The sequence below is a fragment of the Microtus oregoni genome, unplaced genomic scaffold (assembly GCF_018167655.1).
Source record: "Microtus oregoni isolate MIOR12 unplaced genomic scaffold, Mior012 000082F_ref0000272, whole genome shotgun sequence".
Classification (NCBI taxonomy): domain Eukaryota; kingdom Metazoa; phylum Chordata; class Mammalia; order Rodentia; family Cricetidae; genus Microtus; species Microtus oregoni.
The window spans coordinates 3,003,339-3,147,517 of NW_024544542.1; the positions used below are offsets into that span (position 1 = coordinate 3,003,339).

The following is a 144,179-nucleotide window of genomic DNA, read 5'->3' on the forward strand; positions in this document are numbered from 1 at the left end:
CTGTTTGGATGAAAAAATAAGTGGACTGGAAATACATGGCTTGTTATAGTCCTCTGCCGTTCATGTTTGATGCATGTATACAATTTATTATGCAATTTCTTGAGATTTGACAAAGTAATTGTCTGGCAAACCATAGCTTTAATGACATATTTCTGTTTCATATGAAAAGACTGTAGGTATTTTAGGAAAATGCCTTAATAGATCAACGTCAATATGTCCTCGTCTGCTTGGTACATATCTATAGGTTGGGAAGATTAGGAGATTTTTCAGAGGACTATGATTCCATGTAGTAAATTTATTTCTTCAGCAAAGTGCATGAGGCTTACAGCAAGCTCTAACTCCAGGAATTATTTAAACTACCCTTGATCCTTCAGAACAGGACTGCATCTTTTCTCAGGAGAACATGGAGGAGCGAGCGGCCCCACAACCTGTAGAGGAGACCAGAGAAAGAGTTCATGGAAGCAGACAATACCAGAGGTGGAAGCATCCATCTCAGAAAAAAAAAAAAAAAACCTTGGTATTTGACTGGGCTATTGTGATAAGAGCTTTGTACTCTCTGCAATTATTGAAGTGTAAGATTATCAAACCACTTTAACCAGCTCTACTGCCAAGATTTGTTTGGGACTATTTGCCTGGCACTGGAATAGGGGTCAAACCCTTTTTACCTACAGTGTAACAGGGTATTCTGTCACTCACAAGACAAGAATTCTGTTTCTATGGATAGCTGCCACTCTCTTTGAAATAATTAGGAGGTGTTACCACACACTGTAGATGCTTTGTGTTGGTATTGACATCTTCTACCCAGTGCTACCCTTTGGAAAGTTACAAAGCCCTAGAGGAATGTGTGGGTGTATGTGCTTAAATAGGAGAATCTGCACAGGAGATATGTCATATTGTTTACCTCAATAAAACTGCTACACTGTGCTAAAATTATATTTTAACTAATGTCACTCACCAAAAATGGGTAAAGTACATCTTAAGTTTCATAAATTTTGTGTATATACATATTAATTCCATTTGCTACATATATGATAATACACATGAAGTGGTCACATAAATATGTATATTTGCAATACTTGTATATATCAATATATTGTAATACATTCCTTTTTACAAGAAGATCCATGTAATGACCAAGATCCACTCACACACTCTGAGGGTTGATGTCCCAGAGTCATTGCAATAGAGCAATATGGAGCCATGAAATTAAGGTGACTGGTTGCCATTCTGAATCTGTGGATTTTGGATGCCAGGTTAAGAATTCCCATAGTAGTAGAGTTTCTGGGTCTCTGTGAATCTCTGAGCCATACTGAATCATGATGGGTATCAGTAATTATGTCTCATAACACTACATGCTCTTCCAGTGTACAAACCTCAAAGCATTCCTTTGAAGACTCAATCTATCATCACCTGCATTATATAACAGCACACTGAATATCTTCAGTGGATGAATGTATTAGAGAATCTTTATGTGTCAGCACAATTGGAAAAGAAAATCCAATTCTCCTATCCCAGCAGTGACAGGTTCACTTCCTAAGTGGCTCCAACTAGGAAGCTGACTCTTGCAAGTCACAGCATTTTCCAGGCCAGACAGGGAAGGAATTAAGACCCCAAGGAAGCGGAAAGCTCTGAAGGTACAGCTCCAAGAGAATAAAATTCATACCTCATAAGAGAATGTTCCTGTACTAAGAGTTCAAAAGAAAACTGACATTCAGTCCTATTTCTTTATGTATCAAAAAATTCATCTGTTTCCATGGGTACTTGATAGAGACTTGGTAGGCTTCTCAAAGAAGATAATAGCATAAGGTTAACTAGTTAGCTACCTGATGCAGGTCAACAATAATCTTTTGTTTCAATTTGATTGTATCTTCGCTGATTACTCAAAACTTTGTCATGCTATTTCCCAGGATAAAATAAAACATAAACAAATTTATTTTTCTTCTAACACAATTCATCTATTTTTAGAAATACTTTTGAGCATTTATTTTATTATTAATATTTTTATTAATAGTTTGGAACATATCTCTCAACATGTCATCAGTAACATGATGTATTTGAAGATACTTTTCTTCCCACATGAACTGCAAGATTTCAGATTTTTCAGGGCCATGGAAGCATCTTTAACACCTCCAGATTCTTCAAGGGCTTCTGCAATAGCTATACACAATCTTGTCAGAACAAACAGCTTCCTGTCTCACTGTCTTATCTTGATGACATGTGAGTCCACAAGGCCCAACAGGAGGAAGTCAGAATAGATCATTTCTATGAGAGACAAATGGGTGGAAGGAGGAGAGGAACAAAGCACGAGAAAAGAAGACAAAGAAGGGCAAGTAGGCACCTGGCTTCATTTGACTGCTAGAAAACCACAGAAATTAACTTAAATCAGTCCTTAGCACAACCACAATATTTATGTAATTGAGCTCTATACAACATCATGACAAAATGAAAATATTCAAATTCACATTTGTCCTGGGCAGAATGTTACTATGAGATTTTGATTTTTTTTTTTATTGAGAAAAGGAAATAAAAAAGTTTCCCCCTCCTCCCAGCCTCCCATTTCCCTCCCCCTCCCCCTACTCCTCTCCCCCCCCACTCCAGTCCACAGAGCAGTCAGGGTTCCCTGCCCTGTGGAAAGTCCAAGGTCCTCCCCCGTCCATCCATGTCTAGGAAAGTGAACATCCAAACTGGCTAGGCTCCCACAAAGCCAGAACATGAAGTAGGATCAAAACCCCGTGCCATTGTCCTTGGCTTCTCATGGAGGAAGGGGTACACTCATCCATTGCTGGCGAGATTTTGATTTTTTTAAAGCAATGTTTAAGTTAATGGATTGCCTTTTAACAAATCAAATGAGATACTCAACTTAATTTTTATTAGCTCAATCCACTAACACCTAAAATGTATATATTAAAGTTTTCAGATAGTACTTCTACAGCATGACACTACTAAATAAAGAACTTAAATTGCTTAAATAAAGTATTATGAGTATACCATTATGAAACCAACAGTCGAATGGGGTGGAATAGAAAGCTAAGATATAGTAGAAAGACAAAAGAAGACATATTTTATGAAATAAAAGGTAGAAGAGTTTCAAACTAACATGAAAGAAGCCATAAGCACACGCAAGAATCTAAGATATAAACAGGCATCCTTGGATCTAGCCTCTCAATGAAAGTGGTCAATCCTATAGTGCAGCAATATTTGATTTTCAGCCTCATAACTATTTCACTAAAAACTTAGGTGATTCTTTTCTGTGAACTACAAAAATTTTTAATGGATGTTCTGACAGAGATACACATCTTCACTTTTTAAGAATGAGCAAAGGAGGGAAAATATTGTCACAAATAAAAAGAAAAATTTGAGGGTGGCGAAGTTGATTAGAATAATTTGCAACTTTGGGTGATAATTCTTTATGATGAAAGTATGTTGTCCTGGTTATGAGAGGAACGTTCCATGCTATTTAATGAACATTCAGAATTTAGCATGCCCACAGTAAAATATTCTACAATCTCTGAAAACTTTTGATATATGTAAAACAAATTTGGGGAATACATGACGTCTATTTATACACTCAGAATTCTCCCACATGCTTGATCTGCTATCTGTACATGACCTAATTCTAAGGTGGTGACTAGGTGAATTCCTCTGACCCCCAGCCTCCATGCTGATTTCATGAGAGAATGAATATACTTTTCACTCTCTCTCAACCTAAAGTTTCAGTTCATTTTACTAGGAAAGTTCCCAACTGACCTTTGGGGACTGTTTTTTGTCTGTTTCTTTGTTTGTTTTTTGTTTTGTTTTGCTACTCATCTTCAGTTTAGCCCAAGACAAGTAGTTAGATGAAGGAAATGCTCTATGTAGCCCCACACACAGGGAAACTGAAACAAAACCTGGAAAAGAAAAATGCAGTGTGTAAAGTCACAAGTGATATGAGAGTCAGAAGCCTTGGTCACTGGCATGAAGATGAATTGACAACAGGCTACTTTTCAGAGTCAGGAATAGGCTTGGCATCCCACCATTAATAGTAAATAGCCTTATTTAAAAAAAAAATTTAATTACATAAGACAACTATGAGCCATCAATGTTGTCAAAGGTAAAGGAGTGACAGTTTTAAATATACAATAAACATATAAAACATATAACATTAAAGATCAAAGTCAAAGAACAGTGGTACTTTTGTTAAAAGGATCAGTCACCCTTGGAATAGAATCATAAATTATTGCTACCAAATGAAAAGCAGATGTATCCTATCTTCTACCTAGTAACTTATGAACACAAGGCAGAGAAGAAATAAAAGGTAAACTAAGACAGAATTCCCTACCTGTGCTGAGTTTTTGTCATAGTTGCTTTGGGTTGTTGTTGTTTGGTTTGGTTTGGTTTTGGTTTGTTGTTGTTTATTTATTGAGCAATCACCCATACAGCAGTCTCTAAGCAAGTATTTGTTCTATATAACACATCTTTGCAAAAGTCCAACATCATAAAATTCTGTGAGGTAGGCACTGTAATAATTATCTACCTGAGAGTGTTTAAATGCTAAGTTATATAATGCAAAGTGTCAGATCCATGAGGGTTCCTCCCCAAAATCCTCAGAATGCAGCACTGAGTTTTGTCTTAGGAGTTCCCTAAAATCTCAGTGTTTGCTGGGTGACTGGAGCATTCTTGAAGGGCCCATCGAGTGCCCTGTATGTGTTGTAAGCAAAAATTTCATGAGATAACAGATTTTTTTTAAACTGTAAGACAACAGATCAATACAGTCAAAAGTTTGACTAATGCCACTCTGGTTAAAAGTACTAACCGATCTCTTTAACTGGAAAATGTTACACACACCCTATTTCTCTCTGATAAATTTGAAAGTTCGCTTTTAAAATTGCAGTGACATATTGACTGGGCAGCTGTTTTGCATTTAATACAGAGCTGTGAACAATGGAAGCTTTTGCCAATCATGATGCCCCCCCCCTTTTTTTTGAAGATTGTAGCTTGGTTGTGATGGTAAAATAGTTTCTTTAAATAAGTAACTAAAAAAATAAGTAAATAATAAACAGCAAAAAATACACGAACAGTACTAAGAAGAAGTTAGGGGCTTTCTTTTCTTTGCTACCCTAGTTTCTTGTACATTTGTTAATTATTAATTTTAGTTATTAACTTACTGTGTCTCCTTTTGCTTCCCTGTTTTCTCTATTAGAATGTTAGCCCCTTGAGAACAAGAATCAGTTTTATTCACTAATATTTGGTATGTAATAAATCCTTGATACATACTTGATGGATGAAAGACAAAAAGACAATAAATACTGAATGTTCATGGGAGGCATTGTTTAATGTAGTAGACTGGCTAACCTATCAAATCAGGATGGACTGCCTATAATCTCAAGTCTACCTTTGAAAATGGAAGATTCTGAAATTTTTATCTTCTTTCTCCATCTTGGATTATCATCATTAAAATAATAATGATATCTGTCCTTATCAGCTGATCTCACTAGGAACAAATCAAATAGTAATGACTTGAAACAACATGGTTCCATTTAGCTGAGGGTTAAACGGACAAACATTCCAGGCCATCCTCCATTTGTTGCTTTGCTCTGGCTCATTTTTGCATCTGTGTTCAGTTACTGGGTGAGCTGGAGAATATTTGGCTCATGTCTGGTCTCACCTTCCAACCAAGCTAGCTTGGGCTTTTTCACGTAGCAGCTGTTGGAGCGAAAGTGTTGAACGAGGGAAAGTTAAAAGCATACAGTGTTCTTAAGGTGGCCTAGAGTCAGCACAAAGTCACTTCTGGCACATTCGATTGGTCTAAGCAATTAACAAAGGAATGGGAAAGAGATCCAGTCCTCGTGGAGGCAGGGATGCTTTTGCAATCTACCAAACTCAGGATTAGCAAGAGGATTAAGAAACCAAATCATCCAAAGGATTTATAACAGCGTCCACCACATAGATCACCAACTCAATAAGCAACATTGGTTATTACTGCTTGAAGCTGCCTTCAGAAAAGAGAGCTGGTTGAGAGTCCTACGGGTAGGGCTCAAACACTCTTCTAAGAACAAAAACTAGCCATAAGTGCTTTACACATGAGTTGGTAGCATCCAGAGAGCAACTATCAGTGAGCAATGTCCCCAGAGGAGTTAGAACAGCATACATACCTGGAACTAGAATGTCTAGTGCCAAGTCCAAGTCCTTGGAACAATAGTATTTGGCTTTGGGGGAAATGCTAGCCAACGGCACAATTGGTTTTACTATATCTCTGAGCTCTTTGCTCTCCAATAAACCACATGGTGCTGATGACCTTGGGATATCTCAGACCATGTCTAACCAAGATTTACCATTTTAAAAACCTGGACAGTTATGAATTGGGTTTGGGTTTTCCTTTCTCTCATTTTGAGGAAGCTGTGTGGCCCTTCCTTTACTGAATTTCATTCCACTCATAAAATGGAACATCATTTCCCCATATTTGCATGGCATTCCACATGGCAGCAATCTCAAGGGTCGATCTCATGAAGCAGTATTTATTACAAGAAGAAACACAGAGGCAGCCAGGTGCTGTTGTTTATACATTTTGATGATCCCTCAGGAATCAGAATTAGAAAAGTCAGGAGGCAGGGCAAAAGTTTCAGCATAGCAGCACCTCATGCTAGGCACCCAAACACGGCTTGAATATTCCTTGTCCATCCAGTCCAACAAGATGGCTGTGGGCAACTGGAGCTCCCCTAAGCCTGGCTCTCTGTCACCTCAAAGGCCACCCAGAGTGCTCAGAGCTGAGGACAGCTCTCTTAAGATGTCAGTGGCGGTTATTTTAGGATCTTTCCACTGTACATTATTTAATGCAGAATCTCTGATGAATAATTTTGATAATTCTGCCAAAGTAGGAAAACTGCTTCGATTAGATGGTTATGTGATTGTGTGTATGTTGTTATTATGGTTGTTTTTTCAAAGACAGTCCTTGCTCCTCTTCTGCCATGCAAAATCTACCCTGCGAGTGCTCTCGAAGAGTCACGTCCTTCCTGCCATTTTAGAAACAATCGTGGCAGAGTTGCAAGCCGCTGATAGTGCTCAGCAGGACAGATCAAACACACAGATGCAATTTCTGTATGTTGAACAGTGGAGTAGGATAAAATTCAAATACTTAAAATCGCTTAGTAGCTACCATCTGATTGCTGTAAATTGAATCTTTCATAACAGGATTTATTGTAAATAGTGTCATCGTATTTGTGGGTCCAGCAACCATTGCAGTCCAAGCCTATGCAGGATATTAGAGACACGAGGATTATATGATATACATGTTCATTTGTGCACAGAGTACAGGGGGGAGTTTTTTGGTTTGGGCATTCTTGGTTGCTTATAGAAGAGCTGTGATTATTATTTTCCCTCTGAAAGTTTAAATATCATCAAATTTGGTAACTTTAAGATGCAGGAGAATATGTGCCAAACACTTCATCTCAACACCAGCTTCACATTGAGAAATCCTCACCTCTGCTCTCTCCCTCCTCCAGCTAGATATTAGATAAGCACAACCACAGACAGACACAAAAGGTAGATAAAGACCAATTCTTAAATTGTGTTTTTTTATGCTGTTGGGATGCAGAAAGACTCTAACACTCATAATTAGTGATATATATATATATACTAATATATATATATATATTAGTAGCAAAAAGAAAAAAAGACTTAAGAATTTCAAAATGGAATTTGATCCCTAAAAAAAACATATACTTTAATTCCTTTGTGATGCAATGGGAAGAAAGCTGTAATTTATCTGTCATTATTCATTGTTGGGTTGAGTTCCAAGTACTGACTGAAGTCCATAAAAGACCAAAGGAAACATAAGGGGAGCATGCGCTCTGCATGCATGGGAATTTGGCTAGCACCCACATACTTAGTACCTTTTACTCTTAGTGACATAGAACCCCCCCCCCCAAAGCACTGTGCTACAATCATGTGTCTTCCTTAGCGAGACTCGAATAAGGGAAGTTCAAAAATGAAAAGAATTTTGGAAATAGTAGGACCAGATAATTTGAATCTGTTTTCTTTCTGTCCTTGGTCCTAAAGAATAATGGTGACAACAACAATAAAAAGAGCCTGTCTTTTGCCTTACTATGAATCAGTCTTGTTAGGTGTGCGAGGAGACTGTAGGACCTCAGCTGGATCGGAATAAGTAAGTCTAACTCTCAGATAACCCAGGAACCTGGACAGCAAAGAGCCTTTGAAAGGGCTTTGGTTCATTCCCCTTCATTTATTTGAATAAATATTCCATATGCATGCTAATGTTATCATTCTAGCTAGGAAACCCCCTATTTCTAAGTCTCAAAAGTTTCAGCTCCCCACCCCCCACTTAGGCAGGTGTCTTTCCATCTCTCACAGATCAAAGGGGGTGTGTAAAAAAAACAATGCTTGGGTAATAGATTTTAACAAATTTACTACCAGAGCACATCAGAGTGAATCATAATCTGTATTTATTGACAAACAAAACTCAATTCAATTCATATCCAGTTTTCTTTGATATTCATTTTATTCAAGGGTGTACCTTTCTTTTTCTGTTGCCCCCTTCAGTGTTGTGAGGGGGTGGGCGAGTGTTTCTTGGACACCTCCAACTCCCATTGACAACTTAAATGAGGTACTATCCATATGAGATCAGTCTGCAGAACACGTCCTCTACCCAAATGCCCATGTCTTTCTGATGCAGCTAAGGTTCTAGAAGCAGGCTGAGGTTCACTCTGAATGCTAAGCAGGGTCAACAATGTGAGCCCTATGGGATGGTCCTTATTTATCAAGTGAGCCCTGAAGTTGAAAGGTTACAACTGTGAAATTGCAGCTGGGTCCCCTAACAGTTAATACTAGCTCCTGCAAACCAAAGACTCTTAATTGAAATACAAATCTGACAATGTGATAACGCTTTAATAAAAACGTGGTTTCTTTACTCTTATGTGTGAACTTCAAAGGAGGTTGTTTAACCGGACAAAAATAATAAGAGAAAAAAATATGTTTTCCAACAAGATCATAAAGCTTGAAGAGAACAGAGAGAAAAATCAAAGTCCTGTCCTCTGTTCTCCCAGCTGGACTTCCCCCCCCACCCCTAGTGTGTGTCCTCAGCCCTCCTAGGCAAGGACTGAAATCTTCCAAGTCAGTCCCACACCCTAGATACCAAGACAGGCTAAAGTGGCATCCTAGCATACTTGGAGATCAGACAGCTTCTGCATTTGAGAGTGTGTGGGGGCTGGGGGCGGGAGGGGAAAGCCAGCATCCCGATGTTGTGGAAGCTGCAAACAACAGCATATAGGCAGGCACAAAAAAGTTTGCATACTGCACAGAGCGCTTGAAGATCATAAATCTATGCATGAGAAAGATGTAGTGGAAATTTTGGGGGGGATTAGAGTTTATTTTTGTCATCTCTGTGAGACAGCTACTCATTCATCCAGATCACAGCTAAGAAAAAAGCTGGTCACAGAAATTAGCAGTTTCAGCTCAGCAGCGAAGTCGCCAGCCTGTGAAGGCAGAGAGAAATTGACTAATTAGCAATGCGCACTAAAACTTGACGGTTCTTTATAGAGAGAAGAGAAGAGAGAGGGAGAGAGAGGGAGAGGGAGGGAGGGGGGGCTCGCTTTTTCCCCTTCTTTCTTCCAAAGATGTTTGAAATCGCAGTCATTTACGCTCGACAATTTTTACAATAGCCTTGAGCCATAATTTTGCGAGTCTCTCCAGCATCCATCCCCCTGTATGGTCTCTCTCTACTGGCCAAGCACGACCATTTCTCTCCCCAACCGTGGATTTCCTATTACTCTCGTTACGACTCACTGAGCCCCAGGCCCAAGGATAATGATGTGTTGTTTCTTGGTAGCATAATTTGTCACACGTACATTTTTTCTTCTTCTTCTCTTGCAGAAAGCTCTGCTCCCTCTCTCTCTCCCTCTCTCCTCTCTCTCTCCCTCTCTCTTTCTCTCTTTTCTCCCTCTCCTATATTTTCTTGCTGTTGCTAATTCATGGTGATCAAATGATGTACGACAAAATAAATTGTACAGAGTGACTGCCTGGAGTTGGGAGCCAGAAGGTGTGTTCCCCTCCCAAGGAGAGAGCAGACCTTTAAAAAGGAAGGACAATTGATTTTGGGGGGAGCTTAAGTGAGCCCTGACTTTGCAGCTGGCTGACAGCAGGTAAGTTTCTGGCCTTGGGTCTACCTTGCCTGTATTTTCCTTGTCTTTCGGGTTGTTGTGGGGTTGGGGGAGACTTATGGGGGGGGGGGGTTGTGGCAAACGCTTATAAAGAATAAAACTCCCATTGCAAGAAATAAGCAGATGGGGGTGGAAGGAAAGGGGGAGAACAAGAAGGCAAAAGGCTAGGAAAAGATGAGGGGGTGGCGAGACAACGAAGCGGGGAGAGCTAGAGAGAGGTATGACCGGGGCCACTTCCAGGGAAGACTCAAATGATTCCCCACAAGCCCGAGCTCTGGGGGCGGGGGCTGCTGCCGGGGGAGGGAGGTTAGGGTCCACCTGGAACAGGATGGGAAAGTGAGTGGAGAGGCGCCAGCCGAGTCTGGTAGGAATTAGTAGCCGGCGATCCAGAAGCGGCGCCGGGCAAGGCAGAGTGAGCCGCAGCGGAAGGGGCAGGTCCGGCGGGTCCCTCGGAGCCGGGCGGCGGTGGCGGTGGTCCCGGCGGGCGCGCGGCGGGACGCGGGCAGAGGGTCCTTTCCTGTTCAGCCCTGAAAGGTGCAATTACAGATTAAGGGCTCGGCGTGTGGATTTCACCTGGCCTCCCCCTCCCCGGCCTCTTACCACCTAGAAGCGGGCGGTTCAGACTTTTTAGAGAAGTACTTCCAGGGCTGGGGGAGTGGGGGTGCCCGAGTGGGGGATCTCTGGAGCTTAACCCCTGGGGTCGCAGGGATGCTATGCTTACCCAAAATCCTTTTGGGTGCGGAGCAGAGGCCCCCTGCACCGGACCGCGCCCCCACCCCACCCCCACTCCACCGCTGTCACCCCTCCCCCAACACCTGCCTTCTAACTTGAACTTCTCGTAGTTCCTCTAGTTAAAGCGACTGCTCCCGGTGCTCGAGAGGGAGACCGGTCCACACAACCCCTCCTGCCCTCTAGTTTCCTGCTCTAAATCCAGCCTGGCACCCCAACTTGCCCCCAATCATCCTCGTTGCCGCCCCGCACTGGAAGGGGAACTAGATGACTGAACTTCCGTGCTCTGAAATAGCAAAGGTGCAGGGAGAAGAGGGTCAGGGGTGGCTGGGTGGTGTGGGTGGAAGGATTCTCTGGCCAGGTTTAAAGGCTTCTCTTGAAAATTAGCAAAACGGGGTGGCGGCGAGGGAAACCAACAGTTTGCGAAGCGGGGAAGCGGGCAGGGCCGGGATGAGGGAAATGAGCTAGAATTGATAAGGACAGCTCCCGCCTCTGCCGAGTCCACTGAGCGGGTCCCCATCGCGCTCCGCTGCACTTCCCCGGGAGAAGAAAGGGCTTTATCTCCTCCCTCAGACTCTGAGTCTAGGACTTTTTCGGGGCAGCGCGGATAATCGAAGGTGTCCCCAGCTTTCAGAGAGCTAAGAATCGCCCACCCGCACGCCTGTCTTGCCCCCCTTTTCTCACCCCACCCCCAAACTGGGCCAACTAAGAAAAGCAAAGCTTCCAGCACCAGTTGACCTGGAACCGCCACCGTCGGTCGCCTCTGAGCTCTCGGGGCACCCCTGACTTCCCACTCTCGGCCTTTCCCTTCATCCAGCCGGGCATGGACAAGAGACCACGAGGTGTCACGGCCTCAGCCTTCACTTTTGCCGCCGCTGCTGTCACCGTTGTTGTTGTCGCTGCCAAAAGAGGAGCCTGGGTGCTTTTAGGAAAGTGAGGGGCGAAGTGTGTAAGAGGTAGCAGGGACCAGAACCGGCGTCCCGACCCCAGAGGAGGACCCTTCTGGAGGCGCTCAGGATCCCGCGCCTTCACACCTTCCTCTTAGGGTTGGGTCCTGAGCGCACGCACAGGGAGAGCCAAGCGGAGCCTTGATTGTTGTTCCTCTCTCCCCTTCACACCCTTCCCCATCCCGGCCACACCCCACACCCCTACTCCACACCCCACACCCCTGCTCCCCTCCCAACCCCCACCCCTGTCTGCCAGGTTGGAGGAGGGTTTAAAGCCAGGTGCCCGAGTCAGCTCGCCATGTCCAGATCCGGTGACAGGACCTCCACCTTCGACCCCAGCCACAGTGACAACCTGCTGCACGGCCTGAACCTGCTGTGGAGGAAGCAGCTATTTTGCGACGTGACCCTGACGGCCCAGGGCCAGCAGTTCCACTGCCACAAGGCCGTGCTGGCCTCCTGTTCGCAGTACTTCCGATCACTCTTCTCCAGCCACCCCCCTCTCGGGGGAGGGGTCGGCGGCCAGGACGGCTTGGGGGCCCCCAAGGACCAGCAGCAGCAACAGCAGCAGCCACAGCAGCAGCCTCCACAGCAGCAGCAGCCGCCGCCACAGGAGGAGCCCGGGACTCCTTCCTCCTCCCCCGACGACAAGCTGCTGACCAGTCCCCGAGCCATTAACAACCTAGTGCTGCAGGGCTGCTCGTCCATCGGGCTGCGCCTAGTGCTTGAATACCTCTACACGGCCAACGTGACCCTCTCCTTAGACACCGTGGAGGAGGTGCTGTCTGTCAGCAAGATCCTGCACATCCCTCAGGTCACCAAGCTCTGCGTCCAGTTCCTCAACGACCAGATCTCGGTGCAGAACTACAAGCAGGTGTGCAAGATTGCCGCACTGCACGGCCTGGAGGAAACCAAGAAGCTGGCCAACAAGTACCTGGTGGAGGATGTGCTGTTGCTTAACTTCGAGGAGATGCGTGCCCTGCTGGACTCGCTGCCGCCCCCCGTGGAGTCGGAGCTGGCACTTTTCCAGATGTCCGTGCTGTGGCTGGAGCACGACCGTGAGACCCGCATGCAGTACGCGCCCGACCTCATGAAGCGCCTCCGCTTCGCGCTCATCCCCGCCCCGGAGCTGGTGGAGCGGGTCCAGTCCGTGGATTTCATGCGCACCGACCCGGTCTGCCAGAAGCTGCTGCTGGACGCCATGAACTACCACCTGATGCCCTTCAGGCAGCACTGCAGGCAGAGCCTGGCCAGCAGGTAGGAGACAACAAAGAGGAAGGCGGGGTGGGATGTGGGGAGTTGGAGAGGCCGGAGGGAGGGGAGGGGGCAGGAAGGAGGGGAGAACTGGGTGGGCTGGGCGGGAGGCTCCCGCACACGGAAAAACCATCTCAAACAATTCAGTTGGCTTGGGGAAAGTTGATTTCAGAGTGTCAGGAGGGGCAACAGGGACCTGGCCTAACAGCATCCCTGAGCGCTTGAATGACCAGGTTCCCAACTCTTCAGGGCAGGAAACACGATTGCAGACTAGGGTTGAAATGGAACAAGTGGGTGGGGCCCAAAGGCCTGGGCACTTTGGAAGAGGACTCTGGACACATTTGTCAGTCAGATCTTGTTCGGCACCTCAAGGTGGTCTTGTTCACTGAGGAGGAGCCTGTGGTGTCAACCGAACTTTCTCTTTTCTGCTTTGGGCCAGGAGGGACTTCCAGGCAGTGCCAGCAAAAGAAAATCTCATAGCTTCCCTGCCATGCACTCAAGCTTTTACTGTTTGTTTTGGTTCTCTTCTGTGACTGAGCTCTGCTCCCTTCCTAGACTTCCTGGAACTCCAAAAAGGCATTATCTATCACTGTTGTTAGTTCCAACGACCGGCATCCCATGGTCAAGCAAACTTTTCTATCCTCCACAAAGCCGTTCCTTCTCACTTTGTAAAAGAGAGCAAAGCTACCCAGTTGAGGGTGGCGCACTGAGCCTTGCTGCTAACACCCGTCCGCGAGAAGAGGGAAAGGACAGTTGTGGTTGAGAAGGACTTGGAGCAGAGTCTGCTCCTCCAGTTTATCCGTGTGCCTAGCAGGAGCGAGTCACAGACAGGCTAGGGAACTGTTGATGCTGTCTGCCATGCTGTGCACAGCATTTCATGTCCAAAGGGAGAGAGAACCGATGCTTTGGTACAGTGCCGCAGATGGGATGACTGGGGAAACTGACAACCGTGTTTGATTGGCTCCACTTCTAAAACCCTTCCGAATGAGCCCTAGCAAAGGGCTCCTTTCTGTTCTTGGACATGAAGCATGGTATCCCCCGCTTTTCATGATTAAGCATCCGGGTCTCAGATGCCAGGCCACGGAGACTAGCATAAACTTTCAAGTCGTACATGACAAAAGGGCATGACTTTAAAATCTGCCAAGGCATAGTCCCATTCAGATAGATGCCAGGGTCATGGGGAGCACTCCAGGAAACCTTAGTAGTGTGGATGTTTGGATTTTTTTTTATCATATTTCTACTAGTCTGAGGCTACAGAAATGTAAAGGAATACAGCATATTAACTGCATTTGTCTGCGCAGCACTACTGTTAAGTTTGGGTCAACTGGAGGAATAAGAACTCTTGAACTTGTAACAAATCTTGTAGGTTGACTTTTTGAATAGCTGTGGGAGATGAGTCTGTGTGTCGTGATGTCAAAAGATGTCTATACCAGAAGCAGCAATGCAAACCTCTCATACTTCAACAATGAGCACATGAGTCCAAGTCAGAACAAAGTAGAAAATGGGTTATCTTGGGTGTGTTTCATATGTCTAAGGATCAAAATGACACGCTCACTGTGAGGGGCAAACATGCCAAAGGGCATTGGGGAGAAACATTCCACCGTATGAGATTTTATTGTTTCTGAATGACCTATATTCATTAGTGCGTAGTCTACACAGTCAAGGATTCAGACGACATAAACTCTCGAGACTGCCTTTTACATTTTAAAAAAAAAACATGTATAATTTAGGATAAATCAGAAAGCCAAAGAGGATAATAATTTTAAGATTGAACTTGTCCTAAGAGCAATTTGGGCAGATAAGCTTTGTGCGTTAGATCTGGTAAATAATTTCTGGCGTGCACTGCACACTGTTGTATGTTAGTATGCCCTAGGATTCAATGTCAGGGGAGTTCGCTTTTAAAAGGCAAAATCTTAGGCAAAGTCCTACCTTAGCCTGGAGTCAGCACACCAGCTGGGACCTGCTGGCTCTGCCCTGGTGGATAGCTAAGATACCAAGCTGCCTGGCTCCGTGACAAGACCTGCCAGCTTCACTGGGCCACATCATTTGAAGGCTATGTAGTGGTGTCTGACCACTGAATGCTTACAAGTGTCACGGATGCTTCAGGGACCTGATACTTCTGCAGTAGGAGGAAAACTGTATCTTCCCTTAAAAGGGGAAGAGATAGAAAAGAAAATAGTTCACCAAACCTGCTGGCAACCTCAGTAACATAATTTCAACTCCATCCCACTATCAGTAGCTGTAGCATTTTCCATTTTAGGGAGCAAACACATTATTATAATTTTAATTCACAGAAGAATGAAAAATTTTAACTTGAGTGTAGGCAAAAAAATGTTCGTAAGCTAAAACCCTTTAGAATTCCATGAGCCCTGCGTTACAGCCAGTATGATAGAAAACTGTTTTCTCAGCCTCGCGCAGAGGTCAACGGGAGGTTAGATACGTCACCGTACTGTTTCTGAGATCACACCACTTTTGCTGAAGACAACTGAACATAAGGGCATTTTGTTTATTACTTTTCCTCTATCTGTAATTTTTAGATTCCAAATATGAAGACATGCCTCAAATTTAGAGAGAAAAAAAGGGGGAATTGAAATCGACCAGTTGATTATAATGAATGTAAAATACAAGCAAATAGAGTAGGTGAAACAAATTCACATGTTTAAAACATACATTGTATCTGTGGAAAGTAAAGATTTTGATATAATAAAATAAAACATGACTTTAAACATGATTAAGTAATTCTGAATTTGTCTTATCTGGAAAAATGAGCAGTCAAGGTAGACTATATAGAAAAAATGGAATCAACTTTGTATTTTTCTCTAGTTGCTCAATTTTTCTGAGTATGTCATTTGAACTCAGGTTCATATTCTGTTTTAATAAAGTAGGCATTAGTACAGTAAATGAAATAAGAAGCTTGCGGCCCCATCTTCAAGTAATTGGTAATTTAAAATGACAAGACTTGACAAAAGATATGAAATTTTAGACAAGAGGAATAAGTCCTAGTGGTTTATTGCACGGCACAGTTAATAAAAACATATTGCTAAATTAGGTTATAGACCTTAACATTCTCATAAAAAATGAGAGGTAGTCAAATAATAAATACATTCCATAGCCTAACTTAATCTTGGTCCATTATATACATATATCAAAATATCAAATTATGCCCTAAGATAGAAATCTTCATCATTTTTATCAGCGTTTATTCTTTTAAATTTTGAAGATGGCAGGACTTGAATACCCGTAAAATATTTTGAAATCTGATTTCTTGGCTGTTGTCTTTAGGTTTAGTAAGAGATGAGAATATTTTTCTTCATTTCAAGAAAAGTATGAAGTAAGCTCTGGGAAAGTTGCTGGGGAAGTCACTACTAAAGTCTTGGACAGTGCGACAATCTCTCGGAAAGAAGTTAGCACAGAAGAGTAGCTAGCTGAAGGTGTGTAGTGGAAAATAAACTGAGTTACGTGTCCACTTACAGTCCTGAAGACCTCAGTCTAAACTAACTTGAATAACCAAAAGTTTCTTTTTTTTTTGTATTTTTTTTAATTTTAATGCACAATTTAGTAATAATTTCGGATTGGACTGGAGTAGTTAATTTTGTCTGTATTTTCATTGCAGCTTCCACATCTGAGTTAAGTGAAGGGTATGCTTACTGACAGCTGAAAACCTGAGATTATGACATGAGAAAGGAGATGTGGGACACTTCATTTGTGTGCTGGCCAGGCTATAGTTACTGTGGACACTACACAGGAAGCACCTACAGTGGAAAACATGCTTGAAGATAATAATGCAGCCAACATATTGTCCTTTATAAAGCCCCGTACTAAAATGTATCTTCGAGCAATTATATTGCATAAAAGACAGAAAACAACCATATGAAGCTTTTACTTTCCACCTAGCATGGTCTATTTAAAGATTATGCATTAGTTAATGTTAGAATCCATTTAGACATTAAGGGTCCTAAGTATCTGATTCCCGAAATGCCTTACGAGGTTGAAAGGCAATGGCTAATATGCAAGGGTAGTTCCCGGCCCTGATGCCTACAAGCTGACTGCAGGACAGTGGTTTTATTGGCTCTCTTCCTGAGAACGGTGTTGACAGACTCTGCAAAGCAACCGATCTGCATTCTCTAAACTGTTGTTTCCCTTTATGCCAATTTGATACCCCCAGATTAGAAGTCGTTAGGTAGTTAGATTTTGTATCAGAAGTTACTCAACCATTTACAATACAATTTGTTTATTATCTGAAACAGGGCCATTGATTGCAAAATTATATCACAGGTATGGGAGGCCAACAGTTCTCTCCTACAATCCAAAGGCAATTAAAAACATACTGATGTATTTTCTCCACATAGATGACTTGCTGACAAAAATGGACATTTTCAAATTTTATTTCATGCTTGGATTTCCTCCTGTGTACAAGCATATTGAGGTTCTCATATTTACTTGGCTAATTTATTAAGTATCTAAAATTTCTTAACAGAAAAACATGGTCAAAATTGTGTTGCTTTAATTAAGTGTGGCAGCTCATGCTTGTAATCACAAACACTTAGGAGGCAGAGGCAGGAGGATGATGAGTTTAAGGTCAGCTTGAGCTACACAGCAAGACCTCACCTCAAAACAAACAAACAAACAAACAAACAAATAAATAAATAAATGACTGTAGCTACTTATACCATGTGCTGTTTAAAACACTTTACAAACATTAACTTTTATATTCTTATGATTAGCCTGATTTTAAAGATGAAATAGTTGATGTTCAGAGACATTAAGCTTGGTGGCCAAGCTTGCACAACAAGGTTAAACAACCACGCAGCATGGCAGCTGGGTCTGTCTTCTTCTACACACTGTGCACTTCTTGCTATAACCATCTTTACCCGAGGCTGCTATTCTGTGACAAACCTTGAACTCACATCTAGACTTAAAGCTTTCCTTTTGGGAAAGGTCCAACAGCAATGAACCTGACTTTAAAAATGATTAGGAAGGATTAAGGATGTAGCTTGCAGCACACACGTGAGTATTTGATTCCCAACAATCACAGAAAAGCTGAATGGGACAGTGAGTGTTTATAATCCTAAAACCAGAAAGTCAGAGAAAGAGAGAGAGAGACAGACAGACAGACAGACAGACAAACAGAGAAAGTGTCAAGTGGCTTTTGCTGCCCAGTCAGGTTATCTGAATTGGTGAGTTGGAAGTTCAGTGAGAGGTATTGTTTATTTTAAAAAAAAAAAATGACCAAGGAAGACACCTGACATTGGCTCCTGGCCTGCACATGTATGTGCACACATACACACATGAACACATATGGGCACAAACACACAGATATGCACACATGCATAGAACACACATATGCACACACACACACAAACACGAACTCAAAGAGAAGTATCCTTCTTGTTATCAGCAACCCTTTTTTTTATAAAAAGCAAAAGAGTAGATCTTTTGGCTTTGCAGTCACCAACCCACTGTTCCAATAACCCTGCTCTCACGGTGTAAGAGTCGCACAGATGGTGAATCAGTGACTAAGTACAGGTATGCTGCAATAAAACTGCCTTTGGAGATAATGAGCATTCGTTCATTCTCACGCCATTATTTTTGACCACTTAGAAGCATGCGAACTATCCTCAGGTTTGGAGCTTCACAAAATTAGGAGGCAGGCCACTTTACTCATTGGGCTATGGTTTGCCAACCTCTGTTATAGACACTTTCATTGTATCATTGAACAAAAATGGACAAAAACTAACGGACATGGTAACACACTCCTGTGATCCTAACATTCAGAGGACTGAAGCAGGAGGTTTGCTACCTGTTTTAGGCCAATCTGATGGAGTAGAGAGTACCAAGATAACCAGGACTATATAGTAAGACCTTGTCCCAACAACACAAAACAAAACAAATCAAACAAATAAATCACCTTATTCTAATGAAAAGATTCCCCATTAGTCTAACTCTGCCTTCCATTTAGAAAGGTTTCATGACTAATTCTATTATTCCAGGTTAGAATTCCATGTTTCCATAGCAAAACTTAAGAACCTAGTAGCAATCCTAGACAGCTATTATAGCATGAGCAATCCAAAAAAAATAAGACAAAGAAAATGAGTGAATTATTAGATGTCCCTCTTTTTCTAGCATATAGGATCCAGAACCTGCAAATGGCAAGCTTTCCCTCCTTCCCTCTCTCTCTACATTTCTCTCTGTCTGTCTGTCTCTCGTCCACCACACCACCAGCTCATCTATTGTTTGTGGTAACTACCACTAATTGAACAACTACTAGGCGCTTCACATAATATTTCTATCGTTCACATGTAAAAAAACTCTTTCAGCCTTTTCAGAGACCGGGAAATAGGCGTATGATTTGCCAATCATCTGAACAGTATTGATCTGTAAATATTCAGTGTGGGGACAATACCAAGTCGCTGTGAGTATGTATTGCCCACATGATTAAAATCAAATGCTGATCTATACCTTCTACACATTGGCTTCACCTCGCCACAACAGTGATTAAGGTTTACAACCTTATAACCCTTGCAGCTGTCCAGTCAAGGGAAAAGAAAGAAAATTCACTAGAAAGCTGGAATCCCAGCCTACTGGTCTACCACATTTTAACTATAAGTCCCAAGTATGGAGCTAGAAAGTAGATGAGCCATTGCTTTTCAAACACTCAGGAAAACTTTCAGTCTAAGTATGAAAGATAATAATAAAAATACAGCAAAAGTCTAGCTGTAGTGGTCCATTCCTTCAACCCCAGCAGTGGGAGGCAGAGTCAGGTGCAGTTCTCTGTGAGTTCAAGGCCAGACTGGTCTACAGTCTACAGAACAAGTTCCAGGACAGCCAGAACTATACAGAGAAACACTGTCTCCTGTCTCAAAAACAAACAAACAAATAAAGAAAATACAACAAAACTGCACAGTTCGAGCTTGAATAACAAATCACCTTCTCAGGATGCTTTGGACTAGAGCACCTGTGTGTCTGCCTTGTTTTGTTTGCGGAGGGGCCAGCAACAGAATTTTATTCATGTGAATGACTCCTAAAGGAGTTGTATTCAACAGGCACAACAAACCAGAACTATAAAAATGCCCACACACTTTAACAATGTAAAACAAGATTAACCCCTTGGAACTGCTTTCTGATTATATTTTGTTTCAAGAAAATCATTTTTATTAACTGTCTCTTATAACTATTTAGACTCTACAGAAACATCATTTCCTATGCCCTTTGTATTAACTTCCAAGACATTTCATGATCCTTAAATTACCTTTTTCTTTCAAAAAGAAAAGAAAGAAAGAAAAAGAAATCAGTGGTATGCTGATATAAAATAAGTAGGAAGAACTGTTGGTTTTACTATATATAACATACAGGATATAGCTTTCGTTTTACTGAAAATATCAGAGGATTTTATATGTTCACAAATGATGGGAATGGGTTAAAATGGTTTGCAGTATTAGAAGGAAAGCAAATAAAGACAGAAGGTTGACAGTAGAGGGAAGATAGAAGTCATGGGAAAGGGTGAAAAAATAAGAAGTAATAAAAAAATACAGAGAAATAGAAGTCATTAAGAGACAAACTATGCAAAGAAGAAAGAAATGAGAACCAATAATATAGGAAGGTGGGCAAGGAGACTCTAGAGGTTAAGGATTTGGTTTTACTCAGGTAAATACAACTCAAGAAACATTTGAGTCCCCACACACTCAGTCTTACATACCTTAAAGTTATCAACAGAAGCCATTGCCAAGCAAAGAACTGCTATTTCTTAAAATAACTAAAAGATAATGTTTACAAAGGAAAGTCATGCTATCTTATCCTCTGTGATTTGATTCAGTTCAATAATTATAGCTGTCTAATAGGTGTTATGTCATTAAGAGACTAAATGACTACGATATGTCATTTAAAAAGCAACCCTTTATTCTTTTGCTTCGTCTATGCTTCAGATGACTTGTGTGGTCATTTTAGAAGTGTCAGAGATCAAAGGCGACAGACAGCTTTGTCAAACATAGACGATGAAAAGTGTATTTTATGCAAAACTGGCTCCGTTCCCAGCATCCTTTGAGTTGAAAAGCAAGGTGACATTTGCTACCTTGGGTGGCTTCTCTAAATCTGCATGCATGAGTGGGTCCCACCCACAGAGAGAATTTTGGGTGAGGCACTGCAAACTACCACTAAGAAAAAGCTGTGATGGGGAATATTAGTTCATTTGTAGTGGATGTAGGCAGGGCCCAACTCCACGCTGAGCTCCAACACACAGAGCTGGACAAGATGGATACATTCCTCAGCTTCTGTAGCTTATAGGAAAAAGAAAAAAGAAAGGGCGTCAGGGGACAAGGGCTAATCAGACTGGTGCTAGATAAGCACATAGCAAATGCCTTTTTGTGAGGACATGGTGGAATAGAGGGTCATTCCCGTGTCTGGCTAGTCAAAGAAGTCTTTCTCAATAGACAAGATTGAAGATGAGCCTTGAATGATGAGCTCTCCAGGGTGACCTGGTAACAGGTAGAGGGGAAGCTAGAAGTGTGGGTAAGCTAAAGCAAGACAAGCATGGGCAAAGCCCACAGCAGAAGAGATGGGCACTTTCCAGGAACCAAAAGAGATTACATATATCTAGAGGCTGCAGAAGAGATTTCTCATCACAGAGAAAGATGCAGCCCCTGTGTAGGAGCAGCTACCACAGAGGCTCATACAGTGGAAAGTCAGTGTGCTTTTCAGTTGAACTGTGAAACTAGGCAAACAATTATGCAAATGTTGTTGTTTTGAAATTCACAGAGCTAAATTACTGTCTTTGCTCCACTTTAGCGGGGTTCTGCATCCAGAAAATGGGCTTGTAATATAGTTTGATTTCCCAGCGTTCTGGTTTAGAGCAACTAGTTAATAAAAATACAGAGCAGCAACACATAAAGAAAGAAAAGAAAGGAGGAGAAAAGGAAGGAAAATAAGACGTACACACAAAATGCTACTAAAAATTATTTCCAGAGCAAATTCCAAGACAGCCAGAGCTGTTACACAGAGAATTTCTGTCTCAAAAAACAAACAAACAAAAGTATTTATAACTGATTTTAAACCCAAATTTTTCCGAATACACTTTAGCCTATCAAAGCAACTCTAGGAGGCATTTGTAATTTTATCTACAACACAAAATTTTCAGACCAGGAGAAGGAAGTAGAAGAGACCCAAAGGTGAGACCAAGGACATGAGCAGGTAACAGGGTTAGAATTCCCAGTGGCTTCAGCAATGGTCTTTATTCAGTCCATTAGAGAGGAATGTGACTTCTAAGATACCAGAGTTTCATAGGAAAGAGTTCTCTTCTTCTAGTCTCCTACACTTCAGCTGCAGACTCCATCCACATCTCAAGTCCGGCTCCTCTCCTCCCAGAGTGCCTCTGAGCAGGGCTGGCAAACTGCACCTGTGCAGGCACTCTCAGCCTCTCAGAGCTCAGCTGGGCCACCGTCTGGAGCCTGGCTCACTGGAGGCTGCAGAGAAGTGAACTGAGGAATTACAGTCGGTTTCACTTCCCTGCCTTATGTCCCTTCAGGTGCCTCCGAAGACAGGCAAGGCCAGTGAGACGGAGAGGGGGAGGAAGACAGACAGCATCAGCATCCAAAAAGGAGGCCCTGAAAACAGAACCGTGGAAAAATGCAGATGGGTGGATGCGTGCGTGTGTCTGTCTGAGCCCCCAGCTAGTGTTGTTTGGTGGCTTCTGGTTTCCATGCAGTAACTTCTGTGACATTTTAAGAAAATCAAATGGATGTTTGTGTTGGAAATGAAGTGCTGGTCCATTCTTAGTCTGGCATGGAGTGGGGGAATTCTCGAATTGGGAGGGTCAACTTGTTGCCCAAAAGAAAATAGCCTTATTTATAAACTCCCACTTCGAACAAAGCAACAGACTTGAATTTAGCCCTGATGTTCAGCATCTCTTAAAACCAAGTACCACAAACATTCTGTGCAAAATGAAAGGACAGCAAGAGAGGAGATAAAATATGGAGTCGGGAGGGGAAACTTTGGAAGGAACACTCATGCTACACACATGCGGTTGGCCCTCGGCTCATTCTCTTTCCCATGCTCTCCCAGGGGTTGGCTGGGGCCGTGAAGCATCCTAGTCAGCACCAGAGTATTGCAGAGGCAGAAGTCTGTGCCTACTAGCACAGACCAATTTGGTAGATTGGTTACTATAGCAACTGTACCATCCCTGTCAGTGGCAATTTCTATAATCTCTCTCTTTTAAGGCTTTCTTGGGCATCTGTTCCAAAATGACAAAATGGAGAAACAGAGAGATGACACAGGAGAGACACAAGGAAGGTCAGGTTTATAGTGTAATTATCCTAAACAGTTTGTTGCATACTCCACGAGACCTAAACATCGGACAGACGTGGGTTCAAATCCCACCTCAATCTTGTATATGCTGTCTCTAACTTGGGTAATTTCTTTAACCTATTTTTAGCTTTTTCTACCTACAAAAGACACATAATACTGGCCACTTTGCTTCAAGGCTGAATGTTTGGGCCCTAAATGCACTACATAGGTATCTTGGCCTATGAAGCCTGGCCAAGAAGTCTTGAGTCTTCAGTGGGCTTTGTATTAAGGAAGAAGCTCTATATGCACACACTACTTAGTTGTGTTTCTTTTCCCTTTTAGGTAGGACACATAACCTGTCTAGCACAGAAACCATAGCCTTAGTCTCACCACTGTGCGGCCAGCAAGATGCCTCTGCAGAACATTGCCTGTATCTCCCACTGTCTCTGGATTTATATTATCTTCGTTTTATCCACCTTTAAGTTGCCAGAAGTGCCCGGGTTCATCCCACAGTCAGTTCTGTCTTCTTGATCTATATTGGCAGTCAGAAAAACCGGACAAAACATGGCAGCTTCATAGATAATGGGTTTATTAAGTTGTAACTTACACAGTGTATGTACAATTTGCCCATCCAAAGTCAAACATTTGATGGGTGTATTGTGTTAGAAGTCATCACCACAACTAACTTCAGCACAGTGTAATCATTCCTCTCACTCCTTGAAGAATCTCATACCTGTTTGCCATTGGTCCTCATTGCTCACCAGCACTGTCTCCTCACCCACAGCAAGGTGAGCATCCAAATACTGTGTGACTATCCCCTGGAAAACCTAGCCGGGAATCTTTAAGGTGCCTAACCACCAATCTAACTTTGGTTTTCATAGCTTTGTCAGCTCTGACATTTCACTTAAGAAAAAAGGGGAAAATACGTAGTCTTTGATAGGCTTATTTAATGTGGCATAGCATATACATACATATATCTGCATTGTACCATGCAATGTATGTTACTTTGTATGTTATAATGTACAATTGTAATACATTAGTCCTTTTTATACCTGAACAGTAATCTGTTGCAAGCATATGCCAGGCTTTGTTTTAGGCTAGTTGATAGACATTTGGCCTGTGCAATTACGAATTACACTGCTAAACGCTCCTATCTACACATTTTTATGGAGCTACGTTGTTGGGTTTTTTGCTTTGTTTTTAATATTTGTTTTACTTTATGTATATGCACACATGTCTGAGTGTATGCATGTGCATCATATGCACGCAGGAGCCTGTGATTATCACAAGAGGCACAGAGTTCCCTGGAAATGGAGTTAACAGAGATATCGAGCTGCCAGGTGGGGGAACCTGAGTCCTCCGAAAGAGCAGCAAGTGCTCTTGACCATTGTGCTCCAGGCTCTGGACCTGCCTATCTGTCTACGTTTTTATTCAGCTATGAGTAGATTTGCTTCTGCCTCATAGAGTACCTCAGCTGCTAAAACAAGGTGAGCCTTTGGAGGGGCTGTGTGCCATTTCGCATGTGTTCGGCAGCGTGTGGAGTTGCAGTTTGCCCACAACCTCAGCCACACACTTGCATCTTTTGCTATGGACGCCCCAGCGAGTGTAAAATGCTGAGTCACCGTGGTTGGTGTTTCCTTACAGGCCAACACACTGAACGCCTTTCATTTGCATGCTGCTCACATAGTCCTTCTGAGAAATGTCTGTCCTGGGCCTTTGGTCATTGTCTGGCTGTGGAGTGTCTTTTCAATTCTGAGCTCCCGGGGTCCTCACTTAGAGAACCGAAGTCGCAGCTGAGGCAGCTTTCTGCAGAATTGGGGCTTGTTGCTGACAAAAGTTGCAAAGAAAATTCATGTGGAAGTGTTGTGTACATTGTCCTATAGGCTCCTCTTCAGCACAGGTGACTCTATCAAAAATATTGGTGTTCAGTGTGACCACAAAAACCGTTCATGACCGATGTTGGTATTGTTTGTTGTGTGACTATTCTGGCTTTGATGGTTGGGCCATCGTATTTCTCAAGTGCTAGTCTTAGCTAACTTAGCAAAGCCTTAATTGAAAATTAAATTATTTATCACACAAATCATTTACTTAAATGCCCTTAAAGATGCACAAGTATTTATTCCAACAATATTTGTGGAATCATTATTCTAGAGAAATGAAGCACATTTCTTTGACCGCTGAGATTTATGAGACTCACTCCAGGTTAAGAAGAAATAATGTCAAAAAAAACAAAATTAAATCCAGATTTTCTGAGTTTAGCAGAGATGCAGAAACATTCCTTGTGGGTACCAACAAAGAAAGGCAAAACACTAAGCTTTTAGTGGTGGCCGACCCCCCTGCTGACAGCCCTACCCCCTACCCCACCCCATTCCACCCCCCATCCCCCACCCCAGTCTACCAAGGCAGGTGCTGAGCTGGAAAATCTAAGTTCACCATAAGAATAGCTTGGCAGCTTCCTCTTTGGTACAGTCTCTGCAAGTTCCTCGGTCCCTCCCTCAGGACAAAAGAATCTGTAGATTTTTAAAAGAAATGACTTTTACTGCTCTTGCTACCTGAGGTACTGTAGTACCACTGTGACTGGAGTCTGTGAGAATATCAGGGCAAGGCATTTTATGAGGCTTAGGAGGTTTAGTGATAATATTTCTAGACGGAGCAATTTCTGTTTTGATGATGAATTGTTATGAACAAATAATTTTGTTTTCTGTTAAAATGCACACTCTAACATTAGAAGAATGGGGTGTTGATCAGTTTGTAGAGTACGTGCCTATTATGCACGGGGTTGGCCCCCAGAGTCACATACATCAGGCATGGTCCCCCACATCTGTAATCCCAGAACTAGAGAAGTAAAGGCAGGAAGATCAGAAGTTCAAGGTCATCCTTTACTACCTACAAAAATAAAATGTCAAGGCCAGCCTGGGCTATATGAAACCCTGACTCAAGATAGATAGATAGATAGATAGATAGATAGATAGATAGATAGATAGATAATAGATAGATAATAGATAGATAGAGAGATAGATAGATAATAGATGATAGATAGATAGATTTTTTTTTAAAAAAAAATGGTATTGTAGGCTTTCATAGTTCTGAGTTTGAGATGTTGGGAAATTACAATTTAAATATGATATGTTGGGAAATTACAATTTAAATATTCTTTATCTGGACATTCAAGAAAAAAGTATTCATTAAAAGTAAATGATGACAGTTTTTTATATTACCTACATATGCTAAGGAAGCAACTAATCTGTAAATAAGTCAGGTTTTGCTATTTTAATGGTTTTGTAGTTGGTTTGAGGGGTGGGGTTCGTTGTTTATTCAGTCTGTAGGGAACATCGGTCCAGCCTGGACAGAGGTTGTAGAGATGTTGCCCAATTCCAGATAGAATGCCTAGAATCATGAAAAGCCCTAACCCAGCATTCAGGCCTTCAGGGAGTGAAAACAGAAGATGGGAGAAAGCAAATGCTACAAAACTAAAATATTTAAACACCATTTTTAATGCATTGGAAGAAATTCAGGGCTGAGATTTCTCTAGAACTAGGGAATGGCAGGCAGAGGTAGTAGGAGGAAGATTAATGAAACTGGATTCCTAGGAAGGCGCAATTCCCTGTGCAGCAAAGAACTGTGGATCATAGGGTCTCACAGAGATTGAAGTGGCAATCTCAGAGCCTGCGTGACTCTGTACTAAGTACTCTGCAAATATGTTATGGTTGTTTAGCTTGGTGCTTTTGTGGGACTCCTAACAGTGGGAGTGGGGGTGTCTCTGACTCTTGTCTCTCTTGGGAACCTTTTCCTCCTACTGAGATGCCTAGCCTAGTCTTGTTATGAGAGTTTGTGCCTAGTCTTACTGTAAGTTGTTATGTTGTGTTCAGTTTATATCCTTGGTAGGCCTGCTCTTTTCTAAAGAGAAATGGAGGAGAAGTGGATTTGGGGAAGGGAGTGGGCCTGGGAGGAATGAGAGAAGGGAAACTGCAATTAGGATGTGTATGAGAGAATAATAATAATAAAAATAAATATAAAAAAGGAAAGAGCCCTGGCACCTTCCATCAGTGCAACCAAACTATAGTCCAAGGGCCAGAAAAAATAGTGTCCTATAAAAAATCTTCTAGACTATTATAGAAAGATTTTTTCTAGAGAATACTTTGATTTTTTTCAAGGAAATTTTAGCCACAGTTAGGGTTTAAGAATCATTTAAAATTTCTGAAATCGCAAAGAAATTCATGTGTACCTTTAAAAGGTACTAAGATTCTACCACAAAAGCTTCCATCTGTTTCCATAGCTTTCCTCTCCTTCCTCACAACATCACCATGGAAACTTACAGCACACACAACTTCAGGGCCTTTGCATGTTCTAGGTGCTCCCTGCACAGTGGGGGTGTCAGGACACGGGGTGTCATGTGGAATGGTCGTATGTGAAACCAGCCATTTGTGTTTCATCTGGAGGGACCTTCTCACAAGTCTGTTCCCAAAACTGAGGATGAGACTCATTCACTGGTCCTTGTCAGTCCTTTGTGTGGATGGAAAGTTCTTCCAGGGAGGGTTGTATTAGCCAGTTTGGTCTGCCATAACTTAGCATCACGGATTGGGCAACTGGAAGCTGCACGCTCAGAGCCAAGTACCACCAGGGCTAGTTTGGTGTGAGCCTCCCTTCCTAATCAGAATCTCCTCTGTTCCTTATGTGATTCCTCTGTGTTTCATAAAGTCTCTTCTCATTTTTCTTATCAAAAAAGTAGTTCTGTTAGATCAGGGTTTCCCCTTAGGAAGGCATTAAATAAGTTTGCTTCCTTAAAGACTGACAAGTAAGTCACATTTGGGTTTAGAATTAGGATGTCTGAATTCGAAGGAGACACAATTCAGTTCATCACAAACGCCAAAACTAAAACACAAAAGAGAAAACCAGTAAAAACCAGTCGTTCCCTTAAGCAGCAACCCAAAACTTCCCATAATAAAATACATCTTCTCCAATCCCAACCCAGACTCTAAACAAATTGTCACCTGGAATGGGGACCTTTAATAAAAACCTCTGGTGAGGGGGCTGGAGAGATGGCTCAGAGGTTAAGAGCATGGCTGCTCTTCCAGAGGTCCTGAGTTCAATTCCCAGCACCCATATGGTGTCTCACAACCATCTGTAATTCGATCAGGTTCCCTCTTCTGGCCTGCAGACAGAACACTGTATACATAATAAATAAATAAAATTTAAAAGAAAAAAAAAACCCTCTGGTGATTTTTGCTGCCAGTAGACTGAATCACACTGAAAAAAACCACAGGGCTGAAATAATTTGTGGCTCTTTTCCATCTCTCTGTAGAAAAAAGGAACAATAGTTATTTACTGAAAGATGTGTGGGGGACAAATCTGTATGGAATTTGTATCTTAAAATTCTGACTTATTAACATGAGAAAAAAGGGAATTAATCCTAGAGAAAGTTTTGAAATTATTAGTCCTCAGGGAATTTACTGCCTAGTGATGAAATTTCAGTATCTGCTGCCCTCAAACATTTGGGGATAATTCAAGCCTCACAGCAGAGTGTCCACAATTCAGTTTTAGCATCTATAGTAAACTTTGTCAGTATAATTTGTTTCCACGAGTCAGAGATCTGATGGTTGGGACTCAAAGGCCCTTGGGAATGTCCTTCCAGAGGGGCTCATGGGAGGTCTCCTAGATCTTTCAGCTAGGGTTCTCTTTGGCACCACCACCCTTCTGGGGTTAGTGAAACCTCAAAGAACTGGCTCCCTATAGGGAAAGAAAGGAAAGGGGGAAGAAAAGAGATTGCTATTTCACTCAGAGCAGCAGGGTGTCCCTGAGCTGGATCCCAGGAGCCACACCTCATTGTGTCTGCAGCACACCTACCCGCTCCGCTCCCTCCCTGGTGACAGATCTTCCTCAAATAAAAACATCACCTTCCTTTGCTTTAGCCCTAGGATGGTTTCACAGAATCACCTCCCCGCCCTGCAAGCACACCCTGGGCCTCTTTAGACAATGCCAGTCCAACTCACAGACATCTCTGCCTTGTGAATTCCAGGGAAAGCCTGGAGTCAACATAGCCAGTTACTAACTAACTTTCCTTGCTCTCTCCCTGAACGGCTACTCCACCAGTGATTCTCCAACTGGAAAGAGCTGCGTGGTAGGAGGCTGCTGACTCCAGTGCCTCTGAGCCAGCTTCAGGGTTTCCCAGGAGGAAGGTCTCTCTGGAGTTATAGTCATGGAGGAAATTGGGCTTCAGATCACACAGTGAGGTCCGACCATATTTTGTTATAACATTGATTTTGACTCAGACTCCCAGAGACATCATGTTAGTGGGATATACTCAATCCTGACCTTGACTTCTCCTTATTATTCCATAATCTTGCATCTTTCTGCACCTTTTTGTATGCACCGGCTACCAAACCTTCTTAAGTTCAGAAAGTCCCTCGTGTTTCTTTTGAAAGACAAACAGACAGGAGCAAAAGAGCACGAGAGAAGTCTCAGTAGCAAGATTTGTTCTTTGGAGAACACATAGTCTAATCGCTGAACTTTCTTTGAGTTTTAAATCCAGGCATTAGGAGTACTTCACTGGGGTGAGAGCCAAGTTCATCTCCTTTTGTCTGTAAACTCCAAAGACCTTGAGGTCTCCTTCACGAGTCTGTGTAATCTCTTCTCTCAGACAAGACCTTTCTCTTCTTGCATAAGAACTGAATGTTAGTAGTAAGTTATTTGCCAATGAGTAGGGAGATCTTGCCTTGTAAATAGGAGGGTTGAGCTGAGAGCACGTGCTTGCAATGCAGCTTCCTACCAGGGATGTGGGGAGGATTAGTGAGATATTTTTTTTTCTGTTGCAACTGAGGCACTAAGCATGGGGTACTGTAATTCAGAGGACACAGTTAACCAAGGGAAGGAGCCGCTTCTGGTTCACAAAAGGCTGAGAGGATGGTTCAGTAGGTACAAGCTTGCCTTACAAACCTGGGAACCTAAGCTTGAGCCCCAGATCCAGAACCCACCTAAGAACGCTCTGCTTGGTGGCGTGCCTGCTTGTAATCACAGCACTGGGGAGGGAGAGACAGGAGGATCCCTGAGGCTTGCTGACTAGCAATTAGCTTAGTTGGTGAGCTTCAAGCCAATGAGAAACCCTGTCTCACAGGAAGTGAACCATGCTCCTTCAGGTGACACCTAAGGTTGTCTTCCAGCCTCCACAGTCAGGAGCACACACACACACACACACACACACACACACACACACACACCACAATTAAAACTAAACCAATCAGTAAAAGACAAAATACAAAAATAAAATAAGGATTTTTTTTTTGGGGGGGGGAGAGGGAGGAGGGTCCAAATGCATAAGAAAGCAGTTTGCTCGAAGTTGGATGGAGCATGGGATCTGAGGCTCTCTCCAGGTGGAACTGCCCTGACCTTGAGGACTGGGATTAAGTCAGGCTAGGGACTCCACTTCACAGGCTCGGATGAAGGCCTTAAGTCCGTCCCGTCCCATCTGCCTCCACTGTCATTAGCCATCATGCAGGTTTGGCGTGCATGTTGAAGGACACAGTCCTTCTGGGATGGGTATGTGTCAGGGACAGTGGTGGCAATGCCTGTGAGCTAAAGGGGGCCAAAGGGAAGAGTCAAAGAACACAGAAGGGGGGTCAGCCACATAAGCAATGTGCACAGCTATAACAAGTAAGGAGCTGATCTATGTCAGGTACACCTATAATCCCAGCTCTTGGGGCTGAGGCAAGATCAGAGACCAATTTAAGCTATATTGGGAGATCCTTTCAAAAAAAAAAAAAAGACCTACGGTACGTGCCGTGCAGGCACACAGCACTGGGTTCACTCCCCACTGCTGCATAAAACTGGGCATGATAGTGCAAGCTCATAAACCCAGCAGTAGGGTTGTGGTGGGAGGAGGATCAGGTCAAATGCATCTGCAGCTCTGCAGCAGCTATGAGTCCAGCCTGGGCTACATAAGACCCTGTCTCAAAAAAACAAACAACAAAACCCTAAAGGTAGTGGGGCTCTCGTGATTTTACCCATTAAAAGTGCAGAGTTGGAACATTGACTAGGTTTCAGAACCTAGGTTTTAATGTCCTGGCTTCTAGTTCTTACCCTGCTGCTGGTGAGAAGTGAGATAATTCTGGGTGGTATTTGAGAAAACTTTTAACAGTAGCTGTGTACTGATGTTCTTTGGCATCAAAGCATGTGATCTTATAATCACAACTGCTCAAAACAATACTTCTTACTACTGGTTATATAGCAGTATCACCCAGGAAAATATTTTCATATAGAAACAAACACCAACAATGACAAAATGGCATTGGGTCCTACAGCAGGAATGAGATGCCCCTACCTTAGATGTTTTCTTAAAGTTTTAACTTTCACTGGGAAGGATTATGGTAGGCTAGGAGGATGGTTTTAAAGTATTGTTTAGATGAACTATGTACTATAGGATATATATGACTTAAATATATCGTATATATAGTATGCGCATCCTGTGTGATGCTGATAACTGAAATTTGTTTGGTCCCGCACTATCCTGAGTAACTCTCATTCTGTGAGACAAAACTGAACCAAAGTAAAGAAAAGAAATTATAGGGACAGTGGTGCATGCCTGTCATCCAGTCCCCAGATGCAGAGGAAGGAGGATCAGGCATGCAAGGCTATTCTTGTCTAAATAACAACTTTGAGGCTAGCCTGGGCTATATTTTGAATGTCAAAAAACAAAACCACCACCAACAACAACAACAGCAACAAAATCTCAGCAAAACTCAAAGATAAAGAACACTGGAGAGAAGGGCAAATATTTAAAAACAAACAAGCAAGCTAGCAAAAACTTGTAAGGTGTGGTCATGACAACAGCAACTGTTTGCTCCTTCACTAGTAGCAATAAAATTAGGGACACTTTATGGAAATGCTTGATAAGGGCCTGACGTGGAATCAGGAATCAGTCATTGTGACTGCTAGGTTTCTGCTGAGATAGGCAACTTAAAACTCAGCAGGCTTCAGCCATCAGAGTTTTCCTCCGGGAGGCTGCCCATTGTAACCGGAAGCACATGTCCAAAGCAGTTGCTTGCCTAGTAAAACAGGAAGAAGCCAGTGTCTTATGTTCCCAGCCAAAACACAACCATAATGACCTAAAACCTCCCACTAAGCACCACCTCCAGGAGATTCCAAAACTCTCCGACAGCTCCTAGCAAAGGATCGAGTGTTTGGCACTTGGGCCTCTGAACCTACATTTCACACGCAAACTGTTCTTTCTTCACCCCGATTTCCTTCCTGTCACTTGCCCTTTAGATATCCTCCTCCATTGCCTTCCATTCTGTCGATACTAAAGCAGGTGAAAAGCCAAAGATATAATCAACCTAATGTGCTTCTGACTTAAATGTACAGGGGACTTCTGTTTGCCCGATTCATTCTTGTATCCGGCACAGTGTAGCTCCACGCGCACAACGGCATCTCTGCAACACCTTCTGGGTGCTGTCTCCTCTGCAATGTTCTCAGCCCGCATTGTCACGGCTCCCACACTTCCTTACATCCTAAGAAGTCTAGATCATGCACAGTACTAAGGCTTCTCCGGTAAGGGTGACTCTAAAGCAGAGGGAGGGAAGCCAAGACACCCGCTGTCACCCCGGAGTCACAGGAGAGCTTTGGGAGAAAACCCTGGGGACACGCCGGTGTGAGATGGGACATGGAAAAGGTGCCCACACCCCTTCCTCTATTCTTCGGTCTGTTAAATGGGGATAATGGCACTGTGTTCGCCTACCTTAGAGAGACATTACCAGCTCTATTTAAAGGCTCTTCCCATGGAAGCTGCTGTGTAATTACCAAGAGCAGCTATGATAAAGAAACCTAAATACAACGGCGAATCAGCTGGAACCAATTCTCAGGGGAGTTTACTTCTCTGGAAATTTTTAAGAAAAGTGTAGCAGCTGCTCTTTGGGGAGTGCTGAGCCCCATTCCAGGTTTATGTTTCTGGAAAGCTAGCCGATTTTTGAAGCTCCCTCTTGCCCAAGGTCTCAGGGTCTTCCTTTGCCTGTCTTCCCTTATAGGTCTAAGTGATTTCCATCCGGTTACCTTTTCACTTCTGATTTTTTATTTTTTCACATCTTGACTCACACCATCTCTTGTAATGAAAATAGATTTCAAGCAAGGCATTCACCTACAGGATAGGAAAAGAGAGAAAACATAGATATTGCAACCCAATAGGGAAATACACACCTCAGAGATGGTGGGTGATGGTCATCTATGATAGTTCTGAAGAGGATTGAGGACTGGGACAGTGGCTGGTGGGTAAAGTACTTGCTGACCAAGTGAGGACCTGGTTCTAATCATAAATCACCCTTTAAAAGCCAGACAGAGTGGCACTGTTGGTAATCCCAGCATCCCTATGGTAAGACGTGAGGCAGAGATGCCAGGCAGCTAGCTGAACACAGCCAGCAAACACCAACAACGAGACCCTGTTCTGAAGGAGGGGGAAGGAGAGGACTGCTGCACAGATGGCCTCCCAAGCTTTGCACACCTTCACACACCAGCTGTGCTGTGCACACACCTGCACAAACAAGACCACAAACATACATACACACATACTGCACACACAACTTTAAAAGAGGGCTGAAGTAATCGATCATTCATGTCAAGCTGTGCCAAGATTCATGGACAAACTATGGATCCCGTGGGGTCAGAAGGGCAAAAAAACAAGGACCCTGCTCTGACTTGCCAGAGATAACTACTCCAATAGAAAGAAGTTGGTGCCAGTTCACTGGAAAGAAGGGGTACAGAGCTGGTGAGATGACTCAGGAGCTGACAGCTCCTGCTGTCAAGCTCGAGAATGATGACCTGAGTTGGATCCCCAGTGATGGAAGGAGAGAACATATTCCTATGAGTGCATACCATCACAAGGCATCCCCACACATACACATTCAAAATAAATAAATGAATGTCATTTAAGAAATCAAAAGAAATGACAGATGCAAAACCCAAAGAATATGGTAAGTGATTAGAAGAGTCATGGGCAAATTAAAAATTGTTGACTTAGCTATCCTGAGTTCATGGACTCCCATTATAGAGAGGCCTGCTTACTAAGGAAGTGGGCAAATTAGATATATGAATAATATCTAGGTGAGCATCACTGTTAGAAGCTCATTGGTTTTATATTTTGGTTAATCTTGCATATGGATTGTTAACTATTCTACTTATTTCTAAATAGTGCAATATATAGTATATGAAAGGCTCAGCAATAAAAACCCCAGGATTAAGATGTTGTTTTCACATCAGAGCTCTGTAAGGTTAAAAATTATGCATAATAATAATAGCCATCATTTATCAGTTGATCACTATGAGAACTACATGAATATTTTTTGTATATAATCTAGATGTCAACTAAGAGGCTTCCCAGGTCTGGTAAGATTGCTACAAACCTCATCCAATCTTATGACTTGTAGAAATGGATTAGGTCGATTAAATGTCTGTGTCCTTGTACCTTCAAAATTCCTACACGAAACTTTATCTCCCATCATGACTGCCCTTTGGGTATGGGATCTGTGAGTTGAGTCATTAGGGTGTGTGTGTGTGTGTGATGTAATTAGTGGACTCTACAGAGGAAATAGGGAAAAGATTGTTTTCTCCTCCCATCCCCAAGTCCTCCCACTTCCTGAGGAACAAACAAAAGGTTGGCCACATCAGCTAACATTTTCATCTTCTCAGTCTCCAGACTGAAACATAGAAAGATCTGTCTTTCATCCAAAGGTGATTTTGTTACACAGCCTGAACTAATTCAGATACCTATTCTCATCCCTGTGGGTTTTGGAGCCAGTGTTTTCTTGCCCCCACCAGGTCTTCCCATACATTTCTGCCATATTTACAGGCAGAAACTGCTTTAAGAAAACCCTCAGCCTCCAGTGGGTGTGGTCTGGACCACTGAAATTTGAAGATTATGGAAAAACGTCACAAGTTCCTTCCATCTTTTCCAACCTCTCATTACTGGGTTTGTTTCCTCTCTTCACAAGGCAAAGACGTTCCTTTTTGAAGGTGTCATTCGCTAAGGGACGGGCTTTAGTTACAAGTAGTGACCATTTACTGTCTTATCCCACCTGGATGGCTTCTCTGACCCTTGTAACATTGTTGTTAGCAGACAGGGGGCATCCAAGACCAGGAGTCAGTTTAAAGCTAAAAACATCACACACGGCAGAAAGAGAACCCACGTGTAGCTTGGACTGATCCTTCACTCAAACTTAATTCTACCTTTTCAAGATGGGATAGCAAGTATCTCATCTCATTTAGACTGCCCCTCCAAAATGTCTTGCTTTTTCTATCAACTCTTTGTCTAAAAAAGAAAAAAAAAAAACCCTACATACCTTTCAATATTTGTAGGGAATTACAAAGCAAACTTCTCAATGATATATAACATTCCAGAAGGCATAGTAGAATAATTTAGTAGTAGTTTACTAGTAGTAATATTTTCAAATAATTAAAATAATCTAAACAGGACTGAGGCAGTAAGTCAGTGAGTAAAAAAATAGCTTACTGAGCAAAAGTAATGTACTGAGTTCAAATCCCCAGAACCCATGTAAAGCCCAGGTACAGTAGTGTGTACGTGCAATCCCAGTGTTTCTGTGGTAAAACTGGAAGCAGAGAGCACAGAATCCCCCAAATCTTGAAGACCAGCAGTGAACAACAAAGAGACCTGAGACCCTGACTAAAATCAGCTAGAAGGTGAAGACTGACAATGGAGGCCTGGCAGTGACCTCCAGGGGAGTGCAAGGCTCTGTCACTTCTAGTAGTCTGATTTGGTGGAGATGTCAAACACACAAATGACACACAGGGGTTGTTTATATTGATGATGACAAAGACACCAAACGCTGCTTTGCGTGAGTATTCCTTACAGTTGGGTGTCCTGGCGCACATTGCTAAATCCCAGCACTCCAGAGGCAGAAGCAGGCAGATCTCTGTGAATTTGAGCTCAGAGCCTGGTCTACAGAGAGAGTTTCAGCACAGGTATGGCTATATAGAGAGGCCCTGTCTTTAAAAGCCTAAATAAATAAATATTTAGTACAAATGGCAGAAGTAAGTTTAGGGTCATTTAATGAATTGTTGAAAATTCTATCCAATCCTAAATTCATTTAATGGATGTATTTGTGAAACTCAAGCTAGCAACTCGAACAGCAATTTTCAACATCAAACACTCCAACACAATCCAATCCAAAGTTATACCAATTAGAAAGTCTGTTTCCCATAATTAAGTCATAACATTTCTATAAAAACATAAAAATTTGCATATAGAGAAAATGCTATATTTCTTAATACTCAGTAGCCATCTCTGAGCTGAGGCATGCAGGCAGGTGCTGTGTAGCATGATAACATGCACAGTACAAAGTGCATACATCCTGTGTTCAGAACGAGCACTGCAGTGAGGTCACTCAATGCAACATGGGCAAACACTGCCCAAAACGCCAGGGATTCTTTACAAATTTGATTTTAATTAATTTTTGGTCATTGTAGACTCAGAAACCTTTTACTGTTGCCAAATTTTTAAAAAGAAGTTGTACTCTAGAACATCTATGAGGGTTTTTCAACATGGAGGATGTGTGAAATTAATGCTCCCACTACTTTCAACAAGACAGTGGATTGAAAAGGAAGGTCTATTTTGTTATAAATTTCTAAACAGCTAAAAAAATCACTTATTAAATAAATAAGGGTTGGAGAGATGGCTCTAACAGTTCAGAGAGCTTACTATTCTTGCAGGGGACCAGGGATTGGCTGTTGGCACACACATAGGGCAGCTCACAACTGCTAGTAACTAGATTTCCAATGAATCTGACACTCTCTTCTAAATTCTGCAGGCACCAGGAGCCCATGTGATACACATGCAAACATTAAGGCAAAATATCACACACATAAAATAGAAATGAATAACTTTTTTAAAAAGTACATTTCTGCATCATGTTGAGAGCCAAACCAAGTCAGTAGCCTTGAGTCTGGATGTGTAGGTGTTAAGATCTTCACAAAGTCTGATGTCTTAGTTACTTTGCTATTGCTCTGAAGAGACACCATGACCAAGGAAAACTATAAAAAGAAAAGTTGTATTGGGGACATCACGATGGGGACCATGACAGCAAGCAGGCAGGCATGGTGCTAGAACAGTCACTGAGCTTCCATGTTGAGACAACATGCACCAGGCAGAGAGAGAACCAAATGAAATGCTTTGGGTTTTTGAAATCTTCAAATTCTATCCCCAGTGTCACACCTCCTTCAACAAGGTCACACCTCCTTCAACAAGGCCACACTTCCTAATCTTTCCCAAATAGTTCTGCCAACTAGAGATTAAGCATTCAAATATATGGGCCTATGAAGTCCATTTGCATTTAAACCACCACAACTAAGGAACACTATATTTTTTATTTTTATGTGTATGAGTATTTACCTGTGTGTGTGAACACGCGTGCGCACATGCACGCATGCATGTGTGCACACACGTATGTACACACGCTACATATATGTGTGGTGCCCTGTGAGGCCAGAAGAAGCCATTGGGTCCTCTGGAGTTATAGACAATTGTAAACCAACATGTGAGTACTGGGACCTGAACCTGTATCCTTTGCAAGAGTAGCAAGTGCTTTTAACTACTGAGCAATCTACCCAGTCCCATATTACTGGACTTTAAAAAAAGGTTTAATTCCATGGAGTCAGTCAGAGCTCTAAGAATTGCAAACTGAGAATTTCTACTATGAAGCTAAGATGTTTAAGCCCCTTGGGTAATCCTGAGAACCTTTTAAACTTGGGTATCACTAAACTTATATCCTCTATGTTTTCTTCCAATTTCATGATTTAATCGTTTGTATGACTCTGCAGAATGCCTTGTTTTACAAACATGAAAACTATATAGCATCTATGAAAAAAAATTGTCCAAATGCCCATAAACCTGCTGAATTTTTTTTTTTACAGATTAAAATTCTTCTTGTATTCTTAGAAACTTTTTCCCATGTATCCTGAACCAGATCACTTTATCTGGCCTGTTTCCCAATTATGAAAGTTCCAAATCACTGAGATATAAATAAATGAGACTTTACCACACTCAGAACACCAGTATGATGAAAAATCTGTTTACAACAGGAGGTTCTAGGTCATCTTTCAATCATTCATCCCCTGAACCAAAGTAGGTATGCAGGAGAGTGCACACGCACACGCACACCCAGACGTGACACATGGTAAATGTGTAGTCACTGAGCCAGAATGAAGGAGACCTTCAAATTCCACCTCCTTCTTCACCGTATATTTTTGGCTACAAGAATCAAAGGCATACAAATACTGTTGGCAGGATCTGCCCAAGCTTTTTGTTTATATTTCTCTCATTTCGTATCTTTTAAATACTGTATTTTGATCCTGCTGTTGTGAAAGGGACTAATAAAAAATATTTTTAAATAATAAAATCTATAAACTGAAAGTGTTAATGAAAACCACACTAAAGAGCTAAGACGTATACCAACTTGCCCTATTACGATGTCCTAATTCTTGCAGTAAAACAACACTTAGATTTTGCCTGATAAATTTGAACTGCTATAATTGTTCAGAAAAAAGAACAAATCATTGGAATTATTAATACTGGGTAGGACAACTGAGTTACAAGGTTAGAAATGAACTGAATGAACATATAATATGAATATAAATGAATATAAACCCAACAGTACAAAAGGTTTGAAAGGTGTCTGTGTCATGGAAGAAAGCTCTACATGACAAACGCAAGTCCTGCCCTCTGGTGGAAAACATGTAACCCCTGGAGAAAATGGGGAGTCTTTTCTCCTGCGTAATTGGGTGTGGGGATTTGTCTCGTGTTAGGTAGTCTTTCAATGTTACTGGCTGCCAGCCCTTCAGTAGTTTCATTGTTGACAAGGTTGGAGGCTTTGACCATTCGTCAGCTGTTCAAGACCCCCGGTGGTGAAAGAAAATCTGGTTCTTAGAGAACCAAAGCACCTTGGATGCTTTGAGTAGATGCCTCAAAGACTCCAGGTTCTCTTCTCATCCTTAATTATGAACCAAAAGCAACACCACCATAAAAAAACAGTAGCGAGATTGGTCCAGAGAAACTGACCTAACCAGGGAATAAGATGACTTTAACAAATAAACATGAGCCAAGCATGTAACTCATTTGTTCATCTATTGATCTTATTTTAAAACAATACTTTAAAACATAAATATAATATATTCAAGCTGGGTGTGGTGGCACACGCCTTTCACCCCAGCACTTGGGAAGCAGAGGCAGACCTCTGTGAGTTTGAGGCTAGCCTGTTCTATAAAGTGAGTTCCAGGAAAATCAAGGCTGGCATATAAAGAAACCCTGTCTTGAAAATATGTTATATATATATATATTATGTACAATATGCATATAATAAATATATTTAGCCTTACTAAATTTTTTTAGCAAACCCCAATTCCCATAGCTCTTTCTTCCATATGAGCTACATGTAAACCGGTCCTATCTGGACTCTGACAGCATGTATGCACAGCCACACAATGTGACTTCCACTGACCACACTGCCTTCATGAGTTTACATGCGCCAAACTGCTTTCATCATGACTTCTCTCACACAAATAGAATGCTTGGTCATCTGGGCCTCAAGTAGCAGTTTAAAGAAGATAAAAAGAGCCATCCATCAATTTTGTGATCATGCATTTACAAAACTAAATGGCACAGGAATTACATGTGCGTTACATCCAAATAAAAAAAGAAGGATGTTTGATGCAGATATTCGTTTGTCTCACATGTCACTGATGACTGAAATTCCTAACGTCGGTCATCTTAGTTACTGTCTTCTATTTGTGTGTGCCCGCTAATGGTGTAGAAGACATCAGGGTGCAGTCTGGATGTGTATTCACTTTGAAGAAATTGACTCCGTGTGCTTCTAATTTTGCTCAACTATATCCACAGGATGGGGAAAAAAGGAGTGCTTCAAGCTGCCAAGTGTGTGGCTCATCTATCTGTTGGTACAGCTCCCTCTGTCAATGGCTAGCAGTGTAGTTCCTCCAAGAGGTACCATCCCTGCTGAGGCATCCATACTGGGTGCACTCAATTCATCCAAAGGCACCAGAGTTTCATTAAAGGAATTCTCTTGTTCCCTTCCTTCATATGGAAATGTCATTAACGTTATTAAGTTAACTCTCTGAGTATTAGGTTTCTAACCGACACAGAGAGCTTCTGCCGGGGGCCTATTTCACCAGGCCTCACGGATTCTGAGTCATGTCATCGGTTGCGTTTAGATTTAAGAGGAACTCCTTTGTATCTGTTGACTTTCTTCTTCAATCATGGCTGTTCCATTTCTTTCACAGCCAACCACCTTGAGTCTTTCAGGTAAATGAAAAGTTCAATTATATGTAAAGTGAGTGTTAAATCAGCAGGCCCCTTGTGGGGGTCTGGGCATTCTCTCACTGCTTCAGTGGCAAGTGTGCTCAATCCATTACTGTTGCCGAGGATTGTACATCCATCAGGTCATGTGGGCCGGCCAGGGTGCATCTTAGAGCTTTTACTGCATATGAGACATTGCAGGCCTGTTCTCAGGAACTGCCAGGCAGACTGGGAATCACAGTCACGGTTAATAGCAGCGAATTGCCAGCTCTTGATGGGTGGGTAGTCACTCCTTTCAGTGGTTGCCCCCTGGGGGAGAAGGTAGAAAAACAGAGGGAGGGAATTAGACTGACTTTGCACAGCTGAGCAGGTTCATGCCGCTGGATCAGTGGCAAGCATTGGCAGGGCTCCACTCTGGGGAGGCTCACGACGACATCACAGTCTCATTTTACCAATTGGTGCTGCTGTATTACCAGTGGAGCACAGGGGGGGAGCAGAGGGGAGGGCGAGCTGAAGTGGGGGGATGGGGTGGAGGCAGAAGTCTAGGCTAAATTAAACAAACAAACAAAACAAAAAGGCATGCTCAGACGGGTCCACAGACCCCAGTTAGCCCCGTGTTAATTGTACAAAACTGGTCTCTGAAGTTCCCTGGGTGATTAAAGGGTAGACTCCCAAACTCTCTGCATAACCTTATTTTTTTCAAGGTTCTTTGAGTGGAGAATGGCTTATAATAATGATTTTGACTAATATATTTTTTGACATGCAACTTTAATGCTTAGCCCGAGTACAACTCTAGAGCATTTCATGTGTACTCAGCTGTAAAGAGCGATGATTTAAAGGGCTAATATAAGGGAAAGGTCGTTCTAGAATGAACCTCTAACAAATTGCATAAAGGAAGCTTATTATTCCATGAGTATAGGGGATATGAAGCTCTTCCGATCATTTTTCTGTTTGATTCAAAAAGAATTGTTGCGATATGAATGGGAGAAGAAGGAAAAATGAAACAGAAAATGCGCAAGCAAGGAACATTCTTTTGATGGTTATGATTCTGGTGCCACCTAAAAGACTCTATAATAATGTGCTTATTCATCTCCTCTTTTGTTTTGGGTGAAGAATTCGCTCTAACAAGAAAATGCTGCTGTTGGTTGGAGGGTTGCCTCCCGGACCGGACCGGCTCCCCAGCAATCTGGTCCAGTATTACGATGACGAAAAGAAGACATGGAAAATACTCACAAGTGAGTGCCCTCATTTATTTCCTTGCCTGTTTATCTCAGGCTGGAGTTGTCTTGGTGAATTAAAAAAACGCAGTTAATCAAATCAGACACTGTATTGATCTTCTACCCTTTGGTGGTTTGTTTGTATATCATGGGAGATTTAGAGTAAAAGACTACATTAACATTGCCTAGGTGGCCAATTTGGTAGTTGAACAGGCCCAAATTAAAGTTGGCCTGGTTTGTGTTTCTCTGTGTGTTGGGATGGGTGGGGGCGGGGCAGGGAGCAGAAATCTTTCCCTAGAAATGCTTCAGCTAGAGTTTTTGTTGTCATTGATACAAAACTGAAAGGTTGTTTCGTATAAACACCAATACGTTTTCTCATGCCAAAATGGTAGGTATTTTAGTTCATTATCTCTGTAACCAACATTCATTTGCTTTTTAAGCATCCTTGCCCAGCTTTAGTCTGGAGGACCAGGTATTTCCAGAAATGGCCTCCTTAAGCTGTGCCAAAGCTTGATAGACAGATATATTCATGGCTTCCCTCAGCTGCATTAAACTATGCTTGCGAACGTCCAGGCAAGGCTCTCCTCTCCTTAAAGGGTGATTGTGTTTTACAGCAGAACTCTTGCCTTGGGCACTGAGATTTGGAACATATTGTTGTATCGGTTACGATGCCTGATCTGATGCAGTCATGGAGTCTAAAGTCATCGTTTCTTGAGAGCAGCAGGCGGCTCACACCAGTCCCCTTGTGGGCACAGTGGCTGCACTGGTCAATAAAACTAAATTTTAACTGTCAAAATTGCCCAGAGCTGTATAGATAAAATAATAAATGAACAATTTTGATCCATGAATCAAAGCCATACATTTAAAACCAACAAAAGTGAAAGTTAGCTTCCCTGTTGTGTATGTCTTTCAAGCGTTTGTGTATTTTACCAGATTGTTCTTGTAAAATCGTTTACTTGGCTCTTCCTGAAAGCCTCTTCAAATAAGAGAAGCAGGAAAAGAGTTTCCCTTAAGAGCAGGATGGGAGTGAAGGCATATGGGGTGGAGCTTGAAACAGTATACTTAGGAGCTGGCCTCCCCCTCCCCAAAACCTGCAGTAGCATGGTGCAGGCTCTGCTTCGAGAAGGCTCCCTGGGCACCACTATACTATGGGTGTGGTAAGGAAGTAGCTGACAGGAAATAGCAAGATTAAGCAGGAAGAGGAAAAAAATAAGTTAATGAGGTCTTAAAAATGTTTTGATGCTCTTTGGGTGAAAATATCATTTGCCATGGGTTAGACATCTTAGTGAGTGAGCCAGTTGTATTCTAAAAATGCATCGGAAACTAAAGCTAAACTGAATTCAGAGAAGCAGTGCTTTGACAGCGCCTTTTCTGGTCAACAGAGAACTCCTGGACAGGTGGCATGCCAACTCAAAGGGCTGATGGGGAAAGGACAAAAGATTTGCAGAGAGACAACCCTAAACACAGCATTAGATTTGAGACACCAAGATCTTTAACTTCACTGATAAAAGCTAGTCATTGACAAACCCATCTGCTTTCCCAACTACTTCACACTGCACCCAAATGGGGATTTATTGAGGCCCTTCATGCCAGGGAAAAGGATCTCAAACAGCATCTCCAGAAGGCCTTATTCTTGAACTTTTACATTTATTTACTTGTTTGGTGCATGCATGCATGTGTTCATTGTGTGTGTGTGTGTACGTGCGTGCGTGCGTGCGTGCGTGTGTGTGTGTGTGTGTGTGTGCATACACCACAGTGTGCACATAGAAGTCAGCAGATAACTTGAAGGAATTAGTTTTCTTTTTTTGATCATGTGGGTTCTGGGGATCATCAGGCTTGGAAGCAAGTGCCTTCATCCTCTGAACAATTTCATCAGTCCCTTGTCTTTATTTTAAGCTATGCTCAGAGATTGTCAGGTTTCTTACCCAAACTGGGACAGTTTGGAACATAAAAGGCGATCTACTAATTGTGCCTGGCAGTAGCCATAGGCCGTAACATACAGTCATCTCCTGATTTAAAACTTTCATATTGCCCACGGGACTCTACCTTCATGGCTGAAAAGCGTGAACTTTCACATCTGGATCTGAACATAAATATCTAACTTTGACCATGTCCTACAAACATTCTGGGTCAGTTTCTTATTTGTCAGTCACGTGAGTGTTTTAAGGTAGCCTTGCACACGTGCATCATTGATGGAGGAAGGTCATTGGCTAATAAAGGAACTGCCTGGCCCATTTTATTGGTTAGAGGATAGGTGGGAGGAGTAAACAGAACAAAATGCTGGGAGGAAGAGGAAGTGAGCTCAGAGACTTGACAGCTCTCCTCTAGGGAGCAGACGCCTGAGAGAGACGCCATGCCCCGCTCCCAGGCAGACGCATGCTATGAAGCTCCGACCCAGGATGGACATAGGCTAGAATCTTCCCGGTAAGACCAGTGCTACAGTTTATTAGAGATGGGTTGATCGGGATATCAGAATTAGCCAGTAAGGGCTAGAGCTAAAGGGCCAAGCAGTGTTTAAAAGAATACAGTGTCCGTGTAATTATTTCGGGGCATAAGCTAGCCGAGCAGGCGGCCGGGGTGCTGGGAACGCAGCCCCGCTGCCCTTATTACTACACATCATCTAGCATGCAGCATGCACTCAATACACTGCAAGTGCTATCACTAGCTATTGTTAATATTACTGCCAACGGTAGCCCAAGAGTTTTGTCTGGATATTGGATGTGGGCCAGTCTCTGCCACTTCTCCATGCAGAGTAGAAAGATAAAAGTTTACTGCACTCCTCCAGAGTAGGAAGTCTGTTGTCATAACTTTCATTGTGAGAAAGAATAATCCGCAGACTAAGAAATGATATTGGGTGGCTCTCTCTCAACTCATCTGAATGAGATAAAGAAACACACATTCTGACATAAACAAATTCCCACAGCAAGAACATGCGTAAGGACTTTGAGCCTTCCTTCTATCCAGAGGCATACTCAGCTCTGAAATAAAAATCTATTTTCCTTACTCTTCATGTTCTTGGGATTTGATTAAAAATAAACTCTATTCCCTGCCTGTCTGTGGCCCCAGTTTTCCATTTGTTAAAGAAATGATGGTACTTTAATAATGGATAATTTCTGTTAGTTTGCATTTTTAAACTAAATTTGAAGTTCCTACAAATCAGAGAAAATAAGTCATTGCCAGTATAGGGTTCCATGTTATCTTGGACATGAAATTATAAATGAGGAAAAAAGTGTTTCTCTAGTAAATAAAAATATTCATATTCTCCCCAAGTCCAATGAAGCATGGGGGACTATAGAACTTTCCACTGCCATTCTTTTGACCTAGAAGGGCTAATCTAGTTCTCAGAGAGGGCCTGCTGGCAGTTGAGGGTGGTAACAGGGTCCCAGCTAGGGTCTGTTTGTGAATGGAAAGACTGTTCCCATACAAACTAACAGCCTATCAGCCAACAAGCTCCTGATACCTGGGATTAGCTGGAGTTTCGGAGCCTTGGAGTATTTTTCCCACATAGCTGGAGCTAGTGTTATGTTACTCTACTGCTACCCAGGTAGTAACACACATACACACACACACACACACACACACACACACTCTGCCTTTTGGGAGCTACATCATTTACATATGTTATATAACAAAGAGAAAGTAAAAGGACTTAGCGACCATTACCTAAAAAATAGCAAGCTAAAGCACACAGGCGAGTTGCAGGAGGGAAGGAGCGCTGGTGGAACACAGAGAAAAAACTTCAAGGGTTGTAAGTGTGTCTCAGTGATAGAGCATTTGCCTGGAAGGCAGAAGCCCCTAAATTCCGACCCTGGTATTATGAAATCAACCAACAAATAGGAGACTATGGTCTTGAGCCCCCCAAACAGCAATGGGGACAGTTGCTTTCCCCAAAAGACTGCCTTGCTCAAAGGCTGGCAGAGACCAACTGCTCTTTTATTCTGATTCGGAACAATCATTTATTTTAACATTTTGGAGCTGAAATCTAAGAACACTGACAGAGCTCTCCCACCTCTGTCCCCAGTGCATTAGAAATAACATCTGAAACTGACAGTGCAGCCCTTGGAACTGTGGCATGTTGGGAGTAGCAATAAAACTAGGAATCGTTGGTTCTTTTGCCCTTTGAGAACAAAAGTGAGGTATCAGAGAGGTACCGCAGGTAAAGCACTGGCTGCTCTTCCAGAGGACCCGGGTTCCATTCCCAGTGTCCACGTGGTGGCTCACACATCAATCCAGTTACAGAGGATCTGATGCCTTCTTTTGGCCTCCATGGGCACCAGAAACACATGTGGTGAACGGACATACATGCAAGCAAAACATACATGCAAAGTAAGTAAATCTTTAAAAACAAAATCAATTGGTAAAATTTAAAAAATAAAAGAACAAAGGAGAAGTAGAAATGCGCTTTTATACATTTCTATTTTGAGGAGTTCTTTCTTTGTCTTTTACTCCTGTGTACAACTTCCCATTTCCCTCGTAGTTTCTTAGAAAGCAGTATAGGGGGTGAATACTAAAATAGCCAGTGTAGGAAAGCCTGCCTCCTGCCCTGCAAGCCCTCAGTCTTTGCCACAAAGATCAAATCCACAAATTCCCCTGACCACAGTGTCCCTTTTGTAGCAGAGTTCTTGCTCCTTACTCAAGATGACACAAAGTTCACATGCGGAAGACCCGTAGCATTTTCCAGGGACCATGCTGAAAGCCTGGGGATCCGTTCATATTCCCAGCAGGCTGGTTTGGAGCTGATGGCTTGAGGGACTTCCTAAGAGCAAACCCTCTTTTACTAACATTTCTGACAAGAGCTCTTCTTTATTTTTTTTTTAATTGCTTCCTTTGAGAAATTACAGAAAAATGATATCAGGGTAAAGATTTATGCTGGCAGGAAACAGTTGAGTTTTTTTTTTGTTTTTTTTTTTTTTTTTTTGGTAACACAAGGATAGAAATGATGGAATTGACTTAGCTTGTTCCTTCTTTTCATAATTTTTAAATTTTAAGTTAATTTTCGCCTCAACATTCAAAGTAATGGCCTTTATTGTGGCACGTTCATACATATATCCCATTATATTTTGTTCTTATTCATCTCCCACCCCCACTGCTCTTCCCCTCCTCTCCCTCCTCTTCTCCTCTTGTTGGATCCTTATCTCCTCCCAACAGCCACATCTGCTTCCATGTCGTAGTTACCCGCCTTTCCTCCTCCTGCTCCCTCCCTCCCTCCCTCTACCTCCTCTGTGAAATGGCCTCCATTTTCATCACACACACACACACACACACACACACACACACACACACGAGAAAACAAAGTAAATAACTATAGATAAGGCACTGAGCCCAGCAGTGGTGGCACACACCTTTAATCCCAGCACTCTGCAGGCAAAACCAGCCTGGGCTACAGAGTGATTTCCAGGACAGCCAAGCTGTTATACAGAGAAATCCTATCTCAAACAAACAAAAAGACACTAAACTCTGGTTCCCATAGATAAACGTAAGTTTGATCATTTTTTAATATTCTACAATGAGGATGATGGAGACTGTTGTACATGCTGCTTTGTAGGGGAAACACCAACCCCATGCACCACCACATTCAGTGTGGCTTCTTCCCTTTATTCTGTTTCTTGAGTCCAATCAACTTTTGTCCTTTGAGTATATTGCGAATAATAAAGTTGGTCATAAAGCTAATAATAATTTCTTTAAAAAATTTTTAGATTTTCTTTGTTTAGTGTGTGTGTGTGTGTGTGTGTGTGTGTGTGTGTGTGTGTGAACATCTGTGTACAATTCAAAGAGCATGTGTGGTCAGAGTACACCTTATGGGAGTCAGCACTTTGTGTCATGTGCATCCCAAGAATCCAGCTCAGGTTGTCAGGCTTGTCACCAAGCACCCCTACCTGCTTAGCCATTTCAACAGCCCTAAGAATTTTGTTTTGTTTTGTTTTGTTTCTTTTGAGTTTTTGAGAGATGATTTCTTTGTGTAGCCCTGACTGTTCTGGAACCTTCTATAGACTAGGCTGGCCTTGAACTCACAGAGATCCATTTTCTTCTGCCTCCCAAGTGCTGGAATTAAAGGTGTGCACCACCACTGTTCGGCTAATGATAGTTTCTTATAATTACCAATTTTCAAGGAAATAAGTAAGTTCAGTTGTTTTATTGTGTTGTGTTTTTGTATTTGTGTTTCCTTTTATTCATGGTATCTTTCTTACCAGAAAACCAAAACCACAAATTATTTAAAACAATCAAAACCCTAAGTAGGAAGCTAATCCATGGATAATGAATACTGCATTTTAGTAGAAACTAAGAAATCAATCAGGGAGGAACTTCCAGAATCTTTTGAGAATGCCCAGCAAGAATATGGACCTTCTAACAGCCCTCACCACCTACATAGCAAGGAGTTACTGAATATCCACCTTGTTGGATGACCCAGCAAGACATGTATGCAATCTCAAAAACCCAAGGGGTTGTGCTCGCTTCGGCAGCACATATACTAAAATTGGAACGATACAGAGAAGATTAGCATGGCCCCTAAAAAAAAAAAAAAAAAACCTAAGGGGTCACTACAATATACAGTGAACCACAGAATGGATTAGAAAACACCAGGTTGCTGTGGGAATATAAGGTGGGAAACCCCTCACCTAGACAGAGCCATAATGGAAGCTATTTAAGGTGACCCTTAATTTTGAGAAGATGATTGAAAGTTAACTAGGCAAGAGGTGAATGGGAAAACATTTTGGCCTCAGGAAGGGTGTTTGTCTAGCATGCTCTTGGGTCCCCAGCTACACAGGGAGAAAATGAAATGAAGTAATGATTTGAGTATGGCTACTTTTCTAAATTTTTGATTTAGGTGTTAGTGAAAACATGGTCATCTAAGGAATTTATATTATGGCATAGCAATTGTCACACAGCTTGGAATTTGAGATCATGAAGCAATTGTTCCCATGGCTTTGGGCAAAAAGAGAAGGAGGAGAAATTGTGCCTTGACTTTTTAGATACGTTACCATCTAATTTTGCCTCCAATGAGCTCATTCTAATTTGAAATACATGGCTGCGCATTGCTATATATCTTGAATCATTTGCTGGTGAAGATTCACACGCCAATGCATTAGTGGATTTCTCATAGATTTTTTAAAAAATGTATGTGTGGTCACTCCCAACACTGTGTTTCAAGTAAGCAGGGTGCTTTGAAAAGCCAGTAGGCTTGATTTGACCCCCTTGTTTATTTTTGGCTTATACCTCCTTTAAATATAGTAATTGCTTTTTCTCCAGAGGGTAGCATGTGTACAAATAATTCCAACGCCTTCTTCACACACAGGCTGTGGCATTGGCTTTTGAGTGTGGATTAGAGGTATGTGTCATGAGGGCTTCTTAAATGTAGCCAGTATTATTTGTAAGTGAACTATAGACCAAGTCTGGGAACCTCTTAAATGTAGGCACTGGTTCACTCAAGACCTCACCCAACCAATTTTATTCCCTTACCCAAAAGATTGTATTTTCTCTGTTACACTGAGCCAAGACAAGATTGCCAAGTCCTTACCAAATTTAGACTTTCGTGGGCACAACTAGCATTAGCCAAGGTATCCTTGTGTCCTAACAAAGCATGACAGAGACCTAGAGGAGACTAGAATAGGCAACTGCAGGATGGAGCGACGTGATACAATTTGGGAGTTGTGGAGAATATCACAATGGAAGAAGCATTTGAACTGAGAGTTAAAGGCAGGCAGAGGTTCAGGTAAAGATGGAAGGGGAAAGAGTTTCCTCAAATAGTTCATGGTAAGCACAGAGAACCTTCAAGACAAAGATTCTGAGGCTAGGGAGATGTCTCAGTCAGTACAGCCCGGAAGAACGGACTTCCACCTGAGCACACAAGTAAAATAGATGTAGAAATGGTTCACATTGTAATCTCATCACCAAGACAGAGGGATCCCTGGGACACACTGACCAACCAGCTAAACCTAAAAGTGATAAGGCCCGAGTCCCAGTGAAATATCCTGCCTTCAAAAGGTAGATAGGAGAAAAGACACCTGAGATTAATCTCTGGCCACCACGTGTCTGCAATACATATCAACATCTACTAGCACACACGTGTGTCCCAGCACAAACACACATCTTCACCCATGCACACGCACATGAATAACATTTGAAAAGAAGATGCATGGATAAGCTTAGAGAGGAAGCTGAGGGCCTAGGAAAGGTCCAGTTAAAGATCTTAGCAGATTCCAGCCGCACGGGAACTTCTATGACAGGCTGACAGTTTGAGTCTTTAAGTCACATGTAGAGGGGAGGTGTCATGCATAGAGTCATACATTCACTGTAGAGCAGAAAAAAAACAATTCTTTCTGGGTCTCTATCAAACCGTGGTACATCAGCCCATCTGACCACAAAGTACTCTTCGTCACCCAAGTTCAAGCACACGAGATTTAATCTCTGCTGAATCACTGTAGCCATGAAAATCTACATGGATCCAACGTTCCTGGCATAGTACCATGTTTGTAAAAAAGAACTAAAACAGGCTAAATGAACCAAATCAATTGACACCTAGGGGTCTGGAATATAATCTAGGCTTATGAAGTAAATTGCACATTCTGATGTGTGAGTCACAGGGTTTACACACACAATTTCTGGCAAGTTCTAATTCAGTGCAATTTATCTGTATCTTGGAAGTTATGCACACACATGTGAACACTCATAGATGTGCACACATATACACACACAGATTAACATCTCCAGAAGCAGGTAGATCTAAAGGGAAACACATCTCTGGCAGTTATTGCCTGCAACATGGGTTTCTTACTCTCTGATCATTTTTCTCACCTGCAAAATGAAGCCAATTATACTCACCTCACAGAATTCTTACTAGAATCAAACTGTCCAAATACATCTCCAGGTTCAATGTGTAGTGTGTAGCTGTTCTCAATTAATTATTATAGTTTAGTTTAATCTATATTCTTTATTCTTTAAATTAAAAAATTATATGTGTGTGTGTGTTTCGTCTGCATGTATGTCTGTGTGCTATGTGTGTGCCTGATGCTAATATATGTCAGAAGAGGGCATTGGATCACCTGGGGTTGGAGATACAGATGTGAGACGTCATATGTATTTTGGGAATCAAACCCAAGACTTTTGGATGAGCAGCCAATGTTCTTAACCAGTGAATTATCTCTCCAGACCAATTTGTGTTCCTTTGTTGTTGTTGTTGTTTTGTTTGTTTTGGGGGTTTTAATTGATTTTTATTGAGCTCTACATTTTTCTCTGCTCCCCTCCCTGTCTCTCCCCTCCCTTTCAACCATCTCCCAAGGTCCCCATGCTCCCAATATACTCAGAAGATCTTGTCTTTTTCTACTTCCCCCAATTTATATTCTTTAATAACAAAGTAGAGAATAAAAGTCTGACTCTTGTGTTCACAAAGGTTTGGGAAGTAAGACACACCATAACTGGTTCCTTGAAATGCTGTATCACTCATGTGGACTTGACTGCACTCTGGTGAGAAAGACTAACATTTCAGAGACTGGAAATGACAAAATATTAATTCCTTACTTGACCTACACATCCAGCACAGGCTGGCTCCAAGTCTCCGCCCCACAAGGTCAGTTAGGGGTCCAGACACATGGGTTCCAGAGAAGAAAGTGGTACCGAGACCTCTGCTGGAACAGAGGTGGGTTTTGTCAACTCTACTCCACCACTTGACTTCACCCCTTCAAGGCACTAAGATCCTCAGAAGGTTTGGGGGAAAGAACCAGAGAGTTGGATAAACTAGCCATGTCCTTACTGTGAGCCTCACTATAGTTACCCAGGCCCCTCATGCTATGCTCAGAGCAGCCTGACCTAAGTCCTTCCTCCCAGAGGGCATCACCACAGTCCTCCAGTCTCCTCATGTGAACTGCTCTGGGTGATGCTTGATCAACTCACCGTCCTGCTTATTCACAATTTTTCTTGATCTGGATATAAAAGGAAAAGACACTGAGAGCTTTGAAGGATGCCTGTCAAGGGATGGCTTCATTCTTCCACTGGGCTGCCTCAGCTTGGCTTCTAACCCTCTGTTCCCTGCAGTCCTAGGCTTTACTCCATGAAGATCATTGTTCCCGTTCCCTTCCTTGGTCATACCTCAAGGGAGGCTGAGAGATGTGCTTTTCCTGGAAGCAAAATAAATTCCTGGGTACATTTAACACCAATAAACAATCAGAGCACTTGGTACAGTGGCTCAAACCTTTATCTCAGCAATTGGAAGTCAGAGGCAGGTAGGTCTCTGTGAGTTCAAGGCCAGTCTAACCTACAGTGAGTTCCAGAGCAGCCAGGACTAAGAAGAGAGATCCTGTCTTAAAGAACCAAATCAAACAAACAAAAACCAACCAAACAAAGAGATAGGAATAGTTGTGGTTTTAAATATGTAATTCTTAGCAGCTTCTTTGGACCATGTTGGTGGCTTAGGGAGAATTTAGGAAAATGTCAGGGCTGCCATATGTTTTCATCCATTCCAAAAGTGTCCACATTCCTTTTTTGATATATTTTAAGATTATTCTTTTTCTTCCTTTTTTGCCCCGTTTACCTCCTTTTCTCACAATGCTACACACACGTGTGTGTGCACACATACCCTCTACCGATGCCCTCTAATGCTCTCTCTGTGTATTTCTTTTTCACTCTGTTTCTTGAGTATAATTTACTGGGTATCTCACTCTTAATTGAAAATTTCTTTTAATGTTTTTTTTTAATATTGTATGTGTATGTTTGCATGTGTTGGAGGTGGCGTAAGTGTAGGTTTATGTATGTCACAGCGAATGCATTGAGGTCAGAGAACAACTTTGGGACTTGGTTCGCACCTTCCACCATAGGGTCCAGTGATCAAAATCAGATTGTTGCAAGATCCTGTACCTCCTGAGCCATCTTGTCCGACCCCTTAATTGAAACTTCTCCCCTGACAAAAAAATTCAATGAAATTACTGTAGAAAATATACTTTTAATTTTGCATTTCTCATGAATCAACCTTTAGATTTCAACTGTTTGCTTAAAAATTTTTCTCAGTTTCATAACCACAAACATGTAGTAAGTCATGTACATAAAGATTTATTTCTTTACTTATTTCACATTTATGACAGGTTAAGTGGGGGCTTGTTCTACACCTTATTCTTATGTGCAGATTGCTAAAAACCCCACATCACAATTAGCATTCGGGAAAGAAGAAAATTTCACACTGATTCTTAAAGGTTCTTCCCCCCAAATATCAGATTGTTTCCCCAAATTCCAAGGCCACATCTAACTCCAAAATGCACGGAGAAGAACTGTCCTCCCAAGGTGTCGGAAAGATCGAAATGTTTGTTTGTGGTCTTGTTTCTGTTGCAGTCACTCTACTTTCCAGGAATCCACACTCCAGCCAAGATAGTTTCTCACAGATGTGTCCAGAGGTTCCTCTCCTCGGAGACTCCAGATCCTGTCAAATTGACAATCAGTATTCTTCCTCATACATCCTCACTATACAACTTAGATCTAATTCGGTTCATTCATTCATTCATTAATTCATTCATTCATTTTTATGGCTGTTCGCTTGTTCTGCAGTGCTAGAGATCAAACACACATGGTGCTTTGCATACCGATGCAAGCACATCTCTCCAGGGCTATATCTGCAGTCCCATAATATTTAATACCCTATCTTACTCTATGTTTTATTGCTAAGAACTCAATACTTGAGACTGGGTAAGTTCTAAAGAGTGGAGTGTAGCACACAGTTTGTATCCAAGGACAGAGGACTGATCTTGGTAGTGGACTTCTTGCTGGCAGAGTCCCATAGAAACGCAAAGCATCACAAATGTGCTCTGGCCCCTTCATCCTCTGCAGAGTCACATTGGGCTCCATCTCAGACATCTAATCCCAACCCTAATGACTTCCAAACATTCCCCCCCTGATGATCACAGTAGGACTCAGTTTCTACACTTTTGGTACCCCACAGTGGGGGTTAACTTGCAATGTGAACCTTGAAGGAAGCAACCCATCTTCAAACTCAGATCGTTATGACACAGCATCTTTGTTCTATGAATACTGGGCTCACTCTTCTTGTCACCTGCAAAATATTCTTACTTATCCAGTGAAAACTTCTAAGTCAAAGCAGATATCTATCTCATGCTCTTTCTGCATTCTCTGACTAACAATGACTGTTGTCAGGACTGGTGCCTTTGGCCCCCAAATCAAATGCCTCTCTAGTAAAGAAAAAGTTTAGAGGTACATTTCAAATATAATTTTATTATTATATGTTGGGGACTAGTTTTTCAAATATTTGCTCCCTTCTAATAATTTAAATGTGTTTGAGTTTATACAGTGTCCCCTAGTTTTACTATTTATTATGTGTAACTATGCATCTATAATATAGCCACACAAATATATACAACTGTAGATACAAATTACACAGTTATGTACAATTATCAAAGAAGCAAAAAGGTCTCATTCAAACAAAATAAGAGTCAGGCATAGCGGTATACATCAGTAACGCCTGCATTTAATAAGCAGAAGCAGGAAGATTAAGAGTTTGGAGCCAGCATGGGCTACAAACTGAAACCCTGTTCATATTCCACCCCCAAACAAAGTAAGAATGGAAATAACTTTAACAACAACCACTCAGAGCAACAAAAAAAGCTGGTTCTGATGATAAATGAATATTTCATGCAGTATCTCCATAAAAAGGTAGAAGTGCCAAACATAATGCATTTGGCAGGCTGAGACAGGAGGATTGCATGGCTACAAGGACAGCCTGGGCTACAAGTGAGAGGAAATAACAGTGGGCAGGCTGAGGCAGGAGGACTGCATGGGTCCAAGGACAGCCTGGGCTACAAGTGAGAGGAAATAACAGTGGGAAGGCTGAGGCAGGAGGATTGAATGGGTCCAAGGACAGCCTGGGCTACACAGTGAGAAATAATGAAAACAAAGTTCATAGAGGGATGTTGCTGCTTCTCAAATCCATTAGATGACCCTGTGCGATGTCATTTATTAAACGTATCTGTTATAAAAACCCAACTGTTTAGAATTTGAGATTTTGCATATTATAGGCAGACTGGCTCCTATTCCTGGAAATGTATGGCCTCTCTGACACCTGACACCTCCATCCTCATTAAGTGTGTTGAATGATATGAACTTCTGCGATACTGCAAGAGCCATAAGAATCATCTGTGTCTATATAATTTGTATCTACAATACTATACACTGTTTGCCTATAAAATATATGTGTGAAGATTGATTAGAATAAAGGTTGTTTTCATGAAAGGAGGGACAGACAGACATATCCTTACATCTATGCCTAGCAAGCAAGGCAGCATACTGTTCCTCACCAGGTATTCTAATTCTTCATCTCTGCCTGATAATTAAAGTCTTAATTTATTAAAGAAGAAAATTAAGATTGGATTCTAGTTATTTGACTAGAATGAAAACCGTCGTGAGCTCCAAAGATGAAAGTGTTGCCACGTTTCTGTGTGGAGAGCCGCGAAAGCTCTTTCAGAAAGCCTACTGCTAAGGCAATGATGTATCACTTTTACTTTCATTATATGTTTTTAATCAGAGCGTGACTTCACACTAGACAAAGCGATGCTTTATGCATGGGCTCACTTGTTTTTGCTAAAATCTTCTGACATGATTAATTTTCCTTTAATGCCTTTGTCTTGTTGTAATGGTAAGGATGATGGGTATAAACCAGGCACAAATACATGCTTTTCCATTATGATGCCTCTGAGCATTAAAAATATCTTAGATGAAAGGGAAAAAAATCACAGGAGACTGGTCTGACTGGAATTAAATTTCTTGCTACCTGAACACACAGTGCATGAGATTAAAAAAAATGATTCAGTCATTGTTTTTAGTTTTATTTTGGGTATTTTTATAGCAATTTATTCATCTGTATGATGAGATCTGAGGAGGGAGAGAGATCGGAGTGCATGGATTTCTTGATCGCATTTGTGGCTCTGCAACAATCCTTCCCTCATAGAGTAAAGAGACCACACTGTTAACCCATTCTGTGCCAGGAGTGTATGTCACCAGGCCAAAGGACATCGGGATATGGCGTCTCCAGAACTTAGACATACATGGGCTCATTTCTGCTCATATGGATTTTCCATCAAAAATGATTATATAAAATAGATATTATTTGTCCAATTACACAAAGCAAGAACATAGACGATTTGCAGAAGGAAACAGTTTAATAAGTGGGACCCTGTTTGTGAGTAGCCATTGAGGGATTGGTTCCGCCATAGTCATATTCTCCTCTCTCCCTAATAAATGATGGAGATATATCTGTAGTATGGGTGTGGCAACTCCTTCCTTCTACACATCCTGTATGCTTGTTTTATACCAAGTAAATCCTGTTCCAACAAAAACATCATCCAGCACTATCAGGTGCACTTGATACAGTCCTGGAGATCTCCTCCACCTATGCAGTTCCACGAGGGAACTACTACCCACAGCTGGCTTCTGGACGCTTCCGTGAGGCTGATATGACTGGAAAGCTGATTTCCTCTTTCCATTTTACCATGCGACATCACTCTTTTAGAGCAAGTGGCCTCTGAATCGATAGCACAGCCCTGGTAGTGAAAGCTGGGTGGTGGTGCTGTCCACCTCCTCAATCCAATCTAGTCCCCTAAAGGGGGAAAAAGTGTCTCTTGTTTTATTTTTGTTGCTATGAAAAGAATGTTCTGACAGAATGCCATTGAGGAAGAAAAGGGTTTGTCTAGCTTTTAATTACAGGTAACAGGTCTTTGTTTTGGGGAGGTCAATACAGAAATATCACATCCACAGCCAAGAGCAAGAGAAAACAAACGCACCTTTGGTTACTCTCACCCAGCTTTCTTTACTCATGTATGGTTCAGGGCCAAGACCATAACAAGGTCCTGCCCTCTGGGCTGGGTCAGCCAATCAGCAATCAAGGCTGCCTCCCAGGCATTCAACAGACCAACCTGATCTAGACAGTTCTTAGTCAATGCTCCTTTCCTAGGTGATTGTTTTGTGGGATGGTGACATTTTAAAACTAACCACCCCAGTGAGCTCCATGTATATATATATAATCTAAACTGAAAAGCACAATAACCCCGTGTGGCCCATGGTCCTGTGCTAGGACTTCACCTTTTGGCTTCTCAGGATAATTTCACGAACCCTGTGTTTTCATCTGAGTTACCTGATACATTTCTATCCAGGGGCTGTTGTTGTTATTGTACTGGGTCCCTTCAGACAACACCACAAAGCCTACAGCCACATTCATGGGAGTTCACAAAAAATGGACTAAGAAGCAAAGTAACAAGGAAGTAACTGGTTTTTCCTTAGAGCATCCTAATACATCCTTTAATACAGCTCCTTACGCTGCGGTGACGCCCAACCATAAAATTATTTTCATTGCTACTTCATAACTCTAATTTTGTCATTGTTATGACTCATAAAGTAAATATCTAAAATGAAATGCAGGATATCTGATGTGTGACCCCTGTGAAAGGGTCTTTTCGGTCCCGAAAGTCATGATCTACAGATTGAAAAACACACCCCTTAGAGCCTTTGGATCTTAGTATGGGAAGTAGGCTGTGAAATGTTTCCAAGGGCTGCTGATGTGATAATGCACTAAGTACCTAAGACAACAAAAATATTTTCCCGCTGTTTGGAAGCCAGAAGTTTTAGAGTATATCAGAGCCGTGCTGGGATCCAAAGACCTAAGGCAGAATCAATTCCTCCTTTACCCCTGGTAAAGTGCCTCGCTTCTGGTAGTTCTTGTAACGCTTGGTGCCCTGTAGCTTAGAAGTGTCTGTCTGCTTCTTCCATGGCATTCCTGTGTCCCTCCTCTATGCTCACGTTTTTCTCATTTCTCTTATAAACATAGCTGCCTTTGTGTTTAGGACCTACCCTAGCCCAGTATGGCCTCGTCTTCCTGGATCTTTATCTTTAGAAATGCCGTTTCCAAATCAGGTCACATTTACTGCTTCTAGGTATAAGAATTTGACCTTTCTTTTCTTGGAGACACAATCAACTTCCTGCACCAAGATACTGATACACACAAGGGAAAGAGAAAAGTCTCTAGTCACTTCATTCATATTTATCCATTTGACTCTCACAATAACCCTCTGCTGCAATAGGCATTAGTTTTATTTATACTTCAGATGTCTATGTGGAGGCACAGAGACGTGGAGTGATTTGCTCAAGGTCACACAGATGGTAAATGGCAATGCCAGAATGTATACCAAATAAAGCCCCAGAGCCCGCACCCTTGCTGCTCCTCATTACTCTGGTAATAGCAGAGCACATGCTGCAAGAGGAATTAGAACTAGAACGACAGTCGACAGGCTCCTTGATCATTTCCTGCAGAAAAAAAAAAAACAATATGCCCCGCACAAATAGAGTACGCCGCATCGTAGACATGCTCCCTTGCTGAACCTTCCATGCTAACCTTTGTTTGAAATTGAAGACTGAAGAAAGACTACAGCAATGAATTCTAGCAAACACCCTTTTTCTTATCTTCGGACTTGGTCATCTATTGGATGATATCTATTGGATAATGTTCTGAATTATTCTGCTAATGTTGTGCTCTACTTCAGTTCATTTGTACGTATTATAAACTTCATTGCCTCCCTAGAATAAGTTAAATCATAAAGTATCTTTAAAAGAAAGAGGAGGGAAGAAAAGGAGGGCTTTTGGGTTATTTTCTAGTGAAAGTTATTTTAGCACAATATGTTCCTTTTTCCCGGAACACTGGATGCTTCCAACATCCCTTTCTTTGTGTACTTCCTCCCTTTTAAAAAAAAAATCATAACTGCAAGGTCTTTGTACCAAGATACTAAAGAAAATATTCCTTAGTTTAGTCTGGTGGTACACACATTTAATCTTGGCACTTGGGAAGCAGAAGAAAGCAAATAAGTTCCAGGCCAGCTTTGTCTACACATGAGTTCCAGGACAGCCTTGTCTGCACATGAGTTCCAGGACAGCTTTGTCTACGTATGAGTTCTAGGACAGCCAGGGTTATATAGTGATATCCTGTGTTACAAAAAGAATGAAAAAGACAATCTACCTGACGAGGTACTAATGATGTATAGGTACTCTTTGATTGTGAGATATTAGCAGACTTCAGGTCGTGGCTTTCTGTTCATTCACAAATTTGTCTGAAGTTTTTTCATTACTATGACCATTAACTTTACCAAGTATCAGAATCTTCTTTTATGTGTGCATAAATATTTCATGGGATATTTTTTTTCCATTTTAGAGTCTTTGGGGATTTTTAAACAGTAAGACATCCTTTTATTCTTTATTCTTGTCAAAAGCCCGAGTCATTCTCCTCACCTGAGCAATAATCAAAAGATAGGAGCAGGTGAATTAAGGAGAAGTGTAATGGTTGTTTGCTTTCAATTAGATCATGAAATTTACAGGGGTTTGATATGCCATATTGTGACTGTCACAAATGCATGCAAATGGGTTTCTAAATATAATCCAGGCAACAGTCCAGGCTGGCTCTCATAATTGACTTGAATCTCTAATGTCCAGATCAGTTGTGAAGCCAGCATCGCAGCCTCATCCCCCAGGCTTCCCTTTAGTTAGTTCAGCCCTAAGCGTAAAAGTATCCATAGACACAGGTATAATGTAAAGTCAGGAGGCGAGAACTAGCGAACCCCTTTTCTTCACTTATTAATCTTTGTTGACATTTTGAAATATTTAGATTTCCTATACTATAATTTAAAAAATAGTGCTAAAATACAGTGTGATGAGATAATCATATTAAGTAAATTAAGTCAATCTCAGAAAGGGAAATATTGTATGTCTTCTATCACTTGTGGGGCAGGGTTGGGATGGGAGAGGATAAAGAGTTACTGAGGGAATATGCTTAAAATACATTGTATACATGCATGAAAATCAATTTATGGAAATCAATGAAATAAAAATGTAAAAAAAACAGAAACAGTGCATATTTTTAAAGAAGAGGCTTTTGTTCCTAGTATTGCCTATAATTTAGTCATTGGCAAATAGGATTGCTGTTGCCTGATTCTCTCATGTACTACATAAAACCAGGCATGAGAGTCCAGTTCTTTTTTCAGCTCAACTGGCTTCCTACAGAGGAAAAAAGCCCTGCAAAGCCATGGGCTGTGTGTACCCCAGCCAGCTCCTTATAAGTAGATGTGGCTGTCAAAAGAGTCTACCAAGAGGCAGGACAGAACGGCACAAATCCATTAATGCCCCTGGAAAATAACAGGACGGCTCTTCTGGTGACAGTGGCTCCCTAGCATCGTCCTCATGCATGCTAATTCGTTAAGCAGAACTGATGGGGACAGAGAAATTCCAGAGCTCTGTGAGGGCATCTGTTTTCCTTGTTTGCAGAATGCTCTATGTCACTTGAAAGAATGCAAATAGCAAATACATGCATATAAACATATTTCCCAGGATAAATAATTCCACTGCCAACTTTTCCTTCTGAGAAAAAATGTGTTAGCAGTCATTGTTTATTCAGTTGTCAGCAAAGATTTTCTGTAAAGAGCCATCTATAAATATTTGGGGCTTTGCAGCCATAAGGTCCCTGTTGCAACTACTCAACTTCATCCTTGTAGCAAAAAAAAAAAAAAAAAAAAAAAAACAGCCATGAACAATCAATGAATAAGCACGGCTGTGTTTCAGTAAAAACTTCATCAACAAAACAGTAAGAACAGGATTGAGGAGCAGGTTGGAGCTTGCCACTCTTCTTTAGACTAAGGATCTAGCAATTTATTTACAAATTATACCATTTGATAATGAAACAATGATTGTTGTAATATATTAATAATTATTATTTATTATACTGCCCAAGTTCTTTGCATGTATTAGTTCATCTAGTGCTCACACCGTACTCTGATGTCAACTCTATGACCCCCACTGCCAGGAGGGAAGACTCCAGGGCAAAGAGCAGTCAAATAACTTGTCCAACGCTATGAGTCAGAAGCACGGCCATAATGTTTTCAGAGTTCAACCCATAAACCACACAGGCCAGTGACTCTCAAGGAATCTTTTTGACCTTCATCTTTAACTTCAAAGGCCAACACTGTTCTGAATACAAACAAAAGGCTTTCTTTGCCAGCAACATGAGGGTAGATATTATGTTTTTCGCTGGGTGACTTCAAATCCCCATGCCTGGCTGGTACACACTGGTTGTTGTTGTATGAGAGGGTCAGACTTCATGCAGTGCCAGAGCTATGAGAAGTACTAGAAGCAAGCAAACACGGGTTCATAATGCCTTGGAGTCCTCTAGCAGGGAAATACAGATTGCGATGAGGCTCCAACCTTCAAACAGTATTGTAGCATCTCAATGGATGGAGGTACTTTATGCTAACACACATTATGCATTTGAACTCACAAATCTATGACATAACCCAAGCCTATTTGAAGATTATGTATGCAAAAGAAGGGATGAAAAATCGAAGAAGAAGAATTTTTATTTTAGCAATACCAAAATGATTAATGAACATTTAATTGAACAGTTATGTGTCCAGCATTGTGTTAAACACATAGCAAACATCTTCTTATTACTGCCTTATGAGAGGCAGATGTATGTGAGAAAAACATATACATAGAGACACCCCGATAAACTGTTCAAACCTAGAATATGTGGGACTTATGTCCTGGGGTGGCATAAAGCCTATGTTCAGTTCTGCACAACACCCTTCTGGGATGTACTCTCCTTCCAGGGCCTCATGGTAATGCAGGCAGAAAACTGTTCAATGCAGAACCTTGTGCTTGCTGCCTCTGTCTAAAAGTACAGGTAGCTGGGTCCAGAGTCTGCCTCAGTCCTACACCCTTCTACATTGAATTTACGATTTTTAAAGACTTTGGAAATGCTATTTGTTGTTTATTTTTGTAATGCTTGTATGTATATGTGTATAGATACACATCCATTTCCTCACATGCTCCAGTACCGTGTGGAGGTCAGAGGGCAACCTAAGGGAGTCAATCTGTTCTCTCCCTCTACCATGTGGTCCTAGGGAGCAGGTTGAACTCGTAGCATCAGGTTCAGCCACTAGAGGCTTTGTTCGCTGAACCTTCTCATTAGATCCTCTTGTGATTTTAATGGTGAGGGTAGACAGGTATTGAGGACCCTCTGGCAGTATCCATGTTTATTTATTGGGTGAAGTTAATCTTCATAAGAACTCTAGGCAATGTTGCTATGTCGTCTCAGGTGCAAAATACTTTCAGGGCTATTATTCCATGGGTACCCCCTAAGACAGCCCATGAGATAAACAGGTCACCATTTATTACCCTTATTTGACATTTGTGGAAACAAAAGTTCAGGGTGGTTAAGTGACTTGTCAAGGTCACAGAATAATTGATGAATCTGTGGCTCAAGTCCTTGGCTTCTGACCTAATTTGGTTCAGTGTTCTTTCTATTAAGCCCAGTTCTGTAAAACCTTATTAGGAATCCTTTGACCTGTAACTGACACCGTTTGATCTCTTTCTAACATGAATTCTCTCCAACCAGATTATTTAGAAAACTATATCTATAGCAGAACTTTAAACTCACCATATCCAAGCCAGGTGTGTGGTGCAAACTGGTAATCCTAGCACTGGGGAGGCAGGGACAGGGGAGATCCCTGCAAGATCAAGAGCAGACTGGTTTACTTAGGTAGTGAGTTCCGGTCCAGCCAGATTCTGTCTCCAAAACACTGTAAAACAAAATAATCACCATAGGCATTGTGAATGGAAAATAATTTCCAGCTTGCAAATACAAAGGAGAACATGAAAAGTGCTCTATTAAAATTCAGGCACCCTAGTGGTTTATGATTCAGGTTCCAACAGGAAACAGACAATATCCTGCAGTAGAAAGAGAAATATAGAGAGAGTTGTGGCAAGAGGAGGGCACACTGCCACACACACACACACCCCGCATCCAGGGCTGGTACCTCAGGGCCCTGCTACCACCACCATTCTAAAAAGCTGGTGAATTACTAGACCTGGGTGGAGGTGGGAGGTCCTTGGACGTCCCACAGGGCAGGGAACCCTGATTGCTCTTTGGGCCGATGAGGGGGGGGGAACTTGATTGGGGGAGGGGGAGGGAAATGGGAGGCGGTGGCGGGGAAGAGACAGAAATCTTTAATAAATAAATAAAATAAAAAAAAAATAAAAGGCTGGTGAAGGGAAGAGCTTCCAGACTGAAGACCTGGGACAAGGGCCCACTCATAAAAATGAGGGCCACCTACAGAAGGGCCCCAGGAGATGGAAGACTCTACCACCATTCTCTCATCCCTCCATCAGCTTAAGAATGCTCCTAGCCATAAGCTAGCAGCCACAAGACCCAAATGTACTCAGTTCCACTGGGGCCTAGAAGTGCAGAGTCAAGACCCTGAGGAGAGTGTGGCTCTAATGGGGCCACACCATTTGTAACAGCTACCCTGTGTCAGAGGCCCAAATCGGCAACTGAGAGTGTAAAAATGCAGGTGTATTTTTCAGTTCTTGCGCGCTGTGTCATCCAGTTTGGCTCACTTAAGCTTCTGAAACATTAGCAGCTTTAGTCTTTGGTATTTGGGGCCAATTGTCCCATTTACAAATTGAAATTGAAGGAGGTGGATGAACGAGACAAAGGAAGGACTGCAGAAGTGACTGTGTCCACAAAAAGATGGGCGACCCCTCTGTCCTGTGCCCATCCTCTGTAGCAAGAACGACCACCAGTGTTGGACAGTCTTTTTCCCTTCCGCCATGTTTTTGTTTGCTTGGTTTTCTAAAATGGCAACCAGAGTTCAGCATATGCTTTGTTCACACTAAAGACTATGACTGAAAGCTCCGTGGCTCATTTCTATTCTACAGTGTGCACACACATCACTCACCCCTTCAGACTACGTCATGGTGTCTACAGTGAGCCCAGTGCCCCTGGGTTTACAGCCGTGGCACATGGATGCTGTCCTCCCTCATCTCTTTACTTTTCAGCACACAGCGTACAGCTCCATTGGTCCAGCTTCTCTCCTCACTGTTGCTTGTATTAATTTAACTCTAGGCTGTTTCTGACCAAAGAGAGACAGCCTAGCTGGGGGACGGCACAGGCTGGAGCAGGGAGCTTGGGATAACTCTCAAATACTGAGGGAAAGACAAGGGAATCAGGCCATTCCCAGAGAGAGGCACAGGACTTGCGTTTTTGGTCACATGAGTATTTTTGTGGTTGTCCACAAGTGAGCAAGGAGCTCTCTGGTTGTTATCTGAAGGTGGGGAGGTTTTGGGCCATGTTGCCCCAAACTTGTTTACCTAGAGAATTGAGAATTGAGAACCTTTTTTTCCACATAGAGATTTTCCAATTGGTAACCGAGGAAACACAGTCATGTGAAAAAGAAGAGCTTGAAAAAAAGCATGATTAATTAACCATTCAAAATAAACATGTCAACAGCATTAGCAAAGGTCTACTAAAGGGAAGCTACTTAGTTCTGGGAAAGAGGGTGAAATCTCTGGCCTGGATGGAAACCTAACATTCCAATTGGCCACAACCATAAGCATTGGTCCAGTAGAGCTGATCAATCACCTGCCTAAGGAACCACCCTTCAGGAAGGAGGGACTTCTACCAAAAGCAGGCTTGCATGACGCCAAGGCTAAAGAAGAAGGTATAATAATTATCCCCTTAATGAGATAATGCTCTTTTCCATCCCAGAATTCCATGCTCTTTAGGATAGTCCCTACAAGTCACCTTGAGGTTTGCAGGGTCTGATTCACAAGCGCACAACTTCTCTCTCTCTCTCTCTCTCTCTCTCTCTCTCTCTCTCTCTCTCTCTTTCTCTGTCATTCTGGACAGTGATTCTCTGGTACTTTGGGTTTCCTTTCTCTTTCTCTGTCTTATGTTAGAAGACATTGCTGCCTGATCAGAGGTCGCAGCTTCCTCCCCATGGTCTAGCAGCTTATCTCAATATCTCAGCGACAGGGAGCACCCTCCCTCCGGCAAAGCTTCCTGCTCTCTACCTAGCCTCATGGGGAGGATGTTCCTGGACTGACCTTATCTGGAAACTGTCTCTAATGATGCCCGATTCGCCTTTAGCTTGACCCTTGGCATGAATCCCTGTGAAGACTTGCTCTAGAAGCTTTGTTATAGGACCCTACTGCCACATACTCAGCCATGTGATAGGAGCTTGCTTCTTAATGCAAATTAGGGTTTGTTCCCTGGCTCCCCAGTCCTATTTATTACTTATAGTTTGTTAGAATTGAGTTGATTGCCAAAGTCTGTCTCCCTGAGGACTGTCTCCACTCATACTCAAGGCCTACATCCAAAACTTTCTGTTGCCCCGTCTGTCTCTTTGCCCTCTCTGCCTGGTGACCAATAGGCTTAGAAGGAAAGAGGACCCTATAGTCTTGGTTACTGTTCTGTTGCTATGAGGAGACACCATGACCAAGGTGATTCTTATAAAAGAAAGTATTTAACTGGGTCTCGCTTACAGTTTTAGAGGCTTAGTTCATTGGTCAGAAGCAGATGCCTGGCACTGGAGCAGTAGCTAAGAGCTTTACATCCTCATCAGCAGAAAGAGAGAGAGAGAGAGAGAGAGAGAGAGAGAGAGAGAGAGAGAGAAACTGGACCCGGCTTGGGTTTTTGAAATCTCGAAGCTGACCCTCAATGACAGACCTCTCTCCAATAAGGCCACACCTCCCAAGCCTTCTAATTTTTCTCACACATTTTCACTCCCTGGACTAAGTATTCAAACATATAATCCTAGGGGGGCCATCCTCCTTCAAACCAGCACATCCCCTAAATCTTCCCTCTCCATCACATTCCCCATCCCATCTAAATCTTCAGTCATCCTCTGTGTGGCTGATCCCCCTGCTTCTTTAACTCACGCTCATTGCTACTCCTGTCTTTGTCTTCTTTGCTCTCCTCCCCTGGGCAGCTGCTGAGGTTTACAGTTCGCCTGCCCTGGAATCTTTCTTTTAAGCTCTAATAACATTGTCCTCCAACTTCTGTTTGAGACCACTCTTAGATTCTTTTATTATGAGACTAAGAACTCCAAGAGAGGGACTCCAATTTCCCTGGTACCATAATGGTACCCCAAACAGGACTCCAGGTCTCTATCCCCCGACTCCTTCTCATGGGGTAGGCTGCTTCTCTCCTTACTACCACTCTGCATGAACTTTGGTTTTGTTTGACTTTTGAAAAGAAATGAATCAAGGTTACGAAGGGGATTGGTTACCTCCCCTGCGAGAACAGAACGCGAATGCCCAGATGTTCAGGTTTATCAGCACTCACATGAAATGCTTTGACATGCATATTATCTTCAATAATATCCAATATCAAAGTCATCATCTGACACTTTGTCTCGTTATATAGCTCAGGATGCCTTGGAAATTGCTATGTAGCCCAGGCTGGTCTCAAACAAATGATTGTCTTGGCCCAGCCTCTCTCATGCTGAGATCATAGGCATGCAACACTACACATGCTTCTGAAAGTCATTCTTTTCCCCATTAAATAGATAGCTCCCATCAGACATCTTTACTGTTGGCAGTTACGCTTTCTTCTGATGCCAGGCACTAAGGCATCAGGGAAACCCTTCCACAGGATGCCAGCTGATCTCACACTGTCCACAGGCAATGCCGCTCTTCATTCAACCATAAACACCCAGGATTCCTCCGGGCAGAATTTCAGTGGTGGATATTGTTACTTTGTTGTCCTCTGCCTGCCTATGTAATTTAAGTGCACAGAGACTTGGGAACAATGATACTGCTGTCTGGGAGGTTCAAAAGCAGTCAACCTTTGAGAGCCAGTGCAGCCTCCCTCACAAGGCGGAAAGCCTTACTCTCCTGAACCCCCTTTGCTTATGCTGGCATTTCCCGATCCACCATCTTGTCAGTGCCCACATGCCCAGTCTCAAACTCCTCACGCTTTCAGAGGACGAAATGAAGAATATGAGGAGAAGAAGTATAACAGCCATTTGGAACATATGTAAGAAAACATGGTGGGCCTGGAAGCCAGGAGGAGCACTGTGGCGGGTGGCCATAACTTCTGGTCCAGACAGAATCTATTATGCACTGTTTTAGGACTGGTTGTGCATCCTTCATCCTGGTGACAGTCATTAATTGGAAGACAGACCTGGAAAAACTGCTTTCTTAAGTATCATTCTGGTATCTTTTCTACTTAGAGTTCCTGTGTTTAACAAAATGCCGTCCCCAGTCTTCTCTTCCCTCTGTGTGCTCTGCCAGTGCCTAGGTAACGTCACAGCTAGTGATGATTTTGCCGTCAAGTTCCTGCTCTTGAGACACACTGCTACGTTTCTCCTGAACATTTCCGTTTGGCCTGGATGTTGGTACCAAGACTTCAGATCCACTCCGTCTTTTTTGTTGTCTATCAAAGAAAGGCCATCTTCTTTTCCCCATCAAGAAAGTTTGTGTCCTGAAGCCGCCACTTTTCTAACTCTTTCTGCAGGGAATCAACAGATGCTTAATGTCATCTTCCATATTCATTCTGACCCACTGTCTCAGCTCCATTTACACTGTCAAGCCCGTCATCAGACTCTCTCAGTGAATCCTCAACTCACTCAAGGTGAAGTCCACCTCCTTATCTGGGCGGCACAAGCAACTCATTGGATTTTCTACTATTTCTACTCTTTTCCACATTGCCCTTTAGTTTCCCCAAACTGATTCCTACAGATCATTGCAACAGAGCCCTCCAGATACCCTGGAGCACTGCTCATACCTTTTTCTCAGTGTAGAACATTCTGTCTGTTTAGTTTCTGATTAAGACCTCTACAGTTTTCACAAACAACTTGCTTTCTAGAAGTAGGGGCAGGGTGTTAGCTCATGAGTCCCATTTCACTAGGGTACCAGTCTAGGTACCAGGCACCCTGACCCACCTCTAACATCATTTCCACCTCTTCAGCTTTGCCACACACCCTTCCTGTGCTTCCCTTGGAAAGATCATTGTTTGCTGCACAGTCACTTGAATGTCTGCCTCCCTTCCCGTGAAAGCGAGGATACTGTGCCTTCTCTTTTTCTTTAGCCATTCTTTGTCAGGTGCATGCAGTAATTATTGAAAATTTGAACAAACAGTCCCTAAGCAATTAAGTCACCCTCGCAATCAATAAACTGACATCCAAGTCATCTCACCTCTGCATCTTATTTATACAGTGCCGAATGTGTATGAGCATTACATCCAATTGTCTCATCTATATGAAATGTTATATAGAGGGGCTCAAAATATTGTTAGCAGTGAGATAAACGTCAGAAGTTCTTTCTGATCTTTGGCTCATTGGGGGATTCGTGAGCTATGTTGTTAAAGTTTGAAACTTGTGGATAGCTTTGAAATGTCCCTGTGGACCCTTCATGAAGGTCTTAGCATCATTTCACAGAGCAGGCACTGAACAGCTGTTGAAAGTACATGCTTCCATCAAATTACAGTGCCATATATGATGCATTTTGAAATTAGTGGGTACTATTTTTATAAAACGTTTTGGAATCTAGATTGGGCCACTATTTTCATCAGATCATATTCGACTGTAAAAATTGGATGAAGATTATCACATAGGCTATGAATGAAACATGTTTCAAACTCTTTTATAAATTATGAAAGTATATGACTTAAAAATTGGCTGTCTGTATAAAAGAATCCCTTAGATTAAAATATGTAATATTAAATTTTGATAGAAACCTGTGTTCCGAGTTAATTTTCTCTGTCCCCATCTGGTGGCCGTGGTGGTGGTAATAATGGTCATAGTTTGGTTTGGTCTGGTTGATTTCTGCTGCCCACTGGTGTTTAGTCTCTGGGCTTTCCTGCTAATTATCCATGTGACTAGCTTGCTGGGAAGGTCACCACATTCAGAACCATGCGTTCTGTCAGCATTGAATTCGGAGAGAGAAAGGGTCCCACAAGGGCGGTGCATTCCTACTGTACCCGGCAAAGAGAGGACAACCCAAACAGAGTCAGGTTGTGACACTGAATTTCCAATCTAGGAAATGGCAGAGTTGGGAACTGTTAAAAGGTAAGCTGAGATCAAGTATAATGGATTATATGAAAACCATTTGGATCTTATACTGCAGTCAGTAGGGAGCTGCCAAATATCTTTGAGCAGGAAAATAACATAATAAAGTTTGTATTTAAGAAGCTAATTTGGGATGAATTGGAAGAGGAGCAATTGGAGCCAGGATAACCATTTATTGCCTAATCCAGGCAGGTGTTAATAAGGGCCTGACTTACAGTGATAGTTACAGAAACTAAGACTAGAGAATCTGAAGCTAATTTCATGAGTGGAAGTAAATATCACTTACTAACTGCTAGACAGAAAAATATAAGAAGCTTAGGTTGACCAGATGGAGCTCATACCATTGGGCCAAAGAGCAAACCAAGATGTGGCAAAGAATGGGCTTGGTATTAGACTTGTGAATATGTATACATACATATATGTATGTATATATATTATATGTATGTGTATATATAAATATATTACTATCAGGCTTGTATGTGGAACTTTGAGAGCCAGTCAATAAATATTTTGTTCACATAAAAGAAGAGAGAAATAGTGACTAAGTTGTGGGAAGGAAGTTTTCCCAATAGGTCTTGAAAATATGTTTATTCAACAAAGAAAAAAAAGGCAAGAAACATAAATTCTGCATATGAGCAGACACCACCACTGGGGTCTGGAAGAAAGAACTGGGTAGGAGGAGAGCTGATGACTCACCTCTAAGAAAACAAGATTGTGCATGGCCATTGTTTGGTGTACAGACTGGATCCATACATTCTCTGAATACAAGAATGAAAGAATGAGTGAATACTAAATTTTTGAAAGTAGATAATGAAATGAAGTAAACAGAGATTAAAACAAAATAACCAGAATTTATAACATTTTTAACCTGAATCATCATTTTTTCTGCACACAAAATGGAAACCAACATTTAGTCATAGCTGATACCTGACCAAGTTAATCACATCAACCACTACCCTCTGCCTCTGTCCACTCTCTGAAAAATTGGATTCCTGAAGAATAGGGTATAAGGAGGCAGCATAAATGAGGATGGATAATAAATGATGAATAGATGAAGCAGGCTGCTGGTCGGTCATCGAATCATCATGAGTTGACTGTATTTTTAAAACATACTCATCATTCATCATTATCCCATAAGAAATCCTGTTTCCCAGTTAATGAAAGTGTTCCCCTTAAAACGATGTCTAAATGTCAGATGAATGCAATTTAGAGGATGAAAACATAAAATTAGTGTCTGCTTTCACAAGTACCACTGCGGCCTTTTTAGTAATTTTGCTGACTTTTCAGATCTTTGAAACTGAAGGTCCATCTGCAGGCAGCACATCTCATCTCATCAGTGTTCACTGAAGATGTACCTAGAGCATCTCTTGTAATATTTTTTTTTTAAAGATTTATTTATTTATTATGTATACAACATTCTGCCTCAATGTATGCCTGCACGCCAGAGGAGATTGTAATATTTTTGACACGAATAATAAACACACAGGTTTGCCATAGTCATCTCTGACCATTTTTTTTTATTTTTTATTTTTATTGAGAAAAGGAGAAAAAAAAACAAGTTTCCACCTCCTCTCAGCCTCCCATTTCCCTCCCCCTCCTCCCACCCTTCTCCCCCTCCTCCCACCCTTCTCCCCCTCACCCTTCTCCCCCTCCCCCCACTCCTCTCCCCTTCCCTCTCCAGTCCAAAGAGCAGTCCGGGTTCCCTGCCCTATGGTAAGTCCTAGGTCTTCCCCTCTCCGTCCATTCCTAGGAAGGTGAACATCCAAACTGGCTAGGCTCCCACAAAGCCAGCACATTACGTAGGTTCAAAACCCCGTGCCATTGTCCTTGGCTTCTCATCAGCCCTCATTGTTCGCCATGCTCAGAGAATCCAGTTTTATCCCATGCTTTTTCAGTCACAGTCCAGATGGCCTTGGTGAGCTCCCAATAGATCAGCTCCACTGTCTCAGTGTGTGGGTGCACCCCTCGTGGTCCCGACTTCTTTCCTCATGTTCTCCCTCCTTCTGCTCCTCATTGGGACCTTGGGAGCTCAGTCCAGTGCTCCAGTGTGGGTCTCTGTCTCTATCTCCATCCATCACCAGATGAAGGTTCTATGATGATATGCAAGATATTCGTCAGTATTGCTATAGGATAGGGTCATTTCAGGATCTCTGACCATTAAAGGCTCAGAAAATTTACTTTGGCTTCAGATAGGAGATATAACCCATAAAGGATTTAGGCTGAGATGACAATAAAGAGTAAAACATGCATTTCAATTATTTAAGTTAAAACACATTAAGGTTGTAGAGATTGCTTGGTGGTTAAGAGCATTTGTTGCTATTTCAGTTTACTGGAGTACAGTTGTCAGCCCCCAAGTGGAATGGCTCACAAACACCTGTAACTTCAGCTCCATCAGTTTCAGCACATGCATGCACACACACAAACTTGCATATATGCATAAATAATAAAAGGAGATCTTAAAAGATATCATGGTTGAGTATATGCGAACTATCAAAAATTATGAGAGGATGGTTTTAGATAAGGAAGAAAACATGGCCAATTTAAATGCCTAAACACTGTAATGTACCATGTAAAAAAGTGAAATCAGTAAAAAATGATATTCTGAAGTTACTAAAAACATAGGATCTATAGATAAATGTCTGTGCATGTATAAAATCACAGGAGATGCTTCAAGGCAAGAAATGGTTGTTTGTTCTGTCAATTTTCTAAAATGTTGATTTCTATTTTTTTGCATCTTAGTTTTTATTTTTTAACATCCTTTTCTATTTATTCCTTATGTCTTTCACATTACACGTCCCGATCTCACCCATCTCCTTGCATTCACCTTCTGCTCTTGACACATCCCCCCACCCCAAATAAAAAAATTAACATAAAAAAAGGGGAGAGGAAGAAGGGGAAAATATCCTCATGGAAGCTGCAGTGTGATGCAGTGAGTCACGCAGTAAATCCCTTTATCCACACATCATTGAATGCAGGCGTTCATTGCAAAGAATCATTGGTCTGGTTCAAGGCCCCTGGTCTCTGCTACACTGGGCCCTCACTGGGACACTTCCAGAACCATCCCGTTGCTGCCCTGTGTCATGACGATCAAGCTGTCACTTTAGAAATTAGATTTAATGATATTTAATACTTGATGGAATTATTGCCTAAGAAAGCAAATAAACAAACAACTGAATTAAAGGCAACAAAATAATCTTTGTTCAGACCATTACATACCAATGCAGAAAAGCAGATTTATATTGAAACATGGATCAAAGTTGCTTATTGACTTGATGTCAGCATTAAATTCTAGCTTATTTCATCTTTTCAATGTAGATATCATAGGACTTCATCTTAAGATCTTTTAAGATCTACATACTGAGAAATGCAGTCTATTTTTTTGAATCTGCCCCTAACAATTTAACATGGGGCACCCACGCTAAGGATCAATACATATAAGCTTTTGAAAAAAAAATTTATGTCTCTTTTAGAACGATGGTATTAAAAAGCAGGTTGCTGTGAATATCTAAAGAATCAGAGATGGATTTTGTTCCTATTAAAATATCTGAAACTATTTAGGAAGATAAGAAAAATAATCTTTAACAGCGTTCTTCAACTCAGCGTAATGCATATGAAAATGAGCAAACATGAGAATTTCTAATATACTTCCTAAGTTCTGTCTTACTGAGGGACTTTCATCCTTTTTGTTGGTTGTGGTCTTGGAGTCTGAACATAGTTCTTGATTCTGCTTCCTGGGGGGCAAGTGAAGAACAACGTCCACCATCTAGTGGTTCAGATAGGAACTGCAGTAAGAAAGTGTGAACAGGAAGCAACAATGGGTGTGTGCAGGGCTGGCGATTACTTCAGTAAGTCTCTTGGTACCTGAGCAAAACTAAGAAGGCTGCATGATTTCCAGCACACCAGAAAGTTGAAATATAGGAAGTGAAGTTAAAAATCCCTCTTCGTTCCCACCGTGGATCTAATAAGAACCTTTTACAAGTCTGCTAGCAACAAAATTAATGCTACCACTACATCACTTTGCTGTGTCATGCAATGAGGGACTTGGAGGAAAGAGACAATAGGTTTCTCTTGTGATCACGTGCTGAGTGGGTTCCTTCTATGAATCCTCACCACCAAAGCAGTGGCTGCCTATCTGTAAGATCCTATGGGATATGGAACAAACAGCACCGGTTTCCTTAGCTCCACAAGCTCGGAACACATGCTGTATAGACTGAATGTATAATGTCCACACATAAGCTGGACTCCTGCTAGCTGTTTAGAATGCAATTAGTAAGACACCAGTTCTAAACCATCTATAATTGATTTGCTGTATAATTTTCACCAACGAATATTAATTAGTCTATCTTCCTGGAATGGGCAAAAATGTATTGATCTATGTTTAAGCATTATGTTATATATAACAGCAGTGTGTTTCAAAGCATGCAATGGTCTTGGTGGTCTTGATTTCTTTAACCCCACTTTGAGATATTACTAGAGAAATAATCACTCACATACCACAAGATAATCCTCTCGTTTTATTGTTAACTGCAAGATTTTGACCCTAACTTATTTGACTATCATGAAACTGCTGAATAAGTACAAGTTTAGCCAAAACAGGTAGCCACACTCCGTTCAAAGCTAATGAAGTTCTATATTTATTAAAATAAAAGTTCACCATGTATCCATGGTGACAGAAAACAAAAGCATAGATAACATGACCCATTTTAGGTATTTTTTGAGTAAGCACAAAAAGACTAAAGTGGCTTATTATATCAGAAGAGCATCTCAGTGAGAAACCCAGGGCATGTCTGAGGATGATGTGTTGGAGTGCCCTACATTAGCTGGTGGCCAACATGATCTGTATTGACATTTTTTTTAATGCCATTTGGCTGGAAGATCACTGAAGACCCCCGGGTGTGGATGGAGAAAAGCAGTTTTAAAAGCAAGCCAGAGTTCAGTAACTGAGAATACAAAAAGTATTCAGTAATGTGTAAAGTGGGGGTGGAGAGTCAGCAAGATGTCTCAGTGGGTGAAGGCACTTGCTGCCATGCCTGATGACCTGAGCTCAATCTCTTGGTCCACATAGTGGAAGGAGATAGCCAAATCCTACAGCTTGTCTTCTGACCTCCATACACATATCAGGGCATGTGTACCCACATATTACACACACATACACACAATAAACAAACAATTGCAACTTAAAGAATTTAACAACAACCCAGGCGGTGGTGGTGCACGCCTTTAATCCCAGCATGCAAGAGGCAGATGTAGTCAAATCTTTGAGTTCAAGTTCAGCCTGGTCTCCAGAAGAGCCAGGGCTACACAGAGAAACCCTTTCCCTAATACACACATACATATACACACAGAAAATTTAAAGACATAAGCACAGAGAACACCTATTGGGTAGAAAGAAAATGCAGAGAATGTCCAAAGGAAGAGACAGCTGTGTCTGGTGCTTCTGATCACATGAGCTGGTCACAGAAAATTTAGAAAACTGGACGTTAATGTAACAGCAAGTGTTTCAGAAGAATGATGGAGCTAAACATCTCATTAGAAAGGGCTGGAAAGGGAAGAAATTGGATGCTCTAGATATAGACAATTTTGTGATTTACACAACAAAGAGAAGGGAAAAGGAATTGGTAGGGAGAGGAGAGTATTGATTGAGGAATGTCCTTCTTTGGGGTGAGATGCAGCAGCGTGCTTCTGTGCTCTGCTAGGAGAGAGCTGATAAAGAGGGAGAAGTTAATGATGCAAGACACGATAAAAACTGGTGGGAAGAACACCCTTGAGTGGCTGAGAAGACATGGGCTGGGTACACAGTGGAAGGCTTGACTTTGGGGGTAAACATGGACAACCCATCCACAGTGACAAAGGACAAGGCAGTGCGTAACCACCCGGGTAAAGTTGCAAATGTAAGGCTGGGAACGTGGGCCATTGTGTTTCTACATGTTGTCTATATCCTTTACTAAAACAGAGAGCAAGGTTTTCTGAGGAAAGCAAGCCGGGAGTTGCAGAAAGAGAGCAGATATGAAAAAATAAGCAGATGAAAGGGAACAAACTTGTTTTGTAAAGAACAAAAAGACATTGTGAGATAGTAGGTCTGCATGGAAATTATTCAGTGCTGCCACGGTAGCACAGAAAACACTCATAGGCTACAAAAGCTTCGGGGTGTGACTATTAGCAAAGAAAACTTTATGAAAACTGCTGGTGGATCACCTGAACCATAGCTGTTAGTCATTCACACATGTTTGTTTTTCATCTCTGTGACGAAGCCTTGACGAAAACAGCTTGTGATAAAAAGGTCCCTTTAGGCTCACAGTTTCAGAAGTTTCAGCCTGGCACAGCACGGCATGATGGAGTAAAGACCTTTGGGCATCCAGGAAGCAAGAGCAGAGTGCCTGAGCTTCTCTTACTCCTCTCTCCCTTCCGCTCCGCCTGTGGGATAGTCCAGCCCTACGCCTCCAGCCTATGGGATGGTACAGTCCACATTTAAGGTGGGCTTTCCCTTCTCAGTCAGTCCACTCTGGAAACAGCCTCGCTGACATACTGAGCACCAGGCTTTAATAGTACCCTAGGAACCTCTGAACCCAATCAACTTGACCATCAAGACTAACAGTCACAGCAGTGCAACCTTCTCCAGACACTTGGAGCTGTGGGGGAACAGGCACGTGATTTCCTTTTGTCACGAAGCCGTGTAGAGCCTGGCAAGAGACACAAGGGTGAAGTGTGTGCACAGAAAATTACTCTAAAGAAAAGCTATGCAATCTAAGCTGAGTTAGGAGGCAAAAAAGGGCACAAGGGGTAATTCAGCTGCGAGCAACAGCACGAAGGAGCCAGGCCTGGAAGATCCAAGCTTCACTGCCGTCTTGATGCTTAGATACTTCACAGGGGACAGGGACAGCTCATTAGCTGTTGGAGTAAAGTAAGTGCTAAGTAGCAATTCATACATTGTCGGGTGGCAATGCGTATAGCAGAGGAGATGCGGTGTAACTCCTCATTTGTTAGCGCACGACTCCGGATGGAGCTGCAAATGATGTCTGGATGACATTATTTACTGTAATATCTGGTTCTTTAGTTATCAGCAAGCCTTTTTATTGCCTGAAAATTTTTGCTCGTTACTTCTCTTGAAATACTATACATAACCATTCTTATGTGTTAATGTTATCTATCTATCTGCCTACCTACCTACCTATCACCTATCTCTATCCATCCATTTATCTATCAACTGTCTATTTATCTATCTATCTATCTATCATCTATCTATTATCTATCATCCATCTATCATCTATCTGTCATCTATCTATCATCTATTTATCTATCATCTATCTATCTATCTATCATCTATCATCTATCATCTATCTATCTATCATCTATCATCTATCTATCTATCATCTATCATCTATCATCTATCTATCGTCTATCTCAGTCTCTCATTTCTTCACCTCTTAGAGTTTGCATGCGGCTGTGTTTTTTTCCAGGCCAACATCTAATGTTTTTTTTATACTCTTTATCCTTTTCCTCATAGAGACCTTTCTCTCTTTTGCTGGATTTCTGCATTATAAAATAATGACCCTTATTTTAGCAGAAGCATGTCCAAGTGATAGAAAAATGTTAACAAGATCTAAGGAAAGTGCCCAGCCCAGTTTACATGGCTGTGCTTACTCCACGTCCACCCCTCCATGCTTTCCAGCCCAGCCTGCTGAGAGCAGTCAAGCATGTGTGCTCAGGCACCTCCTCCACTTGCCTGTCGCTACTTTCTGTCTTGCATTCCACTGCTCTTCAAACCATCGTTCGTCCTCCAGCCCTGAAAAGCTAGCTAGCACTTCCTGGACACAAAGCCTTTATGCTCACTGATGGCTACCAGAATCACTCAAGTCCCTGTCTGTTACATGCTACTCTCCCTTCAAGGACCCGACACTAATCCACCTTAGCCATTGTTTTCCAAGATAACTACTTATCCAATGCTGTAATAGAACACCATGGCCAGGGCCACTTTTAGAAAGTTGTTTGTGTGGGCTTACAGCTCCAGGGAGATAAGATTCATCACCAGCATGGCAGGGAAGCGTGGCAGCAGGCAGGCACAGTGACTGGAGCAGCAAGCTGAGAGCTCATACCTTAAACATCAGACAGGAAGCAGAGAAAGCTCAGCTGGGAATGGCATGGGATTTTGGAGCCTCAAATCCTGCCCCTGGTGACATACTTCCTCCAACCACGTGATTCTTGCAAAGCTTCCACAAACTTTACCAACAACTGCGGACTGGAGAATAAGGGGATGTCTCATCCAAGCCACCACAGTAACTAAGTCCTGTCCCTCATCTTTCTCTGTACATTGGCTTTGATAGTATTAATGTCACTTGCAGTACCCCTCTACCAGATGTGGGACTGCAATAGTCAGGTACCACACATGAACCCTCTTCTGATACCCAGTCAATGCCTGATATGCTTTAGTTAGAGGAAATCCCTTTCCTTCTATTGCCATGCACATTAAGAGGCGAATTTAAACCACTGTATATTGACGTTGTCAATATAACTCTGGAAGATTTGAGAATCTGTGTCCCTTCCCTCTCCCCACGTATCTGAATGTGACCTCCTGGAAACTCTGCTTGCTTCAATATGTAAATAGCGTATTTTGTTCAGTTCTGCTCCAAACCTGTGGTTAAATATCAAATCCACTGTTGAATAACTGTGTATCTTTAGTATATATTTAATATCGTAAGTACAATACTCTTGCTTGTTTGGAGTTTTTTTCCCTTATAAAACTAAACAAGGTAAAAGTATTTGGTGGAGGAACTAGAGACGGAGGACAACAGAGGGGCCGCTTTTTATGCTTTGTCTGTAATGAGCCTTGTGCTTTATATAAGTTGCCCAATTTAATTGAATTCTCACAATAGCCTCATGAGGTGGATATTATAATCAACATTTTACTGATGAAGAGAATAAAGACTCCTAAACTCACAGTTAAAGTATATAAAATGTGATCTTGGAGGGAAGCCTGCCTCAGTGTGTGCTTAGCATGTTTAAGGCCTTGAGTTTAATGTTCAACATACAAAACAAACAAACAAACACACACACACAAACCCCTCCATTATTAAAAGCAAGAAATTCACACGTATTTAATATTGAGCCACAAATGCTAAAGTTGTGTATTTAGCAAATGACTATTTCATTTGCTTTATTTGAAACTCTACCTCACTGGTGTTCTACATAAGAAGACTCTACTGAGTATACTAAAACTATTGTGTCCCTAGCTAATCAAGTGTTCACTGAGGGCCCACAAGAAGCCAAGCATTTCCCAGGGCACCAGAGATTGAGCAGTAAGCAAGGCAGCCCCGTTCTACCCACACTGCTAACAAGCCATGGCGGTTTGAAGGAGATGACCATAAATATCAGTGTTTGAACACTCAGTTCCCAGCTGGTGGCACAGTTCGGGTAGGTTTAGAACACATGGTCTTCCTAGAAAAAGTATATCAGTCACCGAGGTGGACTTTGAGGTTTTAAAGCCACACCCCTGCCACAGTTTGTTCCTGTTTGGTGCTTACAGTTCAGTATGTGAGCCTTCAGCTTCCTATTCCTGCCACCATGCCTTTGCTAAGGGGTCTAACCCTCAGAAGCCATAGGTTCAAATAAAATTCTCCTTCCATAAGTTGTTTCGTCATAGTGTTTTATTACAACAATAGAAAAATAATTAATGTGTAGGCTAATATGGAAATTGATTATAGAGGAAGCACCTGTATAATTATGGGTGTCATTAAGTATCATTAAGAGAACACAAGGCAACAATGATGGAGGCTTCTAGATGGTCAGCCCCTTTCTAGCAGAGAGTTGGAGTAAGGGATGGAGCAAACTTTTGGGATACACAAGGAAAGCAGTTACCAAGTCTCTGAAATATGAAGGCATCTGGAGGTTGGCAAGAAATATAGAACCCCGAAAAAATGAACTTAAGAAGCCAAGGGTGGTATACAGCGGGTAGGTAAGATAAGCCATATGTCCACTCACAGCATTCTAAAACTTTAACATGTACGCCAGAGTCACAAGGAGCAAGGAATAGAATTGCTTGTCACCAACTGACTCAGCTTAAAGTGTACAGAAAACCCAAGAAATCAAATAATCCAGACAATAAATGTGTTAATGAAGTGAGCAGAAAGTTCAAGACAAAGTACAAATAGCCAGTAAACGAATCCAAAATTGTTCAACTTCACTAGCAATCTTAAAAATGCAAAATGAAACTACACTGAGATTCCATCTCTTGCCAGTTAGAGTTTAGTCATTAATAAACCAAGTAACAACAAATACCTGTGGGGATAAAGATAAAAAAGAGCCCTCACACACTGAGGATGCAGGGAGAAGGGGACCCTCACACACTGAGGATGCAGGGAGAGATGGACCCTCACACACTGAGGATGCAGGGAGAGATGGACCCTCACACACTGAGGATGTAGAGAGACGGACCCTCACACACTGAGGATGCAGGGAGAAGGGGACCCTTACACACTGAGGATGCAGGGAGAGATGGACCCTCACACACTGAGGATGTAGAGAGAGGGACCCTCACACGCTGAGGATGCAGGGAGAAGGGGACCCTCACACACTGAGGATGCAGAGAGAAGGGGACCCTCACACACTGAGGATGCAGGGAGAAGGGGACCCTCACACACCGAGGATGCAGAGAGAGGGACCCTCACACGCTGAGGATGCAGAGAGAGTAACCCTCGCACGCTGAGGATGCAGGGAGAGGGACCCTCACACACTGAGGATGCAGAGAGAGAGGGACCCTCACACACTGAGGATGCAGAGATAGGGACCCTCACACACTGAGGATGCAGAGAGAGGGGGATTCTCACATACTGAGGATGCAGGGAGAGGGGCACTCTCACATGTTGCTGGCAGAAATGTAAATGAGACCAGAAGTATGGTTGAAAAAAAAAAGCTTCCTTAAAATTTTAAGACTAAATCTACTCTTACACAGATGTCCACTCCTGCATACTTACCCACAGGAGCCCTTGCCAACACATCACAGACAAGTGTGCACTTCAGTGTCTTCTGTAGCACTATCTGCCTGAAATAAATTAAGGAACCCAGCTTAGGGGTCCATTAGTCTACACAAGAAAACGAAGTTTATATACACATGGAATTTTTTAATCCTAAAGATGAGGACTAACAGAGGGGCTCAGAGGAGAAGGAAAGGAAGACAATACAGGGGAAATCAAAAGGAATTATATTCTAGTATGGAAGCACATGTGTGTAGCCCAGTACAATGTGCAGGTATATGAATGAAAACGGAAAATGCAACGAACGTTCTGAGTACTTCATGAAGAATAAGACCAAAGCAACATGACAGCAAGGAGAGCCAGAGAGGGCTGCAGCTGAAGTCAGGAAGAAGTAGAAAAGAAAAGGGTGGGGGTGTACTGGTCTTTATGTCCAACGGACATTTCAATCTTCCCCCAGGACTTTCTCTCTGTGGGTCTCACTGTCCCTCCTATCAGAAGCATCTTCTTTGTCCAGGTCATTGTCAAGACATAGCCAGGGCATAGGACAGAAGAGTAAAGAAAAGAGGAAAGGGAAGAGAAAGGAAGGGGAGGGAAGGGGAGGGGAGGGGAGGGGAGGGGAGGGGAGGGGAGGGGAGGGAAGGGAAGGGAAGGGAAGGGAAGGGAAGGGAAGGGAATCACAGGCATGGCAACCCCATAGAAGGGCCTGCTGGATAATGGCCCTGTCCCTACAGCCACTGCTCACTGTGTCTACTGTTATGTATGTGGGTCTGGTTTTAGGATGCTCTAACAATTGATAGAAAGGACAGCAGGAAAGAAGAAGTTTTTTATTTTGTTTTGTTTTGTTTTTAAAACTAAAGCAATGGACCCAGTGAGGGCAGCTGAAGTAAGTAATGGCTGGGGACAGAGTGAAGATGGCATATTGCTACCTAAGCCACGCACCAATGGCTTCCCTTTCCTCTAGATGTCTCTGACATGAAGCCCCTGCGCCATTGTGCTGCTATATCCAAATACTCCTATATATGTCTATAGCAGTGTTTCAGATAGAGAAGTACGTTTCCCAGGGAAATAAAAAGCTGTGGTGATACTATTCTGACAAATCTCACAGCATCAGGAATCTCTAAGACAACTGCCAGGTCCTATGGCGATCTTAACCCACAGGAAGGTCCCAGGTATAGTCACTCTTTTGAACACAAATGTCAAGGCCACTTCAGCCCCAGTCCTTTTACACTCCCACCACGGTTGGTTCCCACCACTCTCTTACCTCCACATCTCCCCTTCATACCTGCCTCTCAATTCCCAGGAAGCATGAGAACATCTGGCCCAATAGATACCTGCTTCAACATTGGATGGAGGATGGGGGAAGCATTCTCTTTTCTTCTTGTGGAAAAAAAAATATCAGTGTTCCCACTTCACACAGCTATTCTCTTAAAGAAAGACGAATTAATTGTCTTTAACAGCATTATATATAATGCGCTCATAATACAGTGCCAGTCAAAACCAGTTTGGGGGACACTTCTAGCAAGACAGAGAGTTTGGTACATACCTTATGAATTAGGGTTTCCATCTATGTTCTAAGACTGGAGAATTGCAAAGTATGTGCTGACCTTCATGACTATATTCATAAAGAAGTATCGTTTAATATGCAATAGATATCTAGTTTTGCCAGTAAGAAGATAGAATGCCAAAACTGAGAACAGGGATTCATCGTATTGCCTCGTTACTCCTGGCCTCTGACCTGTATACAGACACAGTCACAAAGGCAGCTCTGTGTCACCTACCACAGCCACGACCAGCACCTGGAGCTGATGTCTCTTGTGTGGAACAAGGCATTGACTCAGTATAACCTTGATCTCCTGGCCCAGCTGCTCTGGTGTTCACATGAACACATGCACACCATAACGTTACCAAGAGGACTGTGGAATCAATCCTTCTGGAGCCTTGCAGTAAAATTTCTTGAGAATAAAAAATTGCAAAGTCACCAATAGCACACTGAATCAGAATGAAATGCATGTGACGGGTAAACCGGAAGGAATAAAACTGTCCCTACCCGTTTCTGTGATGGCACCAAGTGTGTCTGCAGGAACACAGTGGCTCTGCATATCAAGACAGGGTGCAGAGGCCATGACGACGGGCTGTTCCGTAGGAGAATCCGCGCACGGTAGATGAACTGCTCTCTTCAAAGACAGCACAGGCAAAGGCCGTCCCTTTAATTTGCTCCTTTCTCCAAACACATTCTCCCACCCCTCCATAAAAGTTAATATTATAATTGCATTATTACTCTCCCAGTAGAAGACTATGACTACAATATGATAATGTTTTAATGAATTTCACTTTAATCACAAATTTTTTTAGAAGTGACCCAATTAAAATCAAAATCACATGATACAGCTTAGCCCGAGCCTGGTAGATGGTAGGAGCACAATAAATTAATAGTTGTTGGAGCAGTGTCACCTGTCCTCATAATGACTTTTTTTTTTCTGTCACTGTCTGGAATAATCTCTATGACTTGGCTTAAAGTCACTTTCTCTTACTGCCCTTCTCTTTCTTAGCTTGTATTCTCTCTCTCTCTCTCTCTCTCTCTCTCTCTCTCTCTCTCTTTCAGCTTTGAAGTACATGAATGGTGTCCATTAATATCAATTTAGAGTTCAACACAATAATCAATAGTTAATAATGTTTTTGAGTAAGATGAATGAATGAAGGACCAGCTGATACGTCATGGGTTTCCAAATGAACCACGGGTGCCCTCTTCCCAACACTGTGATCATCAGATGTCACCACAAGCCCCTGTTGTACGGACTGTCCCCTTCCCTACCTCTTGCCTCAGTAAGAGAATTTAAACAGTCATTTTTGCTATCCTCTTGCTATGCTATCCATAATGAAAATACCTATTCTCTTGCTTTTTGTCAAGTGCTTTAGCTCCAAACATTTAAATAGTATGTTGCTACTTAATTCATAGAAACACTTTACTAATTTTACTTAAATAGTGAAAATAAAGCTGCCATTTCTGACTCCTCTGGGAAGATGTGGCCAACAAGCCAGTATTCTGGGATAAACCCAGGCGTTCAAGCACTAAGTGTTTCTTCAACGTGTCTCTGAAAAATGCAATGAGGAATGCAGAACAAAACAAAAGTGAGACTTATCGTTGAAAAGGGTGTCTGCTTTCCTTCTCAGGGATTTGTTTTTACCTCTAAATGTAAAAACAAAACCATAGGGCTGAAGAGTTGGGTCAAAGGTTAAGGGTACTTCCTGCTCTTCCACAGAACCCAGGTCTGATCCCAGCACTCATGTGGTAGCTAACAACCACCTGTAACTCCAGTTCCAGGGGATCTGATGCCCCCCTCGACCCCTACAGATATGCACATGGTGCAGACATACATGCAGGCAAAACAGTCATATGCAAGAAGTAAAGCAAAATAAATTATTAAGCAAATATATATTTAAGTCCCAATTAGCGCAGAAAGCTATATCAAAGTAAAATAGCTGATATTGTAATGATGCAACTAAAATTTGGGAGCATATTAATGTAAGTGTTCTAACTAAAACATAAATAAGACTCCAGAAGCCAGATTTGCTTAAATCACTAACAAAATCCTACTTTAAATTTCTGGGAATGTAGCTCACTGATAGAGTGCTTGCCCCAAATGCATGAGATCCTAAGTTCAGTCCTCAATGGTGACAAAATAAAGTCAGAAGCCCTATTTTCCTCTTTGAAGTTGCTATAGTATTATGGCTATTAGGACTTCCCCAACATTAGTAATCAGAATAAAATGAGCATATATTAAAAACCTCCAACCTTGGAATAAGTAGGTGCCCTGATAGTTCTTGGAAGAAATCTATGACCAACCCTTGAAGAATTTAGGAACCGCCTTTGCTTAAAAAGGACGTTTGTGTTCCTCCTGGTGATGCTTACCTTAGAAATCATAGGCTCTGTTCTAAGACATGTCTTTTGCCGTTGTCTGTTCTTTTCTTCCTTCAAGACCTCTGAGATGCATCGACTTTTTACTTGTTTTTAATTATGTGCATGTGTCAGTACGTGTGTGTGTGTGTGTGTGTGTGTGTGTGTGTGTGTGTGTGTGTACACTTGAGTACAGGTGTCAGTGGAACCTTAGATCCCTTGGACCTGTAGTTACAAGTGGGCGCATGTCACTGTAAGGTTCTGGGGACAGAACTCAGGTCTTTGGGAAGATCAGCAAGCATTCTTAACTGCTGAGCCATCTCTTCAGCAAAGACTATGTGTAATTTTCAAAAAAGTAAGTCACACAGTTTTTATCACAAACGTTCACTCATTCTTGCCACTGGTATTTATTGATTCATTAATATTCTGAATATTTTGTCAAGTGTAGCAGCTAGAGGGATTCCAGAGGTTTATCCAGTACCATGTCTCAAGGTTCTGTGTTAATCATGAAGTTACTAAGATGACACACTCTGGCTCCAAGGAGTCAAGAGATCCTTTGACAAGCAAAAGACAGCTACATTTCATATACTCTATCACCATGCAGGAATTGCTACAGTAAAGGCATGCATTTATGATGATACTCAGAGGATGGGAACCATAAAACAATCCCCAGAGTCAGGAAGATGCCCTTAGACATAGCCTTAAACTGTGAAAGAGAGCAAAGCTCTCTTGGTCCTCATGTGCCCCTAAACCTAACGTGTGTGTTTTTTTTTTAATTTATGCATCTTGAAGCCACTTAAATAAAACTCTAATAAGTGATATCCCAGGTCACTATATGAAAAACAAATTGGGCTTTAGAAAGAAGGTGTTGGCAAATGTTGGGCTAATTGTTGAACCTCTTGAGTATTTACCAGATTCAGATCATGTAGATCTTCTAGAAGGCTGGCTTTCCAGACTGTCCACAGTAATTAAAGTACCTATAAATGTATAAAATTCTTCCATTTAGTCATAGTTTCCAGATGTAGCACAACCTGAACACAACATAATAAAAAGTAGAAGGCTTGGCTGGGGCTGTGATTCAGTCTATAAAAGCTTTCTGTGCAAACAAGAGTACCTGAGTTCAGAACTACACACCCAGAGAAAGAGCAGATGTGGTGGTTTTGGTATACACCTGTAATCCAGATGTGGTAGTATTGGTATACACCTGTAATCCAGATGTGGTGGTGTTGGTATACACTTGTAATCCAGATGTGGTGGTATTGGTATACACCTGTAATCCTGGTGTTGGAAGACAGAGACTAGAGGATGAAGGGACTTGCCAGGCCAGTGAGTCTAGCCAATCATGAGTGCCAGGTTCTAGGAGAGAGCCCTTGCTCTAAAGAACAAAAGGACAATGTTTGAGTACCACACCCAACATCCACCTCTGACCCACCCTCCCACACACACCACATAAAACATTTTAAAATATATGAATAATTACATACTAATCACTCAACAATATGTATAAAATACCTGCTAAAGGATTACCTGTTTTGCTATGCATACATTCTACTTCCTGAAACACTGACCAAGTTGCTGCACCTTTTCAGGAAGGTTGAATCGTATGATGAAACTAACTTTAAAACATTTGTTTTTCAATTGTGTTTACCATAAAATTGAAGAAATGAGTTTTTTAAGCCCTTCAGGATCTGACGACAAAGATTACTCACTCAGTATTGTGAAGGTGAGGCGTCTTCCTTTCAAGTTGCATTTGTTTTCAGCACCATGTAATTACTATTTGAATTTGCTTCAATGAGTAAATATTTTACAATTCATATTTTACCAATACTGTGCTTCCAAAATATCATTTATTTTTTCCTGTTTAGATAACTCCCTAGGGAAAATGACACCTTAAAAACAAAAATCATGTATTTATATAGAAAACAAAATGTATCAGGGAATCTAAAGCCAATACAGCAATGTATAGAATACAAATGGTTTTTAAATGTGTGGCAATATTCTCTTTCTCTGCCTTTATAATGAATGCCAATTTGAATTTTAACTAGATACCAAATGCTCACTATCATTCAACTGGTCATGTAGAGTGGATAGAGAGAGGTTTGTCACATGTAAAAGGCACGCATTCTTTGCTTAAAAGTTTCATTTGGAGAATTTATCCCTACATATAGATACGTGTGTGTGTGTGTGTGTGTGTGTGTGTGTGTAAGGACCTCAACACAATACCACACACACAATACACAATGCAATAATAGCAGCAAGTATATGTATAGATACACAACATATATATTTGCTGCTAAAACAAATACGCCTACACGTGTATGTAATATATATCACAACTCTTATGGAGTAGCTATGTTGTTTTATTCGGTGTGCTAGAGCATTCTATGAAATTATATAAGAAAGCCAAGAAATATAAAAGCAGTTCCCAAGCCAACATGGTGTGGTAACAGGACAGACAGAAGCACGGCGCCCACAGATTCACTCCTTCCAAGGTGGGGTCTCCTGCACTTTTCATGACTTCTTTGACCTTATTCTCTTTCTGAAACATGCACAACAGCATTGTGCTGATGCTCAAACTCAGCCAGGATCAATGACCTTATTTTTAAATTAGAAAACACCATAGTTCTTCCCTTCAAGGTCTTTGTAGTTTGAAGTGAAATAAAAATGCTAGTGAAAGATTGCCGTGAGTGTGATTAAAAGATTGTAGTGAGTGTGATCAAAATATTGTAGAGTGGAATTAAAAGATTGTAGTGAGTGTGATTAGAAAATTATAGTGAATGTGATTAGAAGATTACAGTGAGTGTGATCAAAAGATTACAGTGAGTGTGATTAAAATTTCTGTGCTGGGTTTTGACCTTTTGCCCCAGGAAAGTTACGGTTTCCAGTTGTTTTTGTCCCTCCATCAGTTTTCAGCAATCATCAACATAGATCCCTTCTCCACATCCGTGGCCATGTTTCCATCGCCATTCAACTGGGCCATGGAAGATTTTCCTCTTCTGTTCTTTCTAATCAGGAATAACCTAAGTGATGCTTTAGAACCGAAAGGATGTGTCACCCTTCCTCTGACATTCCTCAAATATCTTTCTATCGTACTTAGAGCAAGATAACTCATTAAGACCCCCATGCCAGTCTCCAGCTGACTGCTGACATCATCCCTTCCCCTAGCTGCTACCTACCCATAGTTCTCTCTGTTTCTCTCACCCATTCATCTCATCCTGTGTCTGAACTTCTGCAAGTCCCTTCTCCTTGCATTTGGGCAGGTAGCCTCTTCCCTCTCTTTAAATTAAACTTGAAATATCACTCCCTAGAAAGGCCTTCATCTACCCTGCCCGTCTTGATCGTTTCCATTAGTTTGTGTTCTTTTCTCCTTATAAGATAGGGATGATGTGTTCTGAGAGCAGGGGCATTTTGACCTTTACTCTTCGCCACATTATCTGTAGAAAAGCATCTGCATGTAAAGAATATTTAGTAAATGTTTGCTGAAGACATTAATAAATAGCCATCAGTAATGACCAAAATCAGTGATAGCACTCGCACCTGTGTGATGCAGGCAAGACAGGTGTAGTGTTGTCTTCTGGCAGTGTCCTCCAGCATCCTGTGGGCTGCTCTGCATCCACTTCCCAGACCTGGCCTCACATTCCACTGCACTGGTGTCCTACTGCTCTGAAGACATCCCCAGCCAGTGCCCTGAGGTCTCTGCACTGGCTGTTCCTGCTACTGCTGCCTGCATGGTGTCCTCACTCATTGCAGTCTCTTCTCTGCTTGGAGGTCATCCACTTGGCCATTCAGAAAAAAGGCATCTTCCCACCTCTGTCAGAACTCATCACCTTCATAATCCCCTCACCCCAGTCTTCATTTCCTTACCTCCACTGCCCTTAACTTTTGAGACAAGAAGCAAGTTTTATTGTGTGTGGTGTGTGCTTTCTGAGTGAATAGCTTCTGTTCCTAGGACCCCTAGCAGGCACAGCTCTGCCTGGTGTGTAGTAGACACGCAGCAGATGACAAGTGAATGGACAATACCCTTGAGTACAAAAGGGCAAAATGCTAAAGATTGAATCTTAGGTTATCGCTTCTGTTTGTTTTAGCCAAAATGCCCCCAGACACAGACCTGTGATTCAGCGACTGGAGACACAGTGGCAGGAAAGAAACAAGTTTAAGGCCAGTTTGGGAAACTTAATGAAACCCTGACTAAAAACAGGCTAGAAAAACAACTAGAAAATGGCTTGGATGTGGTTTGGTGGTAGAATACTTCCCCAGCATGCACCCCGTCCTAGGTTCAATAAGTACCCCTAAAATATGTAAATAAATCAGCCTAATATGTGCAATCTTTCTGAAAGGAAAAGCCAAGGACACAGCTCCAGTAATGCCCTCCATGACGGAAAACCAACTGGCTAAGGTTCAGAAACACATAGTTATCTTTTAAATATATAGATGCATATTTAACATATTATATTAAATATAATTTAATATATTTAATTTAGCTATTTAAAATACATGTGCTAATACATACTTTTATTTACCATATATATATGTATACACTCAGACACACATATAGTAAACAAAATTATATATGCATTAGTACATAACTGATTTTCCAAAAACTTAAAATATGTCATTTTGGACAAGTTTGTAAGTTTATTTATCTGAAGCCAAAAGGAAATCAAGGCCTCCATAACTGTTACATCTAAACAAACAAACCTTCAATTCCCATTTTTGGGCAATTGCATATTCTCGGTGTGGCTCCAAGCAACCTCTCATTGGATGTTCGTGAGTGTTGTGAGTTCTGAATGGTGACTGCGCTGTCTACTAGAAGGTGCCTGTATTTCCTGAATCTAGAACATGGGAGGAGATAGATTAATATGCATTTCTAGGAGAATAAGGTACTCATAGACAGAAGCAAGAACTCTGAACTCTTGTTATGCTAGAGAGGGTCCCTGTGCCCCTGGTACTCAAGAATCTACATCCAAGGTGGAAACAGGCACAACTTGTTTTAGAACACTCATAACCTATTGTCTGTAGACTCTACCTATTGTCATGGGCAAGTATGTTTTTCCCCTGACTCCATGAAGCAATCCTACTCCGTCTTAGTAGGCAAATGAATTGAATAGCCCCTTTTTTGAATGAAGAAATACAATAGCCGATAAACACATTTTTAAAATGTTCAACCTTTAGCCATTGGGGAAATGCAGGTCAGAATGAAACTGGAATTGTTGCTTGCTCCAGTCAGAGTGACTGTCATCAAGTAAACAAGGAGCAATAAATGTTAATAAGAGAGCTAGGAGTAAGGGACGGGGATGCGGGAGGACTAAGCATATCCCACTCTAAGAATGTGGCTGAGTCCAGCCACTATGAAGTCAGTAGAGAGTCTTCATCACAAAATGTCCAGAAGATCCAACTCCTTACAGACATTCACCCTAAATCATCAAAGGCAGCATGGAATAAAGACTCCTGTACCAGTCGTATTTGTTGAGGCAGTGATGGCCAAGTCATAGAATCTCCTGGGTGCCCAACAGCAAACAATGGGTAAGCAAAATGTAGTGTATATACATAGTGGAGTCTCATTCATTCAAACAAAACAAATCCTGTCACCTGTTGGAAAAAAAACATAGAACATGGGATGACTAAGTTAAGGGTAAGAGGCTAGACTCAAAAACAGCTGCCATGTGTTTCCTTTATGTGGAAGACAGAGAGGGTAGAGAAGAATTGACATTAAAATAAAAAGAGAGTCATTTAAGATGCACATATGGAGCCAGCAGTGGTGGTGCACATCTTTAATCCCAGAACTCAGGAGGCAGAGGCAGGTGGATTTCTGTGAGTTCAAGGCCAGCCTGGTCTATAAGTGCTAGTTCCAGGGCAGGCCCCAAAGCTACAGAGAAACCCTGTCTCAAAAAACCAAAAAATAAAAAATAAAAAAGGCATACCTATGGAAAAGGGAAAAGAGGAAAGGTAGAAAAGAAAATAATACAAGACACAAACACGATCAAAATACACTATATGCATTGATTAACCATCAAAATGAAACCCTTTACTTTGTATAGTTAGTACGTGCTAATAAAAAAATCTTACTTTAAGAAAACCAGTCTCTTTAACATTTGTATGTATAGAAAAAATTTAAAGGAGCACTTGCATTTTAAATATGTAAGTAATAGGCACATTTAAAGTATGATGCAGTATTAAAATTATATATGAATTTCAGGGACACTATCATTGAACACTCAGGGACTCGGTAATTATTTTCTGGTTGGCTGAACACACCTATTGAAAGTCAGTAGAGTGAAATGCAGAAGAGCGTGGGTCCGGGTCCAGACATTCCCATGTTTGAAGTAGAGTTGTGGTATTCATTAGCTGAGTGTGACCTTCAACAAGTGACGTAACCTCCCAAGGCCTCAGTGTTTCTCTTCGACATAAGGGGTCTGAGCAACGTCTGATCCACACACAACTAAACATATAAAATGAAGCATGCAAATAAATATAAGTAGAGACATTATCTGTTTTACTGTACACTTTGTAGTATCATTAATTGGTCAACACATTTTATTTTCTCTTTACCTAAATGGGAACAAATGAATAGCAAGAGCTAAACACACATATTTTTAGAGATATAATGCCAGTAAGCACAGAAACATAATTTTGGATTCAATTTAACATGGGGCACATGGTCAGTGGTAAATGGTGGCTATTATCACAAAAAGCAACACTTTACACAAGGAGAATCCAATGCCCACTTCTCAACCAACTACAATTTTGTGCACAGCATCCTGAAGCATTTTATTGAAGTGGTTCAGGGAGGGGGTGGAAGACTGTGAGGCTGAGATTTATATGGCTTTAAAATCGTGGGAAAACAATTAACAGGTAGAGAGTTCATTGTAGCAGAGACCCAGCTTGTAGCAACCGCTGACATCTGTTTTATGTGTGATCAGTCATTCTGCAGGGTCAATACTGTGACTAGCTCTCTCCGAGTTTACAAGTTCGTAGCATCATCCCACTGCTTTTTACTTGTTTAATTTAAAATATTAAATATCAGCAAATGTTTTATTCAATTCCTCAAATTTCAGAATAAAATTTCAGGTGCTAGGCATGGGAAAAGCAAAAAAAAAAAATGGTATAAACTGCTTTAGACTTAGAGACCCATAGAAGCTCTCCCTCGGGTGACCAGAGGATTTTGTTCTATGATTTTCTGGCTTTCTACCCCATTTTTCCTTCTAGCACGACTCGTTTGTGTGAGATAAAGCTAAGACTCCTCGCGAAGGGCCTTATAAACATGTGTTCTTCGATTTTAAATCTGATTCGAAAGTGCCTCTCTCCTGCTCCCTGAGAGTAAAGTGACCTTTTTAAATGGAGGGAAGTGGCTTTAGATGACAGGCTTGATAAATGCGGTCGTGCTCACTCAATAAAATAAGGCCCAGTGCATTTGAGGATAAATCAGTGGAATGTGCAGCCCCACCTGTCTGTCTCCATCATTCATTTCCACTGTCACTTTCACAGTGGCTGATGGATCACAGTTGCTGTAAAATTAGACAGCCTTTAATCTCATTTCATCCTGATTAGCTCCTCTGCCCCTTTCCCTCTAACTCACTGACTGACACGCTAAAAACTCAGGGCGGGCTGTGCGCGAACACGGAGGACCCACCTCCTCCGCCACCTGCTCGTGCACACACACAGGTGTCCACCACTAGTGTAGTCTGGGAAGGAGAAGGGGTGGCCTTGGGGTGACTTAAAAGAGAACGGATGTGTGCCGGGTACACTGGATCGCTGGCTCTTATTCCTTGTCCTATTTGCTTGTGCTTTCCTTTGGGTTTAATCAGAAGTCAAAGGAGTTAGAGTTCTTTCAAAATTGAAACATTGATCAAATATTTTATTTGTAATAAACTTGGAAGCATTTAACGTTCAATGATAATCTCAAAGAGTCAATTGGGTCTATTTATAGCCTTCCATTTCACAGCAAGAATTCAGAGAGGGTCATAATTCAAGAATGCGAATACTGAAATGCCCAACCAAGAAATATATTATGCAAGATTATCAAACAAAAATAAAAACGTGAAGAAAAAAAGAAGAGCATCACAAGCCCATTCCATCAGGACTTTAAAGAACTTCTTTGCCCTGATTTAGGGGAGCTTGGTAGTTAGCATAAAGCAATAGCTTCATTTGTTCGCACAAATCGTAACAATAGAGGTAGTCGAATGAGAAAGAGGCTTAAGAATAAATCGTGTATTATTTCCTTCACTTAACTTTTGCCTGAATGTAAACAAAAACGCACAGCAGGGGCAAACACAAGTACTGATGCATTTTGAGAGGTTTTGTTTTATTATAAGGCTGACCTATGGTTAAAGAGAAAAAATACCAATTTTTCATTATTGAAAAAGATTTGGACGCTGGGATAATTAAAATTTTAAAGTAAAGTATATGAGCCATGATGGCTGACCACGGAGTGGGTTAACCCAGCAGCTAGCTTCTATTTCTGCACAATGCCACCTGGAACTAGCTGCATGCAAGGGCAGGTGGTGCTTGTGTGAGTTCACACAGGTCAGGGGACACTATGTCAAGCTGGAGTAGCCAGTCACAGCACATGATGGGGTAATCCAGGCCCCTTTCTGGTATGATGCAAAAGGTATCTTCATTCAAAGTGCGGCGGTTTTATTTATTTGACTTTTAAGACATAGCTTCAAAACATAAGCAAACTTAGTTGTTCAGTGAACCTAATAGACCTACACCAAAGAATTCAAGTCATGGTTCAACAAGATCTATCAGTAGATAGCATTCTCCAAAGATTAAAGTGAGGACTGGGAGGTCTAAGGACATCCTTAAGATGCCAAAGTCCCCGATGTAATTCCGAGATTCCACAAGCCACTTTAGAACCCTTTTCTTTAACCCCTAGATCAGGTATATACATATGAATACTTTTTGTCTTGTGTCTGTGACTTCAGAGGAAATGCTTATTCACAGTAAATATTAATTAACTAATAAATCAGAATTCCTACACCCTCTTTGTAGTTTAGTAAGAAGCTTAAAGGATGCACTTATAGAACTTTCCCCCAAGTTCTCATCTGAAAGCCATGCCTGGTTCTTACTGTGTTTTTATTTATGTACATTAGCCAGTATAAGTCATCTCTGAGAGAGCTAGGAGACAATTAAAGTAAAATGACATGTGGGATGTGTGCATAACCCTCAAAATAAGTCAGGTATAAGATAGGTTCTTGTTTTCCCACAGGTATACAATAAGCTCGCTCCCTCCCTCCCTCCCTCCTTCCCTCCCTCCCTTTCTCCCCTTCTCTCTCTCTCTCTCTCTCTCTCTCTCTCTCTCTCTCTCTCTCTCTGTCTCCCCCCCCACTCCCCGCACATTGGCAAAGGAGCTCAGAGTAAGAATTGGCCGGGATTCATATTGATTTCCCACTGCACTGGTTTCTTAAGTGCTCTGTTGATCCGTGTCAAGCAATAAGTTCCCTGCCTGAACAGGCACTTCACCTCCCCATTTGTCCTCACCTAGATTTAAGGTGCCCATATGATGAGCTGAACAAGGACATCATTTTTCCTACTGGTGTCACTGGGCCCAAACCACCGCGTGTCATATGATAGCTCATGCTGCAAACGTCTACAATCACCCTGTGATATTATCCCAGCAAAGACCAGCGCTGCCCAATACCAAAGGTGACAGCAGCAGCCTGCTCTATACCTCTTGACTTTCCAAGGAGATGCAAACAACAGAGAAACCTGGCTTTAGTGGGTTTGGGAATGAGAGCCCGCTTCACGGCCTCTGCAGCCAGGTGCAGACAAAGAGTGGAGGAGAATGGATAGATATGATACTCCTGACAGTTTTCCTCTTTGTTCCACAGGAGCTCTGATGCAGATAGATGGAAAATGTGTGAGTGTGTGCTAATGACATTGTACAGGAAATTAAGCATATACATTTGGAGGAGGCATTAAATCAGCAGGACCTTAATTTAAAAACTTAAAACTGTATGGAAATTCAGCCTGCTCAACGCTGTGGAGTAGAAAGTCACACAACACCCTGGTCTGTTTGTGGAAAGATTGCCAGCAAATGGTCCTACATTATTCAGAGTTACTTCTCTCAGGAAGTAGCTGCCAGCCCTGACCATTTGGGAGTGTCAGTCATTGCCATAGAAACCTATCCCCCCCCACCCCCACCATTGGGTAGATGAGGAGAGCTCCAGGACAGAAAGCAGCAGGCAGGCTGCTCTTGACTAATTTGTAGAATAACACGATGCAAAATTAATCAAAAGAGGTTGGGCTTGAAACTGCCGGGAACACACCACTGAGCCAGGGTGTGTGACTCGTAGGAGCTGTGGGTAGCCATGTGGTTGCCTGTTGACGGAGTCTCATGTTTTATACACGTTGGTGAAGTACATAGCTGGTAAGTTGAGGTACTGGAAAGTTTTACATGTCCTTTTTTTCTTGATTCCAGTTATGCCTTACAACAGTGCCCACCACTGCGTTGTAGAGGTAGAAAACTTCCTGTTCGTGTTGGGTGGAGAGGACCAGTGGAATCCAAATGGTAACTATTGAACGGTTTTAATTGTAGCTGCTTTGTTCAACTGGGCAACAAAATATCTGAGGCCACTAACTTTAAAGAGAAAAGGTTCATTGAGGTCATGGTTTGGGAGGTACTGTGTGCTTCAGTTCTGATGGGAGCAGTGGATGGTGGCCCTGTATCACAGAGTGAGCAAAGAATCATTATAACATCAATGGTGGCAGAGAAAGAGAGAGGATAAGCAGGGTCTCACAATACCTAAAGACATGGCTCCAATGAACTTATGACCTCCCATACAGTCTACCTCCTAAACTTCCCACCTGTAAATACCGTCATCTTGTGAAACAAAGATTTTCCATGCAGATGAGCTTTGGGTCAACCGCTCCAAGAGACCACAGCAATGTTGAACAAGTACACACTGTAAAGGGATGCTGTCCGGTTCTTTTATACTTAGCGTTGAAAATATGTTTCTGTGCAACACAGGCAAATGAAAGGTCATGGGGTTGGCTGATGGAGGGCGGGAGGATACTCAAGGAGCTAGTTGAGGACATATGTAACAGAGCATTCAAGTGCCAGTTCTCAGGGGACTTAGCTTCACAGTGATACCCAGCCCTTGTCCTTATCCATCCCTGGGGAAATGCCACCAGCAGAAGCAAGGACTCCCAGGGGAAGGTTGAGTTAGTTGCAGCTGTTCAGATCTTCACCCATTACTCTCCTCCCACTCTGTCTATATAAGAACAAGGTTGCGATAAGCATATTCTTTCTCATACAGCTCGGAACCCTGCTTCAAGTTCTTTTGCAGTAAGTAGGACCAAAAACTTAGTGCGCCTACTGTCTTCTTGGCAGTTTTTATAGTGTGTCTTCCATAGGTTACCTGCCATCTTTCCTATAACTGTGATGCCTTCCTAAATGAAAGAAAACCTTTTGGTACACATCCCAAATCGAATATGAAAACACTGTGTCTTGCAGAATATGCAAAATGATTGTGATTTGTTTTAGAAAGCTTGCAAGTGAGGGAAGAGCCACAGTTGTAGCCTTCTGTGTTACAGTGATAATTATAACTAAGACACCATAAACCAGCTTGCAGGTACACATTTTTACTTTAAAACCTCAGAACATCACACTGAAATTAAATATACTGTGTCTATTTTACTGTGAATGCTCTCTTTCAGCATCTGCACCAAGGCAAATTGTGTAAAAATCATAACATCTGCTCCCTCTAGAAAATCATAAAAGAAAATAAGTCAGACTGCCCCCTATTAAAAAAGAGGGAGACCACTCAGTCAGTTAGTGTTGGTCATGTAAGCACGAGAACCTGATTCAATCCCCAGAAACTAGATTTAAAAAGAAAGAGAGAAGGAGAGAAAGGAAGGAAGGAAGGAAGGAAGGAAGGAAGAAAGAAAGAAAGAAAGAAAGAAAGAAAGAAAGAAATGTAGCAATGCTGTAATCCCAGCACCAGGGATAAAGAGACAGGGGGATTCCTAGGGGTCCCTGGCTAGTCTATCTAGCCTGCCTGGTAAGGTTAAGGTGGACAGTACCAGAGGAATAACAGATGAGGCTGTCATTTCATATCCACATACAAGTGCACACACATGCAACCCCCCCCCACACACACACATACAAGATCCCTTACGCAAAGAAGATGCTTTCAAGTTCTATATCTTTGTTGTATTGGAAGTGTATAGAGTGCACAAGTAATCACATCGCAAGCCACTGGATTTATATCAGCAAAGAATCTGTTCTTGAGAGGCTCAGATTAAAGCTACAACCCAAGACCCACAAGACTACTTAGCCAGGAAAGCTCTTGGCCAAGCCTGATAATCTGAGTTCAATCCCTAGGACCAACAGGTAGAAGGAGAGAACTGATTCCCACAGGTTGTCCTGACTTCTGTAAGTGTACCATGGCATGCACACAACACCCCTAACACACACACACACACACACACACACACACACACACACACACACAATTAATCAATCAATCAATCATTTAAATGTTCTTTAAAAATTTAAAACATGAAAAGAAAAACTTAAGAAGTCCTATTTCCGACCACAATGTACTTTCTGGACACTCTTCTACAGGTCTCTGTTAAAATTATCAATCTTCCCCACCACAGCTTGGCTTTCAAAAGCAAAACGAAAAGAAAACTTATGAGTCTACACGTATGAGTCTTCCCTTAAAAAAAAAAAAAGACAGCCTCACTATGCAGCCTAGGCTATCCTCAAACTCATGAATGGCCTGCCTCAATTTCCCAAGTGCTGGAATTACAGGCATGAGCTATGATACCTGTCTTTTTTTTTTATTTTATTTTCAGTGTTAGGGCTTAAACCCAGGGCTTTGTTGATGCAATGAAAATACTTTGTCACAGTGCTAGCATAGCCAGTCCAAGTGTTACCCTCCTCCAAAACTGATGAAACTAGCTCCTGGGAGGTGCTCGGCATGATGGCTTGGTTGATCAAGTGTTTGCTGTACAAGCCTGAGGACTCAAGTTTGACCCTGAGGACTCATATGAAAGGCGAGGCCTGGTGGTGTATGTTTTTAATTCTAGTGCCGGGGTTGGATTGGAGAGAGGTGGTCTCTGGAGCTCACCAACCAACAAGCCCAGCCTGTTCAAAGCCAGGCTAGTAAATAAACCTGTCAGAAAAAAGGGGAAGGGCATTGGGGAAGCAATACCTAAGCTTGACCTCTGGCTTCTGCACACATTTTACACACATGCACATATGTGTGAGCAACACGCATGTGCGTGCCCACATACATACACACATACACACCACATCTGCTCCATAAGCATAGGCCAGAAAACATAACTTCTTATCTTGCTTTTCAACTTAGAATCAAAAATATCTCCAAGAGAACTAGTCTGGAAGTTGGGGAAAATTTAGAGGATATTCCTATCAATAGTCAAGAGGATCAAGATTTTGTCTTTGAATTAACTGAGAAACCCATACTACACCATTGGAATATGCTGATTTCACTCTACCTACCCGGAAACAAATGGCAGCCAGGATTAAAATCCTGCATGAACACGCTCTGGCAGAAAGACTCATTAATCCACAATCACACTTTGAGCTGGAGCCGCTCACTGGAACCTCAGAGCACAACATAGGAGACTCACATGGCACATAGGAAACACCCCATGTCAGCCCAGAGTGCCAGGGCATGGGGAGCGCGTAATCAGCATCACTGATCATGCCAATCAATGTCCCTTCTCCGACTTAGCTGCTAGGAAGCTCAGAAGGCAGTTTTAGAAGAGCTTATATATGTTGCATGTTAATTTCAGTGTTAACCCAGTTACAGACCTGGAATCTCTGGCTATCCATAAAATTCCTTTTTAAAATCTTGGAAACTTCCAAATGGAAATTTGGCTTCATTAAACAGAAGGGAACTGGATATACCAGCAGCAAGTAAGCTAGCCTTTGGTTCCCCTTGTCAACTAGGAATGTATTACAACTAAAAAGCACTCTAACAAGTCATTGGCTGGCGCCTTCCCCAGGTGGAAGGTAAAAGCAGCAGGCAAGGCAGCCTATTCAGTGAGAGCTGTACCTGTGGCCATGATCAGCCAACATTACAACTAAGACGTGGCTGCATCTTTTTCTAAGGGACCTGGGCTATTTGCTCTAACTGTTTACCACAGTTCCATAAATACTTTGCACATACCTACACATTCTTCCCATCTGCCCAACCACAGTAGACTCTGCTAGAATTAGCAGTGATAGTTGATAAGCACTCAGTATTTCAGTCAGAAAAAAAAATGCTGAAATTTCGATGAATCCTCAGAAGCACCTGTGAGTCAGAATCTATGGTAGCCTGAGTTTTTCTATGTGCAGAGGGAGCCTGAAGAGTATCCTTGTAGGGAAACACCGCCCATGACAGGAAAGGAACTGATTCCATGATAGGTTTGTCTGAGTAAGTATTTCTCATCCATATGGTCAACTGCGGTTTAAAAAAAAAACAAAAACAAAAACAAAAAACCTGTGATTCGCCCTTAGTCTCACCAAGAGCTGCAACAGTGGGAAGAGTCTCCCACTTGCTCACAAAAAGCTCCAGTCATTTCACATCTGCAAACACTGAGAGGACTTGAACCTCTCAGAAATGTGCGATTTTCATATCACCATGCCCTGCGCAACTAAAACTAATTCAGAGAATAAATACCTGGTGCTAATGTAAAATATTTTCATATAATAACTAAATGAGAGAACAATTAAATATATGGCTCAAATGTTATATGCATATATATCTGTCTAAACATGAGAACTCAAGTTCAATGTCTATTCATATGAAAATGGTTCATGAGAGGTGTATCTTGAAAAAATAAAAAATTTTGAATTCCAGTTCATGCTCATATAACATAAGGATGTTCTTCATTGAGCAGAAATACACAATTCTATATATTGGTGGTCTTGATTTCAAGACCAAAAGTGGAGGTCAGAAAACATAAATTGCTGGACCAGCTAGCAGTGTACACACAAAGTCTTCTACTAAACTACTTTGGAAATGTTACTTCCTATCAGCTTGCTTCACATCCTAGCAATAGGGATGTATTTAATATGCATATGTGCTATTGGAATATAGATAGATAGATAGATAGATAGATAGATAGATAGATAGATAGATACTTGATCTGCATTTACCACTTTTAACTCCCCAAACAACTCAGAGGGGATTTTCCTCCCCAATTCTGTTCCTCTGTACCATTGACTAAAAACTGTCCCATTTCCTCACTTATTAATAATCATCACTGGTGTCTGGTGATGGGGCATCTTCACAAGATGAGAAGCGAAGGGAGAGTCAGAAAGAAAATGAAGACCTCAATGTGGTAGGGCAAGCCTGTAATCCCAGCACTAAGGGGGGGGGGGAGGATGCAGGGTTTGAAGCCAGTCTAGACTACTCCTGAGACCCTTCTGGAATGGAAGATGAAGGCAAAGAGGGGAGGGGAGAGAAAGGAAAGACAATGGGAATGAGAGAGAAAAGAGAAGAGAGTAGAAAGACTGGAGAAGATGGGAAGAAAGGAGTGGGGACGAAAAAGGAAAAGGATGGAAAATGGAAGGGGAAATAGTAGGGAGAGGCAGAGAAGACCGGAGAGAGGAAGAGAGGAGAGGAGACAGGGACTAGTAATTATAGGAAAGGATGGAAGAGGGGAGGGAGAAGATGGATAGAGGATGGAGAAGAGGGAAGGAGAGTTAAAATAAAATTCCTCATGTGTAGCCACCCCTCAAGCCCTGAGAAGACGCTCAACTGTAAGCCCCAGGAAAGTAAATAGCAAGCCCACTTTTTCACTTTTATGAGGCTCATTATCTCATCTGCCAACCTCAAAACTCTGCCCTGCTTATCTTCCCAGTCCTCCACCTGTACCTCTCTCATGCCACCATCCCTGCCTCTGGAGGTGCTCTCTTAACTCATACCCTTTCAAACAAGACTGTCCTGAACCTTCCCTGGGAGTCAAGTTCACTTCCATTCTTCCAGAAATGAAGGTTTCTGGATTGTGCCACTGCTGCCCAGCACACAAAACCACTTCTCTGACCCATTAACAGACATGGCAGACCCTTTGTTCCAACCAGAAATTCTTCATACAGAAACAGTCTTACCCATGGTAGGTGGGTTCTGACTCCTGTGGGCATTTCTAGTCTTTAAATGCAGTTTGGAATTAACCTTGAAACTGGAGTACCAAAAATAATACATTCATCTTCAAGAAAATTATGACAAATTTACCCTCCCCCAGAAAATATCACTCAAAATATCCAGCTGACTCTGGATAGTTTTTATTGAGTTGGAGCCTCCCTATTTGCAATATCTGGGTCATCCTTACCGTCTTTATCTTTCGGTGGGTCACCAGCTAAAGTTCAGTTATCGTCAGTTGTCCTGAACTACCAACACTTCCGCATGGGAATGAACTCCTAATCACATCCATGCAACCCCTAAAATCCTTTGAGTGGTTTTATGAGTTTCTCGTCTGCTCAAAACCAGGGCATCTTTTGAAAAGACCACTTTCCCAGCCAGTGACCCTTTCTAGAAAGGACCTGGCTTCTCCCTTCCACACACTACTAGCCCATTCAGTGATGAACTTATTACTAGATTAATCCATTGATTTCATTAGCACCCTTGAGATTCAATCTTCTCCCAGCAACACTGCCCATTGGAAGCAGGAACCAAGCCTTCAACACATGAACACCTGAGGATAAGTCAGATTCTCACTGTGTTTTCTTCTTGATGCTCTTTCTATTCAAATCTAAGGTTTGTTTCTTGGTCCTGTTTGCCAGCTCAAGAACTTTACATGATTTTTTGAGCTTAAAACATTAAAAATGACCTCAGAAACACTCTCTTTTTGTTTTGTTTTAAGATAGGGTATCTCTGTGTATCCCTGGCTGTCCGGAACTCTCTCTGTAGACTAGGATAACGTTAAACTTAGTGATCTCCCTTCCTTTGCCTCCTGAGTTCTAGGATTAAAAGCATGCACCCCCACCACCTGGCAGCCAAAACACTCCCTTGATGCCATGTCTTCTAGTTTAGTCTTCCATTGTCTTCAGAAGTCCTAGGAATCATTATGCACCTCTTACCTCTGTGTCCCTATATATGAGTCTCTCCTGAGTTGTTCCCACTGACTTTACCCAGCACCAGATCACAGAAACAGCACTTGTCAAGGCCATGCACTCACTGTCTCAGCTACTTCCTTCCTTCTTTCACAAACACTAATTGACTTTCAAAATACCATGCTTTCTTTTGTTGTTTTATTGTTTTCCCTACCCCAGAAGTCACTCTTAAGACTCCTTACATTCCAATTCCATCCTCTTTTCTTACATAGTTCCATCTAGTCCTGTACATTTAAATAGTAACTCCGAGCTAATGGCTCCCAAGATTTGCAGTGGTAGCATTATCCAGTAGCTAGATTAGCAGTTGCTTTGTTTTGATATCCTATAGGCTTCTCTGGGTTAAGTACAAAGATGACTTCATAACATCTGGCCTTAGATTATAGTTATCCCTGCTAAGTCTTTGTCAGTCCAACAAATCGTGTGACGTAACCAGCTAGTCCCTCAGGCTAAACTCAGACCGCCATCCTTAGTGACACACTCTCTCTTGCACAAAAGGAGATGGTATTTGACCAAGTTCGTAAAATAGATTTCAAACTTGACCATATCTCAACCATGTGTGCACATACATGTGTATGCTCTGCTTATTTCTGGGGCGGCATCTGGTACCCAGTGCCTAGTTACAAGCCATGTGCAAAGGCAACGTTTAGGGTCGAGGCCTCAGGTGTGAGTCGGTTACCACCTCTAGTATTACATGAAAAGCATAATATACTTTTTCACTTCCATTTCTTGCTTTGATGTCAATATGTATGCAAAATAAGATCCATTTTAATACCTTTGAAGCTCTAATGTGCTTTTTAAGCTCAACAGAGGGGATAAGCTGGCTAAGCAGCTCAGAAGACTCTCGCTTGCTCCAGTTCCAGCAAATGCACTTGTGTTTACGTCACAGCAACGGTGCATCTCCCAAATGCACACACAGAGCTCCTGTGATAAGCGTGACACAAGACTGATTGTCATGACAGATGTTATTTCCATGAGGGGACAAAAGTCTCTACTATATTAGGGTTCTTGGGTCAGTAAAAATAACTGCTAATAACGGAGAAGTAGGCATGCATTTTTCTTTATTTTCTCTTGTTTGCTGTTATTACTTTTCTAGAATATAGGTTTTTAATAATTTTAGGAAGAAAATTTATTTAAAATAAACTAACCAAAAATATCATACAAGGAATTCTCTAAATAAAGAAATTTTAGGCAATAGCTTCTTGCTTTTAAAACACAAAAATATCAAGATATAGGAAAAATTATACTAATATGCTGATTAAAAAGAGTACTTTATGAAGCACTTGGTTTTGCTATGGTTGATTGTGTTGAGTCTTTCCACAGCAATAAGAGAATGGGGAAAGGAAACGCGTTCGAGGAAGTTCCTTCCTGTCTCTTAGGCTGTGCTACAGAGTCCTTTGACTTAATTCATGCTTCCTAAATCTGACAACAGAGGTTTTAAACATGGGTAAGTGTACAAACCAAGAAAGGGGTCTAGGTTTTAAATGTTTCAAATGTATTTTTACAGGAAAACATAGCACAAATTTTGTCAGCCGCTATGATCCCCGATTTAATAGTTGGATCCAACTTCCACCCATGCAAGAAAGGTAAGTGCTCATTTCTTTTGTTGGAGACTTGTGAGAATGCTGTACAGAAGCGTGGCTAAGGACCACTGGACAGAGTCCATGAAAGACACAAGGCAAAGTACTAACCTTGGTTCCCAAGTTGCATTGCTATCTTTACCAATGCAAAAAAAAAAAAAAAAAGAATAAGTCATGTTTCTGTCTTAACATAGGAAGAAAAATTATGCAGCCTAACTTCTTGGACTTTAGTGATCACATTTTGGAAAAAACTGCCTAACCACCGGTTATGTGGTTATTATCAATAGTAATATATGTGAGTTCTCAAAACACAGAATGTCACCCTCACAGTGGTCTGCATGTCAACACAAAAGCTTTTATATTAAATATTGAAGTATTCAATATTAGCTTTAATATATAACTTTAAAACTGGAAATTTAACATTTAAATATATATTTAAGTTTAATATTGCAAGAATTCAAGTCATTTATATGTGCTTCTTTAAGAACAGGCCATTTATTAGCTTTAAAAAAGAGTCCTAGCCAGCCATGGAAGATGAAGGCGAGAAGATCAGGAAGCTCAAGGCCTGTCTGAGTTACATGAGACCCTGTCCCCCAAAACAAAACAAAAAATTGCCATCCCATTTTTTTTATGCATAGTCTGTTTGCCCGAGTCTCTTAGCTACCAAAGGGCAGCATGGATAGATATTTTCTTTCTTCTAGCTGTATTCAGTCATAATGCCATGTCTTTGTACACCTATGATAATGTATGTGTATGTAAGATTTTGAGCACTTGACTCTTTTGACATCTTTTTAAGTAAATTGTCCAATAAGATTATGTCAATAAACTACAGCTTACTTCCTCATCATCATCAAGAATTAGAGAAGAAGCCATCGGTTGTGTTTTTCTTCCTTATTCAGAAAATGAACTCCCTCCACATCTGTTTTATCATTCAAGCAGATTGCAGTGAGATCAAATTAGAGCCTTAGCACAAATGTCATATTAAAAGAAATCTTCATGAAATAGCATATATTCTAAAATGGGATTTCTACAGCAAGACAGTATAAATCTATTTTAAATGTAGTAAGAAGATCAATATCTTCCCACCCCACATACATGAATTAAAACTCGCTTAGATGGGCACAGAAGCGCGTGTTTACAATCCCAGCACTCAGAAGCCGGATGCAGGAGGATCACGACTTGGAGGCCAGCCTGGACTGCCCTGTGAGACCCTGTCTCAAATGAGGAAATAATCCTCTAAAATAATAAGATAAAAATGAGACTCTTTGAGGAGACTTCACATTATAAATTTAAAATATCTAGACGATATGTCAAACACCATGGGCTCATTTAAGCAAATCTCTCAGTCTCTCCACTGTGCCTCAAGAAACATCACCAAGTCAGTCCACATCCTCACAAACTTCCTGAGCCACAAGCCTCCTGCTGTCTTTCTCCAGAACACTCCATCCCTTTCTTGTGGGGGTGAGTTTCTAGTGACTGTTACTGAAACTGTCTTACTTTGTCCTTTAAAAAAACATTTTCTAGAAAGTTTTATTTACACAAGAATTGTCAACACATGTTTGAGATGTCATTCTCTCATCACCACCATCCCCTTTACTGGGGGCTACACACCATGATAATTAACCTTCATGCCTTCAGCTTGGGAAGCATAGCCCACGTCGCGGTCAATTATCTCACTATAGAGCCCCTAAGGATGGAAAGTATTGCTACAAAACCTAATTAGTAATTTTTTTTTAGAATGTGTATTGTTTACTTGATAGTCTATAATGACTTCCTCTGAGGCAGGGTGGCCTATCATGGCAAGGTCCTACTTAGATAATTTTTAGCAGCTCATTGACCTGACAAAAAGATCTGCTATGGTCTGTCGCCGCCTGGCAGCCACCATTGACAGGATGGACTGTTTAGCGTTTCTCATGAAGTCATTATGGTATATCATGTCAGGTCCTCAGTAAAAGAAGTTTTCTTTCTTTTTTTTTCTTTCTTCCTTTTTTATTTTAAGATGTAGAACAATCAACCCAATACAGCAAATAACTCCCTCCGAGCTGAGTGGGAAAAAGCAGACCTCACCCAGCGGCCTTCTAGCACCATTTCTACTGCAGGCTGCGAGCCTTCACCCGAATGAGTGCACCTTCTTTCAGTGCCAGACTTCCATTCAGAACAATGGGCACTGGTGCTCTAAGTGATGGTTAAACATAGGAGGAAGAAACCCAAGATAGATGAGAAACTCAAGACCAGAGATACTTATTGAAACATTTAAGTTAATTTTACAAGACATAGATCATGAATCAAGCCAGCAGTTCCTCTTCTACCTGTTTCTATTATTTCTCTGCCAGACTGCTGAGACATTCTTATATGCGGAGAAGTTACCAGATTGACTGAGAATAAGAGAAATGTGTTGTGAGTCATCTCAGGGGTTAATCACCCTTACAGATCTGGGAACAGATTCCTAGGTTCTTTTACCTAATCAGATCTTCCAGCGAGGTCTACTAAAGCTGCTGAGTGCCCTTTCTGTTCAGCAGGGAGTTGGACATACAACCTCTAGGCTTACTCAACCATGGGTGAGCTCATAAATTCCATGCTTTCCAGCTATGAATTTGCAAGCAAAAGATTGAATGGAAATACAATTTTAAATGTACACAGTGGAAGTCAATGGCTGAAGGGCATGGTTGATTGATAAATAACAAGACCAGCTCAATACAAAAGATTTAGTTTTTAATAATTGAGGAAAAAGGGAAAACTTACACGACCAAAGATCCCACGAACACCAGGAGCACAGGGAACCAAAGAGAGGAAGAAACAAGCACACCTGGGTATTTTATCTGTTTTCTGTGGCCCCAGGGGGACACATCCTAAACACATGGAAAGCCCTGGTTAAACCCAGTGAGTCACAAAACAACACAAAAGGATGTGAAGCTAGGAAAGGGATTTGTAGGGAATAGGGGATTGGAGATGGGAGAGGGGAAGGGTAAGAGTAAACTGAATGCATCATACACGTGCATGGAATTGTCGATGGATACATTTAATAAGAAATATAGCAATAACAATGGATGCTGATTGTAACTGGATGTTTCTTGATCTGCTGGTCCTACAGCTGCTTTTAAAATAACCACTCAGAGACTCAATATTAATTATGTACTATTTGGCCTATTAGCTCATGCTTATTATTAACTAGCTCTTACAACTTAAATTAACCCATTTCTATTAGTTTATATTTTATCACAAGTCTAATGGCTTGTTACCTCACATCTTGCTTCTCCAGCATCTGCTGTTGCCTCCCGTGACTCTGCCTTCTTTCTCCCTGTATTCACTTTGTCTTTCCTGCCTAGCTATATTCTGTCTTCTATGAAATTCTAGTCTAAATGGGAGTGGTTCTGTCTCTAGGAATCCTCAGACTGAATGGGGTCTCTACAAAACCGCAGACTGAATGCTAAGCTACTGTCTCCTCTTGTCTTGTATTCCTCTCTCCATCCAGCCATATCACTTCCCATCTCCACCTCCTTGGTGCAGGGGTTAAAAGTGTACACTACCACCATTTGGCTCTATTTCTTTTTTAGACTGATTTAATTTTGTGTAGCCCAGGGTGGCCTTGAACTCACAGAGATCCATCTACCTCTGTCTTCCGAGTGGTGGGATTAAAGGTGTGTACCATCACTTCCTGACATCTATGGCTAATTAGTGTGGCTAGCTCCTCAATCTGGTCTTCAAGCAACCTTTATTTGTTAAAGCACAAACAAAATATCATCATAGCTTATGAACTATTTTGGTTTTAAGATTTAGGATTTGATTCTGCAGCAAGAGAGGAAAGAATTGAAAACTTTAGAACAAGAAAAATGCTTTGATAATTTCTATTTTTAAAGTAAAATAGCCACTTCATATTTTGTAATAAAGAAGCATTTTTACCCCTTAGTCAGTCTAAAATATGAGGACAAAAGTTTTGGGAGCAACAACAGCCTTCTGTTTCACTGGCTGAGAAGCTAGAAGCTAACATGCCCAAAATATTCCCCAACTTAAGTACTATCAAAGAAACTGTGGGAGACAATATTCAGCTTGAAAAAAAATCTGATGTTTTCAACTTGATGATGTAAGTCAGCAATTCAAACTAGGTTAAGGTTACAGCAAGTTAGTCGTACACTTTAGGATAAATATAATTTAATGCATCTAGATGATCAATATGTAGGTATATAAATAGGTGGATGATAAATAAGTGATAGAAAAATGATTGATGACAGATATATAAATGATATAGATAGATAGATAGATAGATAGATAGATAGATAGATAGATAATACATAAATAGATAGAGATGGGGTACTGATAGATTACCCTGAAAGTTAAAATTACCTTTAAAGATCTTACAATAAACAGGGTTTAAAGTTTATTTGTAAAAGTTAGTAGTAAACTTTTGTAATCTTATCTCAAAAAATTTGCTAAATATTGCTCCTGGCAGTGAGAGCAAAAAGAAGTGAGAGGAGGAAGAAATGAACAATTTTAACTTACAACAATGTGATTCCATAAGGAATGTTTAATAGTCTTAATTTACTCCCCCACCCCCCCCCCCCCCAAAAAAGGATCACAAGCCAAGTGTGTCTTTCTATGGAGAGGAGGGAAAGGTCTAGTCTGGTAAACTCTAAGACTGTGGCAGGTATTCAGTGTAGACAGACCACCAAGCCCTTGTTCTGTGATGCGTTTCAGGGACACACAAGTTGGCCATGAGAGGGGATCTGGGGTGACTCACCATCATGTCAGAAGGGATTTCTACCTAAAAACAGCATTTTGAGTCAAGAGGTGAAACCTGCTGTTTTTTCCAATTTAGACCCTAAATCCAGTGTGTGTCTGGTGTTGGGAGTACAGGTGGATCATCAGAGGGGGTCCCACTGCCTGAAACAGAAACCAGTTCTGACAGGTTGACTTGGTGTCAGAGGGCAAGGACCCAGATCAGATAAAAAGAAGAAACTGAAATGGGAACTAGAGAAGTGGAATTCTGACTGCCGAAAGGAATGTCCTTGTTCTTCACACTCTCAATGGTCTTCGTGACTCATGTCATCTTCTGGATCAGTACAGAGAAGAACCCATGGTCTCACCTTACACTCTAGTTCAACTCTTTACTGCAATTAGTGATTGGGGACTAGTAATTGAAGATGTGCTACATTTGTTTGTTAAATAAAATTAACGTGGGGTCAGGAGTCTGAGTCAGCAAAGAGTCAACAGAAAGTAGTAGGGAAGAACCGTGTGTAGCTAGGGTTCTCAAGTGGGGGCAGAGCAGAAGAGCATGCTGCTTTTGGGGAGCCTTGAACAAGGAGAGAAGGAGCAAGAAAAGAAGGGGCCAGCTACACAGCCACACAGTCAGACACAGAAAGGAGTGAAAATAAGAAATGGAAAAAGCCCAGAAACAAAAGGTAGATGGGATAATTTAAGAAAAGCTGGCTAGAAATAAGCCAAGTTAAGGTCAGGCATTTATAAGAAACAATGAGTTTCCATGTGTATTTATTTGGGAGGTGGGTAGCAAAGAGTCAAGAGAGGAAAACAACCAACTGCAGTCCGTAAATGATCCTTCAGAGAGCTCCAAACCCATCTCAGAACCATCTGAAAGAAGCACACTGACCTCTCTGTGGCCATGATTAAATGAGATGTGTGCCTTCTGAAGACCTGTGTCATTCTTTTCAACACAACATTTTAAATTGCAAAGAAAAGAGCATTAAATGATTTTGATAGATCATATTCATTAGAAAGCAATTGGAATATGTTTATTCAAGTGGAAGAAGTCAGTGGACCAACTCTGTGAACCGTATTTTGCCACTTTTAAAATCCTAATTTTTACTTGGATGAGATTCACATGCACACACACACACACACACACACACACACACACACACTATTACAGTTTCAGAATCCAAAAAATAACCTTCACTTTGGCTACCTTTAATTTTTTTTGTCCCACTTTTCTCCTTCTAATTCCTTCCATTGCTACTGTTTATCATGACCTTCCAGCCTTCCACAGCATATACATCTTTCAAAACTGTGGATGAGATGTAGAAAGGAGAACATGGTCAAAATATCAGCCTAAAATGGTCAATAATGGCTGTCAAGATGATAACACAGTATCGTCTCCAAACAGCGTTACACTTAAATAGTGATGAATCATCTAAGCAAACGTGACACTTTGGCCGTTGCTTCAGTATCACAAGCTGAGCATCTGTAATCTGAAATTCATCTAGTGTGATTTACATGTGACTTCAAATGACACGTTCACTGCAGAAAGAGACAGAGAGAGAGACAGAGAGAGAGAGAGAGAGAGAGAGAGAGAGAGAGAGAGAAAGCACATTGAAAGCATTGTATAAAATCACCAGTACGGACGTTCATAACCAGTAGAAGTGCTAAGAATCAATAACTGTGAGTGCCCAGCCATATAAATGACATCAATAGCAACATCCCTCCCATCAGGGCTCAGGAAATATTGTTAAGGGTGGAGGATAGAGAAGATTGAGAACTGGAGGATAGGGAAGAGTACTATGAAAAGCCTACCTTCTGAACATTGGTTGGCTGTTGCACATGCAAGCTCACAGTAGCTGTGTTTATCTTCTCAAGATCTGCAGAAGATCAAGCCAGGTGAAATTCTAGTATGGATGGAGAGGGATTTCAAAGCCCCAACCTGAGCTGAAGAGCTATTGGTAGCTATCAGCTAGAAGAAGTCACTTTTTTAGGCATGTGTCCCATAGTCCAATGGATGGCCCCATACGCCTGCACTAATTCAATTCAGTGGATTCTATATAAAAAAGTATACTTTGTGCATGTAAGTACTTGTTTAAATATTGAACAAAAAGTAAGTGTATAAAGTTCATATAAAACGGAAATATATTTTGTGTTTATCTGGGTCCCTTCCCCATCTTCTCTGTATATTTCTAAATATGAAGATTCCTGATGTCCAAAACATTTCTGGTCCTAAACACTAATATTAGAGCCTCAGATAATATTAGGAAGAGTTCATGAGAGCCAACTTTTAAAAACTTTTTATCCAGATAAAGATCACCTGACAGTTTCTGAGAACAAATACTGGGTGCTGATACAAGCACATGAACATATCTGCATATACCCTGTGAAGGTTCTCTTACTGTCTTCGTGTTACTGGAGAACAGTCTGAGGCTGATGGAAGATGTGCCATGTCAAAGGTCACACACCTAGTAAACCACACTAGACAGTCACGTTTTGTAAGTCACATTGTACATCAAGATGTCATGCGATTTCCCCCAGGTGTTTCAGTACTTAATACACACAACCTTGAAAATTCCCAAATAATACAGAGGACCTGATAAAAATGTTTAGCACTGTCCATATTATATTTGACACTGCACAAAAATCTTAGCATCAATTTTTATAGAGTCTACTAATTAATCCAGTCTAAGTCGTGTCCTTCAGGGCCTTGACACTTAGCAATGATACTGATTCTGTACTGGACATGTGTGCCATCCTGGTCATCATAGGCCTGTCCATCGTAACTCTGAATGTCTTACACTTCTGAGCCTTTCATCTTTCTTACTTCTCACCTCCAACTAGCTATGTCTTCCATCTTCTTCCATTAACACAGTTTCTATTTCACTTCTTTTCATTTCTTCTCCTGAAAGTATAAATCTAGTTTCTCAATATCACCTTCCTAATTCACATGAATTCCAATGAATTTCATACACTTTGCCTTTGCAAGTCTAGCGGGCAAACACTGTCTGCAGCCTTTCTTGAACAGAGAACTAGAATCATTCAGAAGCCTTTTTAGATAACAAAAGCTCCCTGGATGAAACTCCTGTAATCGCTGTTAGAAGAGTCAAATATATATATATGTTAAAAATCAAATATATAGAAAGACTATACAAAGTTCACAAAAGTTATTCTACTTGCAGTTGTACTAGGAGGGGAAAAATGATAATTGAAGAGAAATTTTGATGATGCAGTTTTCTAATAAATTGGGAACAATGACCCTTGAAGGACCATAAAGAAAGTGAATGTCAAGATAATTTATTATTGTTACATTATCCACCTCATTTTTCACTGTGTCTTACTGAACTATGATATCCTTAGAAAGCACCAAATATCCCCAGCGTTAATGAACATTTTAGCAGTGTATCAAAAGCAAGGAGAGAAGACCAGACACAAAGCACTAGTTGCTGTCTCCTTTCTTAGTATTTCAACACCAAAGGTGCTAATCGGGTGGGAAATGACTAGGATTGCCGCGTAGGTTCTTGGATTTAGAAGGCAGATCAGTAATGGTCAAAGATTTGCAGCCCTCCCCCGTTTCACGGGCTGACTGAGTATCCCTTACCCATTGCAAAAGTGATGCCCCATAGATTTACTGAGAGCTGTTCCTTCATTATAGGAGAGCCAGTTTCTACGCATGCCGCTTGGACAAGCATTTATATGTGATTGGCGGGAGGAATGAAACCGGCTACCTGTCCAGTGTGGAGTGCTACAACCTGGACACCAACGAGTGGCGCTATGTGTCCTCTTTGCCTCAGCCTCTGGCAGCCCATGCAGGAGCAGTGCACAATGGGAAAATATATATTTCAGGCAAGCCATTTCTCTAGTTTTCTTTACAAAGCCATCGTTCAAGGCACTTCCTTGACTCCGATGTGTCTGTCTTTCACAGGGGGTGTGCACAACGGAGAGTATGTGCCATGGTTGTATTGTTATGACCCTGTCATGGATGTCTGGGCCCGCAAACAAGACATGAACACAAAACGCGCCATCCACACTTTGGCTGTGATGAATGATCGCTTATACGCAATTGGAGGGAATCATTTGAAAGGTGTTTTCTTGTTTGTTTGTTTGTTTGTTTGTTGGGGTTTTGTTTGATTCTGTTCCTATTCCAGTAACATTTGCATCACACACTCTTTGCTTCAGGATTTCTTGTTAGATCATCATAGCTAACTATGTAAAAACCATGTTGACCAATTACAATCTACTGTGTGCAAATTAACAGTACCCTGGAGCGAGCATTTATTGTGTTTTAATTCTGCAGATAGGATTATGTTTAAGTTACCATATGCACTAAAGAAATGAATAATGATGTCTAAGGGGAAGAAACGAGACCATTAATATCTGAAAAAGCACAATTTGTCGTAACAGGAAAACCAGTGAAATAAATTATTCCTTATCTCCAAAGTTGTAGTAATGAATTGTCCTCCAGAAAATTGTTTTTTGCTGCAATCATAAAGAACTGTTCTCACAGGTTCAGAGAGCTATTGTATGGATTTTTTTTCTTAAAGCAAAAATGTGGTATCTAAATTTAGAATTATTTCTTTTAAGTATTGCATATCAAATGATCTATGATTCTCAAATTGAATTGCTTTTTTATATAATTTAAGGCATTTTAAAATCTCTTCTTAGCTGCTTTCCTTCTCTGGATACGTTTATAACTGAGACCTTTTCCGATTGATGTGACCTTAGAATCGTGCGGGTGTGTAGGACACTGTCTTTGGTGGGAAACAGATTCATGGTACTGAGCTTTGCCTCACCTACTTTGGGCCTCAGTTTCCTCAACTCAAAAATTAAGAAACTGCTCTAAATTGAACTCTAAAATCTCCGCCAGCTCCTGAGTGTGACAGAAGCAGGCATACCTGGGGTATCAATAGTAAAATCAGTGTGCTCACTTATCTGACTGTAATATATGAATCCAAATGTAGGTTAGACATGGAAAGTTTTTCTAATCTGTATTTACACATAAATTTAATACAAATCGCACAGGCTAACTTTTATATCTATATTTCAAATTCACATTCAGCCAAAAAGATGATGCCCTAATGTGTGCCTCCTGCTCCTCTCCGTGCCCCTCGCCCCCACAATAGCAAAGGACTCTGTCTTCAACTGCACATGGTTCTTTTCTTTTTGCTCCTTTCAATTTCAATGCCCCTTTTATTTCCTCACCTCAGTGTTCTCGACTAATTTTGTGGCTCTCAAAATAAAGCATACTTTCATTTCATTCTCCTAAGACTTTATCTATGTCTTAATGACTCTTATATTCCAGATTATATTTGGACAGGAAGATTGTACACTAACAGTCTAAGTAAGAGAAAGTGTGACTGTGCACACATGAGCATGGACAGACATGCATCAGAAGCATGTGACTGTGCACACAGAAGCATAGACAGACACGCAACAGAAGCAGGGGGCCGAGGCTGTAGTTCAGATGGTCGTGTTTGCCTAGCATTCATAAGGCCCTGGGCTCAAGGCTAGCGTCTCAGAAAATGGGCATGGAGTTCGATTAACACCTATAATCTCAGAACTGAGTAGGCAGAGGAATCAGAAGTTTAGGATCATCCTTACCTATACACCAAATTTGAGGCCAGTCTGGTCTACATGAGACCCTGCCTCATTCATATACATGTGTGTTTATTATATTATTTAAATATAAATAACAATTATATACATAGTTTCGGGAGTCATAAAGACAAAGGAAGGTTATGGTTTGAGTCCTGCTTTGAAATAAATGAAATGCTGTGTCATCCCGCTCAAGACACACTACAACATATCTGTAAAGGGGGGTACTGACCCGGTCACTTTGTGAGACTTGTACTCAGCATCTATAGTACGTATGGAAGGAAGGACAGAGAAGGCACACGTTCCCCTGGCATTGACTTAGAACCGCAGAATCTAGAATCCTTCCCGTGTGCTCATTTTAACCAGGGGGAGAAATGGCAGTGGGCACATTGCTCTACTGTAGCGCACCAATCTGCGTCATTGTGTATAAGCAGCTAGCAGCCTGAAATGGCCTGGCTGCTTTCTCAGGAAGGAAAATTACTCCTTGGAACTTGTCTTCCTAACTATGACTGAAGAATCTGGATATTAGTTAATGTATGCCTATCATGAGTTAATGTATGTCTATTAGCTAGAAAACAGCCATAGCATGCATTTAAGTAAACAAAATATCATTTGAACACCCCCCTCTTTCTTCTATGTAGCCCAGGCTAGCCTTGAAACCATGATTCCCCACCCCCATCTCAGTTTCATGAGTGATGAGTTACAGCCATGTGCTCCCCCCTTCTACCTCTCAGATTTTTTTCACAGTTGGGTTTGTAACAAGGTCACCAAGAACAATGTAGGTTCTGGACTCTTCTGAAGGAGCCCTGCCTTTAGTTCAGGGATTAAAAAGCCTTGGTGGAACCTTCACGGTCACCTAGCAGATCCTGTCTCAAATGACAAAGTGGGTAGGACCTGAAGACTGATATCTGAGGTTAACCTCTAGTCAACACAGACTCTCTCTCTCTGTCTTTCTTTCTTTCTTTCTTTCTTTCTTTCTTTCTGTCTGTCTGTCTTTCTCTCTCTCTCTCTCTCTCTCTCTCTCACACACACACACACACACACACACACACATTTTCTCTCTCTCACACACACACTCACATACACACACACATATGCAAACATACATATACACATATGCACACTCTCACACACACAAACATACATACACACACATACTCATGTATACACATTCACACATACACACATTCATACATACTCATACACACACACACAGAAAAGCAGAGAGGCAGCAAAGAGGAAGAAGACTCTCAGAGCTTAGAGCCCCAACTCCAAAACTTGACCCTTCAAAAAGTCTCTGCTCATCATTGAAGTTGTTTATATGTACTCAGATTCTAGGAAAGGCTTAAGACCCAGAACAATGAATTTTAGTTGATTGAACCATTTTGAGAGAGTTAAATATTCAAGAAAAGCAATATGGTTCAGCCTATAGATGTCTGAGTTCTGATGCCCATTCCTCTGCATGCAGATGTCATCTTCAAAACAAAACAGGCATGGGTGCTTGTAAAGCTAGTTGTGCTGACCATTGTTGTCTTAAATCTTTCAAAACAATGTACAATAAATCATTTTAATAGAGTCTACCCCCATGCAATCAACCTTGTGATACCTACTTGAGCATTCTTGATTGAGTTAATTCCAAACACCCAAAGTCTGTTGGAGTCTTTGGGAGTTTTTGTTTGTTTATTTGTTTATTTTTGTTTTTTAGAAGTTTCTGACATGTCTCCCAATTTCACTAATAAAATTATGCATTTGTGTCTTCACAGACACAATAGTTGACTTCTTAGCTCCAGCCCTCCTCGTTTTAAAAGGACTGTGGGAGTCACTCTTTTTCTCCATGCTTGCCTTTTCCTGTCACCTAGGTTTCTCCCACCTTGACGTCATGCTTGTGGAATGCTATGACCCAAAAGGCGACCAGTGGAACATTCTCCAGACCCCCATCCTGGAGGGTCGCAGTGGCCCCGGCTGTGCGGTGCTTGATGACAGTATTTATCTGGTGGGGGGCTACAGCTGGAGTATGGTACGTGTCCGTGTGTCTCTCCTCCTCCTGTGTGTGCTCGCTTCTGCTGGTTCCCCCCAGCTGTGCTATCACCCTGCCCATACCCTTTAGGAATGTCAGGTTTGTGTGCAGGCGGCACAGCTCTGTAAGCAGGAAGACAGACTGGTAGGGTGCAGTAGGAATGACTTGCTAGTCCATCCACTGTCCCACAACAGGTCTTCCATCTCCAGCTTACTCTTATACCCATGTGTTTGTAATTCTGCTTTCCAACTCCAAGTCAAAATGAAATTATTTTTCAAATATCCTGTAGACATTCAATAAAACAATCTGAAAAGCTTCTGACCAGAAGAAGCAAAACATGGAAATTAATTCTTCAATGTCTGTTAATTCTATTTAGGGCATGAATTTGCTTTTCGTTCCCCCTTCCATCATGAAAATTTCCAAACATAAGCAAAAATTAAAATGATGGGCGACCTTTCTTCCCCGTCGTCAGTGCCACAATCCATCAATAGACCCTTCCTTTCAAGTTTAAATGAAAGCATTGAAGCAAATCCTAAATGTCGTATTTCTAAAGATCTCAGTATTTATCTTTCAAAAAAGTTATTCGCTTATGTAAAAAGTTATTTTTTATACTATCATTTTATCACACCCAAAAACTGCATGTCCAATCCAAACTCAAATTTTCCCTATTGGTTTATAAAAAAAAAAGTTGTATTTTTCAAATCAAAACATTCCAATTAAGATCCAGCAAGTCTCACACATATTTGGTTGTTGTGTCTTGTAGACCCCTCTCGTCTAGAACATTTCCTCTGCTCCACTTTGTGTTCCCTGACTTGTTGACAAATCACTTCATTGTTAACCAGAATACCCTACATTGTGGGACTAACAAGCTCCTTGTGTTGTCATTTAGAACAGTTCCTCAGACTAGACTTAGTCAGGAGTTGATTAGGGTCAAGCTTTTCATTTATTCGCATTTTTGTTTTGGGTTTATGCTATTTTTGTCAAAAAAAAAAGAAAGAAAAAAGAGCTCAGTATTGCAAAGTCGAGGAGGGGTTTAGATTCTGTCAAATCAGGAGAGACCTCGGGTCTAGCAGTCAGTTTCATTACTCTCACAATGGATGTCTGTTTCTGCATTGCCTTATTGATCTATGCTAGCTTTACAAGATCAACTTGGAGTTTTAATAACTTCTTTATTTACTTTGTATCCAACAGGTTTATGATACAAAGTTTTGAGGAATATATTAATATTCCTCATATTAATACAATTATCAATATATTAATCATATATTAATATAATTATCAATATAATTATAGAAGGCAACTATGAGTTGATGCATAAACTTAGACTTTCCCACATGTGCCTGTTCTGGAGCCAATTGTTGACTCCAAGAGTAGAGATGCATTCGAGCAGACCTTAAGAATATACATACATTCAGAACACACCACGACTTTTGTTGGGGTTTTTAATTTGTTCCCTATGATTTAATTAGGCAAGGAAATTTTCACTCAAGCATGAGCCTTAAAGTTGACAAAGGCACCAAAATTAAAGTCATTGTCCATTTGCTGTGTGGCCTCTTGAAAATAAATGAGTCAACATGCGGAGATGTTTTCAGCCTACTTTAAAATGCTTTGCTATCTTGGCTCACATTCTCCACAGTAAAAAAATAAAAACAAAGAAATGAAGCCACAGTCTAACATTGATTTACTTCCACCATTTAAATAATAATGTGTGTCTTTTTTTTCTTTAATTCAAACCTACTGGAAAATTCCCATTTTGGAGCCAATGATTAGATGTGATGATTGAACACCAAAGATGTTCTAGGTATTTGTTTGAGTTTGATCACTACCTGTCACTAGGTAGATAGCTTAGTCAGTAAAGTCCCATTTTGTCTGCATAAAGACCACAGCTTAATCTCTAGAACCCTCATAAAAACAAAAACTCTCGATGTGACTTGTGGCTTTAGTTTAAGCATTGGGAAGATAGTCAAAGCAGACACCAACCTACTTGACAAGTTCCAAACTCAGGAGAGATCCTGTCTTGAAAAATGGATACTTGAGCGAAGCAACACCAGAGTTTGTCTCTGTCCTCCGCAAACACATGTTCACTTGCATACACATACATGCTCCTGATCGCACGCATGCGCGCACACACACACACACACACACACACACACACACACCTACACAATTTTGAAATTTTAGTTTCAAATATTTCCTTGGAACACAACAGCTTAAAACCTATTGAGATCACTTGAAATGCTTTAGGCTGAGCAGAGAGTTGGTCTTCCCAGTGAAGCTGTGAAGAATGACTTGGTTGTTACTGCTCTAGCGCCTCCCCTAAGTACTCCCTGCTCTGCCGTTCCAGGGTGCCTACAAGTCGTCTACGATCTGCTACTGTCCAGAAAAGGGAACCTGGACTGAACTCGAAGGCGATGTGGCTGAACCCCTGGCAGGCCCAGCCTGTGCAACAGTCATCTTACCAGCCTGTGTACCCTACAACAAATAACAGCAGGAAATCCTGGCACAATGCCACATCTAGGATGCAGTGGCAGGTGACGCGGATGTCCTGCGGGAACCATGCATTCCAATGGTACAACTGCCAAAAGACACCTTTGCTTTCTGAATTACAAGTCACTACGGGAAAAAGAGACCTGTTCTAGAACAGACGTGGTCTGCAACTCAACTTGTTGCAGGGACAGCCTCTTCCATAGCAGACTGGTTTCAATATGTCCCACCTCTACACAAACTCACGTGGAGCTAAACTTGCAAAGAGAAAGAAACCACAGAAGACTGGCCCCAGAGATCTAAGACCCGTATCGTGCATTGTGTCCTAACTGCATGTGATAGGCGTTGACATTTGGAGGATATTTTGTACATGAATGATTCAAAATCTGACCCACCAGAATGCTTACCCTGCATTCCAGACATTGCCACTGATTCTGTACTTGTAACGCTTGGCTTCCTCACCAACTCCATAGGTAACACAGCAACTGAGAACCCCAGAAGATGGAAGATGGGCATCTTTGTTTCTACACAATCATAGTTTGTATTCCTTACAGCTCCTTAGGAGATCAGGGAAAACTCAGCTGTTGGTCTCGTTAGCATTGTTCTCTGCCAGAGTCTTAATTTCGTGACTTTTATTGTCCTTGAAAATGAAAACAAAGCACAGTCAGTTGTTCTTCAGCTCCCAGAATCTTGTGATTCCTCATTTTTTACAGTGTTTTATGTAGTGAACATAAGGACAATTTGTCTCAAAAGATAAGACCAACAAACTTCATCACAGAATATTTCAGAAATTCTGTCGCATAACAAGTTGTTTAATCCTTAATAAAAGCTGACAAATCACTTTCAGGAATTCAGGCATACAAGAAAAACTTTCTCTTGAGAAAGATCTCAATTTTCTTTCTGAATCTTAAAACACATGACCTTCAGCTGAAGAGATTGCTCAGTGGTTCAGAGCACTTACTTCCCAGGCGGAGGACCTGGGTTTGGTTACCAGCACCTACATGGCGGCTTACAACCATCTGTAACTCCAGTTCCAGGGCAGCATTGCACCAGGTATGCATGCAGCGCACTTACATACTTATAAACAAAACACTTGTACATGTGAAATAAAAATAAATGAATATTTTAAAATAATTATTAAAATAAACCTTGCAAACTCACAGTACCTGACAGTACATTTCCTTACCTTTGGCTGGCTTCAGATACTCGGCTCTCATTATTCCTCCGTTCGTCAGCAGAGATGCCTGCGCTGGGTTCAGTGAGAATTGATGCTTGTCTTTAGGAACTCAGAAAGATCAAGAGAGCATGACGCGGTCTCTTTGTGGCCAATCAGAGAAGCAAAACTAGCAGAAACATGAATTTGACTTTCAAGCTCATCTGAGTTTGAGCAACACCTGGCACTGACAAGTGACTAAATATTTTTTTAATTACAAAGAAGTGTTGGACCCCTTCAACAAATGTGATGTTTAAAATACCAGGTAAAGGAAGCCACAGATGAGAACAAATGCCCTCATGGTAGCTTTCATGAGCACCTCACCATGGCTGGGCATGCCAGAATCCAACAATGTTTCTACAGAAAAGTGCAATCTTCGTTGTTTTTGTATTTATTTGTATGTTCAGATCCAAAGGATCCGTTGTAAAAATATATATGTGAATATATATATACATAACCAGTGCAATCAGCTTTCCTTTTTTTCCTTGAAAACATATGAATACATAAGGAAAGACAGTAAGAGCGTGGGAAACACCCACCAGCATCCAGAAAAGCACGTGCCCTTTCAGAAAGTGTATTCTCAACCATCGTTGTTTCTTCCAAACATCTTTTCTACAAGAATTTCAGCTTTCCTTAGGTTTGTTCTTCACTTTATTTTTTTTCCACTGGCCAATTTAAATAAAGGCATTTATGAAAACTCTACATAACACTTTCTGTATTTCAGAGAGATACAAACTTCCAGAAATGAAAAGTGAATAAAGTCACAAAGAATGTAAATTTTGTACAGCACTAGAATGTAAATGATGCTTGCTTGGAAGGGGAAAATTTAAATAAAACTTTATGTACAATTTATCTGTCTCTCATACACCTCCTTATACAGCACACATATCAGCTGGATTGCTTCAAGGTTTATAATATGTAAATGCCTAAATATTTTTATTCTACAGATATTCTTTGCAGGTTGATTTCACTTTCTCATAATATGTAAAAACACATGGTACAGACAACATGAAAACATTATAAAATGGTTCTAGAAAACTGGTTGTGAATTGAGAATTCTATGAGTGAATCTAAGTTTTCTATCACAAGTACATTACATTAAGGCAGAAATTATTCAAGACTCAATAACTAAATGTATATGGGATTTTTTATAAACACCTTAGTAACCAGCAGAAACAGCTGTATTCCTAAAGAATAGTGGGAGCCCATATGTAATTAGATCAGTTATAGAAATGCAAAGTAGTTGAGTTGATTTCCCTTTAAAGCAGGTCTGACAAAGAAGTTGTGCACGGAAATTAGAGGGTCTGTGGGTGAGACGGAGGGAAGCGAGACCTGAAGCTAATAGGAGCAAGAGGATCGTGATCCTAGTGTGTTTCCTATTGCTATGACAAAACACTGACCAAAAGCAACTTGGAGAGAATGGAGTTCATTTGGCTTCCTCTCCCACAACACAGGAAAGTCGGGGGAGGAAATTAAGGTAGGAACCTAGAGGCAGAAACTGAGGCCGTGGATTAGTGCTATTTTACCGGCTTGTTCCTTGTGACTTCTATAACCCAGAACCACCTGTCCAGGGGCAGTACTGCTCATAGTGGACTGGCTCTCCGCATCAATCGTTAATCAAGAAAATGCTCAACAAAGTTACCTATGGACCACTCTTTTGGAGGCTCTCTCAATTAAGACAGCTTCTTCCCCGCTATGTCTAGGTTTGTTTCAAGCTGACACAACCCAGCTATCCAGTACAGCCACCCTCATGGCAAAGAATGATGCAAAGTTGGGACCTAGCATCTGAAGCCTGCGAGCTGGGAAGAATTGACTCTGACGTTTTCCAGACCATTGTTTAAATGAGCAAATTCCCAAAAGACTGATGACCTTCCATAGTGGTTCCTGAAAACAAGAGCAATGGACTTCTATTTCTTTCCACTGCATCCCTTGTACACTTAAAACAAAAAATCCCTCTTGAATGCAGCTTCCACTGGCATCTTGCAAGCCAAGCAGAAATGCAGGGCTTCTACCAAATACATTGAGACCTACCAAGCAGTTGAGGGATTGTCTTTTCCCTAATCTTAAGGAACCACCAAGTTTGAGTCTACATGTAGATTGCATCATTTGACTCTGACATATAGTTATCCAATACTTGATCACATCTGAGGTGAAAGAAAGAAAGAAAGAAAGAAAGAAAGAAAGAAAGAAAATATTCTGAAGAAAAAAATACATCCTTTTCAGGATGTTCTCCTAACTGGTAAAAGTTAGTGGGATTGGGTCAGGGAGTGTATTTCTCACTAAGTAAGCTGTCTGTCACCTTAAAGTAGGGATTTGTTCTCTCCAGGATGATCTTTCCCCAGCTGTCTGGTCCTTTTCAACATGGTGAGTATTAAGTATGTACTATTGATATCCCAGACGTCATTGTTAGGAATGTCACACTTCCAATTACACTTGATTCTTTATATCAAAATATAGGTGCTTCTCGGGTGACAGTGTGGTCATGTCCTGGCAAAGATTGTAGGTTGAAAACATTGTAACTTGAAAGTGTGTCTCATTTACCTTACTGCATACCCTAGTGATACAACACATTGTAGAAAATCACCTAAATGGCCATGGCTCACTACCAGTACCCAGCATCATTTTAAAACGTTTTACCATGTATCACTAATCTGAAAAAAAAAAAAGATCAAAACTCAAAATTTGAAGTATAGTTTGTTTGTTTTCTGAACACATCGTGCCTCAAATCACTACCTCAAATCAAAAGCCAGAGACGTCTGTATTTGCAAACTGAGCACATAGACATGCGTACACAAATAAGACTAACACAGCACACCAACACCAGCTAGCAAAGCTTGAAACCTGAGTGGAAACGAAAGTGAGAAGAGGGTAACAGTAAGTGTGAGAAAATCCTCAGCTCCATAGTATGAACTGTGTAGCCATAGCTATAGCGGGAGGACATGAGCAACACAACCAAGATGTACTGGTTACTCACTGAAGTTTCTTCATGGATATTTAGTCCATTTAGTGTTGCTGTAAAAGGTCACAATGAGCAGAATCTGTGGCTGTGGTGGTTTATTGTCAAATTGACTGGATTTAGAATCACCTAGGAGACACATTTCTGGGTGTGTCTGTGAATATGTTTCCAGAAAAGTCTAATAAGGAAAGGAGGTCTATCTGGCATGTGAGTGACATTTTCACAATGGTTGGGTTCAAGACTGAGTGAAAATGAAGGAAAGGAGAAGGTCAGGTGAGCATTGGTGCCCCTCTGTTTATAGACTGTGAACACACAAGCCACTTTCCCTCATTGCTCCTCAATGCCTTCCCATCACAATGGACTGTATCCCCTCAAACCAAAGCAAACCTTCCATCCTCAAGGTGACTTTGTCAGGTGTCTTGTCACATCAATGAGGAAAGTCATTAGTACAGTGGCTCATAGATCTTCAGGTGAGACATCTGATATCACAGAGGCGGCATCTAGAAAAAGCCTTCTTTCCCTTCTCCTCCATCATCTCACCTATGGAAAGTAAGGACACTTATGCCCACACATCTCGATAAGACTAAATGTCTGGTAAAGAGCAGAGTTTGGATTAATAGCAAGACTTTAAGACTTAAGGTCATTTTCTAACCCCCAGCTATCTATAAGAAATGTCTTCTACTAGTCCCTTGATTATCATAGAATTTGGTTAGGGGCTGTTTTAGGTTTTTTCCCCACATAAATACTATGTGCTGTAAAATAAAGTGGGCAGTTATGACACACATAGGCCTGTGGTGGTGTGAGCAAAAATCAGGGAAGTTTAATGGCAGAGAAGGCACTGGCTTTGTGACCTTGGAAGGTTAGATTTTCTCAGTCTCATTTTTATCATTAATATGTAAGTGATAATGTGTTCCTGAAAACACATCATTAGGAGAAGCAGATGTAAAGAACCTTGTATGATGTGCCCCCCAGTGATTCCGTGCAGCAGCCAAGTGCACCATCTAGCCTAGCAGGCGAGAGCTTCCCTGTCTGTCCCTCCGCTTCACTTTCTTGTTTCTTTTCATGGTGTGAATTTACACTGTTCCACAAATACAGCTATATTCCTCTATCTTTTCCCGTTCTTGTAAATTTTCTCCACAAAGGACATCATTTCCAGCCCAATGTGATCTATAAAAAGTCTGTCCTTCAAGGTCCAGTTCTGCTACTCTTTTCAGTAAGCTCTTGAAAGCACAACACTTACGCGAATAGTTTTCATTTTCCTTCCTTTTAACCAAGGACTCTCTGGCTTTCCTAATCCTACGCTATTTACAAGGTCTAATATGACTGACCTCCTTAGAGTTCTTTGAAGTTATTAATAAAGCATAATAGGTGTATGAGCCACAGATATTTGTCAAATGAAAGTGAAATTTTAGTAATTATTAATATGCCTTAATGTCAAAGTGTGGGCAAGAACAAGTAGAAAAAATAAAATTAACTATAATACGCTATCCAAAATAGCTCTTACTGTTTGGAGTCTGGACTCTCCCCAGTCTTTTGCACTTATATATTTATGCAATCTATAACAACTAAATATAAACTTTTTACAAAAACTTTATTTTTAAAAATTATAAAAATTATATCATTATCCCCTTTTTTTCATCCCTCAAACTCCTCCCATGTAACTCTTTTGTTCTCTCTCAAAATCATGGTCTCTTTTTAATTAATTGCTGTAACATACGTCTTATATACATGTGCTTAAATATATACTCATACATACATAAATACAACCTACTTAGTTCATATAATGTTACTTATATGTAGATGATCTTAGGGCTGAACAATTGGTATTGAATAACCACTTGAGCAGATCTGCACTGAAGAAGACAATTTCTCCCTCTCCAACATTCCAAAGTTGTTTAGAGCACTGTTTCTAAACTCGTGGGACTGTTGAGCCCCATGAGTGTCCCCTTCCACGTAAGCAGGTCCATTGCTGTCAGCCTTGTTTGGGTCTTGCTTAGGCGGCCATATTGATCAGACTTTGTAGGTATAACATTTCAAGGTACCACAATCTCATGGCAAATTTCTGTTCCACTGGCTTGTATAATCTTTCTGCCCCCTCTTCTGCAAAGATCCCTGAGCCTTAGGTGTGACAGCTGTGTTGTAAGTCTATCAGTTGGGACTGAGCAGCTTATCCTCTTGTTATCTGCATTTTGACATGTTGTAGTTTTCTGAAATGGCCCATGTCTATTGCAGAGAGAAGTGTCATTGATGAGATGGGAAAACTACACTTACTGTGTGTATAAGAATAAATACTTATAACATAACTAAGCATTACACTGTAGATTCTCTTCTAGAATCTATTACTTCACTATCCCTGGCTAGTAAGCTGGGTTTCCTGTATCAGGCATAGTTCTATCATGTTGAGTGGGTCTTCAGTCCAATTAGAGAGCTGTGGGTTACCATCAAGCTATTGCACCCTTAGTGTTATCGTGCCTTGCAGATCAGTGGTGGTGGTGGTGGTGGTCAATGCCCTAACACCAGGCATGAGAATTGTTTTGAGTTATTGGTCAGGATTGTCCAAGAGTCTGCCCAAATACTGTAGGCTATTGCTATTCTACCCAGAAGTGGTAGGTAAGTCCTATTGCCGAAGACACCATGCTCTTCTGACACAGGACCCAAGGAATCCACGCTGGATCTGAGATGAAAACCTCTTTCCTGAGGGCTAGCTTTCATGGTACCAGAAGGCACCATGAAAACTTCTAAAGAAAGAGGCAAGCAACTGCCCTACTAAGTTTTGCTATATTACTTCATGTGGTGAGGTGGTGTGTATGGTGATTTTTAACAGTTCCCTATCACACTGAATGAATGCACACTAGCAACTTCTGAAAGTTACACTCATGTCATAGATAGTTCTCAAACAGCTCTTTGGTGTGAGTCCCATCTGTTCACTCCTACCAGTTACCAGTACTGTGACACCATTACATTTAGATACAGATACCAAGTCTATTTCTCCAATGACGTGGTTCATCCAGTATATCTGTGACCTTCTCCTCATTTAACATTTCTGGTGAGACATGTGCCCACCCCTCCACTGTTCCTAGGCCTTCCCAGAATTGCTATGCTAAGCTGTGCTTTCCCTCTGAATGGACCTAGATCAAGCATGGGAACTTCTTTACTTATTTTACAAGTAATTTTACTTTTCTTTAAAAGCAACTCAGATTATTAAAGCCATCTGAAATGAGATGCTTTATTAAATTAATCCATGCCTCTTTCAGGATGAATGGCTATATTAATCTAATGCACAGGAAAAAAGAAGACATTAAAATCAAAGTACACTAGGGGACAAATGAGATACATGAGGTCCAAAGACAAGATAGAATCCAGGCCTCAGGCTAGACCACCCTAGGATGGTCATCTTCTCAAATTATTAGAATGTTTGATACCAGTACTATACACAGATTCTCAAAGATACTTCTTTATGTGGATGGTAACACAAACACACACAGACACACACATATGTGGTTTTATTGTACTATATACATATATCCATATATGTAAGTGTATGTTTTGTTTTAACTAAGCTCCATGATGTAGAATAGGCAATGCCTAAAATACGTTTTCTCACGGGTTCTTGTGTATGGTATCACAAAATATAGGAGAGTAGTAAGGAATTATAATCCCTTGTTATAGTAGAAACATTCTTGACTCTAAAATGTTATTTGTACCATCTTGAAAACATAAGCTGTATACGAATTTTCTCAGTTGTGATTGCCACAACAATTTCTATTGTAGTTTTTGATACAAAGGTATCTAAGTAGCTGCAATCTAATTGCCTCTGTCATATTTACTGCTTTTCTACCATTTGACAGTCCTGAGAATGAGTATTTTAAACCTTCTGTGAAGTTTCCCTCCAGTACACAAATGGAATAGCATTGTGTGGTTCTGGTCCCACCTCAGATTTCTACCATTTGACAATCCTGAGAATGAGTATTTTAAACCTTCTGTGAAGTCTCCCTACAGTACACAAATGGAATAGCATTGTGTGGTTCTGGTCCCACCTCAGAAAATGTTATTTGAGTTGTTCTCTTTGCAAACAGTGAGGGTAAGTCTGAACTTAAGCTCTTGGTATGTATCCCCAGTATTATGTTGACAGTCTATTTCTTCCTTCTGCTCACTGTGCACAAAGCTCTTTGATGTATACTGTGAAGAATGTGAATAGGCACGAGTAACCATATACATGGTCTGTGTGCATAGAAGCATACAAATAGGTGCTGTGGGTGTTCCAGACAGAAAGGACTTAAAACAGAGGGAAAGAGGTTCTTGTAACATCAGTTCAGAAAAAAATGTCGGAAAACATTAATTTTTTTCTATTAATGTTTGTAAGATAATTCTTAAAAACATATGAAATAGCAATATTAACCAAGACATTTTCATATATGAAAGCACAAGAATAAAGATATATTACAACAGTTAACTCCAGATTAATGCATAGAATGGTGACATAATTGATGAAGAAACCGTGAAGACCAAGAGAAATCTTGTGGCCCACAGCAGACAAACAATACCATAAGGCCTTACTAGAGAGTTATGAAACTAATTAGGCTTATTAAATTCTTTACAGGAACAACATTCCAATGTGAGCTAATATTTTGATCTTTGAGGTCATTTTCCAATTCTGTTCCCAAATTGACCAACCTTGTTTCAGGATAAAGACTAATGACATGATGAAGGGAAAGCAGAATCCTAGTAGCTGTCACAGAAACAGAGTGATAAAAATAGTTATTAGAGAGCCCTGAAGATGGAACATTAATAACATAATCTTCTCAAAAGAAGCCTGGAGTTTGGGGCTACAGAGTTCTACAAGAAAATGAAGACCTAAACCAAAAACTTCTAGAAAGCAGAGGAACAAAAACTACAGTGTCAAGGTGTTTAAGCCTTTTGAGTGAGCACTGCTGTGGACAATGATGTTGTACCCTGACCCTGTAAAAATTTATCCATCGTATTGCTTTAATAAAATGCTGATTGGCCAGTAGCCAGGCAGGAAGTGTAGGCGGGCAACTAGAACAGGAGAATTCTGGGAAGAGGAAAGATTCAGTCTTCAGTCATCACAGAGAAAGTAAGACACAGAGAAAGCAAGATGAGAATGCCTTATTGACAAAAAGGTACCAAGTCACGTGTCAAACACAGACAACCAACCAATTTATGATTAATGTAGACCTCTGGGTTTCTTTGGGACTGAATGGCTGTAGGACTGGGTGGGACAGAAACCTCTGCCAACAGAGCACAGTCACTCACTGTCTCAAGACATGTAAATTTGGGGTTGGAGATACTTACTGCTTAGTGGTCAAACACCTGTTTGTCAATTATGATGTTTTGCATTCAAGCTTAAGTACCATCAAACCAACTAAGCAAACAAAGACATAAGACAGAAAATGGAAAGAGACTCACTCCTGATGTCGACTTTGAAGTAAAGAAATCGATAAATGTGATAGATACACTATTAAAATGCAGAGAAAGTGAACAAAATAAAATTAAAGAAAGTAGAATTTTGCTGTAGAATTAGCATCTAGTTCTTAATAGCATTAGTATTTTACAACTACAAACGTAACATCTTAAATGGTCAGTATGAGACTGCAAACTAGTCACTTTCCTTGTTGCTGCAGTGAAATACCTCACAAAAAACAAGCTTACAGTTTGAGAGTAGGGGAGTCATGAAGGAGTTTTAGGTATCTGGTCCCATGGCATCCACAGTCGGGGACAGAGAACAATCAGTGCTGGTGCTTAGCTTGTCCTCTCGTTGTTCTCCAGTCTGGACCTCAGCTTATTGAATGGCACCATCCACATCCAGGGTGAGTATTCCCACCTGGAGGAATCTGATCTAGAAACAGCTCACAGGTATGCGCAAGGATGTCCCTCATACATGACTCTATACCATGTCAAGTTGACAACCAAGACTAACAACCATCAACAACACAAACAACAAATCAGATCCAGCAGAGAAGCCTGATGAGACAATCTGGAAGAGAGAGTAATAGAGAAGATGGAAACTGAGATGCAGAAAGAACCAATATGCATTAAATTGAAGGAGAGTTGTGAAAGAGAAGAGAGGCAACAGGGAAGGACAGTTCTGAAAGAGAAGAGAGGCAACAGGGAAGGAGTATCCCACTCTTGGCCCAAGTGAAAAGGCTGAGATCAGATAATACAGAGGCACTCTTAGAATGGTGAGAATTTACCAAGCTAACCAAGATCAAGGCAGGTTTGAGAAGTTTGAAGCAGGATAAAGACAATGCCACAGTGTCCTGTCCTAAATGGCAATGTGTTAAGAGTAGTTAAATAATTCCCCCCAAATAGAAGAAATGAGGCTTAAAAATAGAAAAAGGGAAAAAACATCACAGTATTGACAAAGGAGAGGCAATGTAGCTCTCAGCTTAGTTTTTAAAAGAAATAACAAAAGCCAGACACACCAGGATCGTATTGTGAAAGTGTGGAAGAAAAGAGAGGCCATCCTGGAACTATACATCTGGTGAGAATCTATCCCTATAGCTAAAACAAAAAGGACAGAGAAGCAAAAGCTAAGGGGCTTTGTTAGCCAGTGGTCTACACTTAAAGAAATAGCAAAGGGAGAATTTCAGACAAACTGAAATGATCCCATGAGGAACAAAACACTAGGGAATGAAGAACAAAGGAAGAAATACTGCATGTGCAACCAAAAATGAGTTTGGGACAGATAATTGTGAGTTTCTGTAACACTTAAAACACATCAACATCTAAAATGTATGAGTCACCCAAAAGGCTAGAAAGAGTAATAAATGGTGGATAAATTTCTAGAAATAAACTAATGCTGTGCCATGTACCAAGAAATATCAGAGAGGCTAAATTAATCATTTGTAACGTCAAAGATATACACTGTAATTTCTAGGTTAAACGTTAATAAAATAATAACATGAAGAATTAATAAATTAATAATGAAAATAGAAAAGTCCAGTTAATAATTACTTAAGAAAAAAGAAATACCTTAAATAGGAATCAAGTGGCAAGATGGAGGTGTACACACAGACACAATGTTAATTTCATTAAAGACAAATGGATAAAAACTATTGGATGCTCACAGGAGACAGATGGTAACATGTCAGTGACAGCTGCTGTGGTCATGCCATCAGTCATTACATGAAGTCAAGACAGAGTTCGTGGAGATCAGTGTGAATCTGTCCTCCACTGATAGCCTCTGGATTGACTTTTAAAATATATTTGACCCACATAGGAATATAACATGATATTTCAGCATTGCTAGATGCTGTTCTACTTATTATCCATCACTTGTAGTTAATCAGTGCTTTGAAAAACTATTTTAGATAAAACATATCTGATTATGAGGCTTGAAAAATTGCTCAGGAGTTAAAGGCACCCACTGCTCTTGCACAGGACCCATGTCATGTGGTTTACAACTGCCAGTGAGTTATTCTAGTTCCAAAGAGTTCAACACCTTCTTCTAACCTTCATCAGTACCAACACTGACATACGAATGCCCACACAGAGGCACACACATACAGATAAGTAAAATTAAATAAATATTTTTAAAATAAAGTATTGATCAGAAAGCAAAAGGGGAAGAAAAACGGATGCAGGAAGCTGTATGTATACATCTATATGTATCTATACATACCAGAATTTTTATCATGTTCTTAGCCCTTTAGGCCATTTTTCATGGTACTTTAAAAAAGTACACATGGTCAAAGCACCCAGGAATTATACCTTGCATAGCACCCAGTGTCTACCCTCCACACACATGCAGCTCTCTCAGCATCCTTGAGAAGAACAGCAATGGTTCAAAGAACTCCGAAAGTCAGTCCGAGTGAGAATGAACTGATTGTGGTGATACACACATGCACTCTGAGATTGAAAAGGTGGGGCCTTGACTGTAGAAAAACAAGTGTGGTTTCTTTTTTAAAAAAATTCAAAAAAAAATAGGCTTGTTGCAGGGAAAAGGTTAAGAAACGTATCACTTGAACTATCCGCTAGACCTTCATATCCAAGGTTGACCCTTTCGGTGCCAGCAGAGCAGATCAAATGGACTAAGTGGGAGATGAGAGGTTAATACGGAAGCAGAGAGGACTAATAAGCTCCAAGGCGCCTGTCTCACCAAGACTTCTCTGAGCGTCAGTGTTCCACACCAATTACAGATTTCTGAAGGGCCACCCAAGCAGAACTGTGCCCTTAATGTGTAAGCCGACACTGCTGTAACTAAGATCGCTATTGGACTGCAACAAATCTCCATGATCTTGATATTTGAAAATCCAAATAGATGGTTTCCATAGAAATGAATAAAAACATTTCCAAATTACTTATTCAGGATTAATCCACTGTAGCTCTGCAAAGCAAATGCATTTGATGAGGCTCAGTAAAGCAGCCAATGAAAAATAAACTAAGATTGTCCAATAAGGTGATTCCAATCACTAATCGAAAATACCGAGGCACAGTTAAATATGGGTTTAGACAAAGTGTTATTTTTTAATTCCAAGTGTATAGATCCATAAAATTAATTATTGGAAACGCTGTAAAGATTACTGGGTATGGTTGTAAACAGAAGAAAAGAACAAAGACTACACAGTCACTAATATTTCCATCCAGTTTTGACTCTGTTATGTCCTAGCTGGGTTGACTTGGGCCGGATAAAGTCTTTTTCCTCGGCCTTAGTGTCATCAGTTACAAAATGGGAATGACAGGGCTTTGCTCTGGGTCTAATCAAGTAGTTTTGTGTTTTTCATGTGTGGGAAGATGAAGGAATGCTTTCAAGACCATTGTTAGTAAAGAAAGAAAGAAATCTATGAATTGTAAAGCTGGCCTCGCAGTCCCAAATAAATCCTTCCATAGTGTTGTGCTGCTGCTATTTATTCAAGGAGGGCAAACAGCAAAGCTGGGGGATTCTCCCAGGAATCAAAACCAAAAAAAAAAAAAAATTGCTTTCAAATGTTGTGTTGATTCACGCCTACACCCACATGCAAACAGTAATAATGGTGGTGAGGTGATGATGATGCTGTTGTTTGTTTGGGTTTTAAGTATCTAGCATTGTCTCAAATAATGTAAAACGTGAATGTACTATGGAGTCTGTGTAACAGAATGTTAGGCGGAGTGTTTCCTGTTGTCCCAAATTAAAATTTGTTCAAAATCTCTGAAGCTGCAGACAGTAATACGTAGCACTGGGGTGGTTAGTTTGGATTCTCTGAGAATCAAACACAGAGATGAGTGTAGACATATAAGGAATGTGCTGGGCAGGAGCTGTCTGTCAAGTAGAAAGGGAGAGTGCCAACAGGAGCAGGGTGACCTTGAGGATACCATTCTGGTCTGATGCTCTGAAGGATGGAGAGAGAGGACTGGGTATGAAAAAACTGAGCCTACAGCAAAACTCCAAGATCAGAGTTAGGCCAGTGGGGATTCCTTGAGCTTAAGTCACTAATCGGAAAGGTTCTCTACCTAATTAGATCAGTTTGGTTTATTGGCCATAGCATACTCAGTTATTGGCTAGGAACAGTTCACAGGAAGTATGGCTTTGGCACAAAAGTGACTGCTTTCTTATGCAAAACACCTGAGCACTTGTTTTCCTGGCTGTTGCACCAGATCGTCTGTGGGAATCACAAACTCTAAAGGGCTGACTAAGAAGCAGGAAAATAGATTCAGTGGCTGTCTTCATTGCTGTTCTATTGCTGTGATGAAGCAACATGACCAAGACAACTTATAAAAGAAAGCATTTAATTGGGGCCTTTCTTATGGTTTCAGAGCATGGCAAGAAAAATGGTGGCAGGCAGACAAACATGGCACAGGGGTGGTAGCTGAGAGTTTACATCCTGTCCACAGACTGGAAGAAAGAGTTCATTGGAAATATCATGGAAACTCAAAGTCCACCCCCAGTGACACACCTCCAACAAGACAGACGTAAATCCTAATCCTTTTCAAATAGTTCGCCAACTAAGTCCTGAGCATTCAAATACGTGAGTTTATGAGGGTCATTCTCATTCAAATCACCACAACAGCTACGAACTTCAAGCATTTGTTTTGTTTTATTTTATTTGTTTTTAAGATGAAGTCTCACTCTACAGTCCAGGCTCACCTGGAACTCCCTATGTAGCCTAAGTGGGCTTCAAATGCATGAGCTCTTCCTATCTCAGACCCCCCAGTGCTGGTATTACAGGTACCATACCTCATTAACCTTCATATAATTAGATGAGATCATCAAAGGAAATTTGTAGGAGTGGACTGTTCAATGCTACACTACAAAATTCATGGACCTGGAGGCCATCCTATTGGATGGTTTTTGGGACCTAGACCCCTATCCACCAAATAAAGAATGGTGGGATACCCAGTCTTCATTACAGAGTAGAAAGCAAAAGCTTCTTTTTAAGGGTCTATAACATCCCCTGGAGAACTTAACGTGGAATTCTTTTGTTGTTGTTGTTGTTGTAAAAAAGAAAAATGTGTGTGTGTGTGCGTGTGTGTGTGTGTGTGTGTGTGTGTGTGTGTGTGTGTGTAATCACAATAATTCTAGAAAAGGTGAAGAAGAGGTAATGGATTCCAGAGGAAGTGCTAGTGGGGACACAAGAGAAGTTGGAGATGGGAGTAACAGAAACTGTGTAAACACAGTATACTCACATATGAAACTCTTGATGAAATAAAAAGGAAAAAAAAAGTTAAAAAGACCAAAAGAATTCACTCTTAAAGTTTGTTTGAGATAAACTGCAGTTTTTCTTTTTGTTCGCTCTCTTTCTCTCTCTCTATTTATTTACTTTATGGATATGGGTGTTCTGCCTGCATGTATATTTGTGCATCACACACATCCTAGATACTCATTAGATGCAGTGAAATTTCACTTGTATTTTAATAAATAAAGCTTGCCTAAAGTTCAGAGACTGAAACAGCCATACTGATCAGCCTTACAGACCAGGCAGTAGTAGCATACACCTTTAATCCCAGTAGCCACACTGGTTTGCCACAGAAACCAGGAGGTAGTAGTTACATACCTTTAATCCCAGTCCTAGAGAGAAATTTAAAATGGGAGGAGACCGCCCTCACACAATCTCATTCGAGATTTCTGGAGGCAGGATCGCTATATCACACTGAGGTGGGGTAAGAGCCAGTAGCTAGCTGTTTTGCTTTTCTGACCTTCAGGTTGAATCCCAATATCTGTCTCTGGATTTTTATTAATTGTGTTACAATTAGAAGACAGAGAAGGTATCGGATTCTCTTGGACTAGAGTTACAGATAGTTGTGAGCCAGAGTGTGGGTGCTGGGAATCAATCCTGGGTCCTTCAGAAGAACTTAACTGCTCTGGCCCAAAAATGTGATTTTCAATTTCCATGAAATTTTTATGGTCAAGTCTGTGGATCTAATCTCTAAAAAGCAGAAAGACACAATCCTACTTCCAGTCCTAAATCCTGCAAATCCTCTGTTAGTCAGACACATTTCCTGGTCCTAGCTCCAGACCATTGATTTGGGAACCATCTTTCCCTGTTGAATTAAATAGCTCAATTACCAGCTTTACCTGGCCTAGCTCATATCACCCATTTCCTTTCCTCACCCACTCTAAGAATGTCCATATCATCACATCAGATACACAATCAAAGAAAGAGGTCCACATGCCCAGGTCAAATCACAAAAATGAAAACAATATGAAAGGCCAAAACAGCATACCTCCCATGAAGTCCACTAACCCTACTGAAGTATTCACCAATGAGAACTACCTAGATGAAGGCTAGGGCAAATGATTTAAAGAGTAAGCTTAAACTTTATTGAAAATTTCCAGAAAAGAGGACACAAACCAACAGTTCACTGAACTCCATGAAGATACCAATAAAAACGTGAGTGATGCATGACTAAGTGACACGAGGAAGACAATTCAGGACCGCAAACTAAATACAATAAATAGAAACATTGACGAGAATACAAGGTGAAATAAAGATGGAATTGAAAACCTCAGTATCCCACTTAGAAAACTCGGGGAAAGCATTACAAGTATAATGAAACAAACAGAAGATTGAATATCATGATGCCATGATAAAGTAAAACTGCTCCATGAAATAAGCAAAGATATAAAAAAAAAAACAAAGCACAGGAAATGTAGGACACCATCAAACAGCCAAATCTTCCAATTAGAGGCATAGAACAAAAAGAATGGTAGGTCAATAGCATAGAACAAACTTTTAACAAGATCACAGAAGACAACTTTACCAAACTAAAAAAAAAAATGCATAGCCATACAGATACAAGAAGCATACAGAACTCCAATTAGACAAGAACTAAAAAGAAACATCTAGCATGTTATAGTTAAAACACTATATAGAACAAAGAAAATATATCAAAAGCTTCAAGAGAGAACAGATAAGTCACATATAAAGGAAAACCCACCAGAACGGCATCTGATTTCTCAGCCGAAACTCTGAAATTCAAAAGAGCCTGGGAAAATACAATTTGAGTTCTAAAAAGACCATAAATGCTAACCTAGATTACTATACCCAGAAAAACTATCTACCAATGTTGAAGGAGAAAGAAAAATTTTCCATAATACACACTGCCTAAAAAATCAATATTGTGGAGGCCCAAAAAATATGAGCCTATTTCCACCTTGTCTGATGGTCAGAGAGTTTGGAGGTTACTCAAATTTGATGACAATAATTAGGAGATTATTGAGTCAGGATGTGGTTACTTGGTTCTTGTGACATTAAGATGGCTCATACAGGTAGATCCACTCCCCCTAACAGATGGTCAGGAGCAAGCATATTTCTGCTCCTTCTTCTGTATTAGGAGGTTGCCTGGGGAGTGACTGCTTTCAGGATACTTAGTCTAGGGTGGCTTCACCATCTAAACAGCAGAATGCTAATTATTTGATACCTCAAAGTGTTGAAGCAATTAACACTTCGAGTTGCCCTTTGTATTATGTTAAAGAAGTCTTTTGTTGCCTTCTTTCCCCTTTTGTATTGGTATAAAAGTGTATGAGAAACTAAACATGGGCAACTTCAGTTTTCACTAGAACGCCCTCCCAGTACTATCTTATGTTTTCTGATTTATTATTTATTCATGTCTTCATACTCTTTACTTATTTTTCTGATTCCTGCACCCCAACTCTGGTAAATGGTATTTTTGTTGAGGCTGGTCCCCAACACCATATCTAACAAATAACCACAACATAAAACACTAAATAGAATACTGAAAGCAATACTTCAGACTGAAGAGAGGAATAGGTATATACAAGAGGCTCTAGAAAAAATACAAATAAAACTATAGTTTAATGAAATACAGAGCATAGCTAAAAGTGTCAAAATGACTGAAAGTTACACACACCTTTTGAGAATAACTTTAATATTAATGGTTTCAACTCTCTAATAAAAATACACTGGCTAGCTGAATGAATTAAGAAGCAAAATCCAACTATTAGTTGTCTACAAGAAACTCATCTTTGAAGATAGACACCATATCAAAATAAAATGATGGAAAAATATTATCAGTAAATGGGATCAAGAAGCAAACAGATCTTGCCATATTGATATGAATATGAATTCATTGAATTCAAATGAAAACTAATCAGAAGAGACAAAGAATAGTCTAAGCAAGAAATAAATTAATTTACATCACAATAATAAACATATATGCACCAATTCTAGAGCATACAATTTTATAAAAAGCATATACTGAAGAAATTAAAGACACAGATTAACACAATTCTAATCACTGTAGGTGATTTCAACATGCAACTTTCTTCAATAGATAAGTCATCTGGGTTTCAACAGCCTGCCTGCAGCGAGCAAGGTAGGCGCTTTCTTTATGAGCTACCCAACCAGCACAGAGATCTGATCTCGGCACCAGGAGAGACATCACTCGAGCACCAGGAGAGCCATCACTGGGAAGGTACATCAGCAGGCAAGGAGACCTGATCCTGTAAAAGAAGATACATAGGGAAGCATTCGGAGGAAGAGATGGGCAGGCGCCAATGCAAGAATTCACCCAACAATCTGAAGAACAACATGAAACCACCAGAACCCAGCGACCTCACAACAGGAGGACAGGAACAACTTGATCAAGAAAAAATAGAAAAAATTGACTTTATGAAAGTGTTTGACGCCCTTAAACAGCATGTAAAAAATGCCCTTATAGAAATGGATGAGAAGTATAACAGAAAGTTTGAAGAATTGAATAAATCAGTGAATGATACCCTAGGAAACCAAGGAAAAACAATCAAACAGATAATGGAAACAGTTCAAGACTTGAAAACTGAAATGGATAGAAACCAAATATGAGTGAGTACATCCCATGTTCCTCTTTTTGGGTCTAGCTTACCTCACTCAGGATAGTGTTTTCTATTTCTATCCATTTGTATGCAAAATTCAAGAAGTCCTTGTTTTTTACTGCTGAGTAGTACTCTAATATGTATATATTCCATACTTTCTTCATCCATTCTTCCATTGAAGGGCATCTAGGTTGTTTCCAGGTTCTGGCTATTACAAACAATGCTGCTATGAACATAGTTGAGCATATACTTTTGTTGTATGATAGGGCCTCTCTTGGGTATATTCCCAAGAGTGGTATTGCTGGGTCCAGGGGTAGGTTGATCCCGAATTTCCTGAGAAACGGCCACACTGCTTTCCAGAGAGGTTGCACAAGTTTGCATTCCCACCAGCAATGAATGAGTGGACATTGAGTCTATAATTCGCGATCCTAGAGAAGCTAGATAAGAAGGTGAATCCAAAGACAAACATATAGGCATCCTCCTGAATATTAACCTTCATCAGGCGATGAAAGGAGACAGAGACAGAGACCCACATTAGAGCACCAGACTGAAATCTCAAGGTCCAAATCAGGAGCAGGAGAGGGAGCACGAGCAAGAAACTCAGGACCGCGAGGGGTGCACCCACACACTGAGACAATGGGGATGTTCTATCGGGAACCCACTAAGGCCAGCTGGCCTGGGTCTGAAAAAGCAGGGGATAAAACTGGACTTGCTGAACATAGCGGACAATGAGGACTACTGAGAACTCAAGAACAATGGCAATGGGTTTTTTATTCTATTGCACGTACTGGCTTTGGGGGAGCCTAGGCAGTTTTGATGCTCACCTTACTAGACCTGGATGGAGGTGGGTGGTCCTTGGAGTTCCCACAGGTCAGGGAACCCTGATTGCTCTTTGAGCTGATGAGGGAGGGGGACTTGATCAGGGGATGGGAAGGGAAATGGGAGGCGGTGGCAGGGAAGAGACAGAAATCTTAAGTAAATAAATAAATAAATAAATAAATAAATAAATAAGAAAACTGAAATGGAGGCAAAGAAGAAAACAGAAACAGAGGGCCGACTGGACATGAAAAATCTAGGTAAACTAATAGAGACTACAGAAACAAGCATAATCAATAGAATACAAGATATAGAAGAAAGAATCTCAGATTCTGAAGATAAGAGAGAGAAAATAAACGCACTGATCAAATAAAACAGCAAGTCCAACAAACTCTCATCACAAAACATTCAGGAAATATGGGACACAATAAAAAGACCAAACCTAAGAATAATTGGAGTAGAAGAAGGAGAAGAAGTGCAGCTCAACAGTCCATAAAATATATTTAATAAAATTATAGAAGAAAACTTTCCCAACCTGAAGAAAACTTTCCCTACCTAAAGAAAGATGTACCTATGAAGGTTCAAGAAGCATACAGAACACCGAATAGGCTGGATCAAAAAAAAAATCCCCTCGTCATATAATAATCAAAACACAAAGCATATAGAATAAAGAAAGAATATTAAGAGCCGCAAAGGAAAAAGGCCAAGTTACTTATAAAGGTAAACCTATCAGACTTACACCTGACTTCTCTATGGAAACCATGAGAGCCAGAAGGTCCTGGATAGATGTACTGCAAAAACTAAGAGACCATGGATGCAAGCCCAGACTACTATACCCAGCCAAGCTTTCATTCACTATAAATGGAGAAAACAAAATTTTCCAGGATAAAAACAAATTTAAACAATACGTAGCCACAAATCCAGCCTTACAGAAAGTAATAGAAGGAATATCACTAACCAAGGAGTCCAACAATGACCACAATAACTCAGACATCTAGAGATCCTTCACCAGCGCAACTCAAAGAAGGGAAACACACAAACTCTACTAGATAAGTCATCTGAACAAAGCAATTAACAGAGAAAAACCTCAGGATTAAATGACATCTTTTGTCTAGCGGAAGCTATAGAAAATTCCACTCAAGCAGGAAAGAAGATACATTCTATTCAGTAGCTCCTGGAAGCTTATCTAAAATAAACCACATGCTGGATAACAAAACAAACCTTATAATCACAGGAAAACTTAAGTAATCCCATGTATTCTATTCACCTCTTGTGCTATAAAATTTAAAATCTACAGTAAACAAAGCTTAAATGAGTGCATGTAGATCTAACAACTCATTATTGAATAGTGAACAGACAAGAAATCACGAAACAAATGAAAATATTCTTGGAACTAAAGGAAAATGAACACACAACACAAAAGACCTCTAGGACATATTAAAAGCAGTTCTAAGAAAGAAGTTTATAAACTTAAGTGATACATTAAAAGTTCAGAAAGAATACAAATAAATTATTTAATGATGCATATCAAGAATTTGGAAAAATAAGAACAAACAAAACCTAAACCCAGTAGGTGGCAACAAATAATAAAAAAATCAAAGTAGAAATTAATGAAACAGAAACAACGCAAATAATGCAAAGAATCATGTTGCGGGAGGTCCTCCCACTCCTCCAGCCTATCACCGCTGAGGTACCAGCCCACTGGGGCGTGGTTTCTCTCCCTTTAAAAAAGCGGCCACTTCCCTCTTCGCTCTCTCTTCACTTCCTGCTCCGCCTGCGACTAGACTCCTTTCCTGGTTGCAAAGAGGGCTGTTGCCTGGGACAGTGATCTGTAAGTTTTTTCCCCTTTAAATAAATACCACCCTAATAATCATAACCCCGAATTGGTGTGGCATTGTTTGTGACTTACGCCTTCATTTTGGCGCCCAACATTTGGTTTTAGAACCTCTCCTTTCCCCACTCGCAGCCGCGAGTTCGGCTTGGCGGCCCCAAGTTCGGCTTGGCGGCTGCGGGCTTGGCGGGCGCAAGTTCAGCTTGGCGGCCGCGGGCTTGGCGGGCTCTAGTTCGGCTTGGCGGGAGCCCTCCCCTTCCTCAGCCGCCAGCGGCCTTGGACTCCCCACGTGGATTTAAACTTCACAGGCCCGCGTAGTCTCTGGCCGCGTGGTTTGCTCTTTTCTGAGTCATTTTTAAATCTCCCTTGCAAGTACAGCTCTTAAGTGGCACGAACCAGAGCACGTGGTTGCTGAAAGCTGCAACCCCTCAGGGTGACTTGTTCCGTCTCAGGAATTGATTTAATTAGATTTATTTTGTTGAGAAACTTGAATTTTCCAGTTTTTAACATCTACTAAGGCACTGAAACAGGACCATGTTTTCACCGCGACTCTGCAACAGTGCCACCTGCTGGATAATAGGTAATATTGCAGTTTTTGTTTCTAACGCAAATTTTACTGCTTTGTTTTCACTAATACAATGGATTAGTAAATTTATATTTACTAATACAATGAATTACATCATACAAGGTTTATATGATTATGGGGATACCTTAATTTGCTTGTTACTAGCCTTCAGTTTTCTTTTCCATATTCTATCATTAAGGAAGAATATGGCACTCCTAAGAACGATTGAATCTTTACGTACTAATAATGAACAGAAGAATATGGCACTCCTAAGAATGATAGAATCTTTACGAACTAATAATGAACAACTAATTGACAGGATTAAAATTATTGAAAATCAGAGGTTATCTGAACAAGTGGATACTATGACAGACAAAATTGATTCCATATCCAAGGGTATTAGAAAGTTACCTGAAAGGGTTCAGGCTGTTGAATTTGACGTTCAGACTTTATCACAAAGTTTTGATAAGGTAACAGACAGAATGTACCTCCAAGATGGGAATCTACATGATATACAAGAAAAGTTTAAGGAGGACATGTTATCTTTGAAGGAAAAAATTAAAGCTTTGGAATCACAGGTGCAGAATGGGGACCAAAAAATTGATACCTCAGTGAAATCACTGGAAATATATACAGGTCAGGAGATTCAGGATTTAAGAGAGACAATGATAAAAAGATTTGAAAAGATTGGGGAAATTATTGCAGCTGGTGAACAGAGTAAGGAGGCACAAGGACAGGATACAAGGCCTCCACCAGCTATTAGAACTGGCTTACCCAGGGTTCTAGCGACATACCCTATACTTAATTCTGAAAAAGCATCAACTTCTAAAGGCTCAAAGGGAGTCAGAGAAGCTAGATGGACGCCAATAGCAATGAATGATCTGAAAGAAATTAAGCAAGCTGTTGTTAATTTTGGCTTGCACAATGCATATGTAAAGGAAATGATAAGGACTTGGGCTTCTAATGCTAGAGCTACTCCCCATGATTTCCATCAGTTAGTGTCTGCAGTTTTAGATAATGGACCTTCCTTGATGTTTGGAATTTATTTCAGAGAAGAATCCAAACATATGGAACAGCAAGGAAGAGCAAAAGGTATTGAGGTTTCCCAAGATCAAATTCTTGGTGCAGGAGAATATGCTGATCCACAGGTCCAAGCTCTTTATGACGATGAAGTACTGTGTCTATGTCACCAAGCAGCTTTAAATGCTTGGAATAGGATACAAGATCCAGCAAAAAGGGTCGAATCATATACCAGAATTAGGCAGGGACAGAGAGAACCCTTTATTGACTTTTTGCAAAGATTAATTAAGGCTCTGGACATAGGGGTAACAGACCCAGAAGCTAGACGAATACTTCTTGAATCTCTAGCTTTTGAGAATGCAAACATAGAATGCAAAAAGATAATTGGGCCTTTAAAGTCTAGATCAGCACCTATGGATGAATGGATTCAGCATACGATGAATGTTGAGACGTTTAGCTATAATGATGAATCTTGGGTAGGAGAAGCGATTTCCAAAGCAATGAGGAGACATCAAACTGCCAGGTGTTTTAATTGTGGTAAATTAGGACATTTGCAAAGGAATTGCAGGCAAAGAATTTCTAGGAATAATATCTCTTCTGGGAATGACAAAAATAGGAGACCTCGGCCTTCAGGTATATGTAGGAGATGCGGTAAAGGCAGGCATTGGTCCAACGAATGTAGGTCAACAACAGACAGACGGGGCAATCCGATATCATCGGGAAACTCCTTGGGGGGCCTCTCGCAGGCCCCCAAGCCAACAGTGGCCCAGTCATTCCCAGTCACAGTGGAGAACGTGCCTCACCAAGAAAATTAAAAGCTCCAATTTCTGCTGTAAAAAGTAATACTGGTCTAAATGAAGAATTACGTGTGGAGGATGAGTCAAAAAACCCAATAGGACAGAGTAAACGTATATTTTGGCAGACTTCTATTAATGATCAAAGACCAAAGCTAAGAGTCTGTATAAATGGCACTTTTATTGAAGGCTTATTAGACACAGGTGCGGATGTAAGTATCATTACCCCAGAATCTTGGCATCCGAATTGGCCTCTTCAAGAGGTAGATGTTCAATTCCTGGGAATTGGAACCCTATCTCGTGTAAAACAAAGCACAAGATGGGTTGAATGCATAGGGCCCGAAGGGCAAATAGGAAGACTAAGGCCATATATAGCCAATATTGCCATAAATTTATGGGGCCGTGACCTGCTACAGCAATGGAATACCCAGATTAACATTCCTGTATTTCCAGGAACTCATAATTCTGGGAAGGATATGATGAGGTATTATGGGAAAAGGTCACCAGCCATTCAGGCTGTACAAGAACATACAGCAAATACCAAACCTTTAGAGGTACCAACGGCCCTACCTTTAAAATGGCTAACTGAGAAGCCAATATGGACCAAACAATGGCCTCTAGCTGAAGATAAACTACAGGCATTGGAACAGCTGGTGCAAGAGCAACTAGATGCTCACCATATTGAAGAATCAACCAGCCCTTGGAATTCTCCTGTATTTGTTGTAAAAAAGAAATCTGGTAAATGGAGAATGGTGACAGATCTAAGAGCTGTCAACAAAGTAATTCAACCTATGGGCCCACTACAATCTGGAATTCCTTTGCCTTCTCTGTTACCAAAAGGATGGCCTCTTATAGTTATTGATTTGAAAGATTGTTTTTTCACTATACCGTTACAAGAAAAGGATAGAGAAAAATTTGCCTTCACAGTGCCTACTTATAATAATTCTCAGCCTAATAGGAGATATCAGTGGACTGTCCTCCCACAGGGTATGCTCAATAGTCCTACACTGTGCCAATATTTTGTAAGTAAGCCATTGGAAATAATTCGTAAACAATTCCCCAAGTCCATCATTTATCATTACATGGATGACATCTTATTATCTGATTCAAATAAAGATACTTTAGAAAGGATGTTTGAAGAAGTAAAGAAAGTCTTGCCTAGTTGGGGATTACAAATTGCCCCTGAAAAGATTCAAAGAGGAAATTCTATTAATTACCTAGGTTACAGAATAGGGTTAGAGAAAATTAAAACGCAAAAGGCACAAATTAGGAGAGACCGGTTAAAGACTCTTAATGACTTCCAAAGATTGTTAGGAGACATTTCCAGTCTACGACCAGCTGTTGGGATAACACCTGATCTAATAGTTCATTTAAACAAAACCTTAGATGGTGATAAAGATTTGAATAGTCCAAGAGAACTGACAGCTGAAGCAGAAAAGGAACTGACAATGATTGAGGAAAAATTACAGGAGGCACATGTGGATAGGGTGAACCCAAATCTTAGCTGCATCCTAGTCATATTGCCTTCCAGAATTTCTCCTACAGGGATTCTAATGCAGAGGGAAGATATTATTTTAGAGTGGATATTTATACCTAATAAACCAAGTAAAAAATTAAAAACTTATGTGGAAAAGGTCTCTGAATTAATTATAAAAGGTAAGCTGAGACTTCGTCAACTAGCAGGTATAGACCCAGCAGAAATTATAGTGCCTTTTACTACTGAAGAAATAAAAAAGTTATGGGAAGACAATGAACCGTGGCAAAGAGCTTGTGCTAACTTTTTGGGAGAAATTAATAGCAACTATCCCAAAAGTGATAGACTTAATCTCATAAAAAGAACTTCTTGGATTCTTCCTAGAATTGTACGTGATGCTCCAATAACTGGAGCCCGTACGTTCTATACTGATGCAAATAAATCAGGGAAAGCAGGTTACAAGTCAGATGAATTGAGTAAGGTGGAACAAAGCCCTTATAATTCTGTCCAGAAGGCAGAATTATATGCCATTCTTATGGTGCTAAGGGATTTTAAAGAACCTCTTAATATAGTTACAGATTCACAATATGCAGAAAGAGTTATCTTGCATATTGAAACCGCTGAATTTATACCAGATGACACAGAGTTGACTTCACTGTTTATCCAGGTACAAGACATAATCAGGAACAGGCTTTGTCCGATGTACATAACACACATCCGGTCCCATACAGGTCTGCCTGGTCCTCTAGCCCAAGGCAATGCTGAGATTGATCAATTATTGATTGGAAGTGTGTTGCAGGCCTCGGAATTTCATAAGAAGCATCATGTCAATAGTAAAGGCCTAAAGAAAGAATTTTCCATTACTTGGCAACAAGCTAAGGACATTATAAAGAGATGCCCTACTTGTTCTTTCTATAATCAAACACCGTTGCCTGCAGGGAGTAACCCAAAGGGTACTAAGAGAAATGAAATCTGGCAGATGGATGTGTTCCACTTTATGGAATTTGGTAAATTAAAATATGTACACCACACCATAGACACGTATTCAGGTTTTCAATGGGCTACTGCCCTGAGCTCAGAAAAGGCTGATTCAGTAATCACACATTTATTGGAAGTTATGGCCATCATGGGTATACCTGCGCAAATAAAGACAGATAATGGTCCAGCATATGTATCTAAGAAAATGAAACGCTTTTTTGATTATTATAATATAAAACACATTACAGGTATACCAAATAATCCTACAGGTCAGGCAGTTATAGAAAGATCAAATCGTACTATAAAGGATATGCTGAACAAACAGAAAGGGACTGAAAATACCCCCAGAAATAGATTACATAATGCTTTATTAACCTTGAATTTTCTTAACGCTAATGAGAAAGGAACGACAGCAGCAGAAAGACATTGGATAATGGAAAAGTCTGCTGAACTAAATCAACCGATTTATTTCAAAGATGTGCTGACCTCTCAGTGGAAGCCAGGAGATGTGCTACGTTGGGGAAGGGGTTTTGCTCTTGTTTCCACAGGAGAAGAAAAATTGTGGATACCATCAAAATTAATAAAGTTTCGATTTGAAGAGGAGAAACCTCTTGGAAAGGAGAAATGACAACTCATCCACAACGATGATATTCATACAGGTGGTAAGAAAAACATATAGAATGGGGGCAGGGTTCTGTTCTTATCTCCACAGGAAAACACTCATCTTTGAGAAATTCAAGGGACCCTGGATGTTTGGATACTGACAAATGGAAAAATACCTGCCCAAAAGGAAATATGAAGACAACTGAATGGATTGTGTAAGTAATATTAAACCATATTTCTAAATTTTTATAAAGCTGGTTTTGAAGTTGGACTTTGGCTCAGTCCCTCTCCAATTCCAAGCCTGTTAGTAAGAGAAAAACCCAGAGTTTCTGGAGTTTCTGTCTCATGTCAAGAGCCATGATATGGGACAGAAAGAAATATGAGTTTAGAAAACATCTTTGCTTTTCTTCATATCTATCATACTTTTCATTGAATATATCTATCATGTCTTTCATTGAATATATATATATGTTTATATATGTCTATATGATTAATGTTTAAGTTTTTCATAATGAACAATGAGTTTTTCCTGAAGTGACATTTGAAGTTTCCAGGAAGAAGATGGGGCCCCATAACAACAACTCCACCTGGTTGATATGACGTCATGATGCTGATAGCGCTAC

The 144,179-nt window shown here is 41.1% G+C and overlaps 1 protein-coding gene and 1 non-coding gene across 2 annotated transcripts; both read left to right on the forward strand.

Moving 5' to 3' along the window:
* Positions 1 to 10,048: 10,048 nt before the first annotated feature.
* LOC121441868 (kelch-like protein 14) lies at positions 10,049 to 119,068 on the forward strand. Its single transcript, XM_041643197.1, has 9 exons — positions 10,049 to 10,133; positions 12,084 to 13,081; positions 41,766 to 41,887; positions 94,022 to 94,111; positions 102,180 to 102,258; positions 110,615 to 110,805; positions 110,885 to 111,043; positions 114,414 to 114,571; positions 116,916 to 119,068. Exons 2-9 carry the CDS (start codon positions 12,126 to 12,128, stop codon positions 117,054 to 117,056), a joined length of 1,896 nt encoding a protein of 631 aa, XP_041499131.1. The 5' UTR covers positions 10,049 to 10,133; positions 12,084 to 12,125; the 3' UTR covers positions 117,057 to 119,068.
* Positions 48,315 to 48,419, forward strand: LOC121441897. The gene has a single exon (XR_005973517.1). It is a non-coding gene; the product is annotated as a U6 spliceosomal RNA (small nuclear RNA).
* Positions 119,069 to 144,179: the final 25,111 nt, after the last annotated feature.

What these genes read in the sequence shown, in the direction of transcription:
- LOC121441868 (XM_041643197.1), top strand. Translation starts at nt 12,126, where the DNA reads ATGTCCAGATCCGGTGACAGGACCTCCACCTTCGACCCCAGCCACAGT. An exon ending in AGGCAGAGCCTGGCCAGCAG is followed by an intron (nt 13,082 to 41,765) that starts GTAGGAGACAAC and finishes TTTTGGGTGAAG; the next exon opens with AATTCGCTCTAACAAGAAAA. An exon ending in GGGGCTACAGCTGGAGTATG is followed by an intron (nt 114,572 to 116,915) that starts GTACGTGTCCGT and finishes CTGCCGTTCCAG; the next exon opens with GGTGCCTACAAGTCGTCTAC.